The sequence below is a fragment of the Eretmochelys imbricata genome, chromosome 6, assembly GCF_965152235.1.
Source record: "Eretmochelys imbricata isolate rEreImb1 chromosome 6, rEreImb1.hap1, whole genome shotgun sequence".
In the NCBI taxonomy this organism is placed as follows: domain Eukaryota; kingdom Metazoa; phylum Chordata; order Testudines; family Cheloniidae; genus Eretmochelys; species Eretmochelys imbricata.
This window is the reverse complement of record NC_135577.1, coordinates 16,285,682-16,428,446: the sequence shown is the minus strand read 5'-3', so window position 1 is coordinate 16,428,446 and position 142,765 is coordinate 16,285,682. Positions and strand designations below refer to the sequence as shown.

The 142,765-nt window shown below is 48.2% G+C and overlaps 3 protein-coding genes and 3 pseudogenes across 3 annotated transcripts; 3 read left to right on the top strand and 3 right to left on the bottom strand.

Annotated features, from left to right (window-relative positions):
• Positions 1-6,035: 6,035 nt before the first annotated feature.
• On the bottom strand, positions 6,036-14,662 carry LOC144267159 (pepsin A-like; annotated as a pseudogene).
• A 7,160-nt stretch (positions 14,663-21,822) lies between these two features.
• On the top strand, positions 21,823-29,588 carry LOC144267158 (pepsin A-like). Its single transcript, XM_077820878.1, has 9 exons — positions 21,823-21,878; positions 24,001-24,157; positions 24,687-24,804; positions 26,146-26,264; positions 26,567-26,766; positions 27,408-27,524; positions 28,099-28,240; positions 28,372-28,464; positions 29,451-29,588. The coding sequence occupies exons 1-9, from the start codon at positions 21,823-21,825 to the stop codon at positions 29,586-29,588; spliced, it is 1,140 nt and encodes a 379-aa protein (XP_077677004.1).
• Positions 29,589-43,342: 13,754 nt separating this feature from the next.
• LOC144267161 (pepsin A-like) lies at positions 43,343-99,736 on the top strand (annotated as a pseudogene).
• On the bottom strand, positions 67,555-95,158 carry LOC144265800 (pepsin A-like; annotated as a pseudogene).
• Positions 99,737-108,503: 8,767 nt separating the features above from the next.
• On the top strand, positions 108,504-122,098 carry LOC144266489 (pepsin A-like). The gene is made up of 7 exons (XM_077819927.1): positions 108,504-108,603; positions 109,519-109,716; positions 110,264-110,372; positions 110,867-111,011; positions 111,451-111,543; positions 117,165-117,330; positions 121,944-122,098. The coding sequence occupies exons 1-7, from the start codon at positions 108,504-108,506 to the stop codon at positions 122,096-122,098; spliced, it is 966 nt and encodes a 321-aa protein (XP_077676053.1).
• Positions 122,099-133,791: 11,693 nt separating this feature from the next.
• LOC144267162 (pepsin A-like) lies at positions 133,792-142,095 on the bottom strand. Its single transcript, XM_077820880.1, has 6 exons — positions 142,040-142,095; positions 138,406-138,562; positions 136,999-137,070; positions 135,081-135,110; positions 134,745-134,879; positions 133,792-133,995 (listed from the first exon to the last, which is right to left on the bottom strand). Exons 1-6 carry the CDS (start codon positions 142,093-142,095, stop codon positions 133,792-133,794), a joined length of 654 nt encoding a protein of 217 aa, XP_077677006.1.
• Between the last annotated feature and the right edge of the window lie 670 nt (positions 142,096-142,765).

Here is a 142,765-nt window from a genome sequence, read left to right as displayed (position 1 = left end):
TAAATACAATTCAAATCTCTATCTGAATTTTTTTCTCAGTTTTTTTCTCAGTTTTCTGACAGTTGCAGACTGGATGGAGGTTGCAATACATCCATTTTTGGCTTTCCCCCCTCCTCTTTAAGCTAGTCAAGCTACTATGGTGCTCAACAAATACATACAAAAGCCTTTGTTCTCTGTTTGCTCCTCCACATGCTCCCCTTGCCTCTGCTTTCAGTTTTAAACACAGGAATTGACTTTGAAATGACTGCTATCTCCTTCTCACTCAATACTTCTGACACCGTGTAGCGATCTTGGGGTTCATTAAACAACAAAGCAGTGAATGAGAAAGGAATAAAACTTAATAAAACAAACTAGGGAACTTCTGTCGTGAACTGCTGTACATAGCGACACAGTGTTCTCCACCCCATCTTCCAGGGTACATCTTTAAATTTCTATATTCATAATACTGTCCCTTATGAGGGAGCGTCTCTAAATGATATTCTTCCACAAACATATCTACATGCTGCACCTGGGAAAAGCTGACCAGCCCTACCCCAGGGACCTTACGAGTCTGCATTATGCCAGAGGCTGCCATTCCAGGCACTTTGCCTTCCCCCAAATGGGTATTTACAGTGCATGGTTTAGGTTAAGATGACATTTCTGTTTCTAGGCTGACTATTCCAAGAGTTCTAACATTCGCATACTTACTCAGATTGTCTTGAAATTTACTGTGACTTGGAGTAGACATAGTAAGCCAAATCTGTGGTCACTCGAGAAAGAGTTTCTTGAGCGATAGCCTTCCCCTTTTCCCCAAACTAGTGTTTCATAAAGTCCATAGATTCCACCAATTTTTTTTTTTTTTTAAAAAACTCAGACCTGGTGCTTAAACAACAGCTCTCAGCCTCCCCAAAGTGATCACAGTCCCTCAATATTTATCTCACCAACTGCCTGGCACCCACTGTCCCTTTGGGGAAGCAATTATGAAAGTGTTATGAAAGACAGAGCTTTGCTGGCTGGGCTATTGTGGAGTAAACACTCGTGCACCGCACAGAGCTTTCCAGCCAGCCTGGTTTCAGGTGACCTTGGTGGCTCAAGGGGACATGCTGTGTGGCCACAGAGGTGGAGCCACAGCCAGGGATTGTACCTTTGCCCTTCGCAGAGAACTGAGACTGACTTGCAGGCATGGTGTGGCTATTCTCCTCTTCTGCTGAGGTGGGGCCGGGGCCTGCCTCTTCTCTGCCTCCTCCCCTGAGCATGCCGCGTCCCTGCTCCTCCCCTCTCCCTCCTGGAAAGTCTTAAGTGCTGCCAAACAGCTTGGCTGCTGGTGGAGTCAGTGTCTAGGGTGGGCCCCAGGAAATAACTCTGCAGGCCACGTGTTTGAGACCCCCTGGGTTAGATGGACCATTGGTCGGACCTAGTACGGCAGCTCTTACGTTCTTATGCCCCACTCCAGATCTTTCAACAAAGTGACAAAATGGAAATCCAATTTTAAGAAGGCAGGTTTGGTTTGAGATCTCTGATGCCACAGAGACAATTGAGGTGTAGCTGGTTTTGGGAAGAGAACATGCTCAGATAAGGTCTGGTGGGACTTTCCCATGTTTCTGTACCCCGGCTTAATGTTCAGAGTTTAGTCTTGTCAAGACTTGGATTGAGCTTTATTTTACATAGAATTAAGTCTCTGCTGGGACAGTGGGACAGTCTCTAAAAGCAAATGCTTACTAAGCACTGGTCTACGCTAGAAAATTAGGTCGACCCAGCTAAATCCACACCCCTGAGCAATGTAGTTAAGCCGACCTAAGTTCTATTTAGACAGTGCTAGGTGGGCAGAAGAATTCTCCTGTCGACCTAGCTACTGCCTGTCGGGGAGGTGGATTTATGACAGTGACAGGGGAACCCCTCCCGTCGGCCGTAGGTAGTGTCTCCCCCAAAGCGCTACAGGTGGGGTAGCTGCAGCACTGTAGCTGTGCCACTGCACTGTTTTAAGTGTAGACGTGGCCTAAATCTCTCTCTCTTTCTCTGTGAATGCATATGTTTACTTAAGTCTTGAACAACCGTGACTATTGTCAAGAGCAACTGTTAAAGCCAACCCTTTCAGGGGATTCCCCCCAAGTTTTACTCTTTGTTACTACCACAGCACGCTACTGCAATATAATTATGGGCACACACATATGTAGGCTCCCGAATGGCTCTTGTGGGGGAGGGTTTACCCTGCTCAGTCTCTGTGGAATGGTGTCCGGACCCTTTGTAGGGCGGGCCATGGACAGCAGTGTAGTCCTGGAGCTGGAAGGTACTGGAATGCCAGAGATCCCCACTGGCCTGGCTCTCTACCCCTGCCCCCATGCTGCTCTCTGCCCCTGCCCTCACATGCAGGGGGCTGAATGGAGCCCTAACCTAGGGGCTGAGGGGTGAGGAGGGTCAAAGGGGTGTGCTGTGGAGGGTGGATAGTACGGAAATGGTGTTCCAGCACATTCCGGCTCCACTACACCACTGGCTGTCTCCTTAGAGCCTGGGAAACAAGCGCTAGTGTCCCACAGTCTCTTCAAGCTGCCTGTGAGCCTCTGCCATGTGCACAGCCTGCAGCCCTTCTCCTCTGCCTCTTCTCCGCTTGGGGGAGTGGGATGGGTTTAATTCCTGCAACGCCATCCTGACAGTGTACCCTTCTAGTGCTTGTGCCGCTCCACCACTGAGTCCTCCAGTCTGGCTCCCATTCTTCCTGTGGCTGAACTCCTCCCCTTGCGTTTCCATTGGTTCCACTCTCAGAGAGGGATTCTGGGTGGCCAGGCTGCATGCCCACAATGGAAATCTCCCAAGTACCTTCAAACAGCTAATGCACACGCCTAGTGGCCACCACGCCCAATTTCAGGGTGATTCCGGCCTATCCAGCGTAGTCACTCTGCCTGCCTCCAGCAAGTCTGCTGGCATGAAGAGTCCCACCCAGAAGGCAATGCAAGCACACAGGATACACAGGGACTCCTGCCCCACAGAACCCCCTGCTATTCCTGTCCTGGGTCTCCAAGCAGCTCTGCTGATGCCCCTTCAGCTTGACTCACAGGCCCCCCTGCTATTCCAGCCCTCGGGCCTGACACACATACATTTGCTCCTCACCCCTGATTTCCCCTTCCTGTTCCATACCGTAACCTCTTCTGACCAAAGGTGGCTGATCATAACCAGTAGTGTTGCACTCTACAATGAATTCTACAAGTGGTATAAGTGGAGGATGGCAGCTCTGTGATGACCCAACCCCAGCTCAGTGTGGTTTGTGGCATAGCATGGGATTTGAATGCAGGGCCCCAGCAGTGAGAGAATGACATGATAACCTCCTGCTTTTGCTGCCATGGCCTTGTACGCCACGTTCCTTGGGCCACCAACCAGGGCTTTTTATTGGGATTAGCATAGGCTTCCAGCTCTAGTCTCCTGGGTACAGTCTGGGCCCAAGTGAAGGGATGGATGTTTGGTGACTCCATGTCAGATGAGTGGGGAGGGGAGAGGTCTCACGCCCAGACCCTGGTGGGACAGGGGCCCACATTGCCAGACAAATTAATCATAATTGCGCCCCTTTATCTCATTAGACAAACCAGAGATCCAATCCTCTCTTTTCTCCCACGTTTTGAGGTAACCCTTCCAGGTCAGGGCTGGAACAGATTATTGGACCTGGGGATAGAGGTCTTCTCTGTCCTGGGACCTTCAATTCAGAATAAGGAATCTATCCCTGATGCCCCTTCCCTTCAGCTCCCTGTCTGGGTGATGCTGTGTGTACCATATCGCCTCCCACAGGTGGCCCTGTTCAGGCTGAAGGTCTAGAAATCATGGAGATTCTATTCCAGTGACTCAGTGCCCTGATCTAAATATTTGATGAATATGCATGAGCTCATCTACAGAAACAGCAGCAAATATTATGATTATCAAACCTGCAACCTGACAAGGCTACAGCATGGAACAAACTTTAGGAAGTGCCATGCTCCTGGCTGGCTCTCGTTAGGTGTCCAGGTAGCTCTGGCAGCTTCCTGATTTACCCCTTCTCTTGGTGTGGGTGGCGGGCTGTGGCTGGTATGCTGGCTTCCCTGGTCTGGGAGGGAGATTTGGCTGCTTCCTGCCATCTAGTGGGGAATGCTCTGCATGGACGGGAGTAGTGCCAGAGGCCATAGTCAAGATCCCATTTTGCTAGGTGCTAGACAGCCCCTGCACTGGAGAGCTTCCAAGCTGAACAGACAAAGAGAGGATCATTATCCCCATTGTACAGGTGGGGAACTGAGGCACAAAGAGGGAAGGTGACTTGCCCAAGGTCTGTAGCACCGACTGGGATTGAACCTAGGTCTCAATCCAATGCCTTCGCCATAGGCCAGAGTCGGAGAAGCCAGAGGATTGTCTTTCTTACGCCGCAGTTTGTATTTACTCCTCTAAGCATAGAAGGCCCCATAAACCAAAACAGGCCGTCGGCGTTTGAACCTAATGTTACTATTCCCTGTGAGCCCTGCCCTGTTAGAACAGCTGGGAACCAGACCCTTCCCCTTCCTCTGTGTCACTGTCGTAAGGACTCAGCCTTAACCCCCGCTCTCTCCCTCCAGCCTCGTTTGTTGCATCTGAGTACTGGCCAATTTCCTTGAGTTTACATGTCTGGGGACAACACAGAGACTACGACTCTTTCCAAAGGGGCTAAACAGACTTGCCCAGAAAGATGCACAATGGTCTTTTCCCAAGGTCTCTTCCTGTTAGTGAGTGGAACCAGTTCTGGTCTAAACCATGTTGCTCCTTCCCAAACTGGCTTCTCTGCCAAGCCATGTGCTTAGAAAACTCCTCTGTGCAGAGCTGGGTGAAGGTCCTTGGACCAGGCGAGTTACATTGATCGTTGTGGTTTGTGAGATCCCTGGGCTGCGGCCCTTCCCTGGGTGCCTTGCTTGAGCCGCTCCTTGCCCCTTGCTTGGTGGCTGGGAAATGGGACTCTGACTGCCCCTGGTTTAGACCATGGGTAGTTATTCCCTAATTCTTCATTCTGGGGTTTCCTTCCAAGCAGCTGGTGCCAGAAGACAGGACACTGGGCAAATGGACCTCACCTCTGATCCAGTCTGGCTATTCCTGAGTTTCTCCAGTGAAGTGAAATCTGTCCCTGCTGTCTCCTAGGTCTGGCCCCATCTCTAACAACACCTCGGAATGTGACCCCGCCCCCTCATAGACCCAGCCCTCATGCTGGCCCTGGCTTTCCTCTGTGCTGGCCTAAGGACAGGGTCATCTACTGGGCCCACAGCAAATCCTAGCTGTTGGTTCATGTAGTGGCGGGTCAGAAAGCCTGCATGTAACTGCAGCTGGGTGTGTCCCCGCCTGTGTGAATGCTGGTGGAAGTGTAGGACTGGGAGCGGGTCTGCAGCTTGTCACAGCACAGTGTGAGAGGGAACCCCCAGGCTGGTGAGTCAAAGGGCGCAGTGGTCCCCAGTTCCAGTAGTACCTGTCACAGCCCTTACCCCCAAATGGCTGTGTTATGTAATTTATGGACAGCCCCCAAGCCCATCTCATGAGATACTGTTGTAAGTAACAAAACAAACAGGTCAGGAGTGAGGGGCATTAGCATAGTGGGGGATGGGGTGGGACAAGAATGGAATTGCAGTGTGGGAGCTGCAGGTCAGGGTAAGGGGGCATCAGCAGAGCTATGTGTGGGGAGCCAGGGCTGGAAAAGCAAGAGGCTGTGGGTCAGGTTGAAGGGACATTGGGAGAGCTGCATGTGGAGGGAGCTCAGGGCTGGCATATCAGGAGGCTGCAGATTGAGATTGGGGCCATAGCAGAAGGTATAAGAATGTTCCCTTTCTGCCTCCTCATCAGTGGAATGTGGGTCTACCCGCCCATCAGAGAGAAACAATTCACTACAGTGCTCTTATAGTCCTTTATTCTAATGTTGGTAAGATTAGAGACGAGAGGGTGAGTTTGGGGTGGGGAATAGTGTGTGTCCATTAAGGTCCCAGCAGCAATAAGGGTCACTAGACTGACTCGCATTGTTGGGGCTCTGGAGAAACAGATACTCTCCGGGGTCAGGGTTCCATGGCAGTGTCCCGGGGATGGTGCTGTGTTCATGCCACGGGGGCCAGGCCCACCTAGTTGTTGGCCCTGTCGAAGACAACGTAGTACTGGCGGATGAAGACATCTCCGAGGATCCAGAGGTCTCCAGAGGTGGTGGGGAGGTCGATGCCGTCAAAACTGGGAGATCAAGAGCCTGAGTTCTGCACTAGGGTAAAATAGGACATGGGTTATTGGGCTGGAACTTCAATGACCCCTTGAGTTATTATCCTGCAGGAAGTGCACATGCCTGCACCTGCACCATCTTGGGATGGGATCTCACCACTGCTCCCAAGCTAAGCAGCGTTAGCCTGGGTCAGGCCTTGGCTTGGAGACTTTAAGGGACAGCTTGGGGATGCAAGCAGCGGGGTTGGTGAGTGAGGCCTGGATGCTCACAGGTATTTAGGGGCATAACTCCCATTGAGGTACCTTTGTGGATCTGGGCCTCAGTACAGTCCCAGTGCTTCAGCCTGAGGCTAAGGGGTGCAGCCTGTGAAGTGGGAAGAAAAGCAAGGCCCTGATCACTTCTTTTCATCCCTTGAGGGGGCAAAGCACGCTGTCTCCAGACTCCTGGCCAGATTCCAAAGGGAGCGATTACATTCTGCCACCAGAAATCCTGCTGTGATTATAAGTGGATTTGGGCTTCCCCACTGCTTGTCCCACCTACCAGCTGGTGTTGCTGTGTGCTGTTAAAGCAGTTTAGCTGTTCCTCCCCAGAGGGAAGCAAACCTTTATCATGGGGAAGGAAAACTCCTTCCTGATGCCCATGCCCTGGAGCACGAGGCAGTGATCTCTCTTGATCTAGCCTCCCAGCTTGGGTAGCTGCTCATTTAATTCTCTCCTAGCCCCGTAAGGCCCCTGCCCTGGTGATCTCCTACGGTGGCCAGCTCTACAGGCTGCCTCGCTGCTCTTGCGGTGTGTCACTTTCACAGTGGGCCTGCCTTGATCTTGACCGTCCCTCCCCCTGGATCCGTTTGTGGGAAGAGCTCTCTACCGCCCCACTCTCATATTGGGGACAGACTCTGAACTGCATCTCAGTGATGCTCCTGCAGGCCCATGCCGGCTGTGCAGGGGGCAATTGCCAGCATGCTCAGTGCAATGGCCTCAGGCACAAGCCCTGGCTAAGAGGCCCCGAGGCGGCTTTCTCAGCAGGACACTCACATCAGTGATGTAGGCACTGATGGGCAGAGGGAACTCGCTGCCTGTTGATGGTGAAGACGATGTTGGGCAGGCTGCTCATGGCACTGCAGCTGATCTGCAGGGAGGGAGGCAACACACGGAGGAAAGGTTAGACACGTCTCGGGCACTAGGTTCTCCAATGAGGGAGATGGAGCATCACATCCGTGTGTAGCAGACACCTCTAGAAGCATCTCTCCCTCTCCCTGCCCTTACCGTGCCATCGCTGGTGCCGATGTAGGAGTTGATGTTGGAGATGCCAGAAGGGGGCCCAGCCAGCAGAGAGTGCCAGTGTCAATGACAGCCCGGCAGCCACCAGAGCATGCGATGGTCTCTCCGTTCATGGTGACGCTGCAAGAGAGAGAGTCAGGGGGACGTTCCCAGTCACACTCCCGATCTCATTCCCACTCAGCCCACGAGCCAGCAGTGAGAGGCCTGCAGGGTGGAGCTGCCTCTCACCCCGCCCACACACCTCCCTTGCTCCAACTGCCAAGAACTTTCCCCTGATGTTTCAGCCTCAACTTTCCTTGGCTATTGCCCATCGCTCATCGTCCTACAACCTTCTGGGACTGTGACCGATCTAGCCTGGGGGTCACAATCAGAGGTCAAGGGGTTGTGCCCACCCTGCCCTGTACTTTATTGCTAAGCAGAGCGGGCCAGATGAGGGTTCCTGGTGTGGACGAGGTGGAGAACCACTGATCTAACCTTCTCACTGGTGAGCCCCTTTCCTATAGCTCCAAGGAAGGCGTGATTCTGACTCTCTTGTCTCTTGTCTTGTTTAGACTCTGTAATTTGAGCTTCCCCAGGCTCCAGCATGCATCTCCTTTTGCCTGTCTCCTCAAGGTGGCCGATGAAGGGGAAGGACCAAGGGGTAGGTGATACCTGTCCATGGTGGTTTGCCAGTAAGTCTCAGCAGAGAGAGGGATCTAGTTGAGGTTCCCAGAATAGTAAGATGAGTCAATGCCGCCGAACATCACAAACCTCCTGTTCTGGTTGTCCCTAGAGAAGGGAGAGGGAAGAGTCAAAGCAGATGCATGAATGGCTGGCTGGCAAGTCAATAGCAAACGCTCTGTCTGAACATAATAATGGCCATACTGGGTCATTACAAAGGTCCATCTAGCCCAGTATCCTGTCTTCCGACAGTAGCCAATGCCAGGTTCCCCAGGGGGAATGAACAGAACTGAATCAACAAGGCATACATCCACTGTTGCCATTCCCAGTTTCTGGCAAACAGAGGCTAGGGACACCATCCCTGCCCATCCTGGCTAATAGCCATTGATGGACCTATCCTCCATGAACTTATCGAGTTCCTTTTTGAACCCTTCCCTATTAGAGAAAGCCACAGCTGGGCAGTGCTGGGATACAGTCAGAGCTGGGCACATCAGTGTTTAGTAGCGGAGAAAGGACATGACAGTTGTCTGGGCGGGGCACCTCTACCCCTACTTTGATAACTGTCTCTTGCCAGGTCTCAAAAGCTAAGCAGGGCTGGGCCTGCCCTAAGATTGGATGAGAGACCTCCAAGGAAAGGCCCAGGTGTTTGAGGCAGTGGTGGCAGGTGCTGCTGTTCCCTCTGAGTCAGTACTGAGCAGTCTGGTGCTAGAAGGTGATGAGCCAGGGAGTCATGTGGGTGACGTGGGGCACTTCCCCCCCAGGAGTCAGTGGGTGTAGAGAGGGCCCTGATGCTTTAATATAATCGTTATAGGCACTAGTGTTCACTTCTGCTCCCAAAATGTACATCACCAGCATGGAATGGCTGCCTTGTTCCACCCGAGATCGCTGTGTTTTGGGAATTCTGATGCAAACATTGCAGGGCTCACTGAATGTGAGAGGTGCTGAATCTCACTGCAGCAGATGGGCTGTTTCCAGCCCTGATTTACGAGCTCAGGTAGACGGAGAAGAGGTACTGGGACACCAAACCCTCGTTCATCATGTTGTCAAAGATGGGGGTGGCTCCAGAGGAGGAGCTGCTGGGGAAGGCCAGACCCAGGATCCCATCAAAGGGGAAGTAGTAGAGGAAGGAGCTGGGCTTGGTCTCGCTCAGGCCAAAGATCTGATTGGTGTCCACAATGCCTCCAACCTTAGAAGAGGGATGGGGACAATCAGACACACCCTACACCCTGGGAGAAGCTGCCAGGTCTTCCAGAGAGTCTTTACAGCGTGCAAGTTCTCAGAGGCTACCATGACGTGAATTGTGCTCTCTCCCCCATGATTGGCTTTGTTGTCTCTTCTCTTCCCTTTCTCTATTCCTGTCTCCCAGTTCACAGCCAGTGGAGTTCCTGCTTTAGCTTTGCAGATGCATCCTGTCCTTCGAATTCCTAATCATTTCCCTTCTCTGCTCTAGGGGCTTTGATCCCTTCTTTGATTTACCTGGATGGTGTCGTAGCCCAGGATTCCGGTTCCATACTGGATGGAGACGTCCTCGCTGGTGGCCTCGTAGGTGGAGGAGTCTGATGGGTTGAAGCGATTGTGGTCTTCTGCAAGTACAGAAGAGTCAAATGGTCACAGACCGACTCTTGTAACTCTCCCCATGTGTTGTATGGGAGACTAGTGAGGCTGTGAATTCTTTGGTGGGGGAGGGTGCTTATGCACTGCAGTGCTCAGCATTGCAACGCCTAGGTCCCGTTGTGAATCTAGCTCCTGGGCTTCCTAGAAACCATTCCCCTCCTCTGACAATGTACAATTGGACAATCCACAGACAATGGAAGGAAACCTATTCATATCTGGCTTCCACGGTAGCTGGAAACTGATGATTTTTTTAATTTAAAAAAAATTTGATTTTAAACAATGTAAATACATTTTTCTTTTAAAATAATACTTTAAAATTAAAGTTTAAATTATGACAACATATGTGCAAGCCTAAACTTACTAACATCTATTAAAATCAGTTAAATTAAATAAAAAATTACTATTAAGTAGTGCATATTTGTTGCTGAAGTTTTAAAGATAGACCACTGAACTGGTGGATTACACTGGCTCAGCAGCTGGAACTAGACTTGGTTGAAGTGCTAAACCAGCTTTTCACAGCAGTAGCCTCTTCCGCAGGTGCAGAGAGAATATTTTCTTCATGTCAGTTCATACAGCTAGTTCAGTTCACTGACTAGTTCATTTTAACTTAAGAAATTGACCGGGAGTTGTAAAAGCAAGATAGCTTGTTTTCCTTTCCCACTAAAAAGTAAGTGTGAGAGGATGAAATCCAAAATCTTGGAAGGACATGGTGACCAGAAACAATCAGTTCAATTCACTGACTACACATAAGAACATAAGAATGGCCCTACTGGGTCAGACCAAGTGTCCATCTAGCCCAGTATCCTGTATTCCGACAGTGGCCAGTGCTAGGTGCCCCAGATGGAATGAACAGAACAGGTAATCATCAAATGATCCATCCTCTGTCACTCATTCCCAGCTTCTGGCCAACAGAGGCGAGAGACACTATTCCTGCACATCCTGGCTTATAGCTATTGATGGACCTATCCTCCATGAATTTATCTAGTTCTTTTCTGAACCCTGTTATGGTCTTGGTCTTCAGAACATCCTCTGGCAAGGAGTTCCACAGGTTCACTGTACATTGTGTGAAGAAATACTTCCTTTTATTTGTTTTAAACCTGCTGCCTATTAATTCCATTTGGTGACCCCTAGTTCTTGTGTTATGAGAAGTAGTAAACAACACTCTCTTATCTCCTTTCTCTACACCAGTCATGATTTTATAGACCTCAATCATATCTCCCCATAGCTGTCTCTTTTCTAAGCTGAAAAGTCCCATTCTTATTAATCTCTCCTCATACGGAAGCTGTTCCATACCCCTGATCATTTTTGTTGCCCTTTTCTGAACCTTTTGCAATTCCAATATATCTTTTTTGAGATGGGGCAACCACATCTGCACACAGTATTCAAGATGTGGGCGTACCATGGATTTATATAGCGGCAACGTGATATTTTCTGTCCTATTATCTATCCCTTTCTTAATTATTCCCAGCATTCTGGTCACTTTTTTGACTGCCACTGCACATTGAGTGGATGTTTTCAGAGAACTATCCACAATGACTCCAAGATCTCTTTCTTGAGTGGTAACAGCTAATTTAGACCCCATCATTTTATATGTATAGTTGGCATCATGCTTTCCAATGTGCCATTACTTTGCATTTATCAACATTAAATTTCATCTGCCATTTTGTTGCCCAGTCACCCAGTTTTAAGAGATCCTTTCACAGTCTGCCTGGGTCTTAACTATCTTTAGTAGTTTTGTATCATCTGCAAATTTTGCCACCTCACTGTTCACCCCTTTTTCCAGATCATTTTTGAATATGTTGAATAGGACTGGTCCCAGAACAGACCCCTGGGGGACACCACTTTTTACCTCTCTCCATTCTGAAAACTGACCATTTATACCTACCCTTTGTTTCCTATCTTTTAACCAGTTACCAATCCATGAGAGTACCTTCCCTTTTATCCTGTGGCAGCTTCCTTTGCGTAAGATCCTTTGCTGAGGAACCTTGTCAAAGGCTTTCTGAAAATCTAAGTGCACTATATCCACTGGATCCCCTTGGTCCACATGCTTGTTGACCCCCTCAAAGAATTCTAGTAGATTGGTGAGGCATGGTTTCCCTTTACTAATACCATGTTGACTCTTCCTCAGTTAATTATGTACATCTATGTCTGACAATATTGTTCTTTATTATCATTTCAACCAGTTTGCCCAGTACTGAAGTCAGGCTTATAGGCCTGTAATTGCCAGGATCACCTCTGGAGCCCTTTTTAAAAATTGGTGTCACATTAGCTGTCCTCCAGTCCTCTGGTACAGAAGCTGATTTAAATGATAGGTTATAGACTACAGTTATTAGTTCTGCATTTCACATTTGAGCTCCTTCAGAACTCTTGGGTGAATACCATCTGGTCCTGGTGACTTATTGCTGTTTAATTTATCAATTTGTTCTAAAACCTCCTCTAATGATACCTGAATCTGGGACAGTTCCTCAGATATGTCACCTAAAAAGAATGGCTCAGGTCTGGGAATCACCCTCACATCCTCAGCTGTGAAGACTGATGCAAAGAATTCATTTAGTTTCTCCACAATGGCCTTATTGACAACACTTCCTTTGTTTAATACACTGTTAATTTTAAATGCAGATTGTTTTAATAAACTTTTTTCTTAGCTATCCAGCACATTTAAGGTCGTTTTATTTTACTAATAATTTTTAAAAGCTTTTTTTTTCATTTTTAATCAAATTCCAATTACCATGTAAAGGTGAACACATACTTCAAGTAACAAGATTAGTCAGCTAGCAAAATGAAAAATGCATCCTTCACCATTTTCTCATAATTAAAAAATGTACAAATAAATGTATGTTAAGGTCTATAAGTGGTTACACTCAATATATACAGATTTATTTCTCTTCCTGATTAGAAAGAGGAAAGTATCAATTTTAGGGTAAAAGCTATAATTAGTTGCAAATCAAGGTGTTTTAATGGTTACCAACAAAAAACAACTTCCTGCAGGAAAATAACTAAAAGGTACAAATGCAAAGCAAGATTAAAATCCGTGATTTCAATCAAGGTTTCCTCATTGCTGATTTAAATCTCTCTGATTTCAATCAAACCACCCAGATGGCGTGTCAAGGCAAGAGGTGTTGCAGGTAACTTACTGCAGACTGGGCTGGAGCAGTACACAGAGGGCACCCAGAGGTTGGAGGAGCCGGTGTCGAAGAGGACAGAGAAATCCTGGGCTGGGATGATGATGGAAATGGTTCCAAAGTACTCGATCTGCCAAAGCAAGGCAAAGAATGATGTATCTGTGCAGGAGGTGATTGCCTCTGATTTCATGCAGCTAAGCAATGCAAGGCTTGGTCTGTAGCTGGATGGGTGACTGATAGGTTAAAGGCTAGTGCTTGGGTTGGGGCTGGCAGCACATCAATCAGCTGACATGGTAACAAACAGCCTACTTTGCAGAGGGATAGCTCAGTGGTTTGTGCATTGGCGTGCTAAACCCAGGGTTGTGAGTTCAATCCTTGAGAGGGCCATTTAGGGGTCTGGGGCAAATATTGGGGATTGGTCCTACTTTGAGCAGGGGGTTGGACTAGATGACCTCCTGAGGTCCCTTCCAACCTTGATATTCTATGATTCTAAAGAGAGGGAACCATTGCCATCCAAGGGCTAGATCCTCAGCTGGTGTAAACCGGCATAGTTCCACCAGCTGATTTATAGCAGTTGAGGATCTGGGCTACGGTGGCCTTGCTAAAGGCTCAGCCTGAGCTGCTGTTTCTCAGCCATCACTTTGCCCAGCATGGCTCCTAGGACCTGCTGGCATCTGATGCACAGAGTTGTTTATCCCCAGTTTCCATCAATCTCAGTGTATTGGAAGCAGAGAGCCAGCAGATCTGGGAGTTCTATTCCCAGTGCTCTTCTTAATGCCATCCAATCACAGCTGGGGGCTGGTTGGCCCAGCATGGGGGCTGGGGAAGGTTCTTGGCAGCAGCAAGGGAAGTGCTTGTTTGGAAGCACATGGGTGGGGGAGTGGGTTGGGGCACTTTTTGGAAGAGAGAGAGATCAGCTGTTGGCAGAGGAATGGGAAGCTTTGATGAGGAGAGGGAGGCTTCAAGACCTGCTCTCCTGCCATACTCATGTCCATGTAGTTTGTTTGGGGCTCGCTGGCATCCTCGTTGGCCAGGCTGGGGAAATACTTGGAGGCCAGGTTGTAAGGGTGTTTCTTCAGGAAATTCTCCAGCAAGCCATGTTCCTAAGGTTCTGCCTCAGGGATTTCCCCTTCTTCAGGGAGACCCTAATCAACAAGGGTGGGGAGAGAGACTGCTCAGTAAGAAATAAACAATAGACAAACCTTGTGTTCAGGGAATACCGTGCAGTCCGGCTCTTACATTGCACGGAGACCCGTTTTTATAGCTGGGATTAGCAGAGGGTATAGGTGAGTTGGGTGACCAGTGCACTAAAAGTCAGTGTGAGTTGGGCATATAATTCCCGTAGGACGCTTGGAAACTCCTGGCCCATGTGTAACTAGCACTGAGAGGGCCTAGTATGCTGGGAGCTGTACTAATACATTGTATAAGTCCTATAGATCTTACTGATGAAATAGACAAGATGGACAAAGGACATATGTTCATTTTTATCCAGAGAACTGAGGCCCAGAGAGACTCGGTCACTAGGTCACACAGGGAGTCTGTGGTAGAGCTGGAAATGAACCTAGATTTTCCAAATCCTGTTCCAGTATTGTAACCATAAGCCCATCCTTCCTCATACCTCTGCTATGCCATACAGCCAAGGGGTAGTTCCCACCTGCTGCCTATTAAAGAATGAAGTATTGGGGAGAGAGATGTAGGAGCTTCTGCTGCTGCTAAGGGAACATTACTCTGTAGAAAGCTGAGCTCAGAATCCCAATGTTTCTTGTTCCCCCCTGCACTCACTTTGTCACCCGGCACTGAGAAAGCACCACCAGACTGAGGAGCAGAAGCCACTTCATGATGTCCCTGTACACCCAAACTGGTGGGGAAAGGAAAGTGTGAGTGCTAAATGCAGCGCGACGCCGGGATGCTGCTCCTTATATGCACATAGTGCAGAGCCTTTCCTATCCCATCAGTGACCCTGATAAGAAATGCAAACCTTCCTGGTAAGATTGTCCAAGATGTCCTTGAAAGAAAGGTCTGGAGAACACTCCAAGTTCACAGATCTCCACCTTCGCTTGGCAGTGACCTGAAAATGGGGGCATCTTCTAGAGGGAAGGGGTGAGAGTTAGGGGAGGTTTCCCGGCTAAGCTTTGAAAAGAAATGATGCTGGGTTGTTTTAAAGAGCAAACAGGAGGCACAGAGGAATTGGAGTGGGATATAGAGGTATTCACCTCTAGGTCGCTGGTTCCAGTTTGGCCCCCAGTTATAAAACAGCCATGTAGTGGGAACTGGTGTCTCTATGGGAACTGAGATATGAAGCTTTACTCCTCTAGCTCATTGGTATGAATCTGAGCCCAGGTCAGCGCAAGGAGCTGAAGTTAGTGGACAGGGAAATAGGATGCATGGCATGCTACAGTCTGAGTAACTGGTTGACTCAGAGGATATGGAGCCGTTCACCCCTATGGCACTGGTCCAGCTCACTCAGTTCAGTAGAAAAAATCTTTGTCAACCCTGTGGATGAAATATGCTGATGGTCTTTGTGAATTTCCTAGTGACACATGTCAGGGAAGGAAAGGATCAGGTGTGAGGACTTGGTTTGGCTGTGGGTAGATGAATGGCTGAATCTAGTTGGCAGCTGGTATCAAGTGGAGTGCCCCTGGGATCAGTTTTGTTCAACATCTTCATTAATTATTTGGATGATGGGATGGATTGCACCCTCAGCAAGTTTGAAGATTACACGAAACTGTGGGGAGAGGTAGATACGCTGGAGCGTAGGAATAGGGTCCAGAGTGACCTAGACAAATTGGAGGATTGGGCCAAAAGAAATCTGATGAGGTTCAACAAGGACAAGTGCAGAGTCCTGCACTTAGGATGGAAGAATCCCATGCACTGCTACAGGCTGGGGACTGACTGGCTAGCCGGCAGTTCTGCAGAAAAGGACCTGGGGATTACAGTGGATGAGAAGTTGGATATAAGTCAACAGTGTGCCCTTGTTGCCAAGAAAGCTAATGGCATATTGGGCTGCATTAGTAGGAGCATTGCCAGTATATCGAGGGAAGTGCTATTCCCCTCTATTCGGTACGGGTGAGGCCACATCTTGAGTACTGCGTTAGGGAGGTGGCGGAATCTCCATCCATAGAGATTTTTAAGACCTGGCTTGACAAAGCCTTGGCTGGTATGATTTAGTTGGGGTTGGTCCTGCTTTGAGTAGGGGGTTGGACTAGATGGCCTCCTGCAGTCTCTTCCAACCCTAATCTTCGATGATTCTATGATTCTATGAATGTGATGTGACTGCCTTCAACAAGTCTGAGGGCAAATGGTAAGTTGTGGTTGGCAATGACAGGACTAAGGCATTGATGGCCTATGGAGCCCACCAGTGGAGGAGAAGCGGGAAGAGATGTCCAGCCCTGGTTGGGTAGAGAGTAAGTTCACCATGACATAGGGTTTAGGGGGAGAGAAAAGGAGATCCTGGATGGCCCCCAAACTGGAGCGTGATTACCTGCACTGGGAGCAGATCATGGGTTCAAGTTCCCATGGATGGGATGTGTGGGGAGGCCTCGCTGCTTAGCCCTGACACTGCAGCCATCCTATTCCTGGCAGGAGGCCATCCACGGACTTAGGCACCAGGCCATGTGCCCACGTGCTAGGAGCAGCTGCTGTGCTTGAAATCACAATGAGAATCCCATGAGATTAGACAACAGCATTTAACTTTCCATTTAGCACTATCCACTCCTAACCCTGTGGGGACAAGCAAACACCAGGGGAAGGATGAGGTTTCCACGTGACTAGGAGTAAAGTCGCCTTAGGCCAGTGACAACCCTAACAAAGGGGCCTAGAACTGGGCAGGTCTGACCTTGCTACTCTGTGTATAAAATCTTATCAGTTCAAACAAGTTTATCTGAGCAGAACTGGTCCTGAAAACCAGCTTATCCGATGTCCCCTGTTGCCCCACAGTGAGGCCCTGGCATCTGGTGTTAGTCTCTCAAATGGGCAGGTATTTTCCATTCCCTGCTCCAGATTTTTCAACAAAGAGGTGAAATAGATCTCAGATTTAGAGAAGAGAGGTTTTCTTTGAGACGTCTGACACCAGAGAGACAATACAGGCACCTCGTTGCACCCTGAAGCAGTAGGGATTAATCCTGCCCTATAGCACCCCCTTCTTTTCCAGTCTTGGGTCTCCACACAGCTCTGCGAATGCCTCTCAAATTAGACCTGGTTATAATAGCCCTGGGGTATGAAACACACACACAGCACTGCTAAAGCGCCTCCTGAGAGACAGGCTACCCTGCTATTCCAGCCTTTCGTCTGACACATCCACAGCTCTTCTGATGCCCCTCAGTCCTGACCTGCAACTCCCTGTGCTAGTTTATAATATAGTCTCTTCTATAGAAAGTTGGCTGATCACAACCAATTGTGCTATTCCCTTTGCAGAATTCCTTGCAGCCTGCAAGAATTTGTGACTGATTTGAGGATGAAGAGCTGAACTTGTAAGTTTGGAGAGGCTAAAACTGAGTCTCTGATAAGAGACCAGATTGGGACTGGGATCGGGAACATAAATCTCAGAGACTACTGGAAGATCCATAATTAACCTGTGACAAATCTGTCAGAATTTGTCAAGCAATTGAAGTCACCCAATCGAGAAGGAAGATTTTGGAGGGTGGGCAGTGCTCTGATACTGTGGACATGGTAGAGAATCCAAAATACTGCAAGAAAAGAGACCTGAGGCAGAAAGGGATGGAGACTTCCAAGTCAGAGTTCTGAAAAAAGAGCACATGGCTTGTGCTGGTTGCCACAGTGTGTACAGCTCCAAGATAATGCCCGGCATGTGGGAAAAAGGTGCAAGAAATGCAATGGATTCCATCATGTTGCAAGAGTTTGCAAGGACCATTAAAAAAAACCCCAACAGCTTTCCAGTCAAAATGTTGACTGTGATTGCCAGAGCTACTCCTCAGGGTGAGACCCTGTGGCAAGTAATACAGAGTGGTATGGAGAGCATATTCCCAGTCCCTATTTTTGAGTTCAGAGGGAGCTGTCAGTACCAGATGGGACTATGTTTAAAGGAATCAGGATGGTGCTTCATAAGATGGTACAGTAAAATGTGTAATGAAGGAGAAATGAAGGTGATCTAGGAATTGAGAAATCTAAAAGAAGCGCTGGAAAAGTTTTACACTGGCCTCAAATGAACAGCAACATTGAGGAAGCCATCAGGGCTTGTCGTATGTGCCAAAAGTTCAGGCCAAGTCTAGGAAAAGGGCCAGTGTTGGTGGCACAGGAATAATTGGCCCCCTGGAGCAAAGTAGGCAGAGATTTGTTATATTGGCTGGAAAAATCTCTGTCTTCATTCTAGACTATTCTCACTTTCCTGAGATAGCAAGGTTTATCAGTAGGACGGTTATAAGTGTTTGGAGGAGCGAGTTATATAAATGTTGTTTGTGAAGTGTTCTTGTTATTATGTTGTGGCTGGATATTGGGAATTGACCTTTCAGAGCATTCAGCTTCCCAGACACAGGAAGTCTGGGGGAGGAGCGCTGCAGAAGCAGAGACAGGTGGAACTCAGTGACTGAGTGAAGAGGGGCTCTTTCAAGCCCCTTGGGCCAGAGTGTTTCCTGAAGACCACACAGCCCTCCACGCAGACCAGGAGAAGGAACAAACAGAGGCAGAGTCTTTAGAAGCTCTCAGAGCTACCTGGGCACCAAACCAGGTAGCATGGCAATTCTTGTGTTCCTCAAACTTGTTCCACTCTGGAGCTTTGTCAGGTTTAAATTCTTGTAATGGAGACATTTTCTGCTATTTCTGTAGGTGAGCTCATGCATATTCATCAAATATTTAGATCAGGGCATTGAATCACTGGAATAGAATCTCCATGATTTCTAGACCTTCAGCCTTAACAGGGCCACCAGCGGGAGGTGATATGGCACACACAGCTTCACCCCGACAGGAAGCTGAAGGGAAGGGGGATCAGGTATAGATCTCTTATTGTGAATTGAAGGTCCTATGACAGAGAAGACCTCTATCCCCAAGTTCAATAATTGTTCCAGCCCTGACCTGGAAGGGTTACCTCAAAAGGTGGGAGAAAAGAGAGGACTGGTTTCTATGACCCATTTCATCTCTGGCTTATATACTGAGATAAAGGGGCCCAATTGGTGCCCCTTATGATTAATTTATCTGGCAATGTGGACACCTGTCCCACCACGGTCTGAGACTGAGACCCATCCCCTCCCCACTTATCTGACACAGGGCCACCAAACATCCATCCCTTGATTTGGGCTCAGACTGTATCTAGAGGCCTAGAAGTGGAAGGCTCTGTATGCTAATCCTAATGCTCCTGAGCCAGTTGTTCCCCAGTTTGTGGCCAGATTGGACTGAGGCACAATGAGAAGCAAATGGCTCCATCTTCCATTCTTGAACTTGTCAGACGGTCAGTCCCCTTGGTTGTGATGCTTCTTAAAAGGGTCTTTATTTCAAGCCAGGAACTCCACCATACATGTTTATAATTATTAAGCCCTAGTTAGTGGGTGGGGGAATGTGGCTCATGAGGTGTTTGCTTGTCAGGAATCTGGTAGTGCTAAATGGAAAGTAAAAGTTGTCAAATCTGTTGGGATTCTCATTCTTTTTCAGGCAGAACGGATGCTCCTGGTGTATGGCCTGGTACCCAAGTTCAGTGGATAGTCTCCTGAGAGGAATAGGATGGCTGAAGTACCAGGGCTAAGACCTCCCCCACATCCAAGCCATTGGAACTTGAACCCATAATTTGCTCCTGGGCCAGGGAATCTGTCTCCAGGTTTGGGGCCATCCAGGATTTTCTCCTTTTCTCTCCCCATAAGGTCTAAGTCATGGTGACCTTATCCTGTTCCCAAGGAGGACTGGACATCTGCTTCTTGCCCATCAACAGGGGCCTCTATGGGGTAATAAACAAAAATTCACAGAAGCCCACGATCTGTCCCTGTCTTTTACTAAAAATACCCGTGAGAGAATCTTAACCTTAGGCTATGTCTACACTGCGCAGCTTTTAGTGACATGGCTGTGCTGCTACAGCCGTGCCATTAAAAGGTGCGCAGTGTAGCCTCATTTGTCAGCAGGAGAGAGGTCTCCTGCCAACAAAAAACTTCCACCCCCACAAGCGACGTTAGCGTTGTTGGCAGGAGAGCGCTCCTGCAGACAAAGCGCTCCTGCAGACTGTTCAAAGCACTGTTCGCACCGGCACTTGTCGTCAGCAAATCTTTTGTCTTTCGTGGGTGTGTGTTTTTTTAACACCTCTGAATATTGTTAGCTTATAAGCCTGTTAGCTCGAGATAGAATTTTGGATTTGATGATCTATACTCTTACATCCTTACTAATATGTGTGAAGAACAAAGGACAAAGATGCTGTGTGTTGCATTTCCCACAACCAGATGGGGCTTTTAGGGGCAAGGGAGGATTGTGTGGGGCGGTAAAATGCGAAAAGACCAGAGAAATGACTGCCCCTGACTGGAGCACAACCTCACTGCTTACCCCTCCATGGAGTACAAAAGGAGTGGGATGAAGACCCAGGCTCACAAGCCTCCCGAGCAGACCATGACCATAAGTTATAAGGAGTGTGACTAGGGGCGTGCACTGCAGGTATATTTGGGCCTGCTAAGAAGAAGGAGGGGGAGTAGGAATGGGGAATGGGAGTGGGAAGGGGAATGATCATGGTAATAGGGGACTGGGAATAGGGGAATGAGGAACAGGGACACAGGCAATGCTCTGCAGTGTCAGAGCTGGGAAGGGGGACACAGAGTAAATGCTCTGCAGCATCAGAGCTAGAAGCAGAACACCGGGAAGAGGGAGCTCCATTGGTGTGCGGAGCTAGGGGTTAGAAGAAGAAGGGGTTCCACTGGTGTAGAGAACTGTAATTGGGGGAGGGGAAGGGGAAAACTCTATCGGCATAGAGTGATAAGCCTGACTTGTGTGAAGGGCTTCGGAATATGTTTGCTTGGAACTAACCCCAATAAACATCGCATCGCCTGCACTTCAAACTTCTGGTCTTCCGCTTTCCGTCTGCATGACAAGAACCAGGGAAGGGGGGGGTGGGGGAGAGAAAGCCCTCAAACGAACACCAGAAGTTTTGTCTTTCACTTGCCAGTGTAGACAAACCTTAGTCACTGGTACGAATCTGAGCCCTGCTGGGAGCGGGGAGGGTAGGAACGGGGGGTGGGGGAGTGTCTAACAGTGAGAGAGCTGCCAGGGGCTGACCTCCAGCAGCTCGTCCAGCCCTGCTGCTGCTCCTGTGTCAGGGTCTGACCGCAGCTGCTCCAGCCCCAAGGGGGCTGAGCCAACCCCATTCGCTGCTTAAGCCCTGAGGCTACTGCTCTGATGGCCTGGGGCTGACAGCTGCTCCAGCCCCACACTGGAAGAAGTCACGGATTCTGTGAACTCTGTGACAGAATTGTATCCTTACCAATGACCCAGAGGTGTAAAGCTCCATATCCTGGTTCCCAAAAAGAAACCAATTCCCCACTGCATGGCTGCCTTGGGTGCAGGGGACTGGACTAGATGACCTATTGAGTCCCTTTCCTGTCATACACTTCTGTGATTCTATGGCTGTATTGCAAGTGGTGCCAAAGATGTGGAAGGCTCCAATCCCATTGAGTTACCCTCTCTCCCAGCATGGGGCTAGATTGGAATGAAGAACCAAGCAGTGAATGTCTCCGTAACCCATTCCAATTCTTCTGTGCCTCCTGTCCCATTCTTTAAAGCAACCCCAAGGCATTGCTTTTCAAAGCTTAGATGTCCCTGAACTCTCACACCTTCCCTCTAGACAATGCCCCATTTTCAGGTCACAGCCAAGTGAAGGTGGAAATCTATGGACTTTGAGTGTTCTCCAAAATTTCGTTTAAGGACATTTTGGAAGATCTTATCGGGAAGGTTTACATTTCTTATCAGGGTTATTAATTCGATAAGAAAAGCTCTGGGCTGTGTGTTTATAAGAAGCAGCACCCAGGCGTTTCTCTACATTCACCACTCATCACCACTGGCTTGCGTGTCAGAAAACACCATGAAGTGGCTTCTGCTCCTGAGTTTGGTGGCGCTCTCTCAGTGCCGGGTGACAAAGTGAGTACTGGGGGAACACACCACTTTGGGCTGCTGAACTCGGCTTTCTACATAACCATGTGTGATTATCAAGGGGAATGTCTGCACCTCTCTCATTCTCTTCTCTACTCTCCATTCGTGTATAGGCAGCAGCTGGGAACATCCCCTTAGCTTTGTGTTGTAGCAGGGGAATGAGGAAGGCAGGTCTTGTGGTTCAGGCACTGGAGTGGCACTTGCGAGATCTGGGTTAATGCCTGGCTCTACCACAGACTCCCTGTGTGACCAGGGGCAAGTGATGGAGTCTCTCTCTGGGGATCAGTTCTCTGTGATAATATTAGTGTTTATTATTTGTATTATCACAGCATGTAGGACCCACAAGTCATGGACCAGAACTCCATGGCACTAGGCCCTGGAAGGCTGTCCCTTCCCTAAGTAGATAACGACTTCAGTAAGACATAAGAGACAACAGAGACATGCAGACAGACTGAGAGGGGAGCACAACTAAAGAATCAGTCAGCTTGATGGACAGTGATCTCTGCACACCAGCAGCCAAACTGTTGTTATGGTTTTTTTATAGGCACGACGACAAGGGAGAGTTTCTAAGGAGGGATTTGAAGGAGGACAGTGTGGTAGCTTTGCAGATGCTTATGGGGAGGACCTCCCAACCATAGGGGGCAGGTGGGAGAAAGCACGAAGGTGCATGATTGAAAATTTATCAAGTTGGCAGTAGAGGCTGGCATCATGGGCCAATGGGAGATGGGCATCAATAGCTTGATAGCCAGTGAGGGATAAGAGGTAGGGTGGGACGGAGTGCAAAGGACCTTGGAAGTGAAGACAAGCAGCTTATGTCTGATATCATAGAGCAGGGGGAGCCAGTGGAGGGACCCAAAGAGAGGAGTGTCATGTTCAAAGTGACTTGCTAGGAAGATTATATTTGCAGCAACGTTCTGAATGGACATGAATGTGGCAAAATGGCATTTGTCAAGGCCAGGGAGAAGAAGTTGCAGCAATTGAGACATGAAAGGAGGAGAGCTGGGACGAGAGCTATGGCTGCGTGAAGGGATAGGAAAGGCTGCGTCTCAGAGAGCTTATGCAAGAAGATTTGGTAAGATTTAGACAGAGCCTGGACGTGAGGAGCTAGACAAAAGTTGTTTCACATGTTTTGGGATTGGCTTTCTTTGTAGGAACCAATCCCTGTACAGCATGCTCTACCCACGCCATGTGTGACTTATTCATCTTTATGTTCCCATCTTATCTCGTCCACTGTTACCCTGTCCTTTGTAAATGATTCCTTTGATGTTCCCTGCCTTATCTTGGCTAGTTCAGCCATTCTGTCTCTTGGCTTACCATGCACTTACCTGTCCTGGTTAGCCATAGACATTCTGTGTTCAGCCTGCTGATCTATTCACAGTACCTTACTAATCCTGCCTCCTAAAAAATGAGGCCTCCCCCATGTTCAATTAGTCCCATCAAGCCAGGCCTAGAAGGTCGAGATTTGAATTTGGACAGAAGGAGACAGGCCTGGAGGAGGGAGGCAGATCTGTGAGTCATCGGTATAGAGGTTGTAGTGGAATTTGTGTTTGCGGATGAGATTACACAGAGATAAGGGGTAGAAGGCGAATAGAAGGGGACCAAGGACAGAGCCCTGTGGAACTCCCACAGAAAGTTGGAGGGCAGATCCTCTGAAGGCATCAAAGGAGTGATTACAGATGTAGGAGAACCATGAGAGGAGAGACATGGAAGCCAAGGGAGCAAGTGATTTCAAGCAGAACGGAATGGTTGACGGAGTCAAGGTGGCGGATAATAGTTCCTTTGTCCATTTTGTCTATTTCAACAGTAACCTCTACAGGACAGGGACTGTCTCTTTCTATGTATTAGTACAGCTCCCAGAATGTTAAGCCATATCTCTTCTATACATATCGGCTGGGATTTTCCAAGAATCCTACAGAAAATTTGTGCCCAACTCCCACTGACTTTCAGTGCCCTGGGCACCCAACTCCTTTGCACTCCTTTGATAATCCTAGGTATACTAAGGGGTCTCAGTGCAATGTAAAAGCTGGATTGCACTGTCGGTGCTGAACACAAGGCTTGTCTATTGTTTATTTCCTATTGATCGGTCTCTCTCCCTACCCTTGTTGATTAGGGTCTCCCTGAAGAAGGGGAAATCCCTGAGGCAGAACCTTAAGGAACATGGCTTGCTGGAGGATTTCCTGAAGAAACACCCTTACAACCCAGCCTCCAAGTATTTCCCCAGCCTGGCCAACAAGTTTGCCAGTGAGCCCCTAACAAACTACATGGACGTGAGTATAGCAGGAGAGCCAGTCTTGTAGCCTCCCTCTCCTCATCAAAGCTTCCCACTTCTCTGCCAACAGCTGATCTCTCCTCCTCCCAAAAGTGCCCCAACCCACTCCCCCACCCATGTGCTTCCAAGCAAGCTCCCATCTTGCTGCAGCCACGAACCTGTGCTGGGCCACCCAGCCCCCAATTGTCATTGGATGGCATTCAGAAGAACATTGGGAAGAGCACTCCCAGGGTTTGCTGGCTGTCCTCTTCCAATCATGCTCTTCCACACATTGAGATTCAGGGGTCTGAGGCTAAATAATTATGTGCGTTTGATCACCTGTGGCTATTGGAGACCAAGAGGTGCTAGGAGCCATGCTGGGCAAAGCGATGGCAGAGAAACACCAGCTCAGGTTGAACCTTTAGCAAGGACACTGTAGCCCAGACCCTCAGCTGGTGGAACTACGCCGGTTTACTCCTGGTGATGATCTAGTCCTTGGATGGGAAGGGTTTCCTCTTTGTCCATTGTTTTTTGTTCTGCTTTGGCAGATCGAGTATTATGGAACCATCTCAATTGGTACGCCTGCTCAGGATTTCACTGTCATTTTCGACACCGGTTCCTCCAACCTGTGGGTGCCCTCTGTGTACTGCTCCAGTGCAGCCTGCAGTAAGTCACCTGCAACCTGTCTTGCCTTGACATTCCAGCTGTGGTGGTTGACTGAAATCATAGAGATTTACATTAGCGAGGAGGAACCTTAATTGAAATAATTGATTTTAATTATTTTTCTAAAGGAAGCTTATTCTCACTGGTTTGTAACCACTATACACAGGTTGACTTGCAACTAGATATTTACATTATATTTCATACTTCCTTTAGAAAATCAGGGGGATACAGAATGTCAATACACATTTATTTAAGCAATTAACATAGCTTTATACACATTTATTCAAATTCTTACTTTGTTCATTTTTTCGTTATTTTAGAAAATGGTGAAGGAGGTGTTTCTTATTTACTATATTATGATTAATTTTTGGTTTCTATCAGACTCAATTTGGATGGAAATTGGAAAATTCACTTTAAAATTCAAAATCCAGCTTTTAAAAAAATTAGTTAGAACTCCTTTCAATGGGCTGTATATACAAGAAAGAAAAATTTATCAAAACATGTTTTGCATTTAAAAATAACAGATCTATGAAACAAAGGAAGTGTTATTTGTAGTCAGTGAATTGAACTGATTGTTTCTGATCCACACATCCTTCAAGATTTTCGAACTTGTAGAGCTCATCCTCTCGCACCTAGCTTTTATTCAGAGATTAGAAGAGGAAAACAAGTGTTCCCACTTTTTCAATTCCCAATTGGTTTCTTAAGTTGGAATGAATTAGTCTGTGAACTGAACTAGTTAATAAACTGACTTGAAGAAAGTATGCTCTCTGCACCTGCAGAAGAGGCTACTGCTGTCAAAAGCTTGTTTAGCCTCAAACAAAGGAAACGCTGGTTCCAGGTGCTGAGTCAGTCAAATCTTCCAGTTCTGTTGACTTTCTTTAAAGCCAGAAAACGTGCACTGCTTAATAATAACCTTTGTATTTAATTTAAATTATTTTAGAAGATTTTAGTAAGTTTAGACCTTACCCTCTGTTGTCATAATTTCAAAGTTAATTTTAAATAGGTTATTTTTAAAAAGAAAAACATACTGATATCTTAAAAAATCAGATTTTTTTTATCATTGATTTTTATTCACCCGGGAAGACAGAGTGCAGCATGTCTCCCTCCATTTTCCTTCCACATACTACACAGTGTCAGAGGTGGAAAGGGTCCTAGTAAGACAAGAAGCTAGATCCACAAAGGCACTTGAGTGTGGCAATGTTGAGTCCTGCAATGTGTGACTCTTAGGCACCCTGACCTCACCAAAGAATTCAGAGCCTCGCTAGTCACCCAAGCTCTCCGTACAATGCATGGGGAGAGTTACAAGTGTCAGCCTGTGACCATCTGACTCATCTGTACTTGCAGCAAACCACAAAAAATTCAACCCTTCAGACTCCTCCACCTACAAGGCCACCAGCCAGAGCCTCTCCATCCAGTATGGCACCGGCAGCATGACTGGAATCCTGGGCTATGACACCGTCCAGGTAAATCACAAGAAAGGATCAAAACCCATGGAAAAGACATGGTGAAGGATTTGGCGTTAGAAGGACAGGAGGCATCTGGGAAGCTAAAGCAGAGTATGGGTATGAACTGGGAGAGGGGGGATAGAAAAAGGGAAGAGAAGAGGCAATGAGACTAATCACAGAATATTCTCATATGGGGGAGAGACCACAGTGCAGGGCACGCCAGCCTCTGAGAACTCCCCAGGCCATCAGGACCCTGTGGTAGACTTGGCAGCTTCTCCAGGGTGTAGGGTGTGTCTGATTGTCCCCATCCCTCTCCCAAGGTTGGAGGCATTGTGGACACCAACCAGATCTTTGGTCTGAGTGAAACTGAGCCCGGCTCCTTCTTTTACTACGTCCCCTTTGATGGGATCCTGGGTCTGGCCTTCCCCAGCATCTCCTCTTCTGGAGCCACCCCCGTCTTTGACAACATGATGAACGAGGGTTTGGTGTCTCAGGACCTCTTCTCCGTCTACCTGAGCTCGTAAGTCAGGGCTGGAAACAGCCCATCTGCTGCAGTGAGATTCACGTTCCTATAGCGCCTCTCTCAATGAGTGATCCCTGCAACATTTGCATAAGAATTCCCCCAAAGCAGCCACCTCTGCGGTGGAACATGGCAACTCTCCTATGCTAGTGATTTAAGTTTTTGGGAGCAGAAGTGAACACTAGGGCATTGGTATTAAACTGACTCCTGGGAGAAGAGTTTCCCCTAATACGTCACCCAGATGATTTCCTTGCTCAAAACCTTCTAGCACCAGGCTGAACCATCTGCTCAGTCCTGACTCTGAGGAAAGAGCAGCCCCTACTGAGTCACTGACACAACTGCCTCACACACCTGGGCCTTTCCTTGGTGGTCTCCCGTCCACATTTGGCCAGGCCCAAATGTGCTTAGCTTTTGAGATCTAGGAAGAGAAAGCCCAAAGTGATGTCAAAGCAGGGGGTGAGGTGCTCCTCTCATCCAACCAGCCTGTCCTATCTTGGCTACTAGATGCTGATATTCCCAGCTCTGAGTCTACCTCAGCACTCCCCAGCTGTCGTCCTTCTCTAACAGATGGAGCGATTGCTATTGTCTCATTAGCCAACCATTCATACATTCTCCTTGACTCTCCTCTCTCCCTTCTCCAGCAATGACCAGACTGGGAGCTTTGTGATGTTCGGCGGCATCGACTCCTCTTACTACTCTGGGAGCCTCAACTGGATCCCTCTCTCCTCTGAGAGTTACTGGGAAATCACCATGGACAGGTATCGCCCACCTCTTGGACCTTCCCCTTCAATGTTACCTTGAAAAAAGGAGATGCATGTGGGAGCCGGGGGAAGCTCAACTGAGAGTCTAGACAAGATGAGAGACAAGACAAGGGAGTTGGGATCACACTGTACTTGGAGTTATAGGAAAGGGGCTCACCAGCAAGGCAGTTAGATGAGTGGATCTCCACCTCGCCCATAACAGGACCCAGAGATGACCTGTGTCTGCCACTAGTAGGGGGGCAGGGTAAGGGCAGCACCACCACCCCCGCGTCCCCTTTGCCAGGACCCCTCTCTCCCCTGTTTAGCAATAAAGTAAAGGGCAGGGTGGTCGCAAACCCTTGACATCAGTTTGTGAGCCTCAGGCTAGATCGGTCACAGTCCCAGAAGGTTGTAGGACAAGGAGCGATGGGCAATAGCCAAGGAAGGAGAGATTGAGGCTGAAACATCAGGGGAAACTTTTTGGCATTCAGCAAGAATCACCCTACAGGCCTCTCACTGCTGGCTTGTGGGCTGAGTGGGAATGAGATCGGAAGTGTTTGTGGGGACGTTCCCCCGACTCTCTCTCTTGCAGCGTCACCATGAACGGAGAGACCATCGCTTGCTCTGGTGGCTGCCAGGCTATCATTGACACTGGCACTTCTCTGCTGGCTGGGCCCCCTTCTGGCGTCTCCAACATCAACTCCTACATCGGCACCAGCGATGGCACGGTAAGGGCAGGGAGAGGGAGAGATGCTTCTAGAGGTGTCTGCTACACACGGATGTGATGCTCCATCTCCCTCATTGGAGAACCTAGTGCCCGAGACATGTCTAACCTTTCCTCCGTGTGTTGCCTCCCTCCCTGCAGATCAGCTGCAGTGCCATGAGCAGCCTGCCCGACATCGTCTTCACCATCAACGGCATTGAGTTCCCTGTGCCTGCCAGTGCCTACATCATTGAAGTGAGTGTCCCGCTGAGAAAGCCGCCTCGGGGCCTCTTAGCCAGGGCTTGTGCCTTAGGCCATTGCACTGAGCATGCTGGCAAAATTCCCCTGCACAGCCAGCATGAGCCTGCAGGAGCATCACTGAGATGCAGCTCAGAGTCTGTCCTCAGTATGAGAGTGGGGCGGCAGAGAGCTCTTCCCACAAACGGATCCAGGGGGAGGGATGGTCAAGATGAAGGCAGGCCCACAGTGAAGGTGACACACTGCAAGAGCAGCGAGGCAGCCTGTAGAGCTGGCCACCGTAGGAGATCACCAGGGCAGGGGACTTACGGGGCTAGGAGGGAATTAAATGAGCAGCTACCCCAGCTGGGAGGCTAGATCAAGAGAGATCGCTGCCTTGCGCTCCAGGGCATGGGCATCTGGGCATCAGGAAGGATGTTCCTTCCCCATGATAAGAGTTTGCTCCCCACTGGAGAGGAACAGGCAAGCTGCTTTAACAGCACACAGCAACACCAGCTGGTAGGTGGGACAGGCAGTGGGGAAGCCCAAATCCACTTATAATCACAGCAGGATTTCTGGTGGCAGAATGTAATCGCTCCCTTTGGAATCTGGCCAGGAGTCTGGAGAGAGCGCGCTTTGCCTCCCCAAGGGATGTGTCATGAACAGAAGTTGTCAGGACTTTGCTTTTCTTCCCAGTTGACAGGCTGCATCCCTTAGGCCTTGGCTTAGGCACTAGGGCTGTTCTGAGGCCCAGATCCACAGAGGTAGCTCACTGGGAGTTAGGCATCCAAGAAGCATCAAAAATTGGGGCCCAACTCACCAGTGTCACTCCCTGCAGCCCACAGAGGTCTCCTATGGAAGCCCTATCCAGCCTAATGCTACTTGGTTTGAGAGCTCTGAGAGCCCAGCCCAAGATGGTAACAAGCACCAGCAGGCCCTACAGGATGGTAACTCACTGAAGTTCCAGCCCAATAATTACCATGTCCCCTTTTCCCCTGGTGCAGGAGTCAGGCTCTTGTATGTCCGGCTTTGAAAGCATCTACCTCGAAGGGCGCTGGATCCTCGGAGACATCTTCATCCGCCAGTACTACGTTGTCTTCGACAGGGCCAACAATCAGGTGGCCCTGGCCTCTATGGCATGAACACAGCACCATCCCTGGGGCACTGCCATGGAACACTGACCCCGGAGAGTCTGTGTTTCTCTAGAGCCCCAACACCGCTTATCGATCAAGTGACATCACCCCACATTCACCCTCTATCTCATAATTTTACCCCCAGTAGAATAAAGGAATATAAGAGCATTTGAGTGAATTGTTTCTCTTTGATGAGGTTTAGGATTGGACTCATCTTTTATTCATTTTTTGAACATTGGTTTTTAGGGCCACAGCTACCTGCCTATGAGTATTAGCAACAAATTTTAGCAGCTGTTGCATCCACTGGTCTGTAAGGACCCGGGGTTGCAGTTTATTAGTGGTGCCCCACCTACCCACTATTGTTCTGAAAGGCACATGTCTTTGCCAGTTGTTGTCTTGAATGGGATAACTCCATGAGAGACCATAGAGTCCATTATGACCATAAGAATAAATGGTAGTGGCTGATCCCAATCCTTTCCCTGCTGGTTTACTATTTTTTTAAAAGCTGTTTTCAGAGTGCGGTTAGCCCATTCTAACTGGCCTGAACTTGGAGGTGTCCTGCTAGATGCAATTTTTGCTTGATTTGACTTGCTTGACGAGGCCTTTTAGTAATATTCTTGATGAAATGGGGTCCTTGGTCCAAATCAGTTTTTTTTGGCATACCCCACCTGGTTATTACCGGCTCAATCAGCACACGGGCTGTTGTTTGGGCTGTGTTGTTTTGGGTGAGGATTGGTTTACTCCATTTTATAAGTGGATTAACAGTTATCCAACAACACTGACTACCCCTGGCTTTTGTTGCTAAAGGGCCAATGTAATTAAATAGTAAATGAGCCCAAGGCCCCTCTATTCTCTGCTGTTTTGGAGGCTTTTTGATTATATTAGAATCAACATTATTGGCTGTACAGGACAGACAGTTATTTACAAACTATTTTATATTACTGCTTATATTTGGCACTAGCCAAGTGCTTGCAATTTAGCTAAAGATTTTTTTTACTCTCAAATGCCCGCTCTCATGGGCTAGGAAAATTATTTCCGTTTTTAATGCCATGGGTACCACCCAAACTACTTTTGTTTGCCAGTTGTAGCACAAACGGCTGTCCCACCGGGGACTATGCTAAAACTGGAGCCTGAACTAAGGCCTGCATTAACTGGATCATGGCTTCCTGCTGCAAAGGGCCCCTGTTTCATTTCACCCCCTTCTTTAACAATTTATGCAGCTGGGCTGCCTTTTTTGAAAATCGGTTGATAACATTTTGGGAAAAATTAACCATTCCCAAAAAGGATTTAAGAGCGGTGACATCTGTGGGAGCTGGTAATTTAAGAATCAGCTCTACTTTTTTTTAGTAGGGGAGCACTCTTCCTGTCCAAAAGTCTCTTCAAGGTAATTTACTTGTTGGGAACCCAACTGGGCTTTTTTGGTTTTTTTTTTGATAAACCCAGCTTCCTGAATTTTTTGTAACATCCTATTTAATAATTTTTTTTGTTTGAGTGCAACTTAGGATATTTACATAAGAAAATACACTGGTTTTTTAAGGCATTTTATTTTACATTTTATCGACATGGGCATGACAAATAAGAACGGCATTGTTCCAGCCCATGGAGACCCTGGCAAAACACAACTGCTTCCCTGGAAAGGTAAAAGCAAATTTGTAATAGCTGTCCCGATGTAAAGGGATAGGAAAGGAAGCATCGGCCAGATTCAAAACTGGAAACCACTAGTCCCCTCCGACGCTGGAAGCTATTACCCACAGGTGCCGACTCCGTGTGTGCTCCGGGGCTGGAGCACCCATGGGGAAAAAATGGTGGGTGTGCTGCACCCACCGGCAGCTCCCCACCCCACCCCAGCTCACCTCCGCCTCCGCTCCGCTCCACCTCCAGCCCTGAGAGCACCGCCACGTCGTCCTTCTCCCCACTCACTGCCAGCGCTTGCGCCGCGAAACAGGTGTTTCGCACGGCAAGCCTGGGAGGGAGGGGAGAGGAGCGGGAACGCGGTGTGCTTGGCAGAGCAGGCGGGGCCGGGGTGGGGATTTGGGGAGGGGTCCAATAGGGGTAGGGTGGGGCGGAGTTAGGGCAGGAACTTTGGAGTGGGGGTGGGGCCAGGGGCGGGGGCGCCGTGAGCACGCACTGGTGCAGAAAAAAGCCACTATGGGGGCCATCGGGGTGTCACTAATTAAGGGGGCAAAAATCAACTACCAGCCTTCAGGTCTTGCTGTCACTTTTAAGGACTAGCCAGAGGGCAGCATTATTGGGACTTGACTGTTCCACTAAAACCCCTTGGCTTAAAAGCCCATCAACTGGGGGTGTTTTTAGGTTGGCTTCTGCCTTTTTTGATAGCTGTGCTGCTTCTGGGGTGGGGGATCGGGATCTGTAACTAGGATTTTTGTCTCAATTTTACCACATTCTATTTTATTTTACTTTTGGCCTGCATCTCCTGGTGGGTTTTTTTGCAATTGCTAGAATTTTTGGAGTTCACGTTGACCACTTTAGCTCTTTAGATGCCTTAAGGACCATTATTCAGTAGCTTGCCAAATTTTTCCTGGCTTTTAGGATGTGCTGGGAGGCGTTTTTCATAGAACCCTGATAGCAAAATTAATTAACATTTTAAATTTTGTAAAGACATTAATTTTTAAAATCCCTTTTTTAGATTTTTAAAGCCAAATTGCCTTTTATGTATATATGTATGTATTAATTAATTTATTTAACTGATACAAAATATTTTTCAAAAAGGAACAGTACTTTTTGCCTTATTGAACCCCTGTAAGGTCTTAATTCCAGCCAGAGGACCAAACAGGTTTTTATTTTGGGTACTCCTTAGGGAATAAGTGGCACCTGTATTTAACAAGAAATTTTGTCCAAACACTCTGTCAGGGTTCCCTCCCCACTCTGAACTCTGGGGTACAGATGTTGGGACCCACATGAAAGACCCCCTGAGCTTATTTCTACCAGTTTAGGTTAAAAACTTCCCAAAGGTACAAATTTTTCCTTGTCCTTGGACAGTATTGCTGCCACCACCAAGTGAGTTAGACAAAGATTCAGGAAAAGGACCACTTGGAGTTCCTGTTTCCCCAAAATATCCCCCCAAGCCCCTTCACCCCCTTTTCTGGGTGGGCTTGAGAATAATATCCTCACCAATTGGTACAGGTGAGCACAGACCAAATCCCTGGGTTTTTAGGACACTAAACCCAATCAGATTCTTAAAAAAACCAGAACTTTATTATAAAGAAAAAAAGTAAAAGAAGCACCTCTGTAAAATCAGGATGGAAGGTAATTTTACAGGGTAATCAGATTCAAAACACAGAGGATTCCCCTCTAGGCAAAACTTTAAAGTGACAAAAAACAGGGATAAACCTCCCTCTAAGCACAGGGAAAATTCACAAGTGAAAACAAAAGATACTCTAATGAATTTCCTTGCGGTTACTTACTATTCCTGTAATTTAGATGTATCATTCAGTAGGAGCTGGATTACTTGCTTGGTCTCTCTCTTTGTCTCCTGAGAGAACATGCACAGAGCACAAAAACAAAGCCTCCCCCCCCACCCCCTGATTTGATAGTATCTTCTTTCCCCATTGGTCCTTCTGGTCAGGTGCCAAGTAGGTTAATTGAACTGATTAACCCCTTACAGGTAAAAGGATTCTGTACCTCTGGGCAAGAGGGATTTTATATTACTGCAAACATAAAGGTTGTTATCCTTCCCTTTATATTTATGACGCCCCCCAAATCATAGACAGTGCTGGACAGCCTGCTCTACACTGGCTGTGATTTCTTCCTAGAGCTCTAGAAGGAAACAGAATTATTAAGACACATGCACCTCTAAATATACTACTGATTATATAAAAACTAACAATAATTTCCACTTTTCAAGGACGAATTTTAACCAGTTGATTCTGGGAAACTTTCACGGGAGAGTGCATCAGCCACTTTGTTAGAAGCTCCTGAAATGTGTTGTATTTCAAAATCAAAATCTTGGCGAGCTAAACTCCACCGAAGAAGTTTTTTGTTATTTCCCTTGGCGGTATGAAGCCACTTCAGCGCAGCATGGTTGGTTTGCAGGTGGAAACGCCGTCCCTGAACATATGGGTGAAGCTTTTCCAGAGCATACACAGTGGCATAACATTCCTTTTTGCTGATTGACCAGTGGCTTTCCCTCTCAGACAGTTTTTTGCTGAGAAACATGACAAGATGGAATTCTTGATCCAGTCCTTCCTGCATTAAAACTGCTCCCACACCACGCTTGGAAGCATCTGTGGTTACTCGGAAAGGTTTGTCAAAATCTGGGGCACTTAGCACAGGGTCAGACATGAGTGTTGCTTTAAGCTGGTTAAAGGCCTTCTGACACTCTTCAGTCCTCTGAACTGCATTTGGCTGTTTCTTTTTGGTTAGGTCTGTCAGTGGGGTGGCGATTTGACTGTAGTGCTGTACAAATCGCCTGTAATATCCCGCCAAGCCTAAGAAGGATTGGACCTGTTTCTTTGACTTTGGGACAGGCCACTTTTGGATAGCATTCACTTTGGCCTGTGGGGGGTTGATAGTTCCTTGACCCACCTGGTGTCCAAGGTAAGTCACTCTGTTTAGGCCTATTTGACACTTCTTAGCCTTAACAGTTAGTCCTGCCTCCCTTATGTGCTCGAAGACTTTTTGCAGATACTCCAGTCGTTCTACCCATGAATCAGAAAAGATGGCCACATCATTCAGGTAGGTGACTGCAAAGTCTCCCAGTCCAGCTAGGACACTACCTACAAGTTTCTGGAAGGTGGCGAGTGCATTTCGCAGCCCAAAAGGGAGCACATTAAATTCATACAGCCCTACATGGGTGATGAAGGCTGACCTTTCCTTGATGGATTCATCCAGCGGTACTTGCCAGTATCCGTTGGTTAAGTCTACGGTAGAGATGAACTGGGCATGTCCCAGTTTCTCCAATAGCTCATCTGTTCGTGGCACTGGATAGTTGTCGGGGCGAGTTACAGTATTTAGCTTACGGTAGTTCATGCAAAAGCATATCTCCCCATCTGGTTTGGGGACTAGAACCCCTGGAGATGCCCAGGCACTGTTAGAGAGGTGGATTACACCCATCTGTAGCATATCCTGGATCTCCCGCTCTATAGCAGTTTTAGCTTGAGGAGACACCCGGTAAGGTTGGGCTCTAATTGGGTGAGCATTACCTGTGTCAATGGAGTGGTAAGCCTGTTCAGTCCGTCCTGGGGTGGCTGAGAACATTGGCGCGAACCTGGCACACAGCTCCTTGATCTGGTGTCGCTGCATACGCCCAAGGGTCATGGAGAGGTTCACCTCTTCCATGCCACCATCACTTTTCCCTTCGTAGTAGACACCTTCAGGCCACTCAGCCTCATCTCCTCCCTGGGCTGTAAACTGACAAATCTTTAATTCTCTGGGATAAAAGGGCTTTAGAGAATTAACATAGTACACCTTAGGCTTTAGGTTTGAGGTGGGGGATGCTATAGATAGTTAACTGCTCCCAGGCACTCTTGGACTGTAAATGGCCCGTCCCATGATGCTTCCATCTTATGGGCCTGGAGTGCCTTGAAGACCATGACCCGGTCCCCTACTTTGAAGGAATGCTCTCTGGCATATTTATCAAACCAGGCTTTTTGCTCTTCCTGAGCATCTTTCAGGTTTTCTCTAGCTAGGGCTAAAGAGTCTCGGAGGGTGTTTTGTAGGTTGTTTACAAAGTCCAGAATGCTAGTTCCTGGAGAAGGTGTAAACCTCTCCCATTGCTGCTTCACCCACAGTAATGGCCCCTTAACCTGGCGGCCATACACAAGTTCAAACGGTGAAAACCCTAAAGTGGGATGTGGTACAGCTCTGTAGGCAAAAGGCAACTGCTGCAACACGAGGTCCCAATCATTGGAGTGCTCATTTATGAATTTACATATCATGGCCCCCAAAGTTCCATTAAACTTCTCCACCAGGCCATTTGTTTGATGATGACAAGGGGTGGCAACCAAGTAGTTCACCCCATGAGCTACCCACAGGCTTTTCATGGTCCCTGCCAGAAAATTAGTTCCCGAATCTGTAAGGATGTCGGAGGGCCAACCTACCCTGGCAAAAATGTCTGCTAATGCATGGCACACACTTTTAGCCCCGGTGTTGCTTAGAGCTACTGCTTCCGGCAATTGGGTGGCAAAATCCATGAAAGTCAGTATGTACTGCTTTCCTCTGGGTGTCCTTTTCGGAAAAGGACCCAGAATATCCACAGTTACTCGCTGAAATGGAGCCTCAATTATGGGAAGTGGCTGGAGAGGGGCTTTGCCCTGGTTTTGGGGTTTTCCCACTCTTTGGCACACCTCACAAGATCGGACATATTAAGTTAAACGTCCTTGCCCATTCCCTCCCAGTAGAAGGACTTCCCCAAATGGTCTTTGGTCCTGTTCACCCCAGCATGGACACTAGGATGATCAAGAGCTTTACCCGGTACTTAGTTGGAACTACCAACTGTCCCTGTATTCCTGGTGCCCACCAGAAAGAGTTTCCTTGTATAAAAGTCCTCTTTCTACCACAAACCGGGATCGATTAGAAGAGCTGAGAAGCAGTGGGTTGCTCCGTGCCGCAGTCCAAACTCCCTGGAGGCCTTCATCTGCTTCCTGCTCGGCCTGGAACTGTTCCCTTGATGCTGGAGACATTAGTTCCTCACTGGATTGTGGACCTGGGCTTGGTCCCTCTGGAAGCGATGCAGGTGATGGGGCTGTTTCCGTTGATTGTGAACCGTTCTCCGCTGGTGCACTATGGGGTATTTCAAGCTTTGGCTGAGCCTCTTGTGCAGGGGCATCTGCTGCTGCCAGTGCAGGCTCGGTGGTGCCCTCTGGTGTTGGAGCTGTAGATGGGGTTGCAAGCGCTGGATTCAGTGCTGGCTGCTCCGCCCATTCCGGTTCTGGGACTGGTTCTGGTTGGGTCTCTGGGACTGGGTCCACAACGGCTGTTGCAGTCATTGGCAGGGGATCCGGTTCTACCACCTCAGTTTGCATCTCTGGTAACACTGATGGGGCCCTTGTAGAAGGCTCAGGAACAGAGCTAGGTGTGAAGGCTTGCTTACCCTGGCTGTGGGTGACCATTCCCACCCTCTTGGCTAGCTTCACATGGTTGGCCGAGTCTTCCCCCAGCAGCATGGGAATGGAATAATCATCATAGACTGCAAAAGTCCACATTCCTTACCAGCCCTTGTACTGGACAGGCAACTTGGCTGTAGGCCAAAGAGTTGGACATGAAGGGTTGAATCGTCACTTGGGCCTTTGGGTAGATGAATCTGGGGTCCTCTAAGGATTGGTGGATAGCTGACACCTGTGCTCCAGTGTCCCTCCACTCGATAACCTTCTTCCCGCCCACACTCACAGTTTCCCTTCCCTCTGAGGGTATCTGGGAGGCATCTGGGCTGGGGGACCTTTGCTGTGATTCCAGTGTAATGAACTGCAATCTGTTGGGGTTCTTGGGACAGTTGGCCTTTACATGCCCAAACTTGTTACATTTAAAACATCGCCCAGCTGACTGGTCACTGGGGCGAGGTGGGTTGCTAGAGACTGGTGTGGTGGGACGATAAGGTGTTTGGGGTTTTCCTTGGGATGTAGGTGGGGCCTTGGGCTGCCCCCGGTGGTAGGGTGTTGTTCCGGGTTGCCCCTTCTGATATCCGCTCCAACTGCTATTAGCTTTTTTCTTTTCCGCCACCGCCACCCATTTGGTTCCGATCTCCCCCGTCTTGATTACAGTTTTGGGCTTCCCATCTAGGATGTACTTTCTATTTCCTCAGGAATACCCTCTAAGAACTGCTCCATTTGCATTAGGAAAGACAGATCTTCCAGCGATTTACGCTTGCTCCTGATATCCAGGCATCCCACTGTGGTATGCATGTTGGGAAAATGCCACGTCTGGTTTCCACCTGAGGGCTCTGAACCACCAACAGGGCTGCTTGGGTGTTAGCCCCATTCTAATTCTGGCCTTGTTTAAAAAAAGTTCGTAGATGTTCATGTGTTCCTTAGGCATTTCAGCTGCCACCTCTGCTAAGGGTCCACTGAGCTGCGGCCTCAGCTCCACCATATACTGATCTGTAGCGATGCTGTACCCAAGGCAGACCCTTTCGAAATTTTCTAGGAAGGCCTCAGTACCATCGCCTACCTTGTAGGTGGGGAATTTTTTTGGAATGGGGAGCGGTACCTGGAGAAGGATTGTTAGGGTTATCTGGTAGACCCAGCTTTAGCCCTTTCCAGATCTAAGCGCTTCAGCTCTAACTCCGGACAGATGTGGGGACCCGCATGAAAGACCCCCTAAGCTTATTTCTACCAGTTTAGGTTAAAAACTTCCCCAAGGCACAAATTCTTCCTTGTCCTTGGACGGTATTGCTGCCACCACGAAGTGAGTTAGACAAAGATTCAGGAAAAGGACCTCTTGGATTTCCTGTTTCCCCAAAATATCCCCCCAAGACCCTTCACCCCCTTTCCTGGGGGAGCTTGAGAATAGTCTACCAACCAAATAGGTAAACAAGATGAGCACAGACCAAATTTGGAGCTTTACACCTCTAGGTCATTGGTAGGTTTCGGAGCCCAGGTCAGCACAGGGAGCTGCAGTTAGTGGGCTGGAAATAGGATGGGCAGCATGAATTTGAGTGACTGGCTGACTCAGGGGAGTGGGCTTGAGAGCCAGTTACTTCTAGGGGCCTGGTTCTAGCTCACCCAGTTCTGCAGGGAAAGGCTTTGTCACCTGACAGCTCTTGGGTGAAATATGTAGGTGAAATATGCTGGTATTCTCCACTGTTTCCTAGTGGCATATGTCAGGGTAGGGAAGGATTAGGTGTGAAGACTTGGTTTAGGTGTGGGTAGATGAATGTGACATGACCTCAATAGGTCTCGGGCAAATGGTAAGTTGTAGTTGGGAATGACAGGACTAAGGCATTGATGGGCTATGGAGCCCACCAGTGGAGGAGAAGAGGGAAGAGATGTCCTTGGGTAGAGGGTAAGTTCATCATGACATAGGATTTAGCGGGAGAGAAAAGGAGATCCTGGATGACCCCCAAATTGGTGAGTGATTATCTGCACCAGGAGCAGATCATGGGTTCAAATCTCCATGGCTGGGATGTGTGGGGAGGCCTCGCTACTTAGCCCTGATACTGCAGCCATCCTATTCCTGGCAGGAGGCCATCCACGGACTTGGGCACCAGGTCATGTGCCCATGTGCCAGAAGCAGCTGCTCTGCCTGAAATCACAATGAGAATCCCATGAGATTAGACAACAGCATTTAACTTTCCATTTAGCACTGTCTGCTCCTAACCCTGTGGGGACAAGCAAACACCAGGGGAAGGATGAGGTTTCTACGTGACTAGGAGTAAAGTCGCCTTAGGCTAGCGACAACCCTAACAAAGGGGCCTAAAACTGGGCAGGCCTAACTTTGCCACATTGTGGATGAAATCTTACCAGTTCATACAAGTTTATCTGAGCGGAACTGGTCCTGAAAATCAGCTTATCCCCTGATGCCCCACCGTGAGGTCCTGGCATCTGGTGTTAGTCTTGCAAATGGGCAGCTATTTTCCATTCCCTGCTCCACATTTTTCAACAACAAGGCAAAATAGATCTCATATTTAGAGAAGGGAGGTTTGCTTTGAGACGTCTGACACCAGAGAGACAATACTGGCACCTCGTAGCACCCTGAAGCAGTAAGGATTAATCCTGCCCTATAGCACCCACTGCTCTTCCAGTCTTGGGGCTCCATGCAGCTCTGCCAATCCCTCTCAATCTTGACCCGGTTATTATAGCCCTGGGGTATGAAACACACACAGGGTGCTGCCAAAGCGCCTCTCTTAGGGTTACCATATCTGAACATTCAAAAAAGAGGAGACTCCACACGGGGGAGGAGGTATTTGCTCTTGTCCTCCGCCCCTGGCCCCGCCCCAACTCCTCCCTTTCCCCGCCCCTTCTCTGCCCCCATTCCAACCCCTTCCCCAAAGTCCCCTCCCCAACTCTGCCCCCTCCCTGCCCCATTGGACCCCTTCTCCAAATCTCTGCCCCGGCCCCGCCTCCTCCCCTGAGCGCGCCGCGTTCCCCCTCCTCCCCCCTCCCTCCCAGCCGCGCGAATCAGCTGTTTCTCAGTGCAAGCACTGGGAGCTGGGGGAAAAAGCAGGTACTCTCCTGAGTGATCAACATTCACTTTCTTTTTTGAATGATCAACTCTTCTTTGGGGAAAAATAATAATGGCAAAATCCCGGACGTTTTTAGATATTTAAAATTCCTCCCGGACGGCGATTTAAGAACCAAAAAGCTGGACATGTCTGGGAAAATACGGACATATGGAAACCCTAGCCTCGCTCCTGTGCCACAGGCCAGCCTGCTGTTCCAGCCCTCAGGCCTGACACATACACAGCTCTTCTGATGTCCCTCAATCCTGACCTGCAGTTCCCTGTGCTTTCTATAATTTAGCCTATTCTACAGAAAGTTGGCTGATATAACCAATTGTGTTATTCCCATTGCAGAATTCCTTGCAGCCTGCAATAATTTGTGACTGGTTTGAGGACGAAGAGCTGAACTTGTAAATTTGAGGCGGTGGATGGCAGAGCAGCGAGCAGGCAGCTGGTGAGGATGGCCACTGGAGTGTGAGCAGGTGGCCAGAGGAGTGGCAAGCAGGCAGCCGGTGAGGGTGGCTGGTGTGTGGAGCAAGTGCCCAGGCAGCATAGCAAGGAAGGCGGCTTTTACTCCCCCCACCACAATGAGGGGAGTAAAAGATGCACGCAGATGCACCTATGAATGCTGGGTCTTCACTGACCAAGGACAACAACTGTGAGTGGAATATGAAGGGGAGCCCATTACAGGAACGTTGGTGTTGGATTGAAGAACTTGAAGCAAAAGACACTGCCCAGCGTATTCCAGGGTGAGTGTTCTGTTCATGCTTTTATGTTTATGAATCCCACTTGTGCTGTTTTCCCAAATTAAAGCTACTTTACTTTTATTAAAAAATCTCTCTACACTCAGACTCTGTCCTTGTGGAAGGGGAAGTATTGCCTCTTGGAGGTGTCCGGGGGGTGGCGTGTTATTTTCCCAGGTTACTGCATGGGGGCTGGAGCTGGTTCTGTGTTCTGTTGTTGAAAAGGAGCCTCTAGATATTGAACCCAGCCCTTCTTGCTGCCCACTCCAACTAGCAGAAGGGTAACATTCTGACACTGTGGGCATGGTAGAGAATCCAAAACACCTCAGTAAGAGACCTGAGGCAGAAAGACTTCAAAGTCAGATTTCAGCAAAAAGAGCAGATGGCTTGTGTTGGTGGAAAATGGTGTTAAAATAATAAAGCGGCTACTGAAAAGGGCTTTGGAGTCACACTGTCCCATGCTTAGCACAGTTCAGCTACGGGATGGTACCAATGAAACGTGGTGTCACCTGCAGACACGTTGTTTAACAGAATAATGAGAACTAGAATGCCTGTGATGATAGATGCTGCTGTCCCAGGAACTGGGGATTTGCGGAAGAATAAAAAGAGAAAGAGAAAGCTAAACAGAAAAAGTCAGATGATTTGGGATCCCAGGGGCTTCCACCATGTGGAGAACATAATGCACCCCACATCTCTGATGGAAATCAATGGTTACTAACAGTGGTGGTGTCATAGAATCAGGCAATCACAGGACTGGAAGGGCACCAAACCAGAGCCAGCCAGGAGCATGGCAATCTTGTATTCCTAAAACTTGTTCCACACTGGAGCTTTGTCAGGTTTAAATTCTTGTAGTGGAGACATTTTCTGCTGTTTCTGTAGGTGAGCTCATGCATATTCATCAAATATTTAGATCGGGGCATTGAATCACTGGAATAGAATCTCCATGATTTCTAGACCTTCAGCCTTAACAGGGCCACCAGCGGGAGGCGATATGGTACACACAGCTTCACCCAGACAGGGAGATGAAGGGAAGGGGAATCAGGGATAGAACTCTCACAGTGAATTCAGCACTGGGGAACGGTCCCGGACACAAAACTCTGGTATCCCCAGGTCCCTCAATCCGCTTCAGCCCTTACAGGAAGGGTGACCTCGAAAGGTGGGGGAAATGAAGGGGGATTGGTTTCTATGACCCATTTGATCTCTGGCTTATCTACTGAGATAAAGAGGCCCAATTAGTGCCCCTTATGATTAATTTGTCTGGAAATGTGGGCACCTGTCCCACCAGGGTCTGGGACTGAGACCCACCCCCTCTCCCCACTTATCAGACATAGGGACACCAAACATCCACCCCTTGACTTGGGCTCAGAGTAGACCTAGAGGCCTAGAAGTGGAAGGCTCTGTATGCTAATCCTAATGCTCCTGAGCCAGCTGGTTTCCCAGCTTGTGGCCAGATTGGACTGAGGCACAATGAGAAGCAAACAGCTCCCTCTTCTGTTCCTGAACTTGTCAGATGGCCAGTCCTTGGTTGTGATGCTTCTTAAAAGGATCTTTATTTCAAGCCAGAAATTCCACCACATGGGTTTGCGGAGGGTTTATGATTATTAGGCCCTGATTAGTGGGTTGGGGAACGTGGTTGATGATGTGTTTGCTTGTCAGGAGCCTGGCAGTGCTAAATGGCAAGTAAACATTGTTGTCAATTCTGATAGGATTCTTATGGTTATTTCAGGTAGAGCAGCTGCTCCTGGAGTATGGCATAGATCCAACTCCCGTGGATATTCTCCTGCCAGGAACAGGGAGATGGCTGCAGTTCAGGGTTAAGAAGTGAGGCCACCCTACCCATTCAGACCGTTTGGACTTGAACCTATCATTTTTTCCAGGGCCAGGAAATCAGACTCCAGGTTGGGGGCCATCCAGGATCTCCTCTTTTTCTCTCCCCCTCAGGTCTAAGTCATGGTGACCTTACTCTCCGTGACATCTGCTTCCTTCTTGCCCTTCAACAGTGGCCTCCATAGCCCACCAATACCTTAGCTCTGTCATTCCAAAGCACAACTTACAATTTGCCCTCAGACACATTGAAGGTAGTCATGTCACACTCACCCACCATCCCTCTATCCACTCACTCCCAAACAAGTAATCACACCCCATCCTTCCCTATCCTCAACTGTCCCTCTAGAAGATGGATGGAGATCACCAACATATTTCACCCAAGCGCTGTCAGGCAACAAATACTTTTGCTCTTGAACTGGGTGAGCGAGAACCTAGAGGTGAAAGGCTCCATATCGAATTCCTGAGTCAGACAGTCGCTCAGACTGTGGCATGCCCTACATCCTATTTCCCAGTCCACTGACTTTAGCTCTTTGTGCTGACCTGGGCTCAGATTCAGACCAAGCTACCTAGAGGCGTAAAGCTCCATATCCCAGTTCTCATCAAGAAACCAGTTACTCACTACATGGCTGTATTGTAACGGGTGCCCAGAGTGTGGAAGGCTCCAGTCCCATTGAGGTACCCACTCTCACAACATGGGGCCAGACTGGAATGAAGAACCAAGCAGTGAATGTCTCCGTATCCCATTCAATTCTTCTGTGCCTTCTGTCCCATTCTTTAAAACAACCCACAGGCATTGCTTTTCAAAGCTTAGATGTTCCTGAACTCTCACACCTTCCCTCTAGATGATGCCCCATTTTCGGGTGACAGCCAAGTGAAGGTGGAAATCTATGGAATTTGAGTGTTCTCCAAAATTTCGTTTAAGGACATTTTGGAAGATCTTATTGGGAAGGTTTACATTTCTTATCAGGGTCATTAATTCGCTAAGAAAAGCTCTGGGCTGTGTGTTTATAAGAAGCAGCACCCAGGCGTTTCTCTACATTCACCACTCATCACCACTGGCTTGTGTGTCAGAAAACACCATGAAGTGGCTTCTGCTCCTGAGTTTGGTGGCGCTCTCTCAGTGCCGGGTGACAAAGTGAGTACTGGGGGAATACACCACTTTGAGCTGCTGAACTCGGCTTTCTACATAACCCTGTGTGATTATCAAGGGGAATGTCTGCACTCCTCTCATTCTCTTCTGTACTCTCCATTCATGTATAGGCAGCAGCTGGGAACTACCCCGTAGCTTTGTGTTGTAGCGGAGGAATGAGGAAGGCAGGTCTTGTGGTTAAGGCACTGGAGTGGCACTTGAGAGATCTGGATTAATTTCTGTCTCTAATACAGACCCCCTCTGTGACCGTGGGCAAGTGACAGAGTCTCTCTCTGAGGATCAGTTCTCTGTGATAATATTAGTGTTTATTATTTGTATTATCACAGCATGTAGGACCCACAAGTCATGGATCAGAACTCCATTGTGCTAGGCACTGGAAGACTGTCCCTTCCCTAAGTAGATAACAACCTTAGAATTAGAGAAGAGATAGCAGATGGATACAGACAGACCAATGGGGGAGTACAAGTACATGAGGGATAGTGGTCTCTGCATACCAGCAGCCAAACTTTTATTCATGTTGGGCTTTTTATAGGCATCTTGACAGAGGAGAGGTTTTAAGGAGGGATTTGAAGGAGGACAGTGAGGTAGCTTTGCAGATGTTTATGGGGAGGACCCAGGGCCATCCCTAGCCATGTTGGTGCCCTATGCAGCCCGTCCCCTGCGTCCTGCGGGAAGTGGAGTGACCCGGCCCCAGCCTGCTCTGCAGGCTGGGGCTGGGTCACTCTACTTACTGCTGTCAGTGAGTGCAGGGAGCCCGACCCATCCTGCAGTCCTCAGGGGAAGGGCTGGCTGGAGTGGGGGCGGGGCTGGGGCAGAGCAGGGGCGGGAGCCATGTGGAAGAGGCAGAGCAGGGGCTGGAGCAGCACACAGCTGTGTAGGGCACCAGGAAATTTGGTGTCCCAAATTTCCTGTTGCCCTACACAGCTGCGTACTTTGCATATGGGTAAGGATGGCCCTGGGAGGACCTCCCAACCGTAGGGGGAAGGTCGGGGGAAGCATGAAGGTGCTTGATTGGAAATTTTCCAAGTGGGCAGTGGAGGCTGGCATCATGGGCCAATGAGAGGTGAGTATCGATAGCTTGATAGCAAATGAGGGATGAGAGGTAGGGTGGGATTGTTTGAGTGTGAAGGGCCTTGAAAGTAAAGACAAGCAGCTTATGCCTGATGAGATGGAGGGATGCAAAGAAAGGACTTTCATGGTGTCAGAGGATGCTCTACTCACTGCTGGATAGTAACTCTTCCTGGCCTCTCTGGGGATTAGATCTGTGGGGCCTACACCCCTTGCACTCCATCTCTTTGTTGCTTCCTCTTGGTCTGCAGACCCTCTGTCACTCCACGAACTAGTGCTGCTACCTCCTCGTGACTTGGCGGTCTGTCCAGGTCACCATGTGGCTTCCCCTTCTGGGGTATCCCAGTCCCTTCTTATATCCTTTCTTAGGCTCAGGCAGTCTTTCCATTCTCTGCACAGCTGGTGCCACTTCCCCAGTGGCTCTTAGGGGAACCCGGACCCATTCTCTACTCTGGGTTCCAGCTCAGGGACCCTCTAATCAGCAGCCAAGATCTTTGCTGCCACTTTCCCTAAGCCTTTCCTACCTATCTGGCTTCCACCCCTCTCTGGGTTGGCCAGCCTCCCAACTTCCTCTTCCCAGGAAGGCTACCTGCCTCTGTAGTCTCAAAACATGCTGCCCTTCTCCCAGGGAGAGACTGCTGCCCTTCTCCCAGGGAGAGACTGCAGCCTATTTCCCTGCAGCCCCCTTCTGCTCTCTGCTCCCCAGCTTTATGGAAGCCTTGCCTGTTCCTGCACAGGTGGGCTTCTTCTAATTAGGACTTTTCTCTCAGCTTTAATTTCCCCCAGTTTGCCGCCTAATAGGTTAATTGGCCCCTCTGCCCTACCTTAACCCCTTCAAGAGGAGTGTTGGGAGGACATGCCCTCACACGTGGTCAAAGTGACACACTAGGAAAATTATCTTTGCAGCAGCATTCTGAACGTGCATGAGTAGGGCAAGACGGCATTTGTCAAAGCCAGGGAAAAGAATGTTGCAGCAACTGAGGCATGAAATGAGGAGAGCTGGGACGAGAGCTATAGTTGTCTGAAGGAAAGGCTGCATCTCAGAGAGCTTATGCAAGAAGATTTGGCAAGATTTAAACATAACCCGGATGTGAGGAGCTAGAGAAAAGTCCATGCTGAAGATGACCTCAAGTTATGGCCTGCGTGAGAGGCAGGATGGGGTGGTTGCCGACAGTGATCAAGGAAAGAGATAGTGGGGGAGGGCTTGATGGGAGGAGGAAGATTAGGAGCTCTGTTTTAGTCATGCTGAGGTGGAGCTGACAGTGAGACATCCATGAGGAAATGTAAATGTATGTAAATTTATGTTTGTGGATAAGATTGCACAGAGATAAGGGATAGAAGGATGACAGACAGGGACAAAGGATCCTTCCAGAAAGTTGAAGGGTGAATCCACTGAAGACATCAAAGAGCGATTACAGATATAGGAGGGAGAACCATGAGAGTAGAGAGACATGGAAGCCAAGGGAGAACGTGATTTCAAGCAGAACAGTGTGGTCAACGGAGTCAAGGCAGCTGATAATACTTCCCTTGTCCATCTTGTCTATTTCTGCCGGGTCATCTCTCTGTCATCTCTAGTACACATGTGCTGGAATTTTCCAAGGGTCCTATGGGAATTATGTGCCCAACTCCCATTGACTTTCAGTGCACTGGGACCCCAACTCCTTTACACTCCTTTGATAATCCTAGGTGTACTAAGGGGTCTCAGTGCAATGTAAAAGCTGGATTGCACAGTATTCCCTGACCACAAGGTTTGCCTACTGCTTATTTGTTCCTGATCAGTCTCTCTCCCCACCCTTGTTGATTAGGGTCTCCCTGAAGAAGATGAAATCCCTGAGGCAGAATCTTAAGAAACATGGCTTGCTGGAGGATTTTCTGAAGAAACACCCTTACAACCTGACCTCTAAGTAGTCCCCCAGCCTGGCCAACGATGTGGATGTGAGTATGGCAGGAGAGCAGGTCTTGTAGCCTCCCTCTCCTCATCAAAGCTTCCCACTCCTCTGCCAAGAGCTGATCTCTCCTCCTCCCAAAAGTGCCCCAACCCACTCCCTTACCCATGTGCTTCCAACCAAGCTCTCATCTTGCTGCTGCCAAGAACCTGTGCTAGGCCACCCAGCTCTGATTGGATGTTGTCAAGGTTCCTTTGGCACTCTGAACTCTAGGGTACAGATGTGGGGACCTGCATGAAAGACCCCCTAAGCTTATTTTTACCAGCTTAGGTTAAAAACTTCCTCAAGGTACAAACTTTGCCTTGTCCTTGAACCGTATGCTGCCACCACCAAGCGTGTTAAACAAAGAACAGGGAGAGAGCCCACTTGGAGACGTCTTCCCCCAAAATATCCCCCCAAGCTCTACACCCCCTTTCCTGGGGAAGGCTTGTTAAAAATCCTCACCAATTTGTACAGGTGAACACAGATCCAAAACCCTTGGATCTTAAGAACAATGAAAAATCAATCAGGTTCTGAAAAGAAGAATTTTAATTAAAGAAAAGGTAAAAGAATCACCTCTGTAAAATTAGGTTGGTAAATACCTTACAGGGTAATCAGATTCAAAACATAGAGAATTCCTCTAGGTAAAACCTTAAATTACAAAAAGACACAAAAACAGGAATATACCTTCCATCCAGCCCAGCTTATTTTACCAGCCATTTAACAAAAGGAAATCTTACAGATTTCTAGCTAGATTACTTACTAACTAACAGAAGTTCTGAGACGGCATTCCTGATCTGTTCCCGGCAAAAGCATCACCCAGACAGATGAACCCTTTGTTTCCCCCCCATCCCGATTTGAAAGTATCTTGTCTCCTCATTGGTCATTTTGGTCAGGTGCCAGCAAGGTTATCTTAGCTTCTTAACCCTTTAGAGGTGAAAGGGTTTTGCCTCTGGCCAGGAGGGATTTTAAAGCACTGTATACAGAAAGGTGATTAGCCTTCCCTTTATTTTTATGACAGATGGGATTAAGAAGAGCACTGGGAACAGCACTCCCAGGGTCTGCTGGCTCCCCCCTACTCACCGGCCCCTCTCACACACTGATATTTATGGGGACTAGGGCTAAATGACTTTGTGCCTCAGATGCCAGTAGGTGCTAGGAGCCATGCTTGGCAAAGTGATGGCAGAGGAACACCAGGTCAGGCTGAGCCTGTAGCGAGGGCACCATAGCCCAGACCCTCAGCTGGTGTAAATCAGCTTGGGCAGCTATAAGGGTTTACACCAGCTGAGGATCTAGCCCTTGGATGGCAATGGTTCCCTCTCTTTACATCTTTCTTTGTCCTGCTTTGGCAGATTGAGTATTATGGAACCATCTCCATTGGCACCCCAGCCCAGGAGTTCTCTGTCCTCTTCGACACCGGCTCTGTACTGCTCCAGGACAGCCTGCAGTAAGTCACCTGTAATGCCTCTTGCCTTGACATTCCAGCTGGGCAGGTTGATTGAAATCATAGGGTATGTCTACACTACGGAATAAGGTCAAATTTATAGAAGTCGGTTTTTTAGAAATCGGTTTTATATATTCAAGTGTGTGTGTCCCCACAGAAAATGCTCTAAGTGCATTAAGTGCATTAACGCGGCGGAGCGCTTCCACAGTACCGAGGCTAGAGTCGACTTCCGGAGCGTTGCACTGTGCGTAGCTATCCCACAGTTCCCGCAGTCTCCGCTGCCCATTGGAATTCTGGGTTGAGATCCCAATGCCTGATGGGGCTAAAACATTGTCGCGGGTGGTTCTGGGTACATATCGTCAGGCCCCCCTTCCTTCCCTCCCTCCGTGAAAGCAAGGGCAGACAATCGTTTCGCGCCTTTTTTCCTGAGTTACCTGTGCAGACGCCATACCACGGTAAGCATGGAGCCCTCTCAGGTAACCGTCACCCTATGTCTCCTGGGTGCTGGCAGACGCGGTACGGCATTGCTACACAGTAGCAGCAACCCATTGCCTTCTGGCAGCAGACGGTGCAATACGACTGGTAGCCATCCTCGTTGTGTCCGAGATGCTCCTGGCCACGTCGGCTGGGAGCGCCTGGGCAGACATGGGCGCAGGTAATAAATTTGGAGTGACTTGACCAGGTCATTCTCTTTAGTCCTGCAGTCAGTCCTATTGAACCGTCTTATGGTGAGCAGGCAGGCGATACGGATTGCTAGCAGTCGTACTGTACCATCTTCTGCCGGGCAGGCAAGAGATGAGGATGGCTAGCAGTCGTATTGTACCATCTTCTGCCGAGCAGCCATGAGATGTGGATGGCATGCAGTCCTTCTGCACCGTCTGCTGCCAGCCAAAGATGTAAAAGATAGATGGAGTGGATCAAAACAAGAAATAGACCAGATTTATTTTGTACTCATTTGCTTCCCCCCCTCCCCTGTCTAGGGGACTCATTCCTCTAGGTCACACTGTAGTCACTCACAGAGAAGGTGCAGCGAGGTAAATCTAGCCATGTATCAATCAGAGGCCAGGCTAACCTCCTTGTTCCAATAAGAAAAATAACTTAGGTGCACCATTTCTTATTGGAACCCTCCGTGAAGTCCTGCCTGAAATACTCCTTGATGTAAAGCCACTCCCTTTGTTGATTTTAGCTCCCTGAAGCCAACCCTGTAAGCCGTGTCATCAGTCGCCCCTCCCTCCGTCAGAGCAACGGCAGACAATCGTTCCGTGCCTTTTTTCTGTGCGGATGCCATACCAAGGCAAGCATGGAGGCCGCTCAGCTCACTTTGGCAATTAGGAGCACATTAAACACCACACGCATTATCCAGCAGTATATGCAGCACCAGAACCTGGCAAAGCGATACCGGGTGAGGAGGTGACGTCAGCGCGGTCACGTGAGTGATCAGGACATGGACACAGATTTCTCTGAAAGCATGGGCCCTGCCAATGCATGCATCATGGTGCTATTGGGGCAGGTTCATGCTGTGGAACGCCGATTCTGGGCTCGGGAAACAAGCACAGACTGGTGGGACTGCACAGTGTTGCAGGTCTGGGACGATTCCCAGTGGCTGCGAAACTTTTGCATGCGTAAGGGCACTTTCATGGAACTTTGTGACTTGCTTTCCCCTGCCCTGAAGTGCATGAATACCAAGATGAGAGCAGCCCTCACAGTTGAGAAGCGAGTGGCGATAACCCTGTGGAAGCTTGCAATGCCAGACAGCTTCCGGTCAGTTGGAAATCAATTTGGAGTGGGCATATCTACTGTGGGGGCTGCTGTGATGCAAGTAGCCCATGCAATCAAAGATCTGCTGATATCAAGGGTAGTGACCCTGGGAAATGTGCAGGTCATAGTGGATGGCTTTGCTGCAATGGGATTCCCTAACTGTGGTGGGGCCATAGACAGAACCCATATCCCTATCTTGGCACCGGAGCACCAAGCTGCCGAGTACGTAAACCGCAAGGGGTACTTTTCAATAGTGCTGCAAGCTCTGGTGGATTACAAGGGACATTTCACCAACATCAACGTGGGATGGCCGGGAAAGGTACATGACGCTCGCATCTTCAGGAACTCTGGTCTGTTTCAAAAGCTGCAGGAAAGGACTTTATTCCCAGACCAGAAAATAACTGTTGGGGATGTTGAAATGCCTATATGTATCCTTGGGGACCCAGCCTACCCTTAATGCCATGGCTCATGAAGCCGTACACAGGCAGCCTGGACAGTAGTCAGGAGCTGTTCAACTACAGGCTGAGCAAGTGCAGAATGGTGGTAGAATGTGCATTTGGACGTTTAAAGGCGCGCTGGTGCAGTTTACTGACTCGCTTAGACCTCAGCGAAACCAATATTTCCACTGTTATTACTGCTTGCTGTGTGCTCCACAATATCTGTGAGAGTAAGGGGGAGACATTTATGGCGGGGTGGGAGGTTGAGGGAAATCGCCTGGCTGCTGGTTACGCGCAGCCAGACACCAGGGCGGTTAGAAGAGCACAGGAGGGCGCGGTACGCATCAGAGAAGCTTTGAAAACCAGTTTCATGACTGGCCAGGCTACAGTGTGAAAGTTCTGTTTGTCTCTCCTTGATGAAACTCCCCGCCCCTTGGTTCACTCTACTTCCCTGTAAGCTAACCACCCTCCCCTCCTCCCTTCGATCACCGCTTGCAGAGGCAATAAAGTCATTGTTGCTTCACATTCATGCATTCTTTATTCATTCATCACACAAATAGGGGGATGACTACCAAGGTAGCCCAGGAGGGGGGGTGGAGGAGGGAAGGAAAATGCCACACAGCACTTTAAAAGTTTACAACTTTAAAATTTATTGAATGCCAGCCTTCTTTTTTTTGGGCAATCCTCTGTGGCGGAGTGGCTGGTTGGCCGGTGGCCCCCCCACCGCGTTCTTGGGTGTCTGGGTGTGGAGGCTATGGAACTTGGGGAGGAGGGCGGTTGGTTACACAGGGGCTGTAGTGGCAGTCTGTGCTCCAGCTGCCTTTGCTGCAGCTCAACCATACACTGGAGCATACTGGTTTGGTCTCCAGCAGCCTCAGCATTGAATCCTGCCTCCTCTCATCACGCTGCCGACACATTTGAGCTTCAGCCCTGTCTTCAGCCCGCCACTTACTCTCTTCAGCCCGCCACTTACTCTCTTCAGCCCACCACCTCTCCTCCCGGTCATTTTGTGCTTTCCTGCACTCTGACATTATTTGCCTCCACGCATTCGTCTGTGCTCTGTCAGTGTGGGAGGATAGCATGAGCTCGGAGAACATTTCATCGCGAGTGCGTTTTTTTTTTCTTTCTAATCTTCACTAGCCTCTGGGAAGGAGAAGATCCTGTGATCATTGAAACACATGCAGCTGGTGGAGAAAAAAAAAAGGACAGCGGTATTTAAAAAGACACATTTTATAAAACAGTGGCTACACTCTTTCAGGGTAAACCTTGCTGTTAACATTACATACATAGCACATGTGCTTTCGTTACAAGGTCGCATTTTGCCTCCCCCCACCGCGTGGCTACCCCCTCAACCCTCCCCCCTCCCCGTGGCTAACAGCGGGGAACATTTCTGTTTAGCCACAGGCAAACATCCCAGAAGGAACGGGCTCCTCTGAGTGTCCCCTGAAGAAAAGCACCCTATTTCAACCAGGTGACCATGAATGATATCTCACTCTCCTGAGGATAACACTGAGAGATGAAGAACGGATGTTGTTTGAACACCAGCAAACATACACTGCAATGGTTTGTTGTACAATGATTCCCGAGTACGTGTTACTGGCCTGGAGTGGTAAAGTGTCCTACCATGAAGGAAGCAATAAGGCTGCCCTCCCCAGAAACCTTTTGCAAAGGGTTTGGGAGTACATCCAGGAGAGCCGCGAATGCCAGGGCAAAGTAATCCTTTCACATGCTTGCTTTTAAACCATGTATAGTATTTTAAAAGGTACACTCACCGGAGGTCCCTTCTCTGCCTGCCGGGTCCAGGAAGCAGCCTTGGGTGGGTTCGGGGGGTACTGGCTCCAGGTCCAGGGTGAGAAACAGTTCCTGGCTGTCGGGAAAAGCGGTTTCTCCGCTTGCTTGCTGTGAGCTATCTACAACTTCTTCATCATCATCATCATCTTCTTCGTCCCCAAAACCTGCTTCCGTGTTGCCTCCATCTCCATTGAAGGAGTCAAACAACACGGCTGGGGTAGTGGTGGCTGAACCCCCTAAAATGGCATGCAGCTCATCATAGAAGCGGCATGTTTGGGGCTCTGACCCGGAGCGGCCGTTCGCCTCTCTGGTTTTCTGGTAGGCTTGCCTCAGCTCCTTAAGTTTCATGTGGCACTGCTTCGGGTCCCTGTTCTGGCCTCTGTCCTTCATGCCCTGGGAGATTTTGACAAAGGTTTTGGCATTTCGAAAACTGGAACGGAGTTCTGATAGCACGGATTCCTCTCCCCATACAGCGATCAGATCCCGTACCTCCCGTTCGGTCCATGCTGGAGCTCTTTTGCGATTCTGGGACTCCATCATGGTCACCTCTGCTGATGAGCTCTGCATGGTCACCTGCAGCTTGCCACGCTGGCAAAACAGGAAATGAGATTCAAAAGTTCGCGGTTCTTTTCCTGTCTACCTGACCAGTGCATCTGAGTTGAGAGTGCTGTCCAGAGCGGTCACAATGGAGCACTCTGGGATAGCTCCCGGAGGCCAATACTGTCGAATTGTGTCCACAGTACCCAAATTCGAGCTGGCAAGGCCGATTTAAGCGCTAATCCACTTGTCAGGGGTGGAGTCAGGAAATCAATTTTAAGAGCCCTTTAAGTCGAAATAAAGGGCTTCATCGTGTGGACGGGTGCAGGTTTACATCGATTTAATGCTGCTAAATTCGACCTAAAGTCCTACTGTAGACCAGGGCATAGAGATTTACATTAGCAAGGAGGAACCTTAATTGAAATAATTGATTTTAATCTTGCTTTGCATTTGTACTTTTTAATTATTTTTCTAAAGCAAGTTGATTCTCACTGGTTTGTTACCACTATAAACATGTTGAGGCCCCACCCTACTCACACCATCCCCCCGCCCTCTGTTGTTCACTCTCCCCAACCCTCTCTCACTTTCACCAGGCTGGGGCAGGGGGGTTGGGGTGTGGGCTCTGGGTTGGGTCCGAGGGTTTCAGAGTGTGGGAGGAGTCTCTGGGCTAAGCCTAGGGCAGGCAATTGGGGTGCAGTAGGGGGTGAGGGGCATGGGCTCTGGGAAGGAGTTTGGGTGCAGGAGGGGGCTCTGGGCTGGGGTGGGGTGCAGGATTCAGGCTTTGGGAGGGAGTTTCAGTGAGGGAGGCGGCTCAGGGCTGGGAGTCGGGGTGGAGGAGGGGGTATGGGGTGCGGGCTCTGGGAGGGTGTTTGGGTGCGGGAGGGGGCTCAGGGCTGGGGCAGGGGTTTGGGGTGTAGGGTGCAGGCTCCGACCAGGAGGCGCTTACCTCGGGTGGCTCCCGGTCGGTGGCGCAGCAGGGCTAAGGCAGGCTCTCTGCCTGTCCTGGTCCCACCCTGCTCCTGGAAGAAGCCAGCATGGCCCTGGGGAAGGGGGGGGGAGAGGGGGCTCTGCCCGCTGCCCTTGCCTGCAGGCACCAACCCCGCAGCTCCCATTGGCTGCAGTTCCTGGCCAATGGGAGCTGCGGAGTTAGTGCTGGAGTTGGGGGGAGCGCACAGAAACCCCCCACCTCTCCACCAGGGGCCTCAGGAACATGCTGGCTGCTTCTGGAAGCAGCACAGTGCCAGGACAGGCAGGGAGGCTGTCTTAGCCCTGCTGTGCTGCCGGACTTTTAGCTGCCTAAAATCTCCCGGATTGGCTTCAGTAGCCTCCAGGAGATAGGGCCTGATTCTGGGAGACTCCCGACGAAACCAGGAAGGTTGGCAATACACATTTATTTACGCAATTATATAGCTGAATATACAATTATTCAGATAAATAATTTGTACATTTTTCAATTATTTTAGAGAATGGTGGGGGATGCATTCTTATTCACTATGTAATTACTTTTTGATTTGTGTCAAACTCAATTTGAATGGAAATTGGAATTCACTTTAAAATGCAAAATCCAGCTTTTAAAAAAAATTAGTTAAAACTCCTTTGAATGGGCTGGATACATAAGAAAGAAAAATTTATCAAAACATGTTTTGCATTTAAAAATAACAGATTTATGAAACAAAGGAAGTGTTATCTGTAGTGAGTGAATTGAACTGATTGTTTCTGATCAGCGTGTCCTTCAAGATTTTAGAACTTGCAGAGCTCATCCTCTCGCACCTAGTTTTTACTCAGAGATTGGAAGAGGAAAACAAGCATTCCCACTTTTCAATTTCCAATTAGTTTCTTAAATTGGAATGAACTAGTCCATGAACTGAACTAGTTAATAAACGGATATAAAGAGAGTATTCTCTTTGCACTTGCAGAAGAGCCTACTGCTGTCAAAAGCTTGTTTAGCACTTGAAGAAACTGTGTTTCCAGATTATGAGAGCACTGAAATTCCACCAGTTCCATTGACTTTCTTTAAAGGCAGAAAACATGCACTGCTTAATAGTAACATTTGTATGTAATGTAGATGATTTTAGTGGATTTTAGTAAGTTTAGACCTTAACATATGTTGTCCTAATGTCAAGGTTAATTTTAAATAGGATTTTTAAAATCATCTATTTTTATCTACCTCAGAAGCCAAAGAGCAGTAGGTCTCCCTCCATTATCCCTCCATGTGCTGCATGGTGTCAGAGGGAAAACAGGCCCTACTCAGACCTGAAGCTAGATCCACAAAGGCACTTAAGTGTGGCAATGCTGAGCGCTGCAATGCTTGACTCTTCGGCACCCTGTCCCCACTAAGGAATTCATAGCCTGTTTAGGCGTCCAGGCTCTCTATACAACACATGGGGAGAGTTACAAGTGTCCGTCTGTGACCATCTGACTCTTCTGTACTTGCAGCAAACCACACCAATTCAACCCATCAGACTCCTCCACCTATGAGGCCACTAATGAGAGTCTCTCCATCCAGTATGGCAGTGGCAGCATGACCGGATTCCTGGCGTATGACACCGTCCAGGTAAATCACAAGAAAGGATCAAGATTAGGAGTTATAAGGACAGAACGCATCTGGGAATCTAAAGAGGAATTCCACATGGAGTGAACCGGGAGAGCGGGATAGAGAAGGGTAGAGAAGAGAGGAGATAAAGCCAGAGAAAGAGGTGGAAGACACAAGAGCAAGCCAGAGATCATCTGCATTTTTGTATCATGCTCACTCTATTTTACCCACTTACAAGCAGAGTGCAGCTCATATGTTGACTCCTATTGAAGAGGGTAGGGTATACAGCACCACTGCTCCCTACTGTATGGAACAGAGCTGCTCTGCTGTATACAGTTAGTGCCTTTGTATGGCAGGGAGGCTTTTAGAGCAGGAGGATCTCAGTTTTCTCTCTGCTGTTGGCATGAAGTGTGGCGTGAGTGTGGCATCCAGAATAGGAACAACTGCGAAATCCTAGGTGATCAAAGGGGCTTTATAGGATTGTTCATACATATAATACCCATTGACACTATTCTTAATGCTGGGGCCTCATTCTGATCTCATGCTGGTAACTGCCCACTTCAGCTGAACGACTCCACAAAGAATGAAATCAAAGTCAGACCTATTAGCACCTACGCATGTAACCCGGTCATTCATAGGCTGTTCCCATATGTGGGGGAGAGCAGAGTTCAGCTTCTGAAAACTTCCCACCCATGAAGTTCCCTCTGGTAGGACTTAGCAGCTTCTCCTCGGGTATAGCATGTGTCTGATTGTCCCCATCCCTCCCCCAAGATTGGAGGCATTGTGGACACCAAACAGATCTTTGGCCTGAGTGAAACTGAGCCCGGCACAGCCTTTGAGTACTCTGAATTTGATGGGATCCTGGGTCTGGCCTTCCCAAGCATTGCCTCTTCTGGAGCTACCCCCGTCTTCGACAACATGATGAATGAGGGTTTGGTGAACCAGGACCTCTTCTCTGTCTACCTGAGCTCGTAAGTCAGAGCTGGGAACAGCCCATCTACTGCAGTGAGATTCACGTTCCTACAGTGCCTCTCACACTGAATGACCCCTGCAATGTTTGCATTAGAATTCCCCAAAAGCAGCTGTGACGGGTTCAGTCACAGAATTCCCTTGGGAGTGTCACCTGACGTGCTGAAGTTACCTCTGAGCCCGTTTTCCCTGCAAGCTTGGGACTCCAGACCCCTGCCTTGTTGAGCCAGACACGCTAGCCTGTTGCAACATAGACCCAGGTCTGGTCCACGCCCCCAGAGCTGCAGCGTTAACCAAAAACTGCTCAGCAGGTCACCTATCTCCAGCATCCAGACACCCAGTTCCCAATGGGACCCAAACCCAAAATAAATCCGTTTTACTCTGTATAAAGCTTATACAGGGTAAACTCATAAATTGTCTGCCCTCTATAACACTGATAGAGAGATATGCACAGCTGTTTGCTCCCCCGGGTATTAATCACTTACTCTGGGTTCATTAATAAACAAAAATGATTTTATTAAGTATAAAAAGTAGGATTTCAGTGGTTCCAAGTAATAACAAACAGAACAAAGTAAGTCACTGTCATAAATATAAAGGGAAGGGTAACCACCTTTAAAATCCCTCCTGGCCAGAGGAAAACCCTTTCACCTGTAAAGGGTTAAGAAGCTAGGATAACCTCGCTGGCACCTGACCAAAATGACCAGTGAGGAGATGTCAAGGTTCCTCCCCCACTCTGAACTCTAGGGTACAGATGTGGGGACCTGCATGAAAACCTCCTAAACTTACTTTTACCAGCTTAGGTTAAAACTTCCCCAAGGTACAAATTAATTTTATCCTTTGTCCTTGGAATATCCACTGCCACCACCAAACTCTAACTGGGTTTACTCAGAAACGTAGTTTGGACACGTCTTTCCCCCCAAAATCCTCCCAACTCTTGCACCCCACTTCCTGGGAAAGGTTTGGTAAAAATCCTCACCAATTTGCATAGGTGACCACAGACCCAAACCCTTAGATCTGAGAACAATGAAAAAGCATTCAGTTTTCTTACAAGAAGACTTTTAATAGAAATAGAAGTAAATAGAAGTAAAGGAATCACCCCTGTAAAATCAGGATGGCAGATACCCTACAGGGTAATTAGATTCAAAACATAGAGAATCCCTCCTGGCAAAACCTTAAGTTACAAAAAGGACACACAGACAGAAATAGTCATTCTATTCAGCACAATTCTTTTCTCAGCCATTTAAAGAAATCATAATCTAAAGCATACCTAGCTAGATTACTTACTAAAAGTTCTAAGACTCCATTCCTGTTCTATCCCCAGCAAAAGCAGCACATAGACAGACACAGACCCTTTGTTTTTCTCCCTCCTCCCAGCTTTTGAAAGTATCTTGTCTCCTCATTGGTCATTTTGGTCAGGTGCCAGCGAGGTTACCTTTAGCTTCTTAACCCTTTACAGGTGAGAGGATTTTTCCTCTGGCCAGGAGGGATTTTAAAGGGGTTTACCCTTCCCTTTATATTTATGACAGGAGACAATATACTTTCAAAGCTGGAGGGGGGGAGAAACAAAGGGTCTGTCTGTGTGATGCTTTCACCGGGGACAGAACAGGAATGGAGTCTTAGAATTTAGTAAGTAGTCTAGCGAGATGTGCGTTAGATTCTGATTTCTTTAAATGGCTGAGGAAATAAGTTGTGCTGAAAGGAATGGATATTCCTGTCTTTGTGTCTTTTTGTAACTTAAGGTTTTGCCTAGAGGGATTCTCGATGTTCTGAATCTAATTACCCTGTAAGGTATTTGCCATCCTGATTTTACAGAGGTGATTCTTTTTACTTTTTCTTCTATTAAAATTCTTCTTGTAAGAAACTGAATGCTTCTTTTCATTGTTCTTAAGATCCAAGGGTTTGGGTCTGTGGTCACCTATATAAATTGGTGAGGATTTTTATCAAACCTTCCCCAGGAAGGGGGGTGCAAGGCTTTGGTGAGGATTTTGGGGGAAAGACGTTTCCAAATGGCTCTTTCCCAATAGTAAACCCAGTTAGACGTTTGGTGGTGGCAGCGAAAGTCCGAGGGCAACAGGTAAAATTGTTTGTACCTTGGGGAAGTTTTAACCTAAGCTGATAAAAGTAAGCTTAGGAGGTTTTCATGCAGGTCCCCACAACTGTTCCCTAGAGTTCAGAGTGGGGAAGGAACCTTGACATGGTGGCAGAGCGGTGGGATCAACTTGAAATCATTTTGAGATCAATTTGAGATTTTTTGAACCAGAAACACAGATTTTAAAAGGGAATTTTTTTTCCTTTGGGCTGCTGGAAAGCCGGTTTCCAACTGGAAGTAGTTGGAGTTTTTTTTTCTCTGCTTTGGGGCCAGAGCAGAGACAGAAGGGAATTGTCATTTGTGAGCTGGAGTTTTCTCTACCTAAAGACAGGGTAGTTAACCTCCTGCAGGGAAATTCACAAGACTTCACAGACCTGAAGTTGTTTTTTTACGTAAGAGCAACTAGAGGTGTTTTCTGCCTATTTGCCTGGAGACAAAGGTGTTAGTTTTTGGTTTTTTTAGGATTTTCATTTTTTGAAGAAGGAGCACAGATTTGAAAAGGAAATTTTTTTTTCCTTTGGGCTGCTGAAAAGCAGGGTTTTGGCTGAAAGCAGCCAGTTTTTTTTCTGCTTTGGGGCCAGAGCAGAGACAAAAGCGAATTGTCTTTGGTGAGCTGGAGTTTCCTCTGCCTAAAGGCAGGGTAGTTAACCTCCTGCAGGGAAATTCACCAGTCTTCACAGACCAGAAGATTTTTTTTTTTACCTAAGAGCAACTAGAGGGGTTTTCTGCCTATTTGCCTGGAGACAAAGGTGTTAGGTCTTTTGGTTTTTTTTAGGATTCCTCTGTTGGCTGACAATCACTATCAGAGAATATAGGTATCATGTTACAGCACAGCAAAATTTTACAAGCCAAGTTTTTTCTTTCCTTCTAACTCTCGGGTGTAAAGTTAGTTAAAAACAGAGAGGTTAGGATGACAGACTCCATGGTTCAACAAAAGCTGGAATTAGCCAGATTGGAGGCTGAGGAAAAACAAAAGGAATACGAAAGATGGATAGAACTCATGTGGATGGAGATGGATGTAAATGGAGTCAAGGAAAAAGAAATGGAGGCTGCCCACAGGAGGGAAATGGAGGCAAAGGACAAAGAACTGGAGGCGAAGGAAAAAGAGAGCAAGCATGCACTGGAGATGGAGAAGGCAAAAGCTCAGCAGAATATACCAACAAACCCTAGCAATCCTTGTCCAGGTACCACTTCCCATCCCAGAAAGTTCCCCACCTACAAGGCAGGTGATGATACTGAGGCCTTCTTAGAAAACTTCAAAAGGGCCTGCCTTGGGTACAACATCTCTACAGACCAATACATGGTAGATCTGAGGCCGCAGCTCAGTGGACCCTTAGCTGAGGTGGCGGCTGAAATGCCTAAGGAACAAATGAACCAGTATGAACTGTTTAAAACCAAGGCGAGAATCAGAATGGGGCTAACGCCCGAGCATTCTCATCGGTGGTTCAGAGCCCTAAGGTGAAACCAGACGTGTTATTTACCCAACATGCCTACCAAATTGTGAAACATTGGGATGCCTGGATATCAGGAGCAAGTGTTAAATCTCCAGCAGATTTGCCCTTCCTAATGCAAATGGAACAGTTTTAGAGGGTGTTCCTGAGGAAATAGAAAGATACATCCTAGATGGGAAGCCCAAAACTGTAATTGAGGCGGGGGAGATTGGAGCCAAATGGGTGGAGGTGGCAGAGAAGAAAAAAACTGGTTGCAGTTGGAGCGAATACCAGAAGGGACAACCTCAGACCACACCCTACTACCAGGGGCAGCCCAAGGCCCCACCTACCCCCCAAGTAACCCTCCAGACACCTTATCGTCCCGCCACACCATTCTCCAGAAACCCACCTCGCCCCAATGACCCGTCAGCTGGATGATGTTTTAAATGCAATGAGACGGGGCATGTGAAGGCCAGCTGCCCCAAGAACCCCAACAGTTCATTGCACCGGAATCACACCAGAGGTCCTCAGGCCCAGAAAGCTCCCAGATACCCTTGGAGCGGAGGGAAACTGTGAGTGTGGGCGGGAAGAAGGTCACTGCGTGGAGGGACACTGGAGGACAAGTGTCAGCTATCCATACTTCCTTAGTGGACCCCAATTTAATCAACCCAGAGATCACTGAATTTCTGACCTTAAATGGTTTTCATTTTCAAAACGTTGCATTTTTGCTTCAGAAATACTTTGTAAAAAAAAAGTGAAAATGTGCCCAATTTTGTTCTCTAAGAGTCTTATTTCTGAACCAAAGCAAATGTTCACACTAGCTGGGGGGAAAGACAATGGGCAAGATGGACAATGGGCTGTACACTGATCTCTGAAAGAGATCCAAATTCTTCAGTGACCCACTTCCAATTGCCTCTGGTGAACAGAACATGGGCTTCAGCAGTGCCCCTCTCCCAAACTTCCTGGTGGGGGAGGAAAACTGAATACAGTTCCCAAGACCACATCTTTTGACCTGAGTGGCAAGTCAACATCTAGGTTGTTTCCATTAAGAGGAGCCATTGGTGATGGAGTCAGATATCTTTGATGCAAGCCTGCCTATTTACCCAGAATGTACAGGAGAAATCAAACAACAGGAGACAGTTTCTGTACTCCCAGCTCCGAGGCCCTTTCAGCCAGCACTCTGCCCAAAACCTCTCTCTCTAGGCTTTGCAAAGGGTCATGCTCAGTGCTTCCTCAGCCTGTGTCTGAAGCTTTCTTGCTGCCTTCTTCTTGCTTCTCTGGTGTGTTTGTCGCTTCTCTCTCACACAGCGTCCTCCACCAACCAATACCCAGCAAAACTCCTCTGCCCACGTGCAGACTCTCCTGTGCCTTTGTTTTGGCTGGAGACCACTGTTATTTTTATAAAGGAGCGTAACGGTTTCTATTATCTTAAATGAAGGGTGGTGGTTCTACCTACCAGTTTCAAGGAAGTTAAACCTGACATATAACAGGTGCCAAAACTAAAACCACCCCTGACTACTGGGCAACCAGGCAGCTCCCATTCAGCTCTAGGGTGCTAGACAGCAGGACAGGCATGTGTCATAGGATCATAGAATATCAGGGTTGGAAGGGACCTCAAGAAGTCATCTCGTCCAACCCCCTGCTCAAAGCAGGACCAACCCCAACTAAATCATCCCAGCCAGGGCTTTGTCAAGCCTGACCTTAAAAACCTCTAAGGAAGGAGATCCCACCACCTCCCTAGGTAACCCATTCCAATGCTTCACCACCCTCCTAATGAAATAGTGTTTCCTAATATCCAAGCTAGACCTCCCGCACTGGAAATTGAGACCATTGCTCCTGATTCTGTCATCTGCCATCATTGAGAACAGTCTAGATTCATCCTCTTTGGAACCCCCTTTCAGGTAGTTGAAAGCAGCTATTAAATCCCCCCTCATTCTTCTCTTCTGCAGACTAAATAATCCCAATTCCCTCAGCCTCTCCTCATAAGTCATGTGCTCCAGCCCCCTAATCATTTTTGTTGCCCTCCGCTGGACTCTTTCCAATTTTTCCACATCCTTCTTGTAGTGTGGGGCCCAAAACTGGACACAGTACTCCAGATGAGGCCTCACCAATGCCGAATAGAGGGGAACGATCATGTCCTTCGATCTACTGGCTATGCTCCTACTTATAGACTCGAAAATGCCATTAGCCTTCTTGGCAACAAGGGCACACTATTGACTCATATCCAGCTTCTCAGCCACTGTAACTCCTAGGTCCCTTTCTGCAGAACTGCTGCCGAGCCACTTGGTCCCTAGTCTGTAGCGGTGCATGGGATTCTTCCGTCCTAAGTGCAGGACTCTGCACTTGTCCTTGTTGAACCTCATCAGATTTCTTTTGGCCCAATCTTCTAATTTGTCTAGGTCCCTCTGTATCCTATCCCTACCCTCCAGGTAGGGTAGGGAGTGTGAATCATTAAAGCCCATGAGCATCTTCAGGCTGGGGAGCTACAGCACAGGAAGCTCATTAGGAAATAGCAGGGGAGCACAGAGCTAAAGTCATTAGGCTACTGGGCCAGACCTGGCTGCACTCCTGGCTCAGTGTGCTATAGATGGGGCCTGCTGGGATAAGCAATTAACACCAGGGGAAGGATGAGTTTTTTGACGTGGCTGGGAATGAAGCTGTCTACGCTGAGCAACAGCCCCAACAAAAGGCCTTGGTACTGGCTAGATCTGACCGTGCTACATTGCATATGGGAAAGTCTCTTTTCCTTAGAGTTTGGTTGAGCAGAGCTGGCCTGGAATGAAAGAGTGCTCCTGAAAACCACTCTATTCAGGTCTCTCTTGGTGCCACACATCACTGGCACCAGGAATTTGGTGCTAGTCTCGTTAATGGGCAGAATTTATTTTCCATGCCCCCCTCGAAAGCTTTCAACAAAGAAGCAAGATGGATCACAGGTTTCAAGAAGGAAGGTTGGGTAGAGATGTCTGATGCCTATGTAAGCAGGGTCTGAATGAATGCTTCCCTGACAGCTAGCTGGGAGGAGGAGAGACTTTGGATGTGTTTATGTAAATACAGTTTGCTCCTGATCTGCTTAAATATTTAACAGACACAGTGGTGTCAAGGTTATCAACTTTGGTTGGTGTTGGGTACAAATCACCTTAGTACTGAATGCAGGGGTAGCGAAATATGGTTGCCAATGTTGTAATTATTGTAGAAATATAGGAAATCAGGACTGTGTTTAACCTGTCCCAAATGAGGGGGCCACCCTCAGCTGAAAGAACCTTGTTAAGCCACGGGCTCAAATATCAGTTTAACAAAGAAATTGATATGTATCAGGCTTGTTATGCCAAGGGGATTCTCTGACACACTGCTTCAGGTAGAATAAACAAACAGATTTATTAACTATAAAGATCCATTTTAAGTGATTGTAAGTCAAAGCATAACAAGTCAGCTTTGGTCAAATGAAATAAAAGCAAAACACATTCTAAGCTGATCTTAACACTTTCAATGTCTTTACAAACTTAGATGCTTCTCATCACAGGTTGTCTGGTTACTTTTCAGTCAGGCTCTCCCCTTTGATCAGCATTTCAGTCGCTTGGTGGTGGTGGTGTCTGTAGATGTAGGTGGAAGAAGAGGGATCATGGCAAAATGTCTCTCCCTTTTATAGAATCATAGAATATTAGGGTTGGAAGAGACCTCAGGAGGTCATCTAGTCCAACCCCCTGCTCAAAGCATGTCCCTTGCTTTTATCCTGTCCTTTCTTCCCTCTTGTCTTTGCCCCCACCCCTTCAGAGTCAGGTGAGCATTACCTCATTGCAGTCCCAAACTGCCCAAAGGAAGGGGGTGACTCCCTCGAGGGTCTAAGAGATTCTTTTGTTGCTGCCTAAGCCAGTGTCCATTGTTGCTGTGAGGTTGGGCTGGGTTTGTCCCATCCATGCCCTGATGAGGTGTGAACGGCCTCTCTGCTCCTGGAGAGTTTTTGCATGGGCTTGCTTTAAGCCATGAGGATACATTTTCAGCCTCATAACTATATACATGAAATTATAACCTATGACATTACTATAACGTTACTGTAACAATTACCATAACATCACTATAATAACCATGCTCAATGCATCATGAGCCTTCTGAAGACACCCGACATGAAATGACAAACTTTGCATTGGATACCACACAATCATTTTATAAAGATGAACATGGGGGTGTAGGGTGTTCCCCCGAGGTACAGAGTGTCACACCTCTCCTTTTAGTTTACTGCAAGAGGGTTAGTCACTGACTATCTCAAAGGCAGTGCACCCGGGGTCCTCTTTCCTGGACAGGGCGTCTGCTACCAGGTTTTCCCTTCCCTTTACGTGTATAATTTCCATGTCAGACTCCTGCAGGCTCAGGCTCCAGCACAGAAGTTTGGAGTTTGTGAACTTTGGTTCTGTTTAGCCATACCCAGGGTGACTGGTCTGTCAGTATCCTAAGCTTTCTATTAAAGAGATAGGGCCTCAACTGTTTAACTGCCCACACCATAGGATAACACTCCTTTTCAATGACAGAGAAATTTTGTTCCGTTGGTGACAGCTTTTTACTCAAGAAGGCACTTGGGTGTTTTTTGTTACCGTCCCCTGTCTGCATCAGTACAGCACCCACACCAATGTCAGAGGCATCTGTACATAGCTCAAAGTTTTTTCAAAGTCAGGACTGGGTAGTACAGGTTTTCCAGAGAAGATTGTCTTTATCTTATCAAAACCCTTCTGGCATGCCTCTGACCAAATCACCTTATTGGGTTGGTGCTTTTTACACAAGTTTGTGATTGGGGATACAATGTCGCTGAACTCACACGCAAACCTTCTGTAGTAGTTTGCCAGACCGATGAATGATTGGACCTGTCTTTTAGTTTGGGGCACAGGCCAATTTACAATGGCTTCCACTTTAAGGGGATCAGGGGTTATCTGTCCTCCCCCCAACCCAATGTCCCAAATAAGGGACTCTGGCTGCTCCTCTTTTGCACTTAGAGGGCTTTACGGTTAGACCAGCCTCCTGGAGTTTGGACAGCACAATTCCCAGGTGTTGTTTATGATTGTTCCATAAGTCACTGAACACCGCTATGTCATCTATGTATGCCCTTGCAAAATTTTGTAAACCGTTTAACACTTTGTTGACCAGCCTTTGGAAGGTCGCACCAGCATTGACCAAACCAAAAGGTAACACTGTGAATTCATAGAGGCCGATGTCAGTGATAAAAGCAGATTTTTTCTGGACATCCTCATCCAGAGGGATTTGCCAGTAACCCCATATTAGATCAAAGGTGCTGAGCTATTTGGCTTTGCTCAGTATATCTAGCATGTCATCAATCCTAGGCAAAGGGTATGCATCTGGTACTGTAACAGCATTAACCTTTCTATAGTCAGCACAAAATCTTACAGAGTTGTCCTTTTTCGGGACCAAGACTACAGGGGATGCCCAAGAGCTGTCAGACTCTTTAATCACTCCCAGGTCCAACATACTGTGTATCTCTGTACGAATTTTGTTCTTGTACCTTGCCAGTGGGCCTCTAAGGCCTGGAAGGTGGCAGTTGTGACCCTACTGTAAGGATTTTGTGGGTTAGCATGTGTGTTTTTCCTGGCTTGTTGGAAAACACCTCACTGTATCCTTGCAGCACTGACAACACCTCCCCCCTTTCAGCTGGTGTCAAGTAGTTGCAGATCTCAACGCTTCCCATAGTTGAACCCTCTTGGCATTCAGCCATCAAATCAATGAATGGATGTGCCTCAGTTTCCCCTTCCATACAACAGATCACGTTTACTATGGCCTCTCTGTCGTGATAGACTTTCAGCCTGTTCACATGCACAAGCTGTGGGACAGCATCATCAAGGGGCTTTTTAACTTGATATGTGTCCTCATTTGCCACTTATATTCCCTCTAAGGGTCCCTCCTAAGAGTTTTGCATTTTATATTTTTTCGCAGGGCTTAATACCATTACCAAATCCCCTATTTCAAAAATACGCTTACAAGTATTTTTTATCAGACCACGCCTTTTGTCTGGATTGACTCTCTTGGAGATTGCTTTGAACTATGTCCATCATGTCTTTTAATTCTTTTCTAAACCTCTGAACATATTCAGTCACTGGTTCTTCTTTTACCTCAGTGATTCCCTCCCAGGAATCTTTAATGAGATCGAGGGGCCCCCTCATTTTTCTTCCATACAGAAGATAAAATGGGGAAAAACCTGTGGATTCCTGGGGTACCTCCCTGTACGCGTGCAATAGAAATGGTAATAACTCATCCCAATCTTGCCCCTCTTCTTAGTGTACATCCCTAGCATGGATTTTAGAGTCCCATTGAAACTTTCCACTGAACCATTGGCCTGTGGGTGATATGAGGCAGTTTTAAGTTGTTTTGTCCCATACAACTTCCATAGTTCGTATGGCTGCCTCTGCCTCCATCGCCCTTCTGTGCGCAGCCTCCTCCCTGCCTGCCTCTGCCTCTACCGCCATTCTGTGCTCAGCCTCCTCCCTGGCTGCCTCTGCCTCCACAGCCCTTCTGTGCGCAGCCTCCTCCCTGGCAGCCTCTGCCTCCACCGCCATTCTGTGCGCAGCCTCCTCTCTGGCTGCCTCCGCCTCCACGGCCCTTCTGTGCGCAGCCTCCTCCCTGGCAGCCTCTGCCTCCACGGCCCTTCTGTGCGCAGCCTCCTCTCTGGCTGCCTCTTTTTCTTTTTCTTTTTCTTTTTCTTTTATCTCCAGGTCTTTCAGCTGCAGTCATCTCTGGTGCTCTCTCTCCTTTTCTGCAGACTGAAGCCTGAAAAGCTCCAACTTTGCAATGGCTTCACTGCTTTCACTCATTTTCCTGCTTTTCTGTTCCTACTTCCCTTTCCTGAAATAAGCAAACAGAAAATGACAAAACTGTGATCTCCTCCTGCCTGTTCTTCGCCCCTGCACTTAAGACTCACCTAGAATCAGAAATATCAGTGCTTAAAGTGTGAACTTCACTTGGAGTAACAAGCCATACACACACCCTTGCTTGCTGCGCCACTGTGATGTTCCCCTCTGGTGCTATCCAGACCAGTGATCTTCTAGGCCACTCCAATCCTTGACTCTGGGAGCCAGCCTTACCCAGCTCTGCTGTGAGAACCCCTACTCCTGGGCTGTTCACACACAGCCTCTGGCATGTCAGCTGCTCCCAGCTACTTGCAAGCAAATGACACTAGCCAATATCTCCAGTCCCAAACACAACCCTAGGAACCTCTGTCTTGCAGTGTCCGGTTATACCTGCTCAACACTGCAAACTCATATAAGTTTGTCAATTTAACAAACAAATTGATATGTATCAGGCTTGTTATCCCAAGGGGAGCCTTTGACACACTGCAAACCAAACACACTGCTTCAGGTAGAATAAACAAACAAACATGCTCAGTGCATCATGAGTCTTCTGAAGACACCCAACATGACAAACTTTGCATTGGATACCACACAAACATTTTATAAAGATGGACATGGGGTGGAGGGTGTCCCCCTGAGGTACAGAGTGTCACACCTGGACCACGAGGAGCACATCATCAGCAAATGCCAACAGGGCCAGCTGCAATTCCGTCTCCTGAAGCACCAACCCCGTCAACCTCTGGTGGAGGAGTCAGAGGAAGGGCTTGATCTCCAGAGTGTACAGCTGGCCTGACTTTGGGCATCTCTGACGCACCCCCCACCCAAAGCTGACCAGCTTGTTCAGGGTCTAGTTGAGCCTGACCAGACATTCCATGTCAGCGTACAGCACTGGGAGAAACCCCACAAACTGGGGCCTGAAGCCGAATGCCCACAGAGTACCCAGCAGATACCCGTGGTCCAGTCTGTGAAATGCCTTCTCCTGGTCCAGGGACAGGAGGGTGAATGACATCCCTACATCCCAGCTCCAAGAGATCCCAGACCAAGTACAGATTATCAAAAATGGTATGCTCTGGTTGGGATGGACCATGTCCGCCAGCACAGACCCCAGCTGGAGCGAGATGTCCTTCACTATGACTTTGTAGTCTGTGCTGAGGAGCAAGGTTCCAAAGGTCACAGAGGTCCCCCTTCTTGGGTAGCAAGGTGAACATGGTTCACCTGCACAACAGAGGGAGGACTCTGCTCTCCAAGGACTCAGCCCAGAGGGTGACAAGGTCTGAGCCAAGGACGTGCCAGAACACATGGTAGAAGTCCACTGTCATTGGAGTGGTAGAACTCCAGTGATGGGCATGAGACGGAGGGCTTCCGAGAACTCTGCCAGAGTGAAAGGCAGCTCTAGCCAGTCCCGGTCGCCCATGCTGACCGTCAGGAGTCCATTCCAGGACACTCTGCAAGCATCAGCGTCGGTCAGATCTGGGGAGGGCGTCCTCAACCATAGGGGGCTATGCCTTTTTATTCCTCTGGACCTTCTTACCAGCCGAGGGGCCTCCCCTCAAATGGTGGGGGGAGTTGCCATACAGTGGCAGATCCTGGACTGGTGGTTGAGAGATTAGCCACTGGGAGACCCGGGGGAAGTGGCAGGGGGACCACAGAGTCAATGGGAGGGGCTCCACACAAAGTTTTTCCTGCCATGTTAGCAAGGGGCAGGGGGCTTCACTGGTGGAAGGAGAAGAAGGGAAAGAGAAGGTAAAAGCCTATCACTCCTCCCCACTAGGCTGCAGGCAGGGGAGGAGGGTGCCAATGGGATGGGAGCACAGGGGAGCTAATCAAGGAAAGGAAGAGGGTGCGCAAGTACTGATGCAGGGCAGGGATACCTGCTCCTCCGGCTGGACTAGGAAGTGGAGGACTATGGTATCATGAAGGGGTGCAGTGAACAGCGGCAACAGAAAAGGGGGCAGGGGCAAAAGCGCCTAGGGAGTGTGCATGGGTACACCAGGCAGATGGCCTGAGCCAGGGGGAGCAAGGGAAGATAGAGGAAAAAGGGGCACATTCCCCCAGCTGTCCACCCAGTTTCACTGTTCCATGAGGGAAATGCTCTGTGCATTACACCGACTGGCCACCCAGTGTCATTGTTGCTCCAACAGGGAAATGCTTTGTGCATTAGCCCGACTGGCCACCCGGTGTCACTGTTGCTCCATCAGGGAAATGCTTTGTGCTTTACCCTGAGTGGCCAGGCTGCAGCCTCTGTGGATGATGGGGCAAAAGCACTGGAAAAGGGTGTGCTGTTCCATGCTACATCAAGCTCCTATTGTAAGTTAGGGTTTTTTGCTGGGGGTCCCATCCCAATACCTGGGGAAGAGGCGTTTGAACCCTGTTTGGAACATACCCCTGAAATGCTGCAGGAGTGGGCTGTACCAGACGCAGAAAAGCGAAGAGGTCCAGTAGAGAGCCTCAGGGGCCCAGCATTAGACGTGATTTGCACCCTGAAGCTCATTGAAGCTACCTGGGGTCGGTGTGAGGGACTGCCTAGAGGCCCTCGCTCACACCTTTGGGAGCATAGAGGGCTCTGAGGACAGTTACTGGAAGTTCCTTAATTCCTGACAGCAAAAGGGCGGGAAGGTTTCAGCCTATATACAGAGGCTGGAGAGACGGCTTCCGAGAGCTGTCCGGGGGGGAGCAGTAACTGCTGAGCAGATGGATCAGACCAGACTGGCTCAAACTGTAAGAGGATCTCGATGTCAGCACCCGATTCTACTTCATCTCTGGCTAATCGAAGGGCAGGAACCTCCCCCGAGTTACTCCCAGCTGATAAAAGAGGTCAGAGAGGAGGAAGAAAGGCAGGCTGCCAGTGTGTTTTGGGAAGCCCAACTGTCTGAGCCAGCCAGCACAGCACCCCTACGAACAGCCACTCTACTGATGGTGAGCACCAGAGAGGAACTTGCCCAACAAATGCAGGTCCTGACAGAACAGACAGCTGAGCTGCAAAGCACCACTGAGCGAATTAAGACTTCCAGGCATAAGGAGCCGCCAGCTGTAGCGATGGAGAAGTCAGCATTTAGAGCCACCATCCCCCCTGGGCAAAGGGGGAAAGGACAATTCTTCTGCTACTGATGTGGTCAGGATGGGCACAGTGCTGCCAAGTGCTGTAATGAAGAAAATCCCTCCTTAGTGTATGGAAAGCTGAGGATCAGTGGGGAGGGGTCAAGGAACTGCCGAACAGTCTGGGGAAGGGGGCCACTCAGATCCAAAGGACTTGAAGGCTCCCCTAAAAGAGATGTCCAGCTGGGATCCCCGCAGGCTGATAGGGCCTTGAGCGGAGCTCACAGTGAGGACTGAAGGGTTGGAGTGTAAAGCAGTGCTCCACACTGGATCTCAAGTGACGATTATATTTCACTCATTCTACCAACAGATGCTTAGGCACCTGCCTATACAGCCACTGACAGGACTTTGTCTGTGTGGCCTCAGCATGGATGAATACCCCTGCCCAGGGTACATCATCGTGCACCTGGAATTCCCAGAGGAGGTTGCTGGGGTAAGACAAGAGGTAGACTCCACTGCATTAATGTGCCCTGACCCTAAGGGAATCTCTGATGTGTCTGTGCTGACAGGGACCAACTCCAGTCTCTTCAAGATACTCGCGGATTACTGCAGACAATGGGCTAGGGACCAATATCTAAACACTCTGATGATCCAGACGCTTTGTGCTGAAGCCTATAGAAAGATTTAGGGTACTAAAAAGGAGAGGTCTGAGTTACCCATGGGGGCACTGAGGTACATGGGCACGACCCCCTTAGTAGTGCCTGCAAGGACGGAGCTAGAAGTGCTTGTCATGAGAACCAGGCTGAAAGGCAGTAGAGGAGCATTGGCAATGGTAGAGCAGCCGGCTGAGGGAGGGCTCCCGGAAGGAGTGCTGGTCCCCAGTGGAGTCATAACCCTACCTGCCAGAGCCCAGGAAAAGGGGATTATGCTGATTGCTAATGAAACAAGTCATGATGTTGTTGTGACACAAGGGCAGAAAATAGCAGATCTCTTTGACCCTGAATCCATTGTAAGTCCCCAGTGTGAAACTGAAGTTTCAGTGATAGATCCTGCAAAGTTTGACTCTGGAGATTCCCCACGGTCTGAGGAGCGGAAGGATCGCCTGAGGAAGAAGCTTTGTGAAAGATCGAAGGTGTTCTCACTGCATGAGTGGGACGTGGGATGTGCAAAAGGAGTAGAGCACAACATCAGACCACATGACTCCTGACCCTTCAGGGAGAGCTCTAGGAGGTTGCTCTTTCCAAGAAGGAAGATGTGCGTGGAGGTTGCATCAGGAGTTGATTGCAAATGGCGTCATTACAGAGTCCCACAGTCCATACCGCCTCACCCATTGTGGTGGTTCATAAAAAGAATGGGAAAAGCTGGATATGTATTGACTACTGCACCCTAAACAGCCGTACTGTGGTTGACCAGTACACCATGTCTCGAGTACAAGATGCCTTAGATTGTTTGCTGGGAAGTCAGTGGTTCTCAGTACTGGATCTTCGAAGTGAACACTAGCAGATTCCTCTGGGAGCAAAAGATAAGGAGAAGACAGCCTTTAGGGTTTTAACAGTTTGAAAGCATGCCTCAAGCGATTTCTGGGGCACCTGCCACATTTCAACATCTTACGGAGAAAGCTGTGGGAGACATGAACTTACTGCAAGTCTTGGTTTATTTGGATGATCTGATTGTATTTGGAAGAACCTTAGAGGAGCACGAAGAAAGACTTCTTAAAGTAATTCACAGGTTGGAGGCCTATGGACTGAAGCTTTCCATTGATAAGTGCCAGTTCTGCAGAACACCAGTGAATTACGTGGGTCACATTGTGTCCCAAGTGTTCTGCTTATAAGAAGCACACGGGATCTTTTTCAGTGGAAAAGGCAATATGCTGCATTTATTGGAAATACAATAATTAGCATATGCATTCAATCACACCACACACACACTGTCCTGCCAATCGATGTTATAGTTACCAGTCCAGAGTCCAGATCAATCTAGAGGCCAGCTAGGTTGATCAGAGGTAGGGAGGAGCCGGGTTCTGTCGGTCACGACACGATGCTCTGCGGAAGCATCTGGGGAAATCTTGGCAGGAAGAACCCAATGTTTCATGGGAAGGCACCCTGTTCATATAGTGATTTTTCTTCATTGGGACCAATGAGGTTTGCACCATCATGCTGTAATCAATTATTGTTCGACCAGTGCTTGTTTTCTTAAATTGTCCTTCTCCTCCTTTATCTTGTTCTTTCATCCCCCGATTACAGATAAAATCTCACTCTCAGAGATGCAATATGCTTCTTTCACAGACTGGACTCCTTCCTAGTCTGGGTCTAGGAATCACTCCCACCCCCGGAGTTACTGTCCTTTTTTCCAATTTCTTTCAGGCATCTCTTGGGGGTGGAGAGACCATCTCTTAAGCCAGTTGAAGAGAAAATGCAGAGGCTTCCAGGGCCTTTTATATTCTCTCTCTCGTGAGTGGAAACGCCTTTGTCCTTCTGTGCAAAGCCACAGCAACAAAATGGAGTTTGCAGCCACCTGGGCAAGTCCCATGTCTATGAATGATTCAGCTTTTTGCAGGCCGACGCCATTGTTTACTGTTAGTTTGAACATTCCCAGGAAAGCTCAGATGTGGATTGGCATCTCCTAAAGTCCATTGTCAGTTAAGTGTTTCTTCATTGGGCACTTACTGAGAATAGTCCTTTCTCAAGAAGCTGACAAAATGCTTCACTGAGGCTACTTAGAATCAAACACATTGAGATACAAAAAAAGAAAAGGAGGACTTGTGGCACCTTAGAGACGAACAAATTTATTTTGAGCATAAGCTTTTGTGAGCTACAGCTCACTTCACTGGATGCTCATGCTCAAATAAATTGGCTAGTCTCTAAGGTGCCACAAGGCCTCCTTTTCTTTTTGCAGATACAGACTAACACGGCTGCTACTCTGAAACCTGTCATTGAGATACAGGTACATAGCCAATATTCATAACTTCAAATACAAAAATGATCCACACATACAGACAGCATAATCATGAGCAGCAAACTACAACCTTTCCATAGACGCCCCACTTGACCTCTTCTGTAGAAGACGTGGTGCAGCTTGCAACAATGATTTATAGGACCTCTCAAAGACAACGTAGTACTGGTGGATGAAGATGTCTCCGAGGATCCAGAGTTCTCCGGAGGAGGTGGGGACGTCAATGCCTTCAAAGCCGGGAGAGCAAGAGCCTGAGTTCTGCACAAGGAAAAATGGGATATGGGTTGTTGGGCTGGAACTCCACTGACTCCCTGTATGTTGGGCTGGAATCTTGGAGCTCCCAAGCTAAGCTGCATGAGGCTGGGGCAGGCATGGATAGGAGACAGGCAGGGAGTTGAGTTTAGGTGTCAGTACCGACCCAATGCCTCAGCCAGCTGCTAGGGGTAGCTGCCCTTCAGATGGGATATACAGTGATCACTCTGGGCCCAAGGTACTTGAAGGAATTGCCCGGTGCTCAGTTCTAACTGCTTCTGCAGAACAGCACATGGACCTCTGCAGCCCCTCCCCTAGACTTCCTGTCCGGGATGCTAACCTCCTCCTTTCCCAGCCAGTACTCAATCACAACACCACTTAAACAGCACTCACAGGATTCTCCATTCCATATACTTATAACCAACCACTAGTAACGCTCAACTGATTTCCGAGGTGCCCTTCTTTCTAGCTAGGACCTGCCGATCTCCCTGGATGCATCAGTGCTACTGCTGTCAGGAGGCAGTCAGTCCATTTGCTCCATGGTGGTACGTCCTGGGGCTCGCTTGTCTCCACCTGCTGTATTTGTTGCCTAACTGAGACTGTCTCAGGCCAAGCGGCCAACCCAGCGCCCCTCCTCCCTCCCTTCTGGATGTTCCTCCTCTGTTCTTCCTCCTCAGTATGTGTCCGTCTTGGGTGACCGCCTCATACAACCCCAGCGCAGCCTCACGTGACCTCTCCGCTGTTGGTGGCCATTGATTTCTATTACAGATGCGTCCTGCATCATGTCCACGATTTGGTGGAAGCTCCTGGGATCCCAAATCATCTGGCTTCTTTTTAGTTGTCTCTGTCTCTCTTTATTCTTCTGCAAATCCCCAGTTCCTGGGACAGCAGATTCTGTCGTTGCAGGCGTTTTACTTGTCAGCATTCTGTTAAACCACATGTCTGCAGGTAGCAACCCATGTTCATTGGTGCCACCCTGTAACTGAACTGTGCTAAGCATGGCTCAAAGTCTGACTTCTCGGCCCTTTGTTATTTTAACACTATTTTTCACCTCACCTTCCTATTGGATGTGGGATAATGGGGACTAGCGTGCTTTTTACAGGGTGTGCCATGCCTCCAAACCTTATACTGACTCTCTGGGAGTGCCCCTTAAAGTACTAGGCCCTAGGTCCCCAATTTTTCAAGGGCAAGCCCCATGGTTCCAATACTCCAAGACCAGGCCCTCTGGATTCAGCCCCTGTGATTCTCAGCAGGGTTTTCAGGTGAGTCCAAATGAGTGAGATTTTACCCCTTTGGGAGCAATGTGACCATTAGAGATTTGCTGTGCTGCCTTTTCAAAACAATCCAGCATTCATTAGTCACCTGGAATCCAGGGCTGAGGAGTCCTTAGATTAGCCTAGGACAGCACAATTTAACTCTAAATCTGTGTTGGTGGAATCACCTGCCCCCTCTTCCATAGCCTCGTGGATGTAATCTCTGCGAACTCGGAGCAGCCTGCTTAGCAGTCTGCCCCCGCCTCCAGTTGCAGTTCCACTGTGGTCACATGTTCCGCTTCTCTTGGCTGCCAGTCAGTGCCCAGTTGTTGGTCTTCCAGGATCTCCGCAGGGCACTCCATTGATATGCGGTCAGTTCCTGAGAGTTCATTCATGCCAACCTGGGCAGGCTTCTGTGACTAGCAGCCATCTCTTATTCTCCCTCTTTCCAAGAAGAAATTAACTCCTCCAGACCCCTGCCTAGCAATACAAAGTAGGGGAAACCAAGTCATGCTTATTTTTCCCATAAATATTACAGACATTTCCATATTCTCCACACGTCTAAACCCAAACTTCACCAAAAACTGCTGAAACTCATGCCTGCTCAACTGAAGCCCGTTGTCAGACATCATGAAGGCAGGTGTGGCTCAGAGTTATGACTCGCGAAAATAGAGATGCACAATCAACTGTTTAGCTATAGTGCCTTTTAGTGCGGCTGCCTCAGGCAAGTGAGACTAGTAGTTTAGGACAAATACATAGTCTTTTTTTTCCAGCCAATGTGGACAAATTTCTACTCCAGGGGGAAAATTTTTCCTCTGCCACTAACATAGGATTTTGCTTGACTACGCCTGTATTTTCGGCGTAGTTCCTCAATGTTGCTGTTCATTTGAGGCCAGTGTAAAATGTCTCTGACCCTTCGCTTAGATTTTTCAATCATGAAATAACCTTCATGTCTCCTTTTTAACATGTGTTTCTGCAGTAGCTCAGAGATCACTGTCCTGGTGCCTTTAAACAAAATCCCATCTAGGACTGAGAGCTTCCCCCTGAACTGGTGAGAGGGGCTGGGAAGGCGTGGTCACGGTCACTTGGTGCTAATAGCCTTAACCACTTTATGCAGCATCTCGTCCTAAGCAGTAACTCTGGCAATCGCAATCCACATTTTGTCTGAGGCTGGACTGGCTTTTTAATCAAACTGACATGTAGAACAGCTCTGGACTTTGCTCCACTGCTGTCTTGTCAAATGCTCTAGGGAGCATGTTTGAGATCGCCAAATCTCCTCCAGGTTCGTATTCGATTTGCAAATCCTGTCTTTGCAGCTGAAAAAGTAATCTTTGTATTCCTGGGGGTGGTGGGATGGTTCCCAGGCCCCTTTTGGCAATGGCAATAAGTGGTTTCTGGTCAGTTTCAGCGAACACTGGCCTCCATAAACAAAGACATGAAACTCTTTACACCAGTGGACAAAAATCCAAAGTCTCCTTCTCTCTTTGAGCGTATGGACACTCCGGTTTTGTTTGTGCCCATGGTGCGTAAGCCACTGGTCTCCCGTTCTGACCATCCTGCTGTAGGAGGACTGTGCCAATATCTTCTTCAGAGATGTCCAGGACAACTGAGTTTTGAGCTTACTGTCAGAGTTTCACAGGACGGGGGCCTTTTTAACACCTTCATTGTCTCAAACTCTCTATGAAGATTTGCACCCCAAGTGCATTGCATGTCTTTGCACAGTAATGCTCTCAGCTGGCTTGTTTGAGCTGTTAGCTTGGGCACAAATTTCACCACCCTCCTAGTGAAAAAGTTTTTCCTAATATCCAACCTAAATCTCCCCCACTGCAACTTGAGACCATTACTCCTTGTTCTGTCATCTGCTACCACTGGTAGCCAGGTGTCCCTCTGTGGAAATGGTGTCTCCCATAGGGGATGCTGAAGGAGAACAAACATGTACTCTGTCCTTCTCAGGGCACCAGCCAGAATCCTGCTGTGACGCACCCCATGTAGAGAAACACTTGGCACCCGCCATCTCCCCCAAAATGTCTTTCCCTGTAGTAGTGAAAAACGTCCACTTTTTTAATAGATTTAATTCTTTTGAGGTTATGCATAAGCGAAGGGTTCTGTCTGTGTTTTCTACAACGACCAATGATTATACCCACTCTGTTAGTTCCTCTCCCTGCTCTGTGATTCCCAGATCAATGAGTCTGTCCAGCTCCTCTCTCAGCCTCTGTCTTAGTGTGAGGGAGCTTTCCTTGGTGTATGAATTGTGGGGTGGTTGGGCTCTTTCAGCTCTATTCTGTACTCTGCTGAAAGCTTCTCCATCCCGTGGAAGATGTCCTCAAACCCTTTGCACCCTCTTGATGAGACCAGGGGCTTGACACACTTAACCCAGTAATGGGTGTGCTTTTCCCTGGTACTATTCCACATTGTAGCTTTCCCAATTTACCCATATGTCTCATTCACATACTCCTTGTTGGGGATAAGCTCACTGCTATAAGCCCTGAGTTTACCTGTGGCTTTTCTTTTTGTGTCGATAACACTATTTGTGGCAACTCATCGGCTTGTGCACCAGTGTCCAACGTAACATTAATAAACCTCCCATTTGCTTTCCATCTGTGACAGCCAGGTCATCTTTTGCTGCACTGGTAGCCATTGCTCCTATGAAACATACAGCTGAGCTCGTGGTACTGTCGTCGTCCTCTTTGTCCAGGCTGCGCGCACTCTGCCGGTGCTGGAAAACTCTTGCAAAGCGATGGAATTAATGGCGGTTCTTGTATCTCTTCTGATATGCCAGGCATTGCCTGAGCTTCTGCTGGTGCTGTTCTTCCCTAATTCTGCCTGAACGCGTGTGCCTTTCTGCCTTAGTATCCGGGGGTAGCCGTGTTAGTCTGTATCCACAAAAATTGAAGAAGTGGTTTTTTACCCATGAAAGCTTATGCCCAAATAAATCTGTTAGTCTTTAAGGTGCCACCGGACTCCTTGTTGTTTCTGCCTTAGGTTTCCTATTAGAGAGACAGGGTGGGGGAGGTAATATCTTTTATTGGACCAGCTTCTGCTGGGGAAAGAGAGAAACCTTCGAGCTACACAGAGCTCTTCTTCGGGTTTCCTACAACATTTTGGATTCTCAATCATGCCTGCAGCGTCAGAGCTGTCCATCCTCCATGAGCGCTTGGACTTGGAGCGCTTCGTGAAGGGTTGATTCTGGGTCTCCTCACTCTGTTCCGCATTCCAGTCACAGTGTGGTCTCTTCTCAGGGACTTGGTTAGTCCCCGCTCTGCCCCCTAAAAAAACCTGCAAAATTGGCTCGCCAGCCCTGGATCAGGCACAAATTCTACTCTAGTTTCACTTTCCTTTTGGAACCTCAGCTTAAAGTCTCATAAGTTTCAGTTTTATGCAGAGTGCAGTACTCCTTACATTTTTGTAAAACAGTTTCATAGTTAGTCTGACTTAACTGAAATTTTAGAGACACGTGCACCAGAACCTGCTCTGGTCAGAAATAAGGCTACATCTGATTGCCTCCCTTTTCACTGGCACCCATTGCTTGCAGACACAATTCAAGGCCCTGTTTAAATCTCTTCCACTTGTCTTCCGTATTTCCAGCCAGCTTCAGCTCTGGTGGAATTTTGAGCTGCTCCATTTCTCCACTCAAGGTATTTTCTTGAATTGCTATTTAATCCTGGTACCATAGGGCATTCAGGAATCACTCTGGGCTCCAGGTGCTTAAGGGAGATCCTCTTTGTTGAGTGACCCCATTCCAACTGTCTCTGCCTAACAGAGCATGGGGGAATCAGCAGTGCTCCTCCGTCTGCCGTTCTGTCTAGGAAACTAAACCACTTGGAGATATAGTTCCCAGCTCCACACCAACCACTTCTCCTCCTTCGAAATCCCTTGGTAAGACAGAAGGTGCTCTCCCCACTGGCCTAGGCAAATTCTAATGGGAGCAATTATATTCTGCTCCCCTAACCCCCCTGTGATTATGATTGGACTGGGGCTTCTTCTCTGCCTTTCCTCGCCTTTTGAAACAGCTCACCAGTTCCACACCAGAGAGGGGAAAAGTTCTGTCCGGGGGGGAAGACGACTCATTCTTGAATCCCACTTGCCCAAGCCCTGGAGCGCGAGGCAGTGAACTCTCTTGAGCTAGCCTCCTAGCTGGGGTAGCTGCTCATTTAACCCCTCTCCTACCCCAGTAAGCCCCCTGGCATGGTGATTTCCTGGGGCAGCCAGCTCTACAGGCTGCCTGTGCTGTCCCTTTGGGGGAGAGCTCTTTGCCCCTCCCCCCATGCTAAGGCCAGACTCTGTGCTGCATTTCAGTGACGGTCCTGCAGCCTCAGGCACAAGCCATTGCTGAGGGGCCCCGACACAGATACTTACCTGGCGGATGTAGGCGGTGATGGGCAGAGGGAACCTGATGCCACTGGTAGTGAAGATGATGTCGGGCAGGGTGTGCTTGGTGCTACAGCTGATCTGTAGGGAGAAAGGCAACATCCAGGAGCCAGGTTAGTCACGGCTTCAGCACTCAACTCTCCAACAAGGGAAAGCTGCATGTGATTAGCAGTGGGATCTAAATAAGCTGGATCACAGCCTGACTGGGTCCTCTCCAGGGATTGAATCTCTGGCTCTGAAAGCCTGAGGCTCTGCAGATTGAACCAAAGGACCAATGTTGTCAGCTCAGATGGTCCCAGATTCTATATTTGGCCTGGCCACATGCTGGGGACGGTGACCTCCCCTGTGTTCCTGTGGGTTACCAGTGGGTGGAAGCACCAGGGAATCTGCAGAGTGATCCAGCTGATCCCTATGCTGGCTGGGTGCAGCCTGTGGGCAGTGGCAGTGGAATCAGGGGTTCGGCCACACGCGTGTGTAGCAGATGCCCCTAGAAACACCCATCCCTCCTCCCTGACCTGACCAGGTTGCTGGAGTCCCCGCGGGCACGAACGTAGTGCAGGATTTTGGAGATGGCCGTGGGGGCCCCCGCCAGCACAGAGGTGCCAGTGTCGACAATAGCCTGCCAGCCATTAGCGCAAGAGATAAGGTGGACATTCATGGTGATGCTGGAAGAGAGAGAGAGTCAGGGGAATGTCCCCAGGAACACTCCCGATCTCATCCCCACTCGGCCCACAAGCAGCCAGGGACAAACCTGCAGGGTGGAACTGCCCCACTGCCCCTTTGCTATGACTACCAAGAACTTTGCTCTGATGTCTCATCCTAGACTTTTTCTTCCGCGGCTACTGCCCGTCGCTCCTTATGCTACAGCCTTCTGGGACTGACGGTCCCAGCTACCCTGCCCTTCCCATACTGCGAAACAGAGCTGGACAGATGGGAGGGGGTGCTGGTATGAACAAAGTTGAGAATCACTGACCTGACCTAACCTAGCAGGGGAGTCCCATTCCTACGGCTCCATGGAAGGTGTTTTTGTGGCTCCCTTGTCTCTCATTTTGTCTAGACTCTGAACGCTGAGCTTTCCCTGGCTCCGATGTACAATTCATTAACATTTGACCTGTCTTCCAATAGCCCGCAGGTGGAATGGCCAAGGGGTGGGCGATACCTGTCCATGGTGATTTCCCAGTAGGAGAGAGGGATCCAGTTCAGGCTCCCAGAGTAGTAAGATGAGTCGATGCCACTGAACATCACGAGAAGGGAGAGAGGAGAGTCAGGGAAGATGCATGAATTATTGGCTAACGAGACAATGACAAACACTTCAATGGAGGAGAGAGTCAGACTGGTGCATTTCACATCACGCAACACCCTTCCTCCACCATGAGGTAGGACAGTGGTGCACTATGGGCAGTGTAGTCTGACCAGGGACTCCAGCCTATACAGGAGACTGGGAGCAGGAGACACCCCCATTCAAACTCCCACCAAGCACAAGGGCAATATTTCCAAACTGAATTATTTCAGTTTTTGATTTTTTGCTGGAAAATAGAAATTTTCTTGGGGGGGACACACCCATTTTCCAGTCATAGCTCGTAACTAGATTCTTTCTAATGTTAATTTCCCCTGCAGTTGTTATTAGAGATATCATCATTCACTTCTGCTCCCCAAAACATATGGCACAAGCACAGAATGGCTGCCACGTTCCACCCCAGAGGTGGCTGTGTTTGGGACTTCTGATGCAAACATCGCAGGGATCGCTCTGTGAAAGGTGGTATAGGAATGTGAATCTTGCTGTAGACAGATGGGCTGTTTCCAGCCCTGACTTATGAGCTCAGGTAGAGAGAGAAGAGGTCCTGGGACACCAAACCCTCGTTCATCATGTTGTCAAAGACAGGTGTGGCTCCAGAGGAGGAGATGCTGGAGAAGGCCAGACCCAGGATCCCATCATAGGAGGCAAAGTAGCTTAAGTTGCTGGGTTCGGTCTTGCTCAGACCAAAGATCTGGTTGGTGTCCACAATGCCTCTGACTTAGGGGGAGGGATGGGGAGAATCAGATGCATCTTATGTAATAATATTGGGGTTCATTAAACAACAAACCAGTGAATGAGAAAGGATAAAACCTTTAATAAAACAAACTAGGGAGCTTCTGTGGTGAACTGCTGTACACAGCGACACAGTGTTCTCCACCCCAGTTTCCAGGGCACATCTCTAAATTCCTGTGTTCATAATACTGTCCCTTATGGGGGAGCCTCTCTAAATGACAATCTTCCACAAACATATCTCTACATCTTCCCCCTTAAAAAACGACAACAAAAACCCAGTAGTTCTTATATACGAATATATAAACAGCTAACGACTATCTAATAACACACACATTAAATTCTCAACCCATCTAGCGTGTTTCCATAAACCCAGTGTGTCAACAATCTAGAGAGGAGAGGTTACCAGCACATCACTCTGGAGTGAATCTTTACCATTCACTTTCCTCAATAGCCTTTCTCCAGGCAGGTTAGCAAGTCTCAGGTCTTTCAGGGGGCGGGGCAGGGGGGCCGAGCACCCATGGGAAAGAGGGGAAGTCGGCGCCTATGCTCTGGTTTTGTAGTGGGAGTCACCATTCTGGAAAGTGCATCTGCAGTGAATATGAATTTACCGGGTGTGTAGGTCACAACCACATCATGCTTTTACAGCTTTATCATCATTCTTTGAAGCCTTAAGGTACAGTCATTTAGCGGTTTGTTAAATAACGCTATCAGGGGCTTGTGGTCCATTTCAATTTCCACTGTCTGGCCACAAATATACTGATTGAGCCTGTCACAGGCCAACAATATTCCTAAAAGCTCCTCCTCAATCTGTGCATATCTGGTTTCTGCCTCAGACAGTGATTTGGATGCATATGCCACTGGTTGCCAACAATCCTTATGCTTCCGTAAAATCACTGCACCTACCCCAGACTGTGAAGCTTTTGCTAAGATTTAAATAGGCCTTCCTGGTGCATAGAACGTCAACACTGTCTCTTTTATCAGTTGTTGTTTTAAACCTTCCCATGATGCCTCCTGTTCTGCACCCCAACACCATTCAATTTTGTTCTCTAGGAGTGTTCTCTAAGCCGCTGCTTTGGTAGATAGATTACGGATGAATTTTCCAAAATAATTAACCATTCCCAGGAACTGTGGGACATCTCTCTTTGACTGCAGACGTGGCATCATTTCAGTGGCTGAAATCTATATCTAATCAGGTTGTACACCTTTGTTGGAAATAATGTCCCCAACAAAAGTCAGTTCTGCAACCCTTAAAACACATTCCTCCCTGTCAGTGGCATATTATGACCTAGGCTGACAAGGCCTAGGCCTAGCGCGGCAAATTTGCAGGGCCGGCAAATTTTTAATAGCAGCATTTTTGTAATCGTGACATCAGCGCCGCGCGCCGCGATTCTATCAATCAGAGCGCGCATTGAAACCACCCACGACGGCGCGACGCCCTTTAGTAAAGAACATGCTCACGACAATCCTAAGCATTAACAAAATGACCGGAAGGAAGAAATTAAGCGGTTCTCAGTTCAAAAAAAATTCTATACAAAAGAAAGAAAGGGAAAATGAAATGATAGCAAAAATGCACAAAATGGATTCCTTTGTTGTATCACTTAGTGCCGACAGTGAGACAGAAAAAATACTTGAAAGTAGTAGTGAAGTAAAAAGTGAAAATATTGGTGTGATTAAAGTACATATTGAAACTAAGGAAGAAATTCCGGCTGCGGTTGGTGTTGAAGAAAATGCTCCAAATACTAGCATATCAGAGACTACCGAGAATCATGTTGATCTGGATATCTTTGACAATACTGCAGAGATTTGCGAATCATGTCAATCAAAAATTCATTCATAAGTGATGACCCGGCCCAATGGATATCGAATGATGCTATAATTGAGTATTTACCAACGCATGGTATTAAACACAATGCTGATAGTGATTTTACTAACTCAAAAAGACAATATACTGATAAAATGCGTGTTCTAACAAAAAATGTGTTTCAACTACAGCTTTTAAATGGTGAAGTAAAGCCATGGCAATGTCTTGTATTTTCTGAGAGCAAAGGAGCCGTGTTTTGGGCCCCATGTCGATTATTCAGAGGGATCTCTAATCTGGCAACGAGTGGATTCCATGACTGGAAAAACATATCAGCTCGCCTATGTGAACATGAAAATTCGACTGAACATAAAACGTGTGCACTGACAATGGAGAAGAGAGGTGAGATATCCGGAAGAATTGACACAAATTAAAAATTTCAAATGGAAGAAGACATTATTTATTGGAGAAATGTGTTGAAGAGGATTGTAGCAGTGGTAAAGAAACTTTCAAGCAGAGGACTTGCATTTAGAGGTAAGGTGGAAAAATTTGGATCACCACGGCACTTACATGATAGCCCTTGAGGTTGTCGCAGAATTCGATCTATTTCTAGCAAATCACATTGCACGTTATGGAAATGAAGGTCAAGGTAGCGTATCTTATCTTTCATCCTATATATGTAATGAATTTATAAAATTGATGTGTGTCTAACCAGCTCTTAAAAATCTCCAATGATGGAGATTCCACAACCTCCCTCAGAAATTTATTCTAGTGCTTAACCACCCTGACAGTTAGGAAGTTTTTCCTCATGTCCAACCTAAGCCTCCCTTGCTGCAATTTAAGCCCATTGGTTCTTGTCCAGTCCTCAGAGGTTAAGAAGAACAATTCTTCTCCCTCCTCCTTCTAAGAACCATTTCCGTAGTTGAAAACTGTTATCATGTCCCCTCTCGGTTTTCTCTTTTCCAGACTAAACAAACCCAATTTTTTCAATCTTCCCTCATAGGTCATGTTTTCTAGACCTTTAATCATTTCTGTTGCTCTTCTCTGGACTTTCTCCAATTTGTCCACATCTTTCCTGAAATATGGTGCCCAGAACTGGACACAATACTCTAGTTGAGGCTGAATCAGCACGGAGTAGAGCAGAAGAATTACTTCTCATACTTATACATCCCAGAATGGCGTTCATTTTTTTTGCAACAGTGTTACACTGTTGACTCATGTTTAGCTTGTGGTCCACGATGACCCCCAGATCCCTTTCCACAGTACTTCTTCCTAGGCAGTCATTTCCCATTTTGTATGTGTGTAACTGATTCTTCCTTCCTAAATGGAGTGCTTTGCATTTGTCCTTATTGAATTTCATCCTACTTCCTTCAGACCATTTCTCCAGTTTGTCCAGATCATTTTGAATTTTAATCCTATCCTCAAAAGCACTTGCAACCCCTCCCAGCTTGGTGTCATCTGCAAACTTTATAAGTGTACTCTCTATGATGCCATTATCTAACTCATCAATGAAGATAATGAACAGAACCAGACCCAGAACTGATCCCTGCGGGTCCCCACTTGTTATGCCCTTCCAGGATGACTGTGAACCATGGATAACTACTCTCTGGGAATGGTTTTCCAACCAGTTTTGACCCATTTTATAGTAGCTCCATCTAGGTTGTATTTCTCTAGTTTGTTTATGAAATGGATGGATAACTGGAGGGACCTGCTTGTTTATCCGGATTATATGTTCACCCTGCAAGCAACTCAGCTTTTGAAAAAGATCATGATATTCCCAAAACAGTGCCTCATAGCCAGGTTCAGTATGATCATTTAGTGAGAACAACCGATTTATCAGACTGAGTTTTTCACTCGCAGCCAGGCCTAAAATTGGTGTCACCTTCTTTGGCACTTCAATGAACAGGAGCTTGCACACAGTGTTTTTATGGTTGATGCTAGCAACGCACCTCCCCTTCACTGGTATATTTGTTCCAGAATAACCAGTTACTTTTATTTTTGTTGGTCCCAGTTTGGTCTTATTTTCAGTCTCTCATAATCTTGTTCTGACAGAATATTAACCTGAGCTCCTATGTCCAGTTTCAGTGGAAGAATTGTTCCATTCACTGTCACAGGTTGTATCCAGTCCCTCTCATCAGGCTTTCTAGATTCCAGTACATCTATGAAAAACTCCCCAACCAGGTTGTCTTCAACTGAATGTGCTTGACTTTTCTAGTATCAGAGGGGTAGCCGTGTTAGTCTGTGTGCACTAACTGTGTTAGTCTTGCATCTCAAGAAGTGGTTTTTTACTCACGAAAGCTTATGCCCAAATAAATCTGTTAGTCTTTAAGGTGCCACTGTACTCCTCATTGTTCTTGACTTTTCTGCATTTGAGATCTGCAGCATTTTCCAAAATCATTATTTCCCCCACATTTATGACAGTTTCCCAAAGACAACACAGTGTTTGGGGCCATGCTGTGATCCACACCTTCCCCAGGACCGTCTGTACTCAGCCTTCTCCCTTGCACTGGTTTGCATAGTGAGTGGTTCCACTCTTTGATTTGACTTATTCTGGCTATATGCTTTTGTACTTAGTACACAGATAGCTCCCTCTGGTGGATTCAGCTCTCTGGCTTGTGTTTTCACAGTTTCTGCTGCCCTGCATATCTGGAGAGCTTGTTCTAAAGTTAAGTCTCCTTCACAGAGCAGTCTCTCTCTTAACACCTTGTCTTTAATGCCACAAATGATTCTATCTCTGACCAGTCAGCTCACCAAAGTTGCAGGTTTTACTGAGTTTCCTTAATTATGTGACATATTGCTCTATGGTATAATCGATTTTTTGCAGGCATGTAAAAAATTGTGTCTCTCAAAGGTCTCATTCCTTTTTGGCATGCAGTGTTCCTCAAATTTAGTCAGTACAGTAGCTCCTCACTTAACGCGACAGTTATGTTCCTGAAAAATGTGACTTTAAGAGAAACGATGTTAAGCAAATCCAATTTCCCCATAAGAATTAACGTAAATGAGGGGGTTAGGTTCCAGGGAAATTTTTTTCACCAGACAAAAGACTATATTCTCTATGTATATACACACACAGTATAAGTTTTAAACAAACAATTTAATACTGGTACACAGCAATGATGATTGTGAAGCTTGGTTGAGGTGGAGGAGTCAGAGGGTGGGATATTTCCCAGGGAATGCCTTACTGCTAAATGATGAACTAGCAATTGGCTGAGCCCTCAAGGGTTAACTCTCACACTCTACAAGGCATCAGGAATAGAGGAAGGGAAGACAGTCTCGCAGACAGAGACAGAGACACACACCCTGTGTGTGAGAGAGAGATGTGCATTGCCCCTTTAAGTATCTGACCCTACTCTTAATTACACTGCCTTGTTAATTAGATCAGCTTGCTGAGACTGCAGCTGCTGCCAGCAAGCTCCCTCCCTCCTGAGCCCTGTCATGTGTTCCCCTGCTCTCTGGAAGATGGAGTAAGTGGGGTGCAGGAGCAGGGGGAAGGGGAACATCCTGACATTAGCTCCCCTCTTCCTCCCCTGCTTAATGTTCAGAGTTTAGTCTTCTCAAGACTTGGATTGAGCTTTATTTTACATAGAATTAAATCTCTGCTGGGACAGTGGGACAGTCTCTAAAAGCAAATGCTTACTAAGCACTGGTCTACGCTAGAAAATTAGATCGACCCAGCTAAATCCACACCCCTGAGCAATGTAGTTAAGCCGACCTAAGTTCTATTTAGACAGTGCTAGGTGGGCAGAAGAATTCTCCTGTCGACCTAGCTACTGCCTGTCGGGGAGGTGGATTTATGACAGTGACAGAGGAACCCCTCCCGTCGGCCGTAGGTAGTGTCTCCCCCAAAGCGCTACAGGTGGGGTAGCTGCAGCACTGTAGCTGTGCCACTGCACTGTTTTAAGTGTAGACGTGGCCTAAATCTCTCTCTCTTTCTCTGTGAATGCATATGTTTACTTAAGTCTTGAACAACCGTGACTATTGTCAAGAGCAACTGTTAAAGCCAACCCTTTCAGGGGATTCCCCCCAAGTTTTACTCTTTGTTACTACCACAGCACGCTACTGCAATATAATTATGGGCACACACATATGTAGGCTCCCGAATGGCTCTTGTGGGGGAGGGTTTACCCTGCTCAGTCTCTGTGGAATGGTGTCCGGACCCTTTGTAGGGCGGGCCATGGACAGCAGTGTAGTCCTGGAGCTGGAAGGTACTGGAATGCCAGAGATCCCCACTGGCCTGGCTCTCTACCCCTGCCCCCATGCTGCTCTCTGCCCCTGCCCTCACATGCAGGAGGCTGAATGGAGCCCTAACCTAGGGGCTGAGGGGTGAGGAGGGTCAAAGGGGTGTGCTGTGGAGGGTGGATAGTACGGAAATGGTGTTCCAGCACATTCCGGCTCCACTACACCACTGGCTGTCTCCTTAGAGCCTGGGAAACAAGCGCTAGTGTCCCACAGTCTCTTCAAGCTCCCTGTGAGCCTCTGCCATGTGCACAGCCTGCAGCCCTTCTCCTCTGCCTCTTCTCCGCTTGGGGGAGTGGGATGGGTTTAATTCCTGCAACGCCATCCTGACAGTGTACCCTTCTAGTGCTTGTGCCGCTCCACCACTGAGTCCTCCAGTCTGGCTCCCATTCTTCCTGTGGCTGAACTCCTCCCCTTGCGTTTCCATTGGTTCCACTCTCAGAGAGGGATTCTGGGTGGCCAGGCTGCATGCCCACAATGGAAATCTCCCAAGTACCTTCAAACAGCTAATGCACACGCCTAGTGGCCACCACGCCCAATTTCAGGGTGATTCCGGCCTATCCAGCGTAGTCACTCTGCCTGCCTCCAGCAAGTCTGCTGGCATGAAGAGTCCCACCCAGAAGGCAATGCAAGCACACAGGATACACAGGGACTCCTGCCCCACAGAACCCCCTGCTATTCCTGTCCTGGGTCTCCAAGCAGCTCTGCTGATGCCCCTTCAGCTTGACTCACAGGCCCCCCTGCTATTCCAGCCCTCGGGCCTGACACACATACATTTGCTCCTCACTCCTGATTTCCCCTTCCTGTTCCATACCGTAACCTCTTCTGACCAAAGGTGGCTGATCATAACCAGTAGTGTTGCACTCTACAATGAATTCTACAAGTGGTATAAGTGGAGGATGGCAGCTCTGTGATGACCCAACCCCAGCTCAGTGTGGTTTGTGGCATAGCATGGGATTTGAATGCAGGGCTCCAGCAGTGAGAGAGTGACATGATAACCTCCTGCTTTTGCTGCCATGGCCTTGTATGCCACGTTCCTTGGCCCACCAACCAGGGCTTTTTATTGGGATTAGCATAGGCTTCCAGCTCTAGTCTCCTGGGTACAGTCTGGGCCCAAGTGAAGGGATGGATGTTTGGTGACTCCATGTCAGATGAGTGGGGAGGGGAGAGGTCTCACGCCCAGACCCTGGTGGGACAGGGGCCCACATTGCCAGACAAATTAATCATAATTGCGCCCTTTTATCTCATTAGACAAACCAGAGATCCAATCCTCTCTTTTCTCCCACGTTTTGAGGTAACCCTTCCAGGTCAGGGCTGGAACAGATTATTGGACCTGGGGATAGAGGTCTTCTCTGTCCTGGGACCTTCAATTCAGAATAAGGAATCTATCCCTGATGCCCCTTCCCTTCAGCTCCCTGTCTGGGTGATGCTGTGTGTACCATATCGCCTCCCACAGGTGGCCCTGTTCAGGCTGAAGGTCTAGAAATCATGGAGATTCTATTCCAGTGACTCAGTGCCCTGATCTAAATATTTGATGAATATGCATGAGCTCATCTACAGAAACAGCAGCAAATATTATGATTATCAGGCCTGCAACCTGACAAGGCTACAGCATGGAACAAACTTTAGGAAGTGCCATGCTCCTGGCTGGCTCTTGTTAGGTGTCCTGGTAGCTCTGGCAGCTTCCTGATTTACCCCTTCTCTTGGTGTGGGTGGCGGGCTGTGGCTGGTATGCTGGCCTCCCTGGTCTGGGAGGGAGATTTGGCTGCTTCCTGCCATCTAGTGGGGAATGCTCTGCATGGACTGGAGTAGTGCCAGAGGCCATAGTCAAGATCCCATTTTGCTAGGTGCTAGACAGCCCCTGCACTGGAGAGCTTCCAAGCTGAACAGACAAAGAGAGGATCATTATCCCCATTGTACAGGTGGGGAACTGAGGCACAAAGAGGGAAAGTGACTTGCCCAAGGTCTGTAGCACAGACTGGGATTGAACCTAGGTCTCAATCCAATGCCTTCGCCACAGGCCAGAGTCGGAGAAGCCAGAGGATTGCCTTTCTTACGCTGTAGTTTGTATTTACTCCTCTAAGCATAGAAGGCCTCATAAACCAAAACAGGCCGTCGGCGTTTGAACCTAATGTTACTATTCCCTGTGAGCCCTGCCCTGTTAGAACAGCTGGGAACCAGACCCTTCCCCTTCCTCTGTGTCACTGTCGTAAGGACCCACCTTAACCCCCGCTTTCTCCCTCCAGCCTCGTTTGTTGCATCTGAGTACTGGCCAATTTCCTTGAGTTTACATGTCTGGGGACAACACAGAGACTACGACTCTTTCCAAAGGGGCTAAACAGACTTGCCCGGAAAGATGCACAATGGTCTTTTCCCAAGGTCTCTGCCTGTTAGTGAGTGGAACCAGTTCTGGTCTAAACCATGTTGCTTCTTCCCAAACTGGCTTCTCTGCCAAGCCATGTGCTTAGAAAACTCCTCTGTGCAGAGCTGGGTGAAGGTCCTTGGACCAGGTGAGTTACATTGATGGTTGTGATTTGTGAGATCCCTGGGCTGCGGCCCTTCCTTGGGTGTCTTGCTTTAGCCGCTCCTTGCCCCTTGCTTGGTGGCTGGGAAATGGGACTCTGGCTGCCCTTGGTTTAGGCCATGGGTAGTTATTCCCTAATTCTTCATTCTGGGGTTTCCTTCCAAGCAGCTGGTGCCAGAAGACAGGACACTGGGCAAATGGACCTCACCTCTGATCCAGTCTGGCTATTCCCGAGTTTCTCCAGTGAAGTGAAATCTGTCCCTGCTGTCTCCTAGGTCTGGCCCCATCTCTAACAACACCTCGGAATGTGACCCCGCCCCCTCATAGACCCAGCCCTCATGCTGGCCCTGGCTTTCCTCTGTGCTGGCCTAAGGACTGGGTCATCTCCTGGCCCCACAGCAAATCCTAGCTGTGGGTTCATGTAGTGGTGGGTCAGAGAGCCCGCATGTAACTGCAGCTGGGTGTGTCCCCGCCTGTGTGAATGCTGGTGGAAGTGTAGGACTGGGAGCGGGTCTGCAGCTTGTCACAGCACAGTGTGAGAAGGAACCGAGGCTGGTGAGTCAAAGGATTCAGGGGTCCCCAGTTCCAGTGGTACCTGTCACAGCCCTTACCCCCAAATGGCTGTGTTATGTAATTTATGGACAGCCCCCAAGCCCATCTCATGAGATACTGTTGTAAGTAACAAAACAAACAGGTCAGGAGTGAGGGGCATTAGCATAGTGGGGGATGGGGTGGGACAAGAATGGAATTGCAGTGTGGGAGCTGCAGGTCATTGTAAGGGGGCATCAGCAGAGCTGTGTGTGGGGAGCCAGGGCTGGAAAAGCAAGAGGCTGTGGGTCAGGTTGAAGGGACATTGGGAGAGCTGCATGTGGAGGGAGCTCAGGGCTGGCATATCAGGAGGCTGCAGATTGAGATTGGGAGCCACAGCAGAAGATATGAGAATGTTCCCTTCCTGCCTCCTCATCAATGGAATGTGGGTCACCCCGCCCACCAGAGAGAAACAATTCACTACAATGCTCTTATAGTCCTTTATTCTACTGTTGGTAAGATTAGAGACGAGAGGGTGAGTTTGGGGTGGGGAATAGTGTGTGTCCATTAAGGTCCCAGCAGCAATAAGGGTCACTAGACTGACTCGCATTGTTGGGGCTCTGGAGAAACAGATACTCTCCGGGGTCAGGGTTCCATGGCAGTGTCCCGGGGATGGTGCTGTGTTCATGCCACGGGGGCCAGGCCCACCTAGTTGTTGGCCCTGTCGAAGACAACGTAGTACTGGCGGATGAAGACATCTCCGAGGATCCAGAGCTCTCCAGAGGTGGTGGGGAGGTCGATGCCGTCAAAACTGGGAGATCAAGAGCCTGAGTTCTGCACTAGGGTAAAATAGGACATGGGTTATTGGGCTGGAACTTCAATGACCCCTTGAGTTATTATCCTGCAGGAAGTGCACATGCCTGCACCTGCACCATCTTGGGATGGGATCTCACCACTGCTCCCAAGCTAAGCAGCGTTAGCCTGGGTCAGGCCTTGGCTTGGAGACTTTAAGGGACAGCTTGGGGATGCAAGCAGCGGGGTTGGTGAGTGAGGCCTGGATGCTCACAGGTATTTAGGGGCATAACTCCCATTGAGGTACCTTTGTGGATCTGGGCCTCAGTACAGTCCCAGTGCTTCAGCCTGAGGCTAAGGGGTGCAGCCTGTGAAGTGGGAAGAAAAGCAAGGCCCTGATCACTTCTTTTCATCCCTTGAGGGGGCAAAGCGCGCTCTCTCCAGACTCCTGGCCAGATTCCAAAGGGAGCGATTACATTCTGCCACCAGAAATCCTGCTGTGATTATAAGTGGATTTGGGCTTCCCCACTGCTTGTCCCACCTACCAGCTGGTGTTGCTGTGTGCTGTTAAAGCAGTTTAGCTGTTCCTCCCCAGAGGGAAGCAAACCTTTATCATGGGGAAGGAACATCCTTCCTGATGCCCAGATGCCCGTTCAGAGGCGACCATGCCCTGAACTTTGCTCTCTCCCCCATGATTGGCTTCATTGTCTCTTCTCTTCCCTTTCTCTATTCCTATCTCCCAGTTCACAGCCAGTGGAGTTCCTGCTTTAGCTTTACAGATGCATCCTGTCCTTCGAATTCCTAATCATTTCCCTTCTCTGCTCCAGGGGCTTTGATCCTTTCTTGTGATTTACCTGGACAGTGTCGTAGCCCAGGATTCCGGTTCCATACTGGATGGAGACGTCCTCACTGGTGGCCTCGTAGGTGGAGGAGTCTGATGGGTTGAAGCGATTGTGGTCTTCTGCAAGTACAGAAGAGTCAAATGGTCACAGACCGACACTTGTAACTCTCCCCATGTGTTCTATGGGAGACTAGTGAGGCTGTGAATTCTTTGGTGGGGGAGGGTGCTTATGCACTGCAGTGCTCAGCATTGCAACGCCTAGGTCCCGTTGTGAATCTAGCTCCTGGGCTTCCTAGAAACCATTCCCCTCCTCTGACAATGTACAATTGGACAATCCACAGACAATGGAAGGAAACCTATTCATGTCTGGCTTCCACGGTAGCTGGAAACTGATGATTTTTTTAATTTAAAAAAAAATTGATTTTAAACAATGTAAATACATTTTTCTTTTAAAAAAGAATACTTTAAAATTAAAGTTTAAATTATGACAACATATGTGCAAATCTAAACTTACTAAAATCTATTAAAATCAGTTAAATTAAATAAAAAATTACTGTTAAGTAGTGCATATTTGTCGCTGAAGTTTTAAAGATAGACCACTGAACTGGTGGATTTCACTGGCTCAGCAGCTGGAACTAGACTTGGTTGAAGCGCTAAACCAGCTTTTCACTGCAGTAGCCTCTTCTGCAGGTGCAGAGAGAATATTTTCTTCATGTCAGTTCATACAGCTAGTTCAGTTCACTGACTAGTTCATTCTAACTTAAGAAATTGACTGGGAGTTATAAAAGCAAGACAGCTTGTTTTTCTTTCCCACTAAAAAGTAAGTGTGAGAGGATGAAACCTAAAATCTTGGAAGGACATGGTGACCAGAAACAATCAGTTCAATTCACTGACTACACATAGAACGGCCCTACTGGGTCAGACCAAGGGTCCATCTAGCCCAGTATCCTGTATTCCAACAGTGGCCAGTGCCAGGTGCCCCAGAGGGAATGAACAGAACAGGTAATCATCAAATGCCATCCCCTGTCGCTCATTCCCAGCTTCTGGCCAACAGAGGCTAGGGACACCATTCCTGCCCATCCTGGCTTGTAGCTATTGATGGACCTATCCTCCATGAATTTATCTAGTTCTTTTTTGAACCCTGTTATGGTCTTGGTCTTCACAACATCCTCTGGCAAGGAGTTCCACAGGTTCACTGTACATTGTGTGAAGAAATACTTCCTTTTATTTGTTTTAAACCTGCTGCCTATTAATTCCATTTGGTGACCCCTAGTTCTTTTGTTATGAGAAGTAGTAAACAACACTCTCTTATCTCCTTTCTCTACACCAGTCATGATTTTATAGACCTCAATCATATCTCCCCATAGCTGTCTCTTTTCCAAGCTGAAAAGTCCTATTCTTATTAATCTCTCCTCATACGGAAGCTATTCCATACCCCTGATCATTTTTGTTGCCCTTTTCTGAACCTTTTGCAATTCCAATATATCTTTTTTGAGATGGGGCAACCACATCTGCACACAGTATTCAAGATGTGGGCGTACCATGGATTTATATAGTGGCAACGTGACATTTTCTGTCCTATTATCTATCCCTTTCTTAATTATCCTCCAGTCCTCTGGTGCAGAAGCTGATTTAAATGCTAGGTTACAGACTACAGTTAGTAGTTCTGCAATTTCACATTTGAGCTCCTTCAGAACTCTTGGGTGAATACCATCTGGTCCTGGTGACTTATTGCTGTTTAATTTATCAATTTGTTCCAAGACCTCCTCTAATGATACCTCAATCTGGGACAGTTCTTCCGATCTGTCACCTAAAAAGAATGGCTCAGGTCTGGGAATCACCCTCACATCCTCAGCTGTGAAGACTGATGCAAAGAATTCATTTAGTTTCTCCACAATGGCCTTATTGATAACACTTCCTTTGTTTAATACATTGTTAATTTTAAATGCAAATTGTTTTAATAAACTTTTTTCTTAGCTATCCAGCACATTTAAGGTCGTTTTATTTTACTAATCATTTTTAAAAGCTTTTTTTTTCTTTTTCATTTTCAATCAAGTTCCAATTACTATGTAAAGGTGAACACATACTTCAAGTAACAAGATTAGTCAGCTAGCAAAATGAAAAATGCATCCTTCACCATTTTCTCATAATTAAAAAATGTACAAATAAATGTATGTTAAGGTCTATAAGTGGTTACACTCAATATACACAGATTTATTTCTCTTCCTGATTAGAAAGAGGAAGTATCAATTTTAGGGTAAAAGCTATAATTAGTTGCAAATCAAGGTGTTTTAATGGTTACCAACAAAAAACAACTTCCTGCAGGAAAATAACTAAAAAGTACAAATGCAAAGCAAGATTAAAATCCGTGATTTCAATCAAGGTTTCCTCATTGCTGATTTAAATCTCTCTGATTTCAATCAAACCACCCAGATGGCGTGTCAAGGCAAGAGTTGTTGCAGGTAACTTACTGCAGGCTGTGTTGGAGCAGTACACAGAGGGCACCTAGAGGTTGGAGGAGCCGGAGTCAAAGACGACAGAGAAATCCTGGGCTGGGGTGCTGATGGAAACGGTTCCAAAGTACTTGATCTGCCAAAGCAAGGCAAAGAACGATGTATCTGTGCAGGAGGTGATTGCCTCTGATTTCATGCAGCTAAGCAATGCAAGGCTTGGTCTGTAGCTGGATGGGTGACTGATAGGTTAAAGGCTAGTGCTTGGGTTGGGGCTGGCAGCTCATCAATCAGCTGACATGGTAACAAACAGCCTGTTTTGTGGAGGGATAGCTCAGTGGTTTGAGCATTGACGTGCTAAACCCAGGGGTGTGAGTTCAATCCTTGAAGGGGCCATTTAGGGGTCTGGGGCAAAAACTGGGGATTGGTCCTGCTTTGAGCAGGGGGTTGGACTAGATGACCTCCTGAGGTCCCTTCCAACCTTGATATTCTATGATTCTAAAGAGAGGGAACCATTGCCATCCAAGGGCTAGATCCTCAGCTGGTGTAAACCGGCATAGTTCCACCAGCTGATTTACAGCAGTTGAGGATCTGGGCTATGGTGGCCTTGCTAAAGGCTCAGCCTTAGCTGCTGTTTCTCTGCCATCACTTTGCCCAGCATGGCTCCTAGGACCTGCTGGCATCTGATTCACAGAGTTGTTTATCCCCAGTTTCCATCAATCCCAGTGTATTGGAAGCAGGGAGCCAGCAGACCTGGGAGTTCTATTCCCAGTGCTCTTCTTAATCCCATCCAATCACAGCTGGGGGCTGGATGGCCCAGCATGGGGGCTAGGGAAGGTTCTTGGCAGCAGCAAGGGAAGTGCTTGATTGGAAGCACATGGGTGGGGGAGTGGGTTGGGGCACTTTTGGGAAGAGAGAGAGATCAGCTGTTGGCAGAGGAATGGGAAGCTTTGATGAGGAGAGGGAGGCTTCAAGACCTGCTCTCCTGCCATACTCATGTCCATGTAGTTTGTTAGGGGCTCGCTGGCATCCTCATTGGCCAGGCTGGGGAAATACTTGGAGGCCAGGTTGCAAGGGTGTTTCTTCAGGAAATTCTCCAGCAAGCCATGTTCCTTAAGGTTCTGCCTCAGGGATTTCCCCTTCTTCAGGGAGACCCTAATCAACAAGGGTGGGGAGAGAGACTGCTCAATAAGAAATAAACAATAGACAAGCCGTGTGTTCAGGGAATACCGTGGAGTCCAGCTCTTACATTGCACGGAGACCCCTTTTTATAGCTGGGATTAGCAGAGGGTATAGGTGAGTTGGGTGACCAGTGCACTAAAAGTCAGTGTGAGTTGGGCATATAATTCCCGTAGGACGCTTGGAAACTCCTGGCTAATGTGTAACTAGCACTGAGAGGGCCTAGTATGCTGGGAGCTGTACTAATACATTGTATAAGACAGTCCCCTGTCCTATAGATCTTACTGATGAAATAGACAAGGTGGACAAAGGACATATGTTCATTTTTATCCAGAGAACTGAGGCACAGAGAGACTCAGTCACTAGGTCACACAGGGAATTTGTGGTAGAGCTGGAAATGAACCTAGATTTTTTCAAATCCTGTTCCAGTATTGTAACCATAAGCCCATCCTTCCTCATACCTCTGCTATGCCATACAGCCAAGGGGTAGTTCCCACCTGCTGCCTATTAAAGAATGAAGTATTGAGGAGAGAGATGTAGGAGCTTCTGCTGCTGCTAAGGGAACATTGCTCTGTAGAAAGCTGAGCTCAGAATCCCAATGTTTCTTGTTCCCCCCTGCACTCACTTTGTCACCCGGCACTGAGAAAGCACCACCAGACTGAGGAGCAGAAGCCACTTCATGATGTCCCTGTACACCCAAACTGGTGGGGAAAGGAAAGTGTGAGTGCTAAATGCAGCGCGACGCCGGGATGCTGCTCCTTATATGCACATAGTGCAGAGCCTTTCCTATCCCATTAGTGACCCTGATAAGAAATGCAAACCTTCCTGGTAAGATTGTCCAAGATGTCCTTGAAAGAAAGGTCTGGAGAACACTCCAAGTTCACAGATCTCCACCTTCGCTTGGCAGTGACCTGAAAATGGGGGCATCTTCTAGAGGGAAGGGGTGAGAGTTAGGGGAGGTTTCCCGGCTAAGCTTTGAAAAGAAATGATGCTGGGTTGTTTTAAAGAGCAAACAGGAGGCACAGAGGAATTGGAATGGGATATAGAGGTATTCATCTCTAGGTCGCTGGTTCCAGTTTGGGCCCCAGTTGTAAAACAGCCATGTAGTGGGAACTGGTGTCTCTATGGGAACTGAGATGTGAAGCTTTACACCTCTAGCTCATTGGTATGAATCTGAGCCCAGGTCAGCGCAAGGAGCTGAAGTTAGTGTACAGGGAAATAGGATGCATGGCATGCTACAGTCTGAGTAACTGGTTGACTCAGAGGATATGGAGCCGTTCACCTTTATGGCACTGGTCCAGCTCACTCAGTTCAGTAGAAAAAATCTTTGTCAACCCTGTGGATGAAATATGCTGATGGTCTTTGTGAATTTCCTAGTGACACATGTCAGGGAAGGAAAGGATCAGGTGTGAGGACTCGGTTTGGGTGTGGGTAGATGAATGGCTGAATCTAGTTGGCAGCTGGTATCAAGTGGAGTGCCCCTGGGATCAGTTTTGTTCAACATCTTCATTAATTATTTGGATGATGGGATGGATTGCACCCTCAGCAAGTTTGAAGATTACACGAAACTGTGGGGAGAGGTAGATACGCTGGAGCGTAGGAATAGGGTCCAGAGTGACCTAGACAAATTGGAGGATTGGGCCAAAAGAAATCTGATGAGGTTCAACAAAGACAAGTGCAGAGTCCTGCACTTAGGACGGAAGAATCCCATGCACTGCTACAGGCTGGGGACTGACTAGCTAACCGGCAGTTCTGCAGAAAAGGACCTGGGGATTACAGTGGATGAGAAGCTGGGTATAAATCAACAGTGTGCCCTTGTTGCCAAGAAAGCTAATGGCATATTGGGCTGCATTAGTAGGAGCATTGCCAGTATATCGAGGGAAGTGCTATTCCCCTTTATTCGGTACGGGTGAGGCCACATCTGGAGCATTGCGTTAGGGAGGTGGTGGAATCTCCATCCATAGAGAATTTTAAGGCCCGGCTTGACAAAGCCCTGGCCGGTATGATTTAGTTGGGGTTGGTCCTGCTTTGAGTAGGGGGTTGGACTAGATGGCCTCCTGCGGTCTGTTCCAACCCTAATCTTCGTTGATTCTATGAATGTGATGTGACTGCCCTCAACAAGTCTGAGGGCAAATGGTAAGCTGTGGTTGGGAATGACAGGACTAAGGCATTGGTGGGCTACGGAGTCCACCAGCGGAGGAGAAGAGGGAAGAGATGTCCAGCCCTGGTTGGGTAGAGGGTAAGTTCACCATGACATAGGGTTTAGGGGGAGAGAAAAGGAGATCCTGGTTGGCCCCCAAACTGGAGCGTGATTACCTGCACCGGGAGCAGATCATGGGTTCAAGTCCCCATGGCTGGGACGTGTGGGAAGGCCTCGCTGCTTAGCCCTGACACTGCTGCCATCCTATTCCTGGCAAGAGGCCATCCACGGACTTGGGCACCAGGCCATGTGCCCACATTTAGCACTATCCACTCCTAACCCTGTGGGGACAAGCAAACACCAGGGGAAGGATGAGGTTTTCATGTGACTAGGAGTAAAGTCGCCTTAGGCCAGTGACAACCCTAGCAAAGGGGCCTAGAACTGGGCAGGTCTGACCTTGCTACTCTGTGTATAAAAACTTATCAGTTCGAACAAGTTTATCTGAGCAGAACTGGTCCTGAAAATCAGCTTATCTGATTTCCCCTGTTGTCCCACAGGGCCTTTCCTTGGAGGTCTCTCATCCAATTTTAGGGCAGGCCCAGCCCTGTTTCGCTTTTGAGACCTGGCAAGAGACAGTTATCAAAGTGGGGGTAGAGGTGCCCCGCCCAGACAACCGTCATGTCCTTTCACCGCTACTAGACAGTGATGTATCCCAGCACTGCCCCGCTGTGGCTTTCTCTAACAGGGAAGGGTTCAAAAAGGAACTCGATAAGTTCATGGAGGATAGGTCCATCAATGGCTATTAGCCAGGATGGGCAGGGATGGTGTTCCTAGCCTCTGTTTGCCAGAAGCTGGGAATGGCAACAGAGGATGGATGACTTGTTGATTCAGTTCTGTTCATTCCCTCTGGGGCACCTGGCATTGGCCACTGTCGAAAGACAGGATACTGGGCTAGATGGACCTTTGGTCTGACCCAGTATGGCCATTATTATGTTCAGACAGAGCGTTTGCTATTGACTTGCCAGCCAGCCATTCATACATCTGCTTCGACTCTCCCCTCTCCCTTTCTAGGGACGACCAGAGCAGGAGCTTTCTGATGTTCAGCGGCATCGACTCATCTTACTACTCTGGGAACCTCAACTAGATCCCTCTCTCTGCTGAGACTTACTGGCAAATCACCATGGACAGGTATCTCCTACCCCTTGGTCCTTCCCCTTCATCGGCCACCTTGAGGAGACAGGCAAAAGGAGATGCATGCTGGAGCCTGGGGAAGCTCAAATCACAGAGTCTAGACAAGGCAAGAGACAAGGGAGTCAGAATCACACCTTCCTTGGAGCTATAGGAAAGGGGCTCACCAGTGAGAAGGTTAGATCAGTGGTTCTCCACCTCGTCCACACCAGGAACCCTCATCTGGCCCGCTCTGCTTAGCAATAAAGTACAGGGCAGGGTAGGCACAACCCCTTGACCTCTGATTGTGACCCCCAGGCTAGATCGGTCACAGTCCCAGAAGGTTGTAGGACGATGAGCGATGGGCAATAGCCAAGGAAAGTTGAGGCTGAAATATTACTGGGAACGTTCCCCCGACTCTCTCTCTTGCAGCGTCACCATGAACGGAGAGACCATCGCTTGCTCTGGTGGCTGCCGGGCTGTCATTGACACTGGCACTTCTCTGCTGGCTGGGCCCCCTTCTGGCATCTCCAACATCAACTCCTACATCGGCACCAGTGATGGCACGGTAAGGGCAGGGAGAGGGAGAGATGCTTCTAGAGGTGTCTGCTACACACGGATGTGATGCTCCATCTCCCTCATTGGAGAACCTAGTGCCTGAGACGTGTCTAACCTTTCCTCCGTGTGTTGCCTCCCTCCCTGCAGATCAGCTGCAGTGCCATGAGCAGCCTGCCCAACATTGTCTTCACCATCATAGGCATCGAGTTCCCTCTGCCCACTAGTGCCTACATCACTGATGTGAGTGTCCTGCTGAGAAAGCCGCCTCGGGGCCTCTTAGCCAGGGCTTGTGCCTGAGGCCATTGCACTGAGCATGCTGGCAAAATTCCCCTGCATAGCCGGCATGGGCCTGCAGGAGCGTCACTGAGATGCAGCTCAGAGTCTGTCCCCAGTATGAGAGTGGGGCGGCAGAGAGCTCTTCCCACAAACGGATCCAGGGGGAGGGATGGTCAAGATCAAGGCAGGCCCACAGTGAAAGTGACATACCGCAAGAGCAGCGAGGCAGCCTGTAGAGCTGGCCACCGTAGGAAATCACCAGGGCAGGGGACTTACAGGGCTAGGAGAGAATTAAATGAGCAGCTACCCCAGCTGGGAGGCTAGATCAAGAGAGATCACTGCCTCGTGCTCCAGGGCACGGGCATATGGGCATCAGGAAGGATGTTCCTTCCCCATGATAAAGGTTTGCTTCCCTCTGGGGAGGAACAGCTAAACTGCTTTAACAGCACACAGCAACACCAGCTGGTAGGTGGGACAAGCAGTGGGGAAGCCCAGATCCACTTATAATCACAGCAGGATTTCTGGTGGCAGAATGTAATCGCTCCCTTTGGAATCTGGCCAGGAGTCTGGAGAGAGCGCGCTTTGCCCCCTCAAGGGATGAAAAGAAGTGATCAGGGCCTTGCTTTTCTTCCCACTTCACAGGCTGCACCCCTTAGCCTCAGGCTGAAGCACTGGGACTGTACTGAGGCCCAGATCCACAAAGGTACCTCAATGGGAGTTATGCCCCTAAATACCTGTGAGCATCCAGGCCTCACTCACCAACCCCGCTGCTTGCATCCCCAAGCTGTCCCTTAAAGTCTCCAAGCCAAGGCCTGACCCAGGCTAACGCTGCTTAGCTTGGGAGCAGTGGTGAGATCCCATCCCAAGATGGTGCAGGTGCAGGCATGTGCACTTCCTGCAGGATAATAACTCAAGGGGTCATTGAAGTTCCAGCCCAATAACCCATGTCCTATTTTACCCTAGTGCAGAACTCAGGCTCTTGATCTCCCAGTTTTGACGGCATCGACCTCCCCACCACCTCTGGAGAGCTCTGGATCCTCGGAGATGTCTTCATCCGCCAGTACTACGTTGTCTTCGACAGGGCCAACAACTAGGTGGGCCTGGCCCCCGTGGCATGAACACAGCACCATCCCCGGGACACTGCCATGGAACCCTGACCCCGGAGAGTATCTGTTTCTCCAGAGCCCCAACAATGCGAGTCAGTCTAGTGACCCTTATTGCTGCTGGGACCTTAATGGACACACACTATTCCCCACCCCAAACTCACCCTCTCGTCTCTAATCTTACCAACAGTAGAATAAAGGACTATAAGAGCATTGTAGTGAATTGTTTCTCTCTGGTGGGCGGGGTGACCCACATTCCACTGATGAGGAGGCAGGAAGGGAACATTCTCATATCTTCTGCTGTGGCTCCCAATCTCAATCTGCAGCCTCCTGATATGCCAGCCCTGAGCTCCCTCCACATGCAGCTCTCCCAATGTCCCTTCAACCTGACCCACAGCCTCTTGCTTTTCCAGCCCTGGCTCCCCACACACAGCTCTGCTGATGCCCCCTTACAATGACCTGCAGCTCCCACACTGCAATTCCATTCTTGTCCCACCCCATCCCCCACTATGCTAATGCCCCTCACTCCTGACCTGTTTGTTTTGTTACTTACAACAGTATCTCATGAGATGGGCTTGGGGGCTGTCCATAAATTACATAACACAGCCATTTGGGGGTAAGGGCTGTGACAGGTACCACTGGAACTGGGGACCCCTGAATCCTTTGACTCACCAGCCTCGGTTCCTTCTCACACTGTGCTGTGACAAGCTGCAGACCCGCTCCCAGTCCTACACTTCCACCAGCATTCACACAGGCGGGGACACACCCAGCTGCAGTTACATGCGGGCTCTCTGACCCACCACTACATGAACCCACAGCTAGGATTTGCTGTGGGGCCAGGAGATGACCCAGTCCTTAGGCCAGCACAGAGGAAAGCCAGGGCCAGCATGAGGGCTGGGTCTATGAGGGGGCGGGGTCACATTCCGAGGTGTTGTTAGAGATGGGGCCAGACCTAGGAGACAGCAGGGACAGATTTCACTTCACTGGAGAAACTCGGGAATAGCCAGACTGGATCAGAGGTGAGGTCCATTTGCCCAGTGTCCTGTCTTCTGGCACCAGCTGCTTGGAAGGAAACCCCAGAATGAAGAATTAGGGAATAACTACCCATGGCCTAAACCAAGGGCAGCCAGAGTCCCATTTCCCAGCCACCAAGCAAGGGGCAAGGAGCGGCTAAAGCAAGACACCCAAGGAAGGGCCGCAGCCCAGGGATCTCACAAATCACAACCATCAATGTAACTCACCTGGTCCAAGGACCTTCACCCAGCTCTGCACAGAGGAGTTTTCTAAGCACATGGCTTGGCAGAGAAGCCAGTTTGGGAAGAAGCAACATGGTTTAGACCAGAACTGGTTCCACTCACTAACAGGCAGAGACCTTGGGAAAAGACCATTGTGCATCTTTCCGGGCAAGTCTGTTTAGCCCCTTTGGAAAGAGTCGTAGTCTCTGTGTTGTCCCCAGACATGTAAACTCAAGGAAATTGGCCAGTACTCAGATGCAACAAACGAGGCTGGAGGGAGAAAGCGGGGGTTAAGGTGGGTCCTTACGACAGTGACACAGAGGAAGGGGAAGGGTCTGGTTCCCAGCTGTTCTAACAGGGCAGGGCTCACAGGGAATAGTAACATTAGGTTCAAACGCCGACGGCCTGTTTTGGTTTATGAGGCCTTCTATGCTTAGAGGAGTAAATACAAACTACAGCGTAAGAAAGGCAATCCTCTGGCTTCTCCGACTCTGGCCTGTGGCGAAGGCATTGGATTGAGACCTAGGTTCAATCCCAGTCTGTGCTACAGACCTTGGGCAAGTCACTTTCCCTCTTTGTGCCTCAGTTCCCCACCTGTACAATGGGGATAATGATCCTCTCTTTGTCTGTTCAGCTTGGAAGCTCTCCAGTGCAGGGGCTGTCTAGCACCTAGCAAAATGGGATCTTGACTATGGCCTCTGGCACTACTCCAGTCCATGCAGAGCATTCCCCACTAGATGGCAGGAAGCAGCCAAATCTCCCTCCCAGACCAGGGAGGCCAGCATACCAGCCACAGCCCGCCACCCACACCAAGAGAAGGGGTAAATCAGGAAGCTGCCAGAGCTACCAGGACACCTAACAAGAGCCAGCCAGGAGCATGGCACTTCCTAAAGTTTGTTCCATGCTGTAGCCTTGTCAGGTTGCAGGCCTGATAATCATAATATTTGCTGCTGTTTCTGTAGATGAGCTCATGCATATTCATCAAATATTTAGATCAGGGCACTGAGTCACTGGAATAGAATCTCCATGATTTCTAGACCTTCAGCCTGAACAGGGCCACCTGTGGGAGGCGATATGGTACACACAGCATCACCCAGACAGGGAGCTGAAGGGAAGGGGCATCAGGGATAGATTCCTTATTCTGAATTGAAGGTCCCAGGACAGAGAAGACCTCTATCCCCAGGTCCAATAATCTGTTCCAGCCCTGACCTGGAAGGGTTACCTCAAAACGTGGGAGAAAAGAGAGGATTGGATCTCTGGTTTGTCTAATGAGATAAAAGGGCGCAATTATGATTAATTTGTCTGGCAATGTGGGCCCCTGTCCCACCAGGGTCTGGGCGTGAGACCTCTCCCCTCCCCACTCATCTGACATGGAGTCACCAAACATCCATCCCTTCACTTGGGCCCAGACTGTACCCAGGAGACTAGAGCTGGAAGCCTATGCTAATCCCAATAAAAAGCCCTGGTTGGTGGGCCAAGGAACGTGGCATACAAGGCCATGGCAGCAAAAGCAGGAGGTTATCATGTCACTCTCTCACTGCTGGAGCCCTGCATTCAAATCCCATGCTATGCCACAAACCACACTGAGCTGGGGTTGGGTCATCACAGAGCTGCCATCCTCCACTTATACCACTTGTAGAATTCATTGTAGAGTGCAACACTACTGGTTATGATCAGCCACCTTTGGTCAGAAGAGGTTACGGTATGGAACAGGAAGGGGAAATCAGGAGTGAGGAGCAAATGTATGTGTGTCAGGCCCGAGGGCTGGAATAGCAGGGGGGCCTGTGAGTCAAGCTGAAGGGGCATCAGCAGAGCTGCTTGGAGACCCAGGACAGGAATAGCAGGGGATTCTGTGGGGCAGGAGTCCCTGTGTATCCTGTGTGCTTGCATTGCCTTCTGGGTGGGACTCTTCATGCCAGCAGACTTGCTGGAGGCAGGCAGAGTGACTACGCTGGATAGGCCGGAATCACCCTGAAATTGGGCGTGGTGGCCACTAGGCGTGTGCATCAGCTGTTTGAAGGTACTTGGGAGATTTCCATTGTGGGCATGCAGCCTGGCCACCCAGAATCCCTCTCTGAGAGTGGAACCAATGGAAACGCAAGGGGAGGAGTTCAGCCACAGGAAGAATGGGAGCCAGACTGGAGGACTCAGTGGTGGAGCGGCACAAGCACTAGAAGGGTACACTGTCAGGATGGCGTTGCAGGAATTAAACCCATCCCACTCCCCCAAGCGGAGAAGAGGCAGAGGAGAAGGGCTGCAGGCTGTGCACATGGCAGAGGCTCACAGGGAGCTTGAAGAGACTGTGGGACACTAGCGCTTGTTTCCCAGGCTCTAAGGAGACAGCCAGTGGTGTAGTGGAGCCGGAATGTGCTGGAACACCATTTCCGTACTATCCACCCTCCACAGCACACCCCTTTGACCCTCCTCACCCCTCAGCCCCTAGGTTAGGGCTCCATTCAGCCTCCTGCATGTGAGGGCAGGGGCAGAGAGCAGCATGGGGGCAGGGGTAGAGAGCCAGGCCAGTGGGGATCTCTGGCATTCCAGTACCTTCCAGCTCCAGGACTACACTGCTGTCCATGGCCCGCCCTACAAAGGGTCCGGACACCATTCCACAGAGACTGAGCAGGGTAAACCCTCCCCCACAAGAGCCATTCGGGAGCCTACATATGTGTGTGCCCATAATTATATTGCAGTAGCGTGCTGTGGTAGTAACAAAGAGTAAAACTTGGGGGGAATCCCCTGAAAGGGTTGGCTTTAACAGTTGCTCTTGACAATAGTCACGGTTGTTCAAGACTTAAGTAAACATATGCATTCACAGAGAAAGAGAGAGAGATTTAGGCCACGTCTACACTTAAAACAGTGCAGTGGCACAGCTACAGTGCTGCAGCTACCCCACCTGTAGCGCTTTGGGGGAGACACTACCTACGGCCGACGGGAGGGGTTCCTCTGTCACTGTCATAAATCCACCTCCCCGACAGGCAGTAGCTAGGTCGACAGGAGAATTCTTCTGCCCACCTAGCACTGTCTAAATAGAACTTAGGTCGGCTTAACTACATTGCTCAGGGGTGTGGATTTAGCTGGGTCGATCTAATTTTCTAGCGTAGACCAGTGCTTAGTAAGCATTTGCTTTTAGAGACTGTCCCACTGTCCCAGCAGAGATTTAATTCTATGTAAAATAAAGCTCAATCCAAGTCTTGAGAAGACTAAACTCTGAACATTAAGCAGGGGAGGAAGAGGGGAGCTAATGTCAGGATGTTCCCCTTCCCCCTGCTCCTGCACCCCACTTACTCCATCTTCCAGAGAGCAGGGGAACACATGACAGGGCTCAGGAGGGAGGGAGCTTGCTGGCAGCAGCTGCAGTCTCAGCAAGCTGATCTAATTAACAAGGCAGTGTAATTAAGAGTAGGGTCAGATACTTAAAGGGGCAATGCACATCTCTCTCTCACACACAGGGTGTGTGTCTCTGTCTCTGTCTGCGAGACTGTCTTCCCTTCCTCTATTCCTGATGCCTTGTAGAGTGTGAGAGTTAACCCTTGAGGGCTCAGCCAATTGCTAGTTCATCATTTAGCAGTAAGGCATTCCCTGGGAAATATCCCACCCTCTGACTCCTCCACCTCAACCAAGCTTCACAATCATCATTGCTGTGTACCAGTATTAAATTGTTTGTTTAAAACTTATACTGTGTGTGTATATACATAGAGAATATAGTCTTTTGTCTGGTGAAAAAAATTTCCCTGGAACCTAACCCCCTCATTTACGTTAATTCTTATGGGGAAATTGGATTTGCTTAACATCGTTTCTCTTAAAGTCACATTTTTCAGGAACATAACTGTCGCGTTAAGTGAGGAGCTACTGTACTGACTAAATTTGAGGAACACTGCATGCCAAAAAGGAATGAGACCTTTGAGAGACACAATTTTTTACATGCCTGCAAAAAATCGATTATACCATAGAGCAATATGTCACATAATTAAGGAAACTCAGTAAAACCTGCAACTTTGGTGAGCTGACTGGTCAGAGATAGAATCATTTGTGGCATTAAAGACAAGGTGTTAAGAGAGAGACTGCTCTGTGAAGGAGACTTAACTTTAGAACAAGCTCTCCAGATATGCAGGGCAGCAGAAACTGTGAAAACACAAGCCAGAGAGCTGAATCCACCAGAGGGAGCTATCTGTGTACTAAGTACAAAAGCATATAGCCAGAATAAGTCAAATCAAAGAGTGGAACCACTCACTATGCAAACCAGTGCAAGGGAGAAGGCTGAGTACAGACGGTCCTGGGGAAGGTGTGGATCACAGCATGGCCCCAAACACTGTGTTGTCTTTGGGAAACTGTCATAAATGTGGGGGAAATAATGATTTTGGAAAATGCTGCAGATCTCAAATGCAGAAAAGTCAAGAACAATGAGGAGTACAGTGGCACCTTAAAGACTAACAGATTTATTTGGGCATAAGCTTTCGTGAGTAAAAAACCACTTCTTGAGATGCAAGACTAACACAGTTAGTGCACACAGACTAACACGGCTACCCCTCTGATACTAGAAAAGTCAAGCACATTCAGTTGAAGACAACCTGGTTGGGGAGTTTTTCATAGATGTACTGGAATCTAGAAAGCCTGATGAGAGGGACTGGATACAACCTGTGACAGTGAATGGAACAATTCTTCCACTGAAACTGGACATAGGAGCTCAGGTTAATATTCTGTCAGAACAAGATTATGAGAGACTGAAAATAAGACCAAACTGGGACCAACAAAAATAAAAGTAACTGGTTATTCTGGAACAAATATACCAGTGAAGGGGAGGTGCGTTGCTAGCATCAACCATAAAAACACTGTGTGCAAGCTCCTGTTCATTGAAGTGCCAAAGAAGGTGACACCAATTTTAGGCCTGGCTGCGAGTGAAAAACTCAGTCTGATAAATCGGTTGTTCTCACTAAATGATCATACTGAACCTGGCTATGAGGCACTGTTTTGGGAATATCATGATCTTTTTCAAAAGCTGAGTTGCTTGCAGGGTGAACATATAATCCGGATAAACAAGCAGGTCCCTCCAGTTATCCATCCATTTCATAAACAAACTAGAGAAATACAACCTAGATGGAGCTACTATAAAATGGGTCAAAACTGGTTGGAAAACCATTCCCAGAGAGTAGTTATCCATGGTTCACAGTCATCCTGGAAGGGCATAACAAGTGGGGACCCGCAGGGATCAGTTCTGGGTCTGGTTCTGTTCATTATCTTCATTGATGAGTTAGATAATGGCATCATAGAGAGTACACTTATAAAGTTTGCAGATGACACCAAGCTGGGAGGGGTTGCAAGTGCTTTTGAGGATAGGATTAAAATTCAAAATGATCTGGACAAACTGGAGAAATGGTCTGAAGGAAGTAGGATGAAATTCAATAAGGACAAATGCAAAGCACTCCATTTAGGAAGGAAGAATCAGTTACACACATACAAAATGGGAAATGACTGCCTAGGAAGAAGTACTGTGGAAAGGGATCTGGGGGTCATCGTGGACCACAAGCTAAACATGAGTCAACAGTGTAACACTGTTGCAAAAAAAATGAACGCCATTCTGGGATGTATAAGTATGAGAAGTAATTCTTCTGCTCTACTCCGTGCTGATTCAGCCTCAACTAGAGTATTGTGTCCAGTTCTGGGCACCATATTTCAGGAAAGATGTGGACAAATTGGAGAAAGTCCAGAGAAGAGCAACAGAAATGATTAAAGGTCTAGAAAACATGACCTATGAGGGAAGATTGAAAAAATTGGGTTTGTTTAGTCTGGAAAAGAGAAAACCGAGAGGGGACATGATAACAGTTTTCAACTACGGAAATGGTTCTTAGAAGGAGGAGGGAGAAGAATTGTTCTTCTTAACCTCTGAGGACTGGACAAGAACCAATGGGCTTAAATTGCAGCAAGGGAGGCTTAGGTTGGACATGAGGAAAAACTTCCTAACTGTCAGGGTGGTTAAGCACTAGAATAAATTTCTGAGGGAGGTTGTGGAATCTCCATCATTGGAGATTTTTAAGAGCTGGTTAGACACACATCAATTTTATAAATTCATTACATATATAGGATGAAAGATAAGATACGCTACCTTGACCTTCATTTCCATAACGTGCAATGTGATTTGCTAGAAATAGATCGAATTCTGCGACAACCTCAAGGGCTATCATGTAAGTGCCGTGGTGATCCAAATTTTTCCACCTTACCTCTAAATGCAAGTCCTCTGCTTGAAAGTTTCTTTACCACTGCTACAATCCTCTTCAACACATTTCTCCAATAAATAATGTCTTCTTCCATTTGAAATTTTTAATTTGTGTCAATTCTTCCGGATATCTCACCTCTCTTCTCCATTGTCAGTGCACACGTTTTATGTTCAGTCGAATTTTCATGTTCACATAGGCGAGCTGATATGTTTTTCCAGTCATGGAATCCACTCGTTGCCAGATTAGAGATCCCTCTGAATAATCGACATGGGGCCCAAAACACGGCTCCTTTGCTCTCAGAAAATACAAGACATTGCCATGGCTTTACTTCACCATTTAAAAGCTGTAGTTGAAACACATTTTTTGTTAGAACACGCATTTTATCAGTATATTGTCTTTTTGAGTTAGTAAAATCACTATCAGCATTGTGTTTAATACCATGCGTTGGTAAATACTCAATTATAGCATCATTCGATATCCATTGGGCCGGGTCATCACTTATGAATGAATTTTTGATTGACATGATTCGCAAATCTCTGCAGTATTGTCAAAGATATCCAGATCAACATGATTCTCGGTAGTCTCTGATATGCTAGTATTTGGAGCATTTTCTTCAACACCAACCGCAGCCGGAATTTCTTCCTTAGTTTCAATATGTACTTTAATCACACCAATATTTTCACTTTTTACTTCACTACTACTTTCAAGTATTTTTTCTGTCTCACTGTCGGCACTAAGTGATACAACAAAGGAATCCATTTTGTGCATTTTTGCTATCATTTCATTTTCCCTTTCTTTCTTTTGTATAGAATTTTTTTTGAACTGAGAACCGCTTAATTTCTTCCTTCCGGTCATTTTGTTAATGCTTAGGATTGTCGTGAGCATGTTCTTTACTAAAGGGCGTCGCGCCGTCGTGGGTGGTTTCAATGCGCGCTCTGATTGATAGAATCGCGGCGCGCGGCGCTGATGTCACGATTACAAAAATGCTGCTATTAAAAATTTGCCGGCCCTGCAAATTTGCCGCGCTAGGCCTAGGCCTTGTCAGCCTAGGTCATAATATGCCACTGACAGGGAGGAATGTGTTTTAAGGGTTGCAGAACTGACTTTTGTTGGGGACATTATTTCCAACAAAGGTGTACAACCTGATTAGATATAGATTTCAGCCACTGAAATGATGCCACGTCTGCAGTCAAAGAGAGATGTCCCACAGTTCCTGGGAATGGTTAATTATTTTGGAAAATTCATCCGTAATCTATCTACCAAAGCAGCGGCTTAGAGAACACTCCTAGAGAACAAAATTGAATGGTGTTGGGGTGCAGAACAGGAGGCATCATGGGAAGGTTTAAAACAACAACTGATAAAAGAGACAGTGTTGACGTTCTATGCACCAGGAAGGCCTATTTAAATCTCAGCAGAAGCTTCACAGTCTGGGGTAGGTGCAGTGATTTTACGGAAGCATAAGGATTGTTGGCAACCAGTGGCATATGCATCCAAATCACTGTCTGAGGCAGAAACCAGATATGCACAGATTGAGGAGGAGCTTTTAGGAATATTGTTGGCCTGTGACAGGCTCAATCAGTATATTTGTGGCCAGACAGTGGAAGTTGAAATGGACCACAAGCCCCTGATAGCGTTATTTAACAAACCGCTAAATGACTGTACCTTAAGGCTTCAAAGAATGATGATAAAGCTGTAAAAGCATGATGTGGTTGTGACCTACACACCCGGTAAATTCATGTTCACTGCAGATGCACTTTCCAGAATGGTGACTCCCACTATGAAACCAGAGCATAGGCGCCGACTTCCCCTCTTTCCCATGGGTGCTCGGCCCCCCCCTGCCCCCTGAAAGACCTGAGACTTGCTAACCTGCCTGGAGAAAGGCTATTGAGGAAAGTGAATGGTAAAGATTCACTCCAGAGTGATGTGCTGGTAACCTCTCCTCTCTAGATTGTTGACACACTGGGTTTATGGAAACACGCTAGATGGGTTGAGAATTTAATGTGTGTGTTATTAGATAGTCGTTAGCTGTTTATTTATTCGTATATAAGAACTACTGGGTTTTTGTTGTCGTTTTTTAAGGGGGAAGATGTAGAGATATGTTTGTGGAAGATTGTCATTTAGAGAGGCTCCCCCATAAGGGACAGTATTATGAACACAGGAATTTAGAGATGTGCCCTGGAAACTGGGGTGGAGAACACTGTGTCGCTGTGTACAGCAGTTCACCACAGAAGCTCCCTAGTTTGTTTTATTAAAGGTTTTATCCTTTCTCATTCACTGGTTTGTTGTTTAATGAACCCCAATATTATTACATAAGATGCATCTGATTCTCCCCATCCCTCCCCCTAAGTCAGAGGCATTGTGGACACCAACCAGATCTTTGGTCTGAGCAAGACCGAACCCAGCAACTTAAGCTACTTTGCCTCCTATGATGGGATCCTGGGTCTGGCCTTCTCCAGCATCTCCTCCTCTGGAGCCACACCTGTCTTTGACAACATGATGAACGAGGATTTGGTGTCCCAGGACCACTTATCTCTCTACCTGAGCTCATAAGTCAGGGCTGGAAACAGCCCATCTGTCTACAGCAAGATTCACATTCCTATACGACCTTTCACAGAGCGATCCCTGCAATGTTTGCATCAGAAGTCCCAAACACAGCCACCTCTGGGGTGGAACGTGGTAGCCATTCTGTGCTTGTGCCATATGTTTTGGGGAGCAGAAGTGAATGACGATATCTCTAATAACAACTGCAGGGGAAATTAACATTAGGAAGAATCTAGTTACGAGCTATGACTGGAAAATGGGTGTGTCCCCCCCAAGAAAATTTCTATTTTCCAGCAAAAAATCAAAAACTGAAATAATTCAGTTTGGAAATATTGCCCTTGTGCTTGGTGGGAGTTTGAATGGGGGTGTCTCCTGCTCCCAGTCTCCTGTATAGGCTGGAGTCCCTGGTCAGACTACACTGCCCATGGTGCCCCACTGTCCGACCTCATGGTGGAGGAAGGGTGTTGCATGATGTGAATGCACCAGTCTTACTCTCTCCTCCATTGAAGTGTTTGTCGTTGTCTCGTTAGCCAATAATTCATGCATCTTCCCTGACTCTCCTCTCTCCCTTCTCGTGATGTTCAGTGGCATCGACTCATCTTACTACTCTGGGAGCCTGAACTGGATCCCTCTCTCCTACTGGGAAATCACCATGGACAGGTATCGCCCACCCCTTGGCCATTCCACCTGCGGGCTAGTGGAAGACAGGTCAAATGTTAATGAATTGTACATCGGAGCCAGGGAAAGCTCAGCGTTCAGAGTCTAGACAAAATGAGAGACAAGGGAGCCACAAAAACACCTTCCGTGGAGCCATAGGAATGGGACTCCCCTGCTAGGTTAGGTCAGGTCAGTGATTCTCAGCTTTGTTCATACCAGCACCCCCTCCCATCTGTCCAGCTCTGTTTCGCAGTATGGGAAGGGCAGGGTAGCTGGGACCATCAGTCCCAGAAGGCTGTAGCATAAGGAGCGACGGGCAGTAGCCACGGAAGAAAAAGTCTAGGATGAGACATCAGAGGAAAGTTCTTGGTAGTCATAGCAAAGGGGCAGTGGGGCAGCTCCACCCTGCAGGTTTGTCCCTGGCTGCTTGTGGGCCGAGTGGGGATGAGATCGGGAGTGTTCCTGGGGACATTCCCCTGACTCTCTCTCTCTTCCAGCATCACCATGAATGGCCACCTTATCTCTTGCGCTAATGGCTGGCAGGCTATTGTCGACACTGGCACCTCTGTGCTGGCGGGGGCCCCCACGGCCATCTCCAAAATCCTGCACTACGCTGGTGCCCGCGGGGACTCCAGCAACCTGGTCAGGTCAGGGAGGAGGGATGGGTGTTTCTAGGGGCATCTGCTACACACGCGTGTGGCCGAACCCCTGATTCCACTGCCACTGCCCACAGGCTGCACCCAGCCAGCATAGGGATCAGCTGGGTCACTCTGCAGATTCCCTGGTGCTTCCACCCACTGGTAACCCACAGGAACACAGGGGAGGTCACCGTCCCCAGCATGTGGCCAGGCCAAATATAGAATCCGGTACCGTCTGAGCTGACAACATTGGTCCTTTGGTTCAATCTGCAGAGCCTCAGGCTTTCAGAGCCAGAGATTCAATCCCTGGAGAGGACCCAGTCAGGCAGTGATCCAGCTTATTTAGATCCCACTGCTAATCACATGCAGCTTTCCCTTGTTGGAGAGTTGAGTGCTGAAGCCGTGACTAACCTGGCTCCTGGATGTTGCCTTTCTCCCTACAGATCAGCTGTAGCACCAAGCACACCCTGCCCGACATCATCTTCACTATCAATGGCATCAGGTTCCCTCTGCCCACCACCGCCTACATCCGCCAGGTAAGTATCTGCGTCGGGGCCCCTCAGCAACGGCTTGTGCCTGAGGCTGCAGGACCGTCACTGAAATGCAGCACAGAGTCTGGCCTTAGCATGGGGGGAGGGGCAAAGAGCTCTCCCCCAAAGGGACAGCACAGGCAGCCTGTAGAGCTGGCTGCCCCAGGAAATCACCATGCCAGGGGGCTTACTGGGGTAGGAGAGGGGTTAAATGAGCAGCTACCCCAGCTAGGAGGCTAGCTCAAGAGAGTTCACTGCCTCGCGCTCCAGGGCTTGGGCAAGTGGGATTCAAGAATGAGTCGTCTTCCCCCCCGGACAGAACTTTTCCCCTCTCTGGTGTGGAACTGGTGAGCTGTTTCAAAAGGCGAGGAAAGGCAGAGAAGAAGCCCCAGTCCAATCATAATCACAGGGGGGTTAGGGGAGCAGAATATAATTGCTCCCGTTAGAATTTGCCTAGGCCAGTGGGGAGAGCACCTTCTGTCTTACCAAGGGATTTCGAAGGAGGAGAAGTGGTTGGTGTGGAGCTGGGAACTATATCTCCAAGTGGTTTAGTTTCCTAGACAGAACGGCTGACGGAGGAGCACTGCTGATTCCCTCATGCTCTGTTAGGCAGAGACAGTTGGAATGGGGTCACTCAACAAAGAGGATCTCCCTTAAGCACCTGGAGCCCAGAGTGATTCCTGAATGCCCTATGGTACCAGGATTAAATAGCAATTCAAGAAAATACTTTGAGTGGAGAAATGGAGCAGCTCAAAATTCCACCAGAGCTGAAGCTGGCTGGAAATACGGAAGACAAGTGGAAGAGATTTAAACAGGGCCTTGCATTGTGTCTGCAAGCAATGGGTGCCAGTGAAAAGGGAGGCAATCAGATGTAGCCTTATTTCTGACCAGAGCAGGTTCTGGTGCACGTGTCTCTAAAATTTCAGTTAAGTCAGACTAACTATTAAACTGTTTTACAAAAATGTAAGGAGTACTGCACTCTGCATAAAACTGAAACTTATGAGACTTTAAGCTGAGGTTCCAAAAGGAAAGTGAAACTAGAGTAGAATTTGTGCCTGATCCAGGGCTGGCGAGCCAATTTTGCAGGTTTTTTTAGGGGGCAGAGCGGGGACTAACCAAGTCCCTGAGAAGAGACCACACTGTGACTGGAATGCGGAACAGAGCGAGGAGACCCAGAATCAACCCTTCACGAAGCGCTCCAAGTCCAAGCACTCATGGAGGATGGACAGCTCTGACGCTGCAGGCATGATTGAGAATCCAAAATGTTGTAGGAAACCCGAAGAAGAGCTCTGTGTAGCTCGAAAGTTTCTCTCTTTCCCCAGCAGAAGCTGGTCCAATAAAAGATATTACCTCCCCCACCCTGTCTCTCTAATAGGAAACCTAAGGCAGAAACAACAAGGAGTCCGGTGGCACCTTAAAGACTAACAGATTTATTTGGGCATGAGCTTTCATGAGTAAAAAACCACTTCTTCAATTTTTGTGGATACAGACTAACATGGCTACCCCCGGATACTAAGGCAGAAAGGCACACGAGTTCAGGCAGAATTAGGGAAGAACAGCACCAGCAGAAGTTCAGGCAATGCCTGGCATATCAGAAGAGATACAAGAACCGCCATTAATTCCATCGCTTTGCAAGAGTTTTCCAGCACCGGCAGAGTGCGCGCAGCCTGGACAAAGAGGACGACGACAGTACCACGAGCTCAGCTGTATGTTTCATAGGAGCAATGGCTACCAATGCAGCAAAAGATGACCTGGCTGTCACAGATGGAAAGCAAATGGGAGGTTTATTAATGTTACGTTGGACACTGGTGCACAAGCCGATGAGTTGCCACAAATAGTGTTATCGACACTAAAAGAAAAGCCACAGGTAAACTCAGGGCTTATAGCAGTGAGCTTATCCCCAACAAGGAGTATGTGAACGAGACATATGGGTAAATTGGGAAAGCTACAATGTGGAATAGTACCAGGGAAAAGCACACCCATTACTGGGTTAAGTGTGTCAAGCCCCTGGTCTCATCAAGAGGGTGCAAAGGGTTTGAGGACATCTTCCACGGGATGGAGAAGCTTTCAGCAGAGTACAGAATAGAGCTGAAAGAGCCCAACCACCCCACAATTCATACACCAAGGAAAGCTCCCTCACACTAAGACAGAGGCTGAGAGAGGAGCTGGACAGACTCATTGATCTGGGAATCACAGAGCAGGGAGAGGAACTAACAGAGTGGGTATAATCATTGGTCGTTGTAGAAAACACAGACAGAACCCTTCGCTTATGCATAACCTCAAAAGAATTAAATCTATTAAAAAAGTGGACGTTTTTCACTACTACAGGGAAAGACATTTTGGGGGAGATGGCGGGTGCCAAGTGTTTCTCTACACGGGGTGCGTCACAGCAGGATTCTGGCTGGTGCCCTGAGAAGGACAGAGTACATGTTTGTTCTACTTCAACATCCACTATGGGAGACACCATTTCCACAGATGGACACCTGGCTACCAGTGGTAGCAGATGACAGAACAAGGAGTAATGGTCTCAAGTTGCAGTGGGGGAGATTTAGGTTGGATATTAGGAAAAACTTTTTCACTAGGAGGGTGGTGAAATTTGTGCCCAAGCTAACAGCTCAAACAAGCCAGCTGAGAGCATTACTGTGCAAAGACATGCAATGCACTTGGGGTGCAAATCTTCATAGAGAGTTTGAGACAATGAAGGGGTTAAAAAGGCCCCCGTCCTGTAAAACTCTGACAGTAAGCTCAAAACTCAGTTGTCCTGGACATCTCTGAAGAAGATATTGGCACAGTCCTCCTACAGCAGGATGGTCAGAACGGGAGACCAGTGGCTTACGCACCATGGGCACAAACAAAACCGGAGTGTCCATACGCTCAAAGAGAGGAGGAGACTTTGGATTTTTGTCCACTGGTGTAAAGAGTTTCATGTCTTTGTTTATGGAGGCCAGTGTTCGCTGAAACTGACCAGAAACCACTTATTGCCATTGCCAAAAGGGGCCTGGGAACCATCCCACCACCCCCAGGAATACAAAGATTACTTTTTCAGCTGCAAAGACAGGATTTGCAAATCGAATATGAACCTGGGGGAGATTTGGCGGTCTCAAACATGCTCCCTAGAGCATTTGACAAGACAGCCGTGGAGCAAAGTCCAGAGCTGTTCTACATGTCAGTTTGATTAAAAAGCCAGTCCAGCCTCAGACAAAATGTGGATTGCGATTGCCAGAGTTACTGCTTAGGACGAGATGCTGCAGAAAGTGGTTAAGGCTATTAGCACCAAGTGACCGTGACCACGCCTTCCCAGCCCCTCTCACCAGTTCAGGGGGAAGCTCTCAGTCCTAGATGGGATTTTGTTTAAAGGCACCAGGACAGTGATCTCTGAGCTACTGCAGAAACACATGTTAAAAAGGAGACATGAAGGTTATTTCATGATTGAAAAATCTAAGCGAAGGGTCAGAGACATTTTACACTGGCCTCAAATGAACAGCAACATTGAGGAACTGTCAAGGCTTGTCATATATGCCAAAAATACAGGCGTAGTCAAGCAAAATCCTATGTTGGTGGCAGAGGAAAAATTTTCCCCCTGGAGTAGAAATTTGGCCACATTGGCTGGAAAAAAAAGACTATGTATTTGTCCTAAACTACTAGTCTCACTTCCCTCAGGCAGCCACACTAAAAGGTACTACAGCTAAACAGTTGATTGTGCATCTCTATTTTCGCGAGTCATAACTCTGAGCCACACCTGCCTTCATGATGTCTGACAACGGGCTTCAGTTGAGCAGGCATGAGTTTCAGCAGTTTGCGGTGAAGTTTGGGTTTAGACGTGTGGAGAATATGGAAATGTCTGTAATATTTATGGGAAAAATAAGCATGACTCGGTTTCCCCTACTTTGTATTGCTAGGCAGTGGGTCTGGAGGAGTTAATTTCTTCTTGGAAAGAGGGGGAATAAGAGATGGCTGCTGGTCACAGAAGCCTGCCCAGGTTGGCATGAATGAACTCTCAGGAACTGACCGCATATCAATGGAGTGCCCTGCGGAGATCCTGGAAGACCAACAACTGGGCACTGACTGGCAGCCAAGAGAAGCGGAACATGTGACCACAGTGGAACTGCAACTGGAGGCGGGGGCAGACTGCTAAGCAGGCTGCTCCGAGTTCGCAGAGATTACATCCACGAGGCTATGGAAAAGGGGGCAGGTGATTCCACCAACACAGATTTAGAGTTAAATTGTGCTGTCCTAGGCTAATCTAAGGACTCCTCAGCCCTGGATTCCAGGTGACTAATGAATGCTGGATTGTTTTGAAAAGGCAGCACAGCAAATCTCTAATGGTCACATTGCTCCCAAAGGGGTAAAATCTCACTCATTTGCACTCACCGGAGAACCCTGCTGAGAATCACAGGGGCTGAATCCAGAGGGCCTGGTCTTGGAGTATTGGAACCATGGGGCTTGCCCTTGAAAAATTGGGGACCTAGGGCCTAGTACTTTAAGGGGCACTCCGAGAGAGTCAGTATAAGGTTTGGAGGCATGGCACACCCTGTAAAAAGCACGCTAGTCCCCATTATCCCACATCCAATAGGAAGGTGAGGTGAAAAATAGTGTTAAAATAACAAAGGGCTGAGAAGTCAGACTTTGAGCCATGCTTAGCACAGTTCAGTTACAGGATGGCACCAATGAACATGGGTTGCTACCTGCAGACATGTGGTTTAACAGAATGCTGACAAGTAGAACGCCTGCAACGACAGAATCTGCTGTCCCAGGAACTGGGGATTTGTAGAAGAATAAAGAGAGACAGAGACAACTAAAAAGAAGCCAGATGATTTGGGATCCCAGGAGCTTCCACCAAATCGTGGACATGATGCAGGACGCATCTGTAATAGAAATCAATGGCCACCAACAGCGGTGAGGTCACGTGAGGCTGCGCTGGGGTTGTATGAGGCGGTCACCCAAGACGGACACATACTAAGGAGGAAGAACAGAGGAGGAACATCCAGAAGGGAGGGAGGAGGGGCGCTGGGTTGGCCGCTTGGCCTGAGACAGTCTCAGTTAGGCAACAAATACAGCAGGTGGAGACAAGCGAGCCCCAGGACGTACCACCATGGAGCAAATGGACTGACTGCCTCCTGACAGCAGTAGCACTGATGCATCCAGGGAGATCGGCAGGTCCTAGCTAGAAAGAAGGGCACCTCGGAAATCAGTTGAGCGTTACTAGTGGTTGGTTATAAGTATATGGAATGGAGAATCCTGTGAGTGCTGTTTAAGTGGTGTTGTGATTGAGTACTGGCTGGGAAAGGAGGAGGTTAGCATCCCGGACAGGAAGTCTAGGGGAGGGGCTGCAGAGGTCCATGTGCTGTTCTGCAGAAGCAGTTAGAACTGAGCACCGGGCAATTCCTTCAAGTACCTTGGGCCCAGAGTGATCACTGTATATCCCGTCTGAAGGGCAGCTACCCCTAGCAGCTGGCTGAGGCATTGGGTCGGTACTGACACCTAAACTCAACTCACTGCCTGTCTCCTATCCATGCCTGCCCCAGCCTCATGCAGCTTAGCTTGGGAGCTCCGAGATTCCAGCCCAACATACAGGGAGTCAGTGGAGTTCCAGCCCAACAACCCATATCCCATTTTTCCTTGTGCAGAACTCAGGCTCTTGCTCTCCCGGCTTTGAAGGCATTGACGTCCCCACCTCCTCCGGAGAGCTCTGGATCCTCGGAGACATCTTCATCCACCAGTACTACGTTGTCTTTGACAGGGCCTATAAATCATTGTTGCAAGCTGCACCACGTCTTGTACAGAAGAGGTCAAGTGGGGCGTCTATGGAAAGGTTGTAGTTTGCTGCTCATGATTATGCTGTCTGTATGTGTGGATCATTTTTGTATTTGAAGTTATGAATATTGGCTATGTACCTGTATCTCAATGACAGGTTTCAGAGTAGCAGCCGTGTTAGTCTGTATCTGCAAAAAGAAAAGGAGGCCTTGTGGCACCTTAGAGACTAGCCAATTTATTTGAGCATGAGCATCCAGTGAAGTGAGCTGTAGCTCACAAAAGCTTATGCTCAAAATAAATTTGTTCGTCTCTAAGGTGCCACAAGTCCTCCTTTTCTTTTTTTGTATCTCAATGTGTTTGATTCTAAGTAGCCTCAGTGAAGCATTTTGTCAGCTTCTTGAGAAAGGACTATTCTCAGTAAGTGCCCAATGAAGAAACACTTAACTGACAATGGACTTTAGGAGATGCCAATCCACATCTGAGCTTTCCTGAGAATGTTCAAACTAACAGTAAACAATGGCGTCGGCCTGCAAAAAGCTGAATCATTCATAGACATGGGACTTGCCCAGGTGGCTACAAACTCCATTTTGTTGCTGTGGCTTTGCACAGAAGGACAAATGCATTTCCACTCACAAGAGAGAGAGAATATAAAAGGCCCTGGAAGCCTCTGCATTTTCTCTTCAACTGGCTTAAGAGATGGTCTCTCCACCCCCAAGAGATGCCTGAAAGAAATTGGAAAAAAGGACAGTAACTCCGGGGGTGGGAGTGATTCCTAGACCCAGACTAGGAAGGAGTCCAGTCTGTGAAAGAAGCATATTGCATCTCTGAGAGTGAGATTTTATCTGTAATCGGGGGATGAAAGAACAAGATAAAGGAGGAGAAGGACAATTTAAGAAAACAAGCACTGGTCGAACAATAATTGATTACAGCATGATGGTGCAAACCTCATTGGTCCCAATGAAGAAAAATCACTATATGAACAGGGTGCCTTCCCATGAAACATTGGGTTCTTCCTGCCAAGATTTCCCCAGATGCTTCCGCAGAGCATCGTGTCGTGACCGACAGAACCCGGCTCCTCCCTACCTCTGATCAACCTAGCTGGCCTCTAGATTGATCTGGACTCTGGACTGGTAACTATAACATCGATTGGCAGGACAGTGTGTGTGTGGTGTGATTGAATGCATATGCTAATTATTGTATTTCCAATAAATGCAGCATATTGCCTTTTCCACTGAAAAAGATCCCGTGTGCTTCTTATAAGCAGAACACTTGGGACACAATGTGACACATGTAATTCACTGGTATTCTGCAGAACTGGCACTTATCAATGGAAAGCTTCAGTCCATAGGCCTCCAACCTGTGAATTACTTTAAGAAGTCTTTCTTCGTGCTCCTCTAAGGTTCTTCCAAATACAATCAGATCATCCAAATAAACCAAGACTTGCAGTAAGTTCATGTCTCCCACAGCTTTCTCCGTAAGACGTTGAAATGTGGCAGGTGCCCCAGAAATCGCTTGAGGCATGCTTTCAAACTGTTAAAACCCTAAAGGCTGTCTTCTCCTTATCTTTTGCTCCCAGAGGAATCTGCTAGTGTTCACTTCGAAGATCCAGTACTGAGAACCACTGACTTCCCAGCAAACAATCTAAGGCATCTTGTACTCGAGACATGGTGTACTGGTCAACCACAGTACGGCTGTTTAGGGTGCAGTAGTCAATACATATCCAGCTTTTCCCATTCTTTTTATGAACCACCACAATGGGTGAGGCGGTATGGACTGTGGGACTCTGTAATGACGCCATTTGCAATCAACTCCTGATGCAACCTCCACGCACATCTTCCTTCTTGGAAAGAGCAACCTCCTAGAGCTCTCCCTGAAGGGTCAGGAGTCATGTGGTCTGATGTTGTGCTCTACTCCTTTTGCACATCCCACGTCCCACTCATGCAGTGAGAACACCTTCGACCTTTCACAAAGCTTCTTCCTCAGGCGATCCTTCCACTCCTCAGACCGTGGGGAATCTCCAGAGTCAAACTTTGCAGGATCTATCACTGAAACTTCAGTTTCACACTGGGGACTTACAATGGATTCAGGGTCAAAGAGATCTGCTATTTTCTGCCCTTGTGTCACAACAACATCATGACTTGTTTCATTAGCAATCAGCATAATCCCCTTTTCCTGGGCTCTGGCAGGTAGGGTTATGACTCCACTGGGGACCAGCACTCCTTCCGGGAGCCCTCCCTCAGCCGGCTGCCCTACCATTGCCAATGCCCCTCTACTGCCTTTCAGTCCGGTTCTCATGACAAGCACTTCTAGCTCCGTCCTTGCAGGCACTACTAAGGGGGTCGTGCCCACGTACCTCAGTGCCCCCATTGGTAACTCAGACCTCTCCTTTTTAGTGCCCTAAATTTTTCTATAGGCTTCAGCACAAAGCGTCTGGATCATCAGAGTGTTTAGATATTGGTCCCTAGCCCATTGTCTGCAGTAATCCGCAAGTACCTTGAGGAGACTGGAGTTGGTCCCTGTCAGCACAGACACATCAGAGATTCCCTTAGGGTCAGGGCACATTAATGCAGTGGAGTCTACCTCTTGTCTTACCCCAGCAACCTCCTCTGGGAATTCCAGGTGCACGATGATGTACCCTGGGCAGGGGTATTCATCCATGCTGAGGCCACACAGACAAAGTCCTGTCAGTGGCTGTATAGGCAGGTGCCTAAGCATCTGTTGGTAGAATGAGTGAAATATAATCGTCACTTGAGATCCAGTGTGGAGCACTGCTTTACACTCCAACCCTTCAGTCCTCACCGTGAGCTCCGCTCAAGGCCCTATCAGCCTGCGGGGATCCCAGCTGGACATCTCTTTTAGGGGAGCCTTCAAGTCCTTTGGATCTGAGTGGCCCCCTTCCCCAGACTGTTCGGCAGTTCCTTGACCCCTCCCCACTGATCCTCAGCTTTCCATACACTAAGGAGGGATTTTCTTCATTACAGCACTTGGCAGCACTGTGCCCATCCTGACCACATCAGTAGCAGAAGAATTGTCCTTTCCCCCTTTGCCCAGGGGGGATGGTGGCTCTAAATGCTGACTTCTCCATCGCTACAGCTGGTGGCTCCTTATGCCTGGAAGTCTTAATTCGCTCAGTGGTGCTTTGCAGCTCAGCTGTCTGTTCTGTCAGGACCTGCATTTGTTGGGCAAGTTCCTCTCTGGTGCTCACCATCAGTAGAGTGGCTGTTAGTAGGGGTGCTGTGCTGGCTGGCTCAGACAGTTGGGCTTCCCAAAACACACTGGCAGCCTGCCTTTCTTCCTCCTCTCTGACCTCTTTTATCAGCTGGGAGTAACTCGGGGGAGGTTCCTGCCCTTCTATTACCCAGAGATGAAGTAGAATCGGGTGCTGACATCGAGATCCTCTTACAGTTTGAGCCAGTCTGGTCTGATCCATCTGCTCAGCAGTTACTGCTCCCCCCGGACAGCTCTCGGATGCCGTCTCTCCAGCCTCTGTATAGAGGCTGAAACCTTCCCGCCCTTTTGCTGTCAGGAATTAAGGAACTTCCAGTAACTGTCCTCAGAGCCCTCTATGCTCCCAAAGGTGTGAGCGAGGGCCTCTAGGCAGTCCCTCACACCGACCCCAGGTAGCTTCAATGAGCTTCAGGGTGCAAATCACGTCTAATGCTGGGCCCCTGAGGCTCTCTACTGGACCTCTTCGCTTTTCTGCATCTGGTACAGCCCACTCCTGCAGCATTTCAGGGGTATGTTCCAAACAGGGTTCAAACGCCTCTTCCCCAGGTATTGGGATGGGACCCCCAGCAAAAAACCTTAACTTACAATAGGAGCTTGATGTAGCATGGGACAGCACACCCTTTTCCAGTGCTTTTGCCCCATCATCCACAGAGGCTGCAGCCTGGCCACTCAGGGTAAAGCACAAAGCATTTCCCTGATGGAGCAACAGTGACACTGGGTGGCCAGTCGGGCTAATGCACAAAGCATTTCCCTGTTGGAGCAACAATGACACTGGGTGGCCAGTCGGTGTAATGCACAGAGCATTTCCCTCATGGAACAACAGTGAAACTGGGTGGACAGCTGGGGGAATGTGCCCCTTTTTCCTCTATCTTCCCTTGCTCCCCCTGGCTCAGGCCATCTGCCCGGTGTACCCATGCGCACTCCCTAGGTGCTTTTGCCCCTGCCCCCTTTTCTGTTGCCCCTGTTCACTGCACCCCTTCATGATACCATAGTCCTCCGCTTCCTAGTCCAGCCGGAGGAGCAGGTATCCCTGCCCTGCATCAGTACTTGCGCACCCTCTTCCTTTCCTTGATTAGCTCCCCTGTGCTCCCATCCCATTGGCACCCTCCTCCCCTGCCTGCAGCCTAGTGGGGAGGAGTGATAGGCTTTTACCTTCTCTTTCCCTTCTTCTCCTTCCACCAGTGAAGCCCCCTGCCCCTTGCTAACATGGCAGGAAAAACTGTGTGTGGAGCCCCTCCCATTGACTCTGTGGTCCCCCTGCCACTTCCCCCGTGTCTCCCAGTGGCTAATCTCTCAACCACCAGTCCAGGATCTGCCCTGGATGGCAACTCCCCCCACCATTTGAGGGGAGGCCCCTCGGCTGGTAAGAAGGTCCAGAGGAATAAAAAGGCACAGCCCCCTATGGTTGAGGACGCCCTCCCCAGATCTGACCGACGCCGATGCTTGCAGAGTGTCCTGGAATGGACTCCTGACGGTCAGCATGGGCGACCGGGACTGGCTAGAGCTGCCTTTCACTCTGGCAGAGTTCTCGGAAGCCCTCCGTCTCATGCCCATCACTGGAGTTCTACCACTCCAATGACAGTGGACTTCTACCATGTGTTCTGGTACGTCCTTGGCTCAGACCTTGTCACCCTCTGGGCTGAGTCCTTGGAGAGCAGAGTCCTCCCTCTGTCGTGCAGCTGAACCATGTTCACCTTGGTACCCAAGAAGGGGGACCTCTGTGACTTTTGGAACCTTGCTTCTCAGCACAGACTACAAAGTCATAGTGAAGGCCATCTCGCTCCAGCTGGGGTCTGTGCTGGCGGACATGGTCCATCCCAACCAGAGCATACCATTTTTGATAATCTGTACTTGGTCTGGGACCTCTTGGAGCTGGGATGTAGGGATGTCATTCACCCTCCTGTCCCTGGACCAGGAGAAGGCGTTTGACAGAATGGACCATGGGTATCTGCTGGGTACTCTGTGGGCATTCGGCTTCAGGCCCCAGTTTGTGGGGTTTCTCCCAGTGCTGTACGCTGACATGGAATGTCTGGTCAGGCTCAACTAGACCCTGACCAAGCTGGTCAGCTTTGGGTGGGGGGTGCGTCAGAGATGACCAAAGTCAGGCCAGCTGTACACTCTGGAGATCGAGCCCTTCCTCTGACTCCTCCACCAGAGGTTGACGGGGTTGGTGCTTCAGGAGATAGAATTGCAGCTGGCCCTGTTGGCATTTGCTGATGATGTGCTCCTTGTGGTCCAGGTGTGACACTCTGTACCTCAGGGGGACACCCTCCACCCCATGTCCATCTTTATAAAATGTTTGTGTGGTATCCAATGCAAAGTTTGTCATATTGGGTGTCTTCAGAAGGCTCATGATGCACTGAGCATGTTTGTTTGTTTATTCTACCTGAAGCAGTGTGTTTGGTTTGCAGCGTATCTGTCATAAATATAAAGGGAAGGGTAAACCCCTTTGAAATCCCTCCTGGCCAGGGGAAAGCTCCTCTCACCTGTAAAGGGTTAAGAAGCTAAAGGTAACCTCGCTGGCACCTGACCAAAATGACCAATGAGGAGACAAGATATTTTCAAAAGCTGGGAGAAGGGAGAGAAACAAAGGGTCTGTGTCTGTCTATATGCTGGTCTTTGCTAGGGATAGACCAGGAATGGAGTCTTAGAACTTTTAGTAAGTAATCTAGCTAGGTATGTGTTAGATTATGATTTCTTTAAATGGCTGAGAAAAGAATTGTGCTGAATAGAATAACTATTTCTGTCTGTGTATCTTTTTTGTAACTTAAGGTTTTGCCTAGAGGGGTTCTCTATGTTTTTGAATCTAATTACCCTGTAAGATATCTACCATCCTGATTTTACAGGGGGGATTTCTTTATTTCTATTTACTTCTATTTTTATTAAAAGTCTTCTTGTAAGAAACTGAATGCTTTTTCATTGTTCTCAGAACCAAGGGTTTGGGTCTGTGGTCACCTATGCAAATTGGTGAGGCTTTTTATCCAACATTTCCCAGGAAAGGGGGGGTGCAAGCGTTGGGAGGATCGTTCATTGTTCTTAAGATCCAAGGGTCTGGGTCTGTAGTCACCTAGGCAAATTGGTGAGGCTTTTTACCAAACCTTGTCCAGGAAGTGGGGTGCAAGGTTTTGGGAAGTATTTTGGGGGGAAGGACGCGTCCAAACAGCTCTTCCCCAGTAACCAGTATTAGTTTGGTGGTGGTAGCGGCCAGTCCAAGGACAACGGGGGGAATATTTTGTACCTTGGGGAAGTTTTTGACCTAAGCTGGTAAAGATAAGCTTAGGAGGTTTTTCATGCAGGTCCCCACATCTGTACCCTAGAGTTCAGAGTGGGGGAGGAACCTTGACAGTGTCAAAGGCTCCCCTTGGGACAACAAGCCTGATACATATCAATTTGTTTGTTAAATTGACAAGCTTATATGAGTTTGCAGTGTTGAGCAGGTATAACCAGACACTGCAAGACAGAGGTTCCTAGGGTTGTGTTTGGGACTGGAGATATTGGCTAGTGTCATTTGCTTGCAAGTAGCTGGGAGCAGCTGACATGCCAGAGGCTGTGTGTGACCAGCCCAGGAGTAGGGGTTCTCACAGCAGAGCTGGGTAAGGCTGGCTCCCAGAGTCAAGGATTGGAGTGGCCTAGAAGATCACTGGTCTGGATAGCACCAGATGGGAACATCACAGTGGCGAAGCAAGCAAGGGTGTGTGTATGGCTTGTTACTCCAAGTGAAGTTCACACTTTAAGCACTGATATTTCTGATTCTAGGTGAGTCTTAAGTGCAGTGGTGAAGAACAGCCAGGAGGAGATCACAGTTTTGTCATTTTCTGTTTGCTTATTTCAGGAAAGGGAAGTAGGAACAGAAAAGCAGGAAAATGAGGGAAAGTAGTGAAGCCATTGCAAAGTTGGAGCTTTTCAGGCTTCAGTCTGCAGAAAAGGAGAGAGAGCACCAGAGATGACTGCCAGTGAAAGACCTGGAGATAAAAGAAAAAGAAAAAGAGGCAGCCAGAGAGGAGGCTGCGCACAGAAGGGCCATGGAGGCAGAGGCTGCCAGGGAGGAGGCTGCGCACAGAAGGGCCGTGGAGGTAGAGGCTGCCAGGGAGGAGGCTGCGCACAGAAGAGCCATGGAGGCAGAGGCAGCCAGGGAGGAGGCTGCGCACAGAAGGGCTGTGGAGGCAGAGGCAGCCAGAGAGGAGGCTGCGCACAGAAGGGCCATGGAGGCAGAGGCTGCCAGGGAGGAGGCTGCGCACAGAAGGGCCGTGGAGGTAGAGGCTGCCAGGGAGGAGGCTGCGCACAGAAGAGCCATGGAGGCAGAGGCAGCCAGGGAGGAGGCTGCGCACAGAAGGGCTGTGGAGGCAGAGGCAGCCAGAGAGGAGGCTGCGCACAGAAGGGCCATGGAGGCAGAGGCTGCCAGGGAGGAGGCTGCGCACAGAAGGGCCGTGGAGGTGGAGGCTGCCAGGGAGGAGGCTGCGCACAGAAGAGCCATGGAGGCAGAGGCAGCCAGGGAGGAGGCTGCGCACAGAAGGGCTGTGGAGGCAGAGGCAGGCAGGGAGGAGGCTGCGCACAGAATGGCGGTGGAGGCAGAGGCAGGCAGGGAGGAGGCTGCGCACAGAAGGGCGATGGAGGCAGAGGCAGCCATACGAACTATGGAAGTTGTATGGGACACAACAACTTAAAACTGCCCCATATCACCCACAGGCCAATGGTTCAGTGGAAAGTTTCAATGGGACTCTAAAATCCATGCTAGGGATGTACACTAAGAAGAGGGGCCAAAATTGGGATGAGTTATTACCATTTCTATTGCACGCGTACAGGGAGGTACCCCAGGAATCCACAGGTTTTTCCCCATTTTATCTTCTGTATGGAAGAAAAATGAGGGGGCCCCTTGATCTCATTAAAGATTCCTGGGATGGAAATACTGAGGTAAAAGAAGAACCAGTAACTGAATATGTTCAGAGGTTTAGAAAAGACTTAAAAGACGTGATGGAAATAGTTCAAACCAATCTACAAGAGAGTCAATCCACGCAAAGGGCATGGTATGATAAAAATACTTGTAAGCGTATTTTTGAAATAGGGGATTTGGTAATGGTAGTAAGCCCTGCGAAAAAGTATAAAGTGCAAAACTCTTAGGAGGGACCCTTCGAGGTAATAGAAGTGGCAAATGAGGACACGTATCAAGTTAAAAAGCCCCTTGGTGATGCTGTCCCACAGCTTGTGCATGTGAACAGGCTGAAAGTCTATCACGACAGAGAGGCCATAGTAAACGTGATCTGTTGTATGGAAGGGGAAACTGAGGCATGTCCATTCATTGATTTCATGGCTGAATGCCAAGAGGGTTCAACTATGGGAAGCGTTGAGCTCTGCAACGAGTTGACACCAGCTGAAAGGGGGGAGGTGTTGTCAGTGCTGCAAGGATACAGTGAGGTGTTTTCCAACAAGCCAGGAAAAACACACATGCTAACCCATAAAATCCTTACAGTAGTGTCACAACCACCCCCTTCCAGGCCTTAGAGGGCCACTGGCAAGGTACAAGAACAAATTCGTACAGAGATACACAATATGTTGGACCTGGGAGTGATTAAAAAGTCTGACAGCTCTTGGCATCCCCTGTAGTCTTGGTCCCGAAAAAGGACAACTCTGTAAGATTTTGTGCTGACTATAGAAAGGTTAATGCTGTTACAGTACCAGATGCATACCCTTTGCCTAGGATTGATGACATGCTAGATATACTGAGCAAAGCCAAATAGCTCAGCACCTTTGATCTAATATGGGGTTATTGGCAAATCCCTCTGGATGAGGATGCCCAGAAAAAATCTGCTTTTATCACTGACATCGGCCTCTATGAATTCACAATGTTACCTTTTGGTTTGGTCAATGCTGGTGCGACCTTCTAGAGGCTGGTCAACAAAGTGTTAAATGGTTTACAGAATTTTGCAAGGGCATACATAGATGACATAGTGGTGTTCAATGACTCATGGGACAATCATAAACAACACCTGGGAATTGTGCTGTCCAAACTCCAGGAGGCTGGTCTAACCGTAAAGCCCTCTAAGTGCAAAAGAGGAGCAGCCAGAGTCCCTTATTTGGGACATTGGGTTAGGGGGGAGGACAGATAACCCCTGATCCCCTTAAAGTGGAAGCCACTGTAAATTGGCCTGTGCCCCAAACTAAAAGACAGGTCCAATCATTCATCGGTCTGGCAAACTACTACAGAAGGTTTGCGTGTGAGTTCAGCGACATTGTATCCCCAATCACAAACTTGTGTAAAAAGCACCAACCCAATAAGGTGATTTGGTCAGAGGCATGCCAGAAGAGTTTTGATAAGATAAAGACAATCTTCTCTGGAAAACCTGTACTACCCAGTCCTGACTTCGAAAAAACTTTGAGCTCTGTACAGATGCCTCTGACATTGGTGTGGGTGCTGTACTGATGCAGACAGGGGAAGGTAACAAAAAACACCCAAGTGCCTTCTTGAGTAAAAAGCTGTCACCAACGGAAAAAGATTTCTCTGTCATTGAAAAGGAATGTTATCCTATGGTGTGGGCAGTTAAACAGTTGAGGCCCTATCTCTTTAATAGAAACTTTGGATACTGACAGACCAGTCACCCTTGGTATGACTAAACAGAACCAAAGTTCACAAACTCCAAACTTCTGTGCTGGAGCCTGAGCCTGCAGGAGTCGGACATGGAAATTATACACGTAAAGGGAAGGGAAAACCTGGTAGCAGACGCCCTGTTCAGGAAAGAGGACCCCGGGTGCACTGCCTTTGAGATAGTCAGTGACTAACCCTCTCGCAGTGAACTAAGAGGAGAGGTGTGACACTCTTTACCTTGGGAGAACACCCTACACCCCCATGTTCATCTTTATAAAATGATTGTGTGGTATCCAATGCAAAGTTTGTCATGTCATGTCGGGTGTCTTCGGAAGGCTCATGATGCACTGAGCATGGTTGTTATAGTGATGTTATGGTAATTGTTACAGTAAAGTTATAGTAATGTCATAGGTTATAATTTCATGTATATAGTTATGAGGCTGAAAATGTATCCTCATGGCTTAAAGCAAGCCCATGCAAAAACTCTCCAGGAGCAGAGAGGCCGTTCACACCTCGTCAGGGCATTGATGGGACAAACCCAGCCCAACCTCACAGCAACAACGGACACTGGCTTAGGCAGCAACAAAAGAATCTGTTAGACCCTCGAGGGAGTCACCCCCCTTCCTTTGGGCAGTTTGGGACTGCAATGAGGTAATACTCACCTGACTCTGAAGGGGTGGGGGCAAAGACAAGAGGGAAGAAAGGACAGGATAAAAGCAGGGGACATGCTTTGAGCAGGGGGTTGGACTAGATGACCTCCTGAGGTCTCTTCCAACCCTAATATTCTATGATTCTATAAAAGGGAGAGACATTTTGCCATGATCCCTCTTCTTCCACCTACATCTACAGACACCACCACCACCAAGCGACTGAAACACTGATCAAAGGGGAGAGCCTGACTGAAAAGTAACCAGACCACTTAACATGGATCTTTATAGTTAATAAATCTGTTTGTTTATTCTACCTGAAGCAGTGTGTTTGGTTTGCAGTGTGTCAGAGGCTCCCCTTGGGATAACAAGCCTAATACGTATCAATTTCTTTGTTAAATTGATATTTGAGCCCGTGGCTTAACAAGGTTCTTTCAGTTGAGGGTGGCCCCCTATTTTGGGACAGGTTAAATACAGGCCTGATTTCCTGTATTTCTACAACAATTACAACATTGGCAACCATATTTCAATACCCCTGTGTTCAGTCCTAAGGTGATTTGTACCCAACACCAACCAAAGTTGATCACCTTGACACCGCTGTATCTGTTAAATATTTAAACAGATCAGGAGCAAACTGTATTTACATTAACACACCCAAAGTTTCTCCTCCTCCCAGCTAGCTGTCAGGGAAGCATTCATTCAGACCCTGCTTACATAGGCGTCAGACATCTCTACCCAACCTTCCTTCTTGAAACCTGTGATCCATTTTGCTTCTTTGTTGAAAGCTTTCGAGGGGGGCATGGAAAATAAATTCTGCCCATTAACGAGACTAGCACCAAATTCCTGGTGCCAGTGACGTGTGGCACCAAGAGAGACCTGAATAGAGTGGTTTCCAGGGGCACTCTTTCATTCCAGGCCAGCTCTGCTCATCCAAACTAAGGAAAAGAGACTTTTCCATATCCAATGTAGCACGGTCAGATCTGGCCAGTACCAAGGCCTTTTGTTGGGGCTGTTGCTCAGCGTAGACAGCTTCATCCTTCCCCTGGTGTTAATTGCTTATCCCAGCAGGTCCCGTCTATAGCACACTGAGCCGGGAGTGCAACCAGGTCTGGCCCAGTAGTCTGATGACTTTAGCTCTGTGCTCCCCTGCTATTTCCTAATGAGCTTCCTGTGCTGTAGCTCCCCAGCCTGAAGATGCTCATGGGCTTTAATGATTCACACTCCCTACCCTACCTGGAGGGGAGGGATAGGATACAGAGGGACCTAGACAAATTAGAGGATTGGGCCAAAAGAAATCTGATGGGGTTCAACAAGGACAAGTGCAGAGTCCTGCACTTAGGACGGAAGAATCCCATGCACTGCTACAGACTAGGGACCAAGTGGCTCGGCAGCAGTTCTGCAGAAACGGACCTAGGGGTTACAGTGGCTGAGAAGCTGGATCTGAGTCAACAGTGTGCCCTTGTTACCAAGAAGGCTAATGGCATTTTGGGCTGTATAAATAGGAGCATTGCCCGTAGATCGAAGAACATGATCGTTCCCCTCTATTCGGCATTGGTGAGGCCTCATCTGGAGTACTGTGTCCAGTTTTGGGCCCCACACTACAAGAAGGATGTGGAAAAATTGGAAAGAGTCCAGTGGAGGGCAACAAAAATGATTAGGGGGCTGGAGCACATGACTTATGAGGAGAGGCTGAGGGAATTGGGATTATTTAGTCTGCAGAAGAGAAGAATGAGGGGGGATTTGATAGCTGCTTTCAACTACCTGAAAGGGGGTTCCAAAGAGGATGAATCTAGACTGTTCTCAGTGATGGCAGATGACAGAATAAGGAGCAATGGTCTCAATTTCCAGTGGGGGAGGTCTAGCTTGGATATTAGGAAACACTATTTCATTAGGAGGGTGGTGAAGCATTGGAATGCGTTACCTAGGGAGGTGGTGGAATCTCCTTCCTTAGAGGTTTTTAAGGTCAGGCTTGACAAAGCCCTGGCTGGGATGATTTAGTTGGGGTTGGTCCTGCTTTGAGCAGGGGGTTGGACGAGATGACTTCTTGAGGTCCCTTCCATCCCTGATATTCTGTGATCCTATGACACATGCCTGTCCTGCTGTCTAGCACCCTGGAGCTGAATGGGAGCTGCCTGGTGGCCCAGTAGTCAGGGGTGGTTTTAGTTTTGGCACCTGTTATATGTCAGGTTTAACTTCCTTGAAACTGGTAGGTAGAACCACCACCCTTCATTTAAGATAATAGAAACCGTTACGCTCCTTTATAAAAATAACAGTGGTCTCCAGCCAAAACAAAGGCACAGGAGAGTCTGCACGTGGGCAGAGGAGTTTTGCTGGGTATTGGTTGGTGGAGGACGCTGTGTGAGAGAGAAGCGACAAACACACCAGAGAAGCAAGAAGAAGGCAGCAAGAAAGCTTCAGACACAGGCTGAAGAAGCACTGAGCATGACCCTTTGCAAAGCCTAGAGAGAGAGGTTTTGGGCAGAGTGCTGGCTGAAAGGGCCTCGGAGCTGGGAGTACAGAAACTGTCTCCTGTTGTTTGATTTCTCCTGTACATTCTGGGTAAATAGGCAGGCTTGCATCAAAGATATCTGACTCCATCACCAATGGCTCCTCCTAATGGAAACAACCTAGACATTGACTTGCCACTCAGGTCAAAAGAGGTGGTCTTGGGAACTGTATTCAGTTTTCCTCCCCCACCAGGAAGTTTGGGAGAGGGGCACTGCTGAAGCCCATGTTCTGTTCTCCAGAGGCAATTGGAAGTGGGTCACTGAAGAATTAGGATCTCTTTCAGAGATCAGTGGACAGCCCATTGTCCATCTTGCCCATTGTCTTTCCCCCCAGCTGGTGTGAACATTTGCTTTCAGAAATAAGACTCTTAGAGAACAAAATTGGGCACATTTTCACTTTTTTTTTACAAAGTATTTCTGAAGCAAAAATGCAATGTTTTGAAAATGAAAACCATTTAAGGTCAGAAATTCAGTGATCTCTGGGTTGATTAAATTGGGGTCTACTAAGCATGGATAGCTGACACTTGTCCTCCGGTGTCCCTCCACGCAGTGACCTTCTTCCCGCCCACACTCACAGTTTCCCTCCGCTCCAAGGGTATCTGGGAGCTTTCTGGGCCTGAGGACCTCTGTGTGATTCCCGTGCAATGAACTGTAATCTGTTGGGGTTCTTGGGGCAGTTGGCCTTTACATGCCCCAGCTCATTGCATTTAAAACATCATCCAGCTGACGGGTCATTGCGGCGAGGTGGGTTTCTGGAGAATGGTGTGGCTGGACGATAAGGTGTCTGGAGGGTTCTTTGGGGGGTAGGTGGGGCCTTGGGCTGCCCCCGGTAGTAGGGTGTGGTCTGAGGTTGTCCCTTCTGGTATCCGCTCCAACTGCAACCAGTTTTTTTCTTCTCTGCCACCTCCACCCATTTGGCTCCAATCTCCTCCGCCTCGATTACAGTTTTGGGCTTCCCATCTAGGATGTATCTTTCTATTTCCTCAGGAACACCCTCTAAGAACAATTCCATTTGCATTAGGAAGGGCAAATCTGCTGGAGATTTAACACTTGCTCCTGATATCAAGACATCCCAATGTTTCACAAGGTGGTAGGCATGTTGGGTAAATAACACGTCTGGTTTCCACCTTAGTGCTCTGAACCACCGATGAGAATGCTCGGGGGTTAGCCCCATTCTGACTCTCACCTTGGTTTTAAACAGTTCATACTGGTTCATTTGTTCCTTAGGCATTTCAGCCGCCACCTCAGCTAAGGGTCCACTGATCTGCGGCCTCAGCTCTACCATGTATTGGTCTGTAGAGATGTTGTACCCAAGGCAGGACCTTTGGAAGTTTTCTAAGAAGGCCTCGGTATCATGGCCTGCTTTGTAGGTGGAGAACTTTCTGGGATGGGAAGTGGTACCTGGACAAGGATTGCTAGGGTTTGTTGGTGTATTCTGCTGAGCCTTTGCCTTCTCCATCTCCAGTGCATGCTTGCTCTCTTTTTCCTTTGCCTCCAGTTCTTTGTCCTTTGCCTCCATTTCCCTCCTGTGGGCAGCCTCCATTTCTTTTTCCCTGGCTGCATTTGCATCCATCTCAATCGCATGAGTTCTATCCATCTTTCATATTCCTTTTGTTTTCCCTCAGCTTCCAATCAGCCTAATTCCAGCTTTTGTTGAACCATGGAGTCTGTCATCCTAACCTCTCTGTTTTTAACTAACTTTATACCCGAGAGTTAGAAAGAAACAAAAAACTTGCTTGTAAAATTTTGCTGTGCTGTAATATGATACCTATATTCTCTGATAGTGATTGTCAGCCAACAGAGGAATCCTAAAAAAAACCAAAAAACCTAACACCTTTGTCTCCAGGCAAATAGGCAGAAAACCCCTCTAGTTGCTCTTAGGTAAAAAAACAACTTCAGGTCTGTGAAGTCTTGTGAATTTCCCTGCACGAGGTTAACTACCCTGCCTTTAGGTAGAGAAAACTCCAGCTCACAAAAGACAATTCCCTTTTGTCTCTGCTCTGGCCCCAAAGCAGAGAAAAAAAACTCCAACTACTTCCAGTTGGAAACCTGCTTTCCAGCAGCCCAAAGGAAAAAAAAATCCCTTTTAAAATCTGTGTTTCTGGTTCAAAAAATCTCAAATTGATCTCAAAATGATTTCAAGTTGATCCCACCGCTCTGCCACCATGTCAAGGTTCCTTCCCCACTCTGAACTCTAGGGAACAGATGTGGGGACCTGCATGAAAACCTCCTAAGCTTACTTTTACCAGCTTAGGTTAAAACTTCCCCAAGGTACAAACTATTTTACCTGTTGCCCTTGGACTTTCACTGCCACCACCAAACGTCTAACTGGGTTTACTATTGGGAAAGAGCTGTTTGGAAACGTCTTTCCCCCAAAATCCTCACCAAAGCCTTGCACCCCCCTTTCTGGGGAAGGTTTGATAAAAATCCTCACCAATTTGCATAGGTGAGCAGAGACCCAAAGCGTTGGATCTTAAGAACAATGAAAAGAAGCATTCAGTTTCTTACAAGAAGAATTTTAATAGAAGAAAAAGTAAAAAGAATCACCTCTGTAAAATCAGGATGGCAAATACCTTACAGGGTAATTAGATTCAAAAGATAGAGAATGCCTCTAGGCAAAACCTTAAGTTACAAAAAGACACAAAGACAGGAATATCCATTCCTTTCAGCACAGCTTATTTCCTCAGCCATTTAAAGAAATCAGAAACTAACGCATATCTAGCTAGATTACTTACTAAATTCTAAGACTCCATTCCTGTTCTGTCCCTGGCAAAAGCATCACACAGACAGACCCTTTGTTTCTCCCCTGCTCCAGCTTTGAAAGTATCTTGTCTCCTCATTGGTCATTTTGATCAGGTGCCAGCGAGGTTATCCTAGCTTCTTAACCCTTTACAGGTGAAAGGGTTTTTCCTCTGGCCAAGAGGAATTTTAAAGGTGGTTACCCTTCCCTTTATATTTCTGACAGTGACTTACTTTGTTCTGTTTGTTACTACTTGGACCCACTTAAATCCTACTTTTTATACTTAATAAAATCATTTTTGTTTATTAATGAACCCAGAGTAAGTGATTAATACCCGGGGGAGCAAACAGCTGTGCATATCTCTCTATCAGTGTTATAGAGGGCAGACAATTTATGAGTTTACCCTGTATAAGCTTTATACAGAGTAAAACGGATTTATTTTGGGTTTGGGTCCCATTGGGAACTGGGTGTCTGGATGCTGGAGATAGGTGACCTGCTGAGCAGTTTTTGGTTAACGCTGCAGCTCTGGGGGCGTGGACCAGACCTGGGTCTATGTTGCAACAGGCTAGCGTGTCTGGCTCAACAAGGCAGGGGTCTGGAGTCCCAAACTTGCAGGGGAAACGGGCTCAGAGGAAACTTCAGCATGTCAGGTGACACTCCCAAGGGAACTCTGTGACTGAACCCGTCACAGCTGCTTTTGGGGAATTCTAATGCAAACGTTGCAGGGGTCACTCAGTGTGAGAGGCAGTATAGGAACGTGAATCTCACTGCAGTAGATGGGCTGTTTCCAGCCCTGACTTACGAGCTCAGGTAGACAGAGAAGAGGTCCTGGTTCACCAAACCCTCATTCATCATGTTGTCGAAGACGGGGGTAGCTCCAGAAGAGGCAATGCTTGGGAAGGCCAGACCCAAGATCCCATCAAATTCGGAGTACTCAAAGGCTGTGCCGGGCTGAGTTTCACTCAGGCCAAAGATCTGTTTGGTGTCCACAATGCCTCCAATCTTGGGGGAGGGATGGGGACAATCAAACACATGCTATACCCGAGGAGAAACTGCTAAGTCCTACCAGAGGGAACTTCATGGGTGGGAAGTTTTCAGAAGCTGAACTCTGCTCTCTCCCACATATGGGAACAGCCTAAGAATGACTGGGTTATGTGCATAGGCGCTAATGGGTCTGACTTTGATTTCATTCTTTGTGGAGTCGTCCAGCTGAAGTGGGCAGTTACCAGCATGAGATCAGAAGGAGGCCCCAGTATTAAGAATAGTGTCAATGGGTATTATATGTATGAACAATCCTATAAAGCCCCTTTGATCACCTAGGATTTCGCAGTTGTTCCTATTCTGGATGCCACACTCATGCCACACTTCAAGCCAACAGCAGAGAGAAAACTGAGATCCTCCTGCTCTAAAAGCCTCCCTGCCATACAAAGACACTAACTGTATACAGCAGAGCAGCTCTGTTCCATACAGTAGGGAGCAGTGGTGCTGTACACCCTACCCTCTTCAATAGGAGTCAACATATGAGCTGCACTCTGCTTGTAAGTGGGTAAAATAGAGTGAGCATGATACAAAAATGCAGATGATCTCTGGCTTGCTCTTGTGTCTTCCACCTCTTTCTCTGGCTTTATCTCCTCTCTTCTCTACCCTTCTCTATCCCCCTCTCCCGTTCACTCCATGTGGAATTCCGCTTTAGATTCCCCGATGCGTCCTGTCCTTATAACTCCTAATCTTGATCCTTTCTTGTGATTTACCTGGACGGTGTCGTACGCCAGGAATCCGGTCATGCTGCCACTGCCATACTGGATGGAGAGACTCTCATTAGTGGCCTCATAGGTGGAGGAATCTGATGGGTTGAATTGGTTGTGATTTGCTGCAAGTACAGAAGAGTCAGATGGTCACAGACGGACACTTGTAACTCTCCCCATGTGTTGTATAGAGAGCCTGGATGCCTAAACAGGCTATGAATTCCTTAGTGGGGACAGGGTGCCGAAGAGTCAAGCACTGCAGCGCTCAGCATTGCCACACCTAAGTGCCTTTGTGGATCTAGCTTCAGGTCTGAGTAGGGCCTGTTTTCCGTCTGACACCATGCAGCACATGGAGGGATAATGGAGGGAGACCTACTGCTCTCTGGCTTCTGAGGTGGATAAAAATAGATGATTTTAAAAATCCTATTTAAAATTAACCTTGACATTAGGATAACATATGTTAAGGTCTAAACTTACTAAAATCCACTAAAATCATCTACATTACATACAAATGTTAAGATTAAGCAGTGCATGTTTTCTGCCTTTAAAGAAAGTCAATGGAACTGGTGGAATTTCAATGCTCTCATAATCTGGAAACACAGTTTCTTCAAGTGCTAAACAAGCTTTTGACAGCAGTAGGCTCTTCTGCAAGTGCAAAGAGAATACTTTCTTTATATCCGTTTATTAACTAGTTCAGTTCATGGACTAGTTCATTCCAATTTAAGAAACTAATTGGAAATTGAAAAGTGGGAATGCTTGTTTTCCTCTTCCAATCTCTGAGTAAAAACTAGGTGCGAGAGGATGAGCTCTGCAAGTTCTAAAATCTTGAAGGACACGCTGATCAGAAACAATCAGTTCAATTCACTAACTACAGATAACACTTCCTTTGTTTCACAAATCTGTTATTTTTAAATGCAAAACATGTTTTGATAAATTTTTCTTTCTTATGTATCCAGCCCATTCAAAGGAGTTTTAACTAATTTTTTTTAAAAGCTGGATTTTGCATTTTAAAGTGAATTCCAATTTCCATGCAAATTGAGTTTGACACAAATCAAAAAGTAATTACATAGTGAATAAGAAATGCATCCCCCACCATTCTCTAAAATAATTGAAAAACGTACAAATTATTTATCTGAATAATTGTATATTAAGCTATATAATTGCGTAAATAAATGTGTATTGCCAACCTTCCTGGTTTCGTCGGGAGTCTCCCAGAATCAGGCCCTATCTCCTGGAGGCTACTGAATCCAATCCGGGAGATTTTAGGCAGCTAAAAGTCCGGCAGCACAGCAGGGCTAAGACAGCCTCCCTGCCTGTCCTGGCCCTGTGCTGCTTCCAGAAGCAGCCAGCATGTTCCTGAGGCCCCTGGTGGAGAGGTGGGGGGTTTCTGTGCGCTCCCCCCAACTCCAGCACTAACTCCGCAGCTCCCATTGGCCAGGAACTGCAGCCAATGGGAGCTGTGGGGTTGGTGCCTGCAGGCAAGGGCAGCGGGCAGAGCCCCTCTCCCCCTCCCACTCCCCAGGGCCATGCTGGCTTCTTCCAGGAGCAGCGTGGGACCAGGGCAGGCAGAGAGCCTGCCTTAGCCCTGCTGCACCACCGACCGGGAGCCACCCGAAGTAAGCGCCTCCTGGTCGGAGCCTGCACCCTACACCCCAAACCCCTGCCCCAGCCCTGAGCCCCCTCCCGCACCCGAACACCCTCCCAGAGTCTGCACCCCATATCCCCTCCTCCACCCCGACCCCCAGCCCTGAGCCCCCTCCCTCACTGGAACTCCCTCCCAAAGCCTGAATCCTGCACCCCTACCCCAGCCCAGAGCCCCCTCCTGCACCCAAACTCCTTCCCAGAGCCCACGCCCCTCACCCCCTACTGCACCCCAATTGCCTGCCCTAGGCTTAGCCCAGAGCCCCCTCCCACATTCCCAAACCCTCAGCCCCAACCCAGAGCCCGCACCCCAACCCCCCTGCCCCAGCCTGGTGAAAGTGAGAGAGGGTTGGGGAGAGTGAACGACAGAGGGAGGGGGGATGGTGTGAGTAGGGTGGGGCCTCAACATGTTTATAGTGGTAACAAACCAGTGAGAATCAACTTCCTTTAGAAAAATAACTAAAAAGTACAAATGCAAAGCAAGATTAAAATCAATTATTTCAATTAAGGTTCCTCCTTGCTAATGTAAATCTCTCTGATTTCAATCAACCTGCCCAGCTGGAATGTCAAGGCAAGAGGCATTACAGGTGACTTACTGCAGGCTGTCCTGGAGCAGTACAGAGCCGGTGTCGAAGAGGACAGAGAACTCCTGGGCTGGGGTGCCAATGGAGATGGTTCCATAATACTCGATCTGCCAAAGCAGGACAAAGAAAGATGTAAAGAGAGGGAACCATTGCCATCCAAGGGCTAGATCCTCAGCTGGTGTAAACCCTTATAGCTGTCCAAGCTGATTTACACCAGCTGAGGGTCTGGGCTATGGAGCCCTCGCTACAGGCTCAGCCTGACCTGGTGTTCCTCTGCCATCACTTTGCCAAGCTTGGCTCCTAGCACCTACTGGCATCTGAGGCACAGAGTCATTTAGCCCTAGTCCCCATAAATAACAGTGTGTGAGAGGGGCCGGTGAGTAGGGGGGAGCCAGCAGACCCTGGGAGTGCTGTTCCCAGTGCTCTTCTTAATCCCATCTGTCATAAAAATAAAGGGAAGGCTAACCACCTTTCTGTATACAGTGCAATAAAATCCCTCCTGGCCAGAGGCAAAACCCTTTCACCTCTAAAGGCTTAAGAAGCAAAGATAACCTTGCTGGCCCCTGACCAAAATGACCAATGAGGAGACAAGATACTTCCAAACCGGGATGGGGGGGAAAAACAAAGGGTTCATCTGTCTGGGTGATGCTGTTGCCAGGAACAGATCAGAAATGCAGTCTCAGAACTTCTGTTAGTTAGTAAGTAATCTAGCTAGAAATGCATAAGATTTCCTTTTGTTAAATGGCTGGTAAAATAAGCTGTTCTGGATGGAAGGTATATTCCTGTTTTTGTGTCTTTTTGTAATTTAAGGTTTTGCCTAGAGGAATTCTCTATGTTTTGAATCTGATTACCCTGTAAGGTATTTACCATCCTAATTTTACAGAGGTGATTCTTTTACCTTTTCTTTAATTAAAATTCTTCTTTTAAGAACCTGATTGATTTTTCATTCTTCTTAAGATCCAAGGGTTTTGGATCTGTGTTCACCTGTACAAATTGGTGAGGATTTTTAACAAGCCTTCCCCAGGAAAGGGGGTGTAGGGCTTGGGGGGATATTTTGGGGGAAGATGTCTCCAAGTGGGCTCTCTCCCTGTTCTTTGTTTAACACGCTTGGTGGTGGCAGCATACGGTTCAAGGACAAGGCAAAGTTTGTACCTTGAGGAAGTTTTTAACCTAAGCTGGTAAAAATAAGCTTAGGGGGTCTTTCATGCAGGTCCCCACCTAGAGTTCAGAGTGGTAAAGGAACCTTGACACCATCCAATCAGGGCTGGGTGGCCCAGCACAGGTTCTTGGCAGCAGCAAGATGAGAGCTTGGTTGGAAGCACATGGGCAAGGGAGTGGGTTGGGGCACTTTTGGGAGGAGGAGAGATCAGCTCTTGGCAGAGGAGTGGGAAGCTTTGATGTGGAGAGGGAGGCTACAAGACCTGCTCTCCTGCCATACTCACGTCCATGTAGTTTGTTAGGGGCTCACTGGCATCCTCGTTGGCCAGGCTGGGGAAATACTTGGAGGCCGGGTTGTAAGGGTGTTTCTTCAGGAAATCCTCCAGCAAGCCATGTTCCTTAAGGTTCTGCCTCAGGGATTTCATCTTCTTCAGGGAGACCCTAATCATCAAGGGTGGGGAAAGAGACTGATCAGGAACAAATAAGCAGTAGACAAACCTTGTGGTCAGGGAATACTGTGCAATCCAGCTTTTACATTGCACTGAGACCCCTTAGTACACCTAGGATTATCAAAGGAGTGTAAAGGAGTTGGGGTCCCAGTGCACTGAAAGTCAATGGGAGTTGGGCACATAATTCCCATAGGACCCTTGGAAAATTCCAGCACATGTGTACTAGAGATGACAGAGAGATGACCCGGCGGAAATAGACAAGATGGACAAGGGAAGTATTATCAGCTGCCTTGACTCCGTTGACCACACTGTTCTGCTTGAAATCACGTTCTCCCTTGGCTTCCATGTCTCTCTACTCTCATGGTTCTCCCTCCTATATCTGTAATCACTCTTCGATGTCTTCAGTGGATCCACCTTCAACTTTCTGGAAGGATCCTTTGTCCCTGTCTGTTATCCTTCTATCCCTTATCTCTGTGCAATCTTATCCACAAACAGAAATTCCACTACTATATCTATACCGATAACTCACATATCTACCGCCCTCGGCTAGACCTGTCTCCTCATGCCCAAACTGAAATCTTGGCCTTGTACGCCAGGCTTGATGGGAGTAATTGAACATGGGGGAAGCCTCATTGTTGGGGAGATAGGGTTAGAGAGATTAATAGATCAGGCGACTGAACACAGAATGTCTGTGCTAACCAGGACAGGTAAGTGGGTAGTAAGCCAAGAGAGAATGGCTGAACTAGCCAATATAAGGCAGGGAACATCAAGGGAATCATTTACAAAGTACAGGGTAACAATGGACAAGATAAGATGGGAACATAAAGATGCGTAAGTCGCCCATGGCATGGATAGAGCATGCTGTACAGGGACTGGTTCCTATAAAGTAACCAAGCCAATCCCCAAATGTGTGATACAATACATAGTAAATGCAATGAATGTGATGCGTAAATGTATCTAAGGGAAGCAGGGTTATTTGTGTAGCTCTGGATCCTTGATGCACCCTGCATCCACCCCCTGCAGATGAGTCAGATCAGCCCAGCATAGCTTTACACTTTGCCAGCCAAAGACACCTGAATGAGGAAATACGCAGTCAAACAGAGTGCTTGAGGAGTCAAGTGGGAAGGGGTCTCGGAAGAAATTGCAACAGGCCTGTCTCCCTGACATTTCCTCAAGGATGTCTCACTGTCAGCTCCACCCCAGCATGACTAAAACAGAGCTCCTAATCTTCCTCCTCCCATCATGCCCTCCCCCACTATCTCTTTCCTTGATCACTGTTGGAAACCACCCCATCCTGCCTCTCATGCAGGCCATAACCTGAGGTCATCTTCCACATGGACTTTTCTCTAGCTCCTCACATCCGGGTTATGTTTAAATCTTGCCAAATCTTCTTGCATAAGCTCTCTGAGATGCAGCCTTTCCTTCAGACAACTATAGCTCTCGTCCCAGCTCTCCGCATTTCATGCCTCAGTTGCTGCAACGTTCTTTTTCTTGGCTTTGACAAATGCCGACTTGCCCTACCTATGCACGTTCAGAATGCTGCTGCAAAGATAATTTTCCTAGTGTGTCACTTTGACCACATGTGATGGCGTGTCCTCCCAACACTCCCCTTGAAGGGGTTAAGGTAGGCCAGAGGGGCCAATTAACCTATTAGGCGGCAAGCTGGGGGAAATTAAAGCTGAGAGAAAAGCCCTAATTAGAAGAAGCCCACCTGTGCAGGAACAGGCAAGGCTTCCATATAGCTGGGGAGCAGAGAGCAGAAGGGGGCTGCAGGGAAATAGGCTGCAGTCTCTCCCTGGGAGAAGGGCGGCATGTTTTGAAACTACAGAGGCAGGTAGCCTCCCTGAGAAGAGGAAGTTGGGAGGCTGGCCAACCCAGAGAGGGGTGGAAGCCAGATAGGTAGGAAAGGCTTAGGGAAAGTGGCAGCAAAGATCTTGGCTGCTGATTAGAGGGTCCCTGAGCTGGAACCCAGAGTAGAGAATGGTTCCGGGTTCCCCTAAGAGCCACTGGGGAAGTGGCACCAGCTGTGCAGAGACTGGAAAGACTGCTTGAGCCTAAGAAGGGATATAAGAAGGGACTGGGATACCCCAGAAGGGGAAGCCACATGGTGACCCGGACAGATGGCCAAGTCGCAAGGAGGCAGCAGCAGTAGTTCCTGGAGTGACAGAGGGTCTGCAGACCAAGAGGAAGCAACAAAGAGATGGAGTGCAAGGGGTGTAGGCCCCACAGATGTAATCCCCAGAGAGGCCAGGAAGAGTTACTATCCAGCAGTGCGTAGAGCATCCTCTGACACCATGAAAGTCCTCTCTTTGCATCCCTCCATCTCATCAGGCATAAGCTGCTTGTCTTTACTTTCAAGGCCCTTCACACTCAAACAAACCCACCCTACCTCTCATCCCTCATTTGCTATCAAGCTATCGATACTCACCTCCCATTGGCCCATGATGCCAGCCTCCACTGCCCACTTGGCAAATTTACAATCAAGCACCTTCATGCTTCCTCCCACCTGCCCCCTACGGTTGGGAGGTCCTCCCAGGGCCGTCCTTACCCATATGCAAAGTACGCAGCTGCGTAGGACACCAGGAAATTTGGGGCACCAAATTTCCTGGTGCCCTACACAGCTGTGTGCTGCTCCAGCCCCTCCTCTGCCTCTTCCACATGGTTCCCACCCCTGCTCTGCCCCAGCCCCGCCCCCACTCCAGCCAGCCCTTCCCCTGAGGACTGCAGGATGGGTCGGGCTTCCTGCACTCACTGGCAGCAGTAAGTAAGCCCTTCCTACTTCCCACAGGATGCAGAGGGGGGCCTGCATAGGGCACCAAAATGACTAGGGATGGCCCTGCATCCTTCCCATAGACATCTGCAAAGCTACCTCACTGTCCTCCTTCAAATCCCTCCTAAAAACCTCTCCTCTGTCAAGATGCCTATAAAAAAACCCAACATGAATAAAAGTTTCTCTGCTGGTATGCAGAGAGCACTGTCCCTCATGAACTTGTACTCTCCCATCGGTCTGTCTGTATCCATCTGTCCTCTCTTCTCTAATTCTAAGGTTGTTATCTACTTAGGGAAGGGACAGTCTTCCAGTGCCTAGCACAATGGAGTTCTGATCCATGACTTGTGGGTCCTACATGCTGTGATAATACAAATAATAAATACTAATATTATCACAGAGAACTGATCCCCAGAGAGAGACTCTGTCACTTGCCCATGGTCACAGAGGGAGTCTATATTAGAGCCAGGAATTAACCCAGATCTCTCAAATGCCACTCCAGTGCCTTAACCACAAGACCTGCCTTCCTCATTCCTCCGCTACAACACAAAGCTACGGGGTAGTTCCCAGCTGCTGCCTATACATGAATGGAGAGTGCAGAAGAGAATGAGAGGAGTGCAGACATTTCACTTGATAATCACACATTGCTATGTAGAAAGCCGAGTTCAGCAGCCCAAAGTAGTGTGTTCCCCCAGTACTCACTTTGTCACCCGGCACTGAGAGAGCGCCACCAAACTCAGGAGCAGAAGCCACTTCATGGTGTTTTCTGACACGCAAGCCAGTGGTGATGAGTGGTGAATGTAGAGAAACGCCGGGGTGCTGCTTCTTATAAACACACAGCCCAGACCTTTTCTTAGCGAATTAATAACCCTGATAAGAAATGTAAACCTTCCCGATAAGAGTAGGGAAGGAAATAGACTTCTAGGATGGAGGCTGGCACAACTGATTAAGAGAGCTTTAAACTAGGAATTTGGGGGAGATGGTCGGGAGATGTCCAGGTAATCTCCACGCCAGAATTAAGCGTAGAGTGGAAAGAAAATGAAGTAAGAGTGGATACAGCTGTAGGTAGGAGGAAGGGCAGTGTAGATACAAGTCTAATAGGTTATACTGGTAGTAAAATAACCGTGCCTAATAGGGTACAGAATGTGAGTGAGGCTAAACAGCAAAAATTAAGATGTTTGTACACTAATGCAAGGAGCCTAGGTAACAAAATGGAGGAACTAGAGTTACTGGTGCAGGAAGTGAAACCAGATATTATAGGTATAACAGAGACCTGGTGGAATAGTAGTCATGACTGGGCTACAGGTATTGAAGGGTATGTGCTGTTTAGGAAAGACCGAAATAAAGGTAAAGGTGGTGGAGTAGCACTGTATATCAATGATGAGATAGAATGTAAAGAAATAAGAAGCGATGAAATGGATATGACTG

Excerpts from the sequence above, each read along its gene's own strand:
- LOC144267158 (XM_077820878.1), top strand. The coding sequence starts at position 21,823 with ATGAAGTGGCTTCTGCTCCTGAGTTTGGTGGCGCTCTCTCAGTGCCGG. Across the intron at positions 21,879-24,000 it reads TCTCAGTGCCGGGTGACAAA|GGTCTCCCTGAAGAAGGGGA; the intron begins GTGAGTACTGGG and ends CTTGTTGATTAG. Across the intron at positions 24,805-26,145 it reads CTGCTCCAGTGCAGCCTGCA|CAAACCACAAAAAATTCAAC; the intron begins GTAAGTCACCTG and ends CTGTACTTGCAG.
- LOC144266489 (XM_077819927.1), top strand. The coding sequence starts at position 108,504 with ATGGGAAGGTTTAAAACAACAACTGATAAAAGAGACAGTGTTGACGTT. Across the intron at positions 109,717-110,263 it reads CTTATCTCTCTACCTGAGCT|CTGACTCTCCTCTCTCCCTT; the intron begins CATAAGTCAGGG and ends CATGCATCTTCC. Across the intron at positions 110,373-110,866 it reads TGGGAAATCACCATGGACAG|CATCACCATGAATGGCCACC; the intron begins GTATCGCCCACC and ends TCTCTCTTCCAG.
- LOC144267162 (XM_077820880.1), bottom strand. The coding sequence starts at position 142,095 with ATGAAGTGGCTTCTGCTCCTGAGTTTGGTGGCGCTCTCTCAGTGCCGG. Across the intron at positions 137,071-138,405 it reads CCCTAACAAACTACATGGAC|ATCGAGTATTATGGAACCAT; the intron begins GTGAGTATGGCA and ends CTGCTTTGGCAG. Across the intron at positions 135,111-136,998 it reads TCCTCTTCGACACCGGCTCT|GTCTCCCTCCATTATCCCTC; the intron begins GTACTGCTCCAG and ends AGAGAGCAGTAG.